Consider the following 144,179-nt stretch of genomic DNA (forward strand, 5'->3'; position numbering starts at 1 on the left):
CACATTACACATAAGTACTGCATAGTTTTGCTAATCTTGGAGTTCGTGCCCCTTTGTCAGTTCGTCCTTTGCAGATTTTCGTGCTGACTACACGGTTGTTTCATGTCAACATCACTCGAAAAAAATGGATTTGAAAGGATAGCTACGTTTGCTATTTTTCAAGCTTGCTAACTTGCCACTGCTCCCGTTTAATGAACTCGTATGTGTCTTAGGCTCGCGTCTCTAGTACGGTCTAGCCTAGGACCAGCACTCGACCAGTTTGAACGAATTTTCAGCTTGCATTAATTAACGTGGTTGTAGCATTTTTTTCCTCACATATAAATCCAACCCAGCTCCATATATTTCTACACCGTGCATAGATACGTTCACCTCGCAATCGCTTTACCCAACTTTTAGAGTTATTTGACACCACTGGTTGCCGGTCACATCCTGCTGCATGGTAAGAGCTTGTAAGACATTGATTTGCTATATTTTGAGCGTTTTACCACCACTTCCTAGTCGTTCATAGGAACATTTTTTTGGATTTTGTTTCTTGTTTCTACTAATCATGTCAGGATCTAGAGTCAATTCATGGGCTTTGTCGATCGTGGGAGACGTGCCACCACCTATGCAAATACCACAACCGTCACGAGAGGTGCACAAACATCAAGATGCACATGATGAGGTTAACGTTTCTATACCACCATTGAATGGCCATTTTAGACCTGCTTTATATATTGAATGGGAGTTCCACATAAATAATATATTTGCTTCCCATAATTTTGATGAACATAAAAAAGTTAAGGTTGCGGTTGGTTCTTTCACTGGTTATGCTTTAGTTTGGTGGAGTGAACATTGTCAGTTACACCCTGATTATATACATACTACTAGGGATGATTTAAAACTTGCCATGCGATATACTTTTGTCCCCGCTTATTATACTCATGACATGATTAAAAAGTTGCAGCATTTAAAACAAGGTAGTGACACCGTAACGAAATATTATGATGATTTACAAACTACTTTGTTGCATTCCTCTTTAGAAGAAAGTGAAGAAGATTTTATGGATAGATTTTTGGGAGGATTAAACTGTGAAATATAGGAGATAGTAATTCATGAAAAGTGTTATGCTATGGACCGCGACGTGTTGCCCACAATACAAACAAGCGGAATGTGCAAATCCCAAGAGTTGTGACGGTTGTTCCTTCCACCACTGCGCGTACTATGACAACAACATCCATTGTTGAGAGCACTACATCACCTCCACCATGTGCCGTGTCGCCACCTAGAGTGCCTACATCATCTGAGCTGACCATAAGAGGTAATGACAAAGGCATTAATCTTCCACCTCCACATGAGTATGATGAATGTCTTGTCAATTTAAATGCACCATGTGATGAGCTACCCACTACTTTGATCACACCACCTATTTTAGAGGACTATGTTCATGATTTGACTTGACCATGTGATCAAATGAATGCAATAACAAAAAGAGTGCACCCATTAAATTAACTGTTGATGCGAACGAACCATGTGAATCAAGGAATAACTCCGATTTGGATCAAATACATTTGAAAATAAATGTGCCAATGTTTAATCATTTTGATATGACCTCCAATCTTGTTGATGATTCCGTGTCGAATAACTTGTTGCATGTTTGCTTATTAAAGCATGTTGTAACATGTACTTTTGAAACAATTAAAGTTTATTCACCAATGTTGGGATGGTATAATGATAAGCATTGTCAATCTTTTGATATGAATAAGAGCTTCACTTATATGTGCAAACTGAGTTGCAATATTTTCATGCCTTTGACTTCTTGTGATAATATATTGGCTTTATATTTCACAACTTTTGAAGCATGCTATTGTATAACTCTGTCACATGTGCCACAACTGAGATCAGTAAAAATGGATGACATATATATATACAACATGTACACCTTGTCTCTTTTGTTAGCCACATTTCAAATTAAGCAACGCCGAGGACGGCTTTGTTTTCAAGAAGGGGAGGATGATGAGGACATAGCTACACCCATAGCCCCTCCTGCTATACCTAGTGGACCATCTACTAGAGCTTGCAAATGTCTGTTAAATTATCAGGTACTTTCGTTTCTTGGTAATGTTTCTAATGTTCATGAGAATGTGATGCTGCTTAACTTAGGTAAATTTGTGTTGGTTACAGTTAAAGCACCTAGCATGGACAAGAAGAATGAACACTGTGCATGATCAAGCACTATGATGAAGGTGTGAGCGAAGGGAACAAGAACGGAGTTTCTGGAGGAGATTTCCACACTTTGAAGCCACCATGATGACATACAAGAAGATGGACAAAATATACAACATGTCTTTCATAAATTTCGTCCATAGCTTATTATTGGTGCTGCGTCACCTTCGTTTTGGGCTAGTCCCGTGTATTTTCGAAATACCTCTCATTAGACTGTTTTTAGAGTCCATATTGTAGGGGAAACGACTTAGGACGTGTTTTAGTCCCACCTTGCCAAGGGTGGATGAATCCCCTCTCTTTTCCCCTATAAATACAGCCCTTAAGGCACCATTTAGACTGGGGGATTTGTTTAGTTAAAAGTTAGGCATTGCAACTTCGTGTACTTCGTTTGTGTCCAACAACCAGACCAAGACTGCTTTCGGGTCCCCACATTTATCAATACTTCATCTATATTTGCAATATTCAGATTGCAATCTTAGTTTCTTGCTTGTTCTTCGTTTGCTTGCAGAAAATAGACCTTCGTGGTCAGGTTGATTGTGCTCCGGCGTGGTCAGTTATAACCCACAAGTATAGGGGATCGCAACAGTTTTCGAGGGTAAAGTATTTAACCCAAATTTATAGATTCGACACAAGGAGAGCCAAAGAATATTTTAAGGTATTAGCAGCTGAGTTGTCAATTCAACCACACCTGGAGATTAATTATCTGCAGCAAAGTGATCAGTAGCAAAGTAGTTTGATAGTCTTGATAATAGTGACAGCAGCAACGGTAACTGTAACAGTGATAGCAGTAATTTGTAGCAAGTGTAACAGTGATGATAGCAATAGCAACTTAGCAGAAACAATATAGGATAAATTCGTTGGCGTTGGATCGGTGACTTGTTGGATGCTATTTATCATGTGACAGTTATAACCTAGGGCGATACGACACTAGCTCCAGTTCATCGATATAATGTAGGCATGTTTTCCGTAAATAGTCATACGTGCTTTATTAAAAGAACTTGCATGACATTTTTTTTGTCCTACTCTCCCGTGGCAGCGGGGTCCATATTGGAAACTAAGGGATATTCAGGCCTCCTTTTAATAGAGAATCGGAACAAAGCATTAACACATAGTGAATACATGAACTCCTCAAACTACGGTCTTCACCGGGAGTGGGCCCGGTTGTTGTCACTCCGGGGTTGCCGGATCAAAACCGTAGTAGGTGACTATAGCTTTCAAGATCAGATCTAAAACATGGATATAATGATGAATTCATAAACGGTTCAAATCTGAGTTCATGGCACCCGGGCCCAAAGTGACAAGCATTAAGCATAGCAAAGTCATAGCAACATCAATCTAAGAGCATAGTGGATACTAGGGACCGGGCCCTAACAAAACTAACTCGATTACATGATGAATCTCATCCAACTCCTCACCGACCAGCGAGACTACGAAGGAATTACTCACTCCTGGTGGGGAGCGTCATGGAATTGGCGATGGAGATGGGTTGGTGATGACGAAGAACGAAGATCCCCCTCTCCGGAGCCCCAAACGGACTCCAGATCTGCCCTCCCGAGGAAGAACAGGGCTTGGCGGCGGCTCCGTCTCGTGGATCGTGATAATTCTTTCTCCTTGATTTTTTTGGAAATATGTGATTTTATAGTATCAGGGGGGTCGTCAGCGGGGCTACCAGGTGGGTACAACTTCCTGGGCGCGCCAGGAGAGGGGGGCGCGCCCTGGTGGGTTGTGCCTAACCAGGGCCCCCTCTCTGGTGGGTGTTGGCTCCAAAAATCCTTATTTATTCCATAAAAAGTCCTCGCAAAGTTTCGTTCCATTCCGAGAACTTTTATTTCTGCACAAAAACAACACCATGGTAGTTCTGCTGAATACAGCGTCAGTACGGAGTTAGTTTCATCCAAATCATGCAAATTAGAGTCCAAAACAAGAGGAAAATCATGAAAAAAGTAGATACGTTGGAGACGTATCAACTCCCCCAAGCTTAAACCTTTGCTTGTCCTCAAGCAATTCAGTTGAAAACTGAAAGTGAGAAAGAAAAACTTTTACGACCTCTTTGCTCTTGTTTGCATAAACAAGCTTAAACAGCACCGAGGTTTTCAGCCAACATTATAACTAACCATGTCAACAATAACTCTTAAATATTATAATGACTCATATCAATGACATAATCAGCTAGCGAGCAATAATAAGATATCTCAAACAGCAACATGTTGTCAAAACAACCATGATATAATATGACAATAGTGGTATCTTGCTAGCCCTTTCTGAAACCGTAAACATAAATGCAGAGCACCTCCAAAGTTCAAGCAACGGCTAAACATTGTAATTCATGGTAGGAAAGATCCAGCCATGATGCACCCAACATTAGCTATACACAATGCATAAATCATGACAGCTGTGCTCTACTCAGTTTTTGGCGCTTGTTATTTTTAGAAGGTGGTGGCACAACATAAAAGTAAATAGAAAGTCCCTTCGCAGAGGGAAGCAGTGATTTGCAGAGGTGCCAGAGCTCAATTTTTAAAAAAGAGATAAATGATAATTTTGAGACATGCCCACTTCTCATTCACTTCATGACCATCAGTTATCAACATCTTCCATGCTAAGCACGCTAGTGGCGGTCCCCAAGCGGAAAGTAAAAGTTTTGACTCCATTGGGAGTTTTTGTTTGATTATTCAAGAGATGAACTCTTTTTCATATTTGCAATTTGGGACTGGGCATCCCTAATACCGCCCATTTCCTCGTGCGATGGTGAGTGAATAAACACTCGACCAGAGGATAACATGCTTAGCACGGAAGATACCGACCACCTCCTGTCGTTCCATGAAGGATCCAGGCACACAAAACGGATAATTTTTTTAGAAGTTTTTAGAGGTGGCACATGCAAATTTACTTAGGACGGCGGAATAATACCGTATATAGGTAGGTATGGTGGACTCATCTGGAATAACTTTGGGTTCAAGGTTTTGATGTACAAGTAGAATTCCCACTTAGTACAGGTGAAGGCTAGCAATTAAGATTGGGAAGCGGCCAAACTAGAGAGCAACAACAATCATGACCAGGCATTATGCATAAGTAACATTGGAAACTAGCATGAGTAGGATATGAACAACATGAACATAAACATTATAGAGGCTATGTTGGTTTTGACTCAACTACATGCATGAACATGTACCAAGTCAAGCCACTCGAACATTCGGAGGAGGATACAGTATCATCATACTACATCACAATCATTTTAACGCTATGTTGATATCCAAGATAAATCATTATTAACTCCTAGCTACTTATGCATGGCATCAGAAACTATAATCTCTAATTGTCATTGCAAACATGTTTAATCATAATGGGATGAAGCCTGGATAGTAGGTTAAACATATTTACACAAACAGAACAAGTCGAGTTCATACCAGTTTCTCTTTGCCACGGCCAGCTCATCGAATGTCGTCATTATTGCCTTTCACTTGCACGACCGAATGATGTGAAAATAATAATAGTGCAAGAGTGCTGTGGACTAAGCTGGAACCTGCAAACATTTTATCCAGCAGGAGAAGACAAGGTAAATGTGCTCTTTATTAGTTCAACAGTTATTCATATGAGAGCCACTCAATATTTTCATCGTGGTCTTCTCCTCAGTACAACTCGAATAAAAGGAAAAGAAATTCAGAGAAACACACTGAAATATTTTTGGAGTTTTTGGTTTTCTTCAACAAGCAAATAAAAAGCAAAAACGAGAAAAATTATTTACACGGGAAAGCTCCCAACAAGCAAAAGAAGAACAAGGAAATATTTTTGGGTTTTCTTTTTAATACTACTACTAAGCATGCATAGAAAGTAAATTACTACAACTAATTTTTTTGGCTTTTCTAAAGTTTTTCAAACACACAAAAAGTGTGAACACGACAACTAGAATGATACGTGAACATGAATATAATATCGGTGAGAACACGTACTCCCCCAAGCTTAGGCTTTTGGCCTAAGTTGGTTATCGATCAGTAGTCTGGAGGGTAGTAGGGATCCTGAGGAGCGGGCATCCACTCATCCCACTACGGAGGTGCCTGTGCAGTCTCGGCAGCAGCCTGAGCATTCCAGTAGGCAAGGATGTCTGTAGGCACAATCCGGTGTGCGCCCCTGGCAACAGAATCAAACAGAGAAGGTGCAGGCAAGGGGATAACATCACGAGTGTCAACGCTATAGACCAAGTTATAAGGAATGGCAATATCAGGACTATCATGTGCAAGAAAGTGATGGTGATACATGGCTGCACGGTCTAGGTAAACTGTGGTAAGCGGGACATCATGAGGGCGTATTGCAACCTCGAAGTGATCTGCCAAACGAGTAGCAAAAATCCCACCATGCATTTTCCCTTGAGATTTATTAAGATGGAGGCGACGAGCCACAATGGCTCCCAAGCTATAAGTGTTGTCACCCTCTATTACACGACGTGAAACAACAAGGTCTGGTGAACTAAGTGCGTCCACCTTCTCCCTAGCAAGCAAGCATTTGGTAATGAAGAGTGCAAAGTAACGAACAGTAGGAAAATGTAAGCCACCGGCAGTGATGGCCGACACTCTTGTCTCATCACCCACTGTCAAAGTGCGACAGAAATCCTCAAACTCAGTCAGCCTAGGCTCAGCTAAGCTCCCATCAGACGGGATCATGCATATCTCACAAAATTTAGTAAGTGGTATCTGGTGGTTTTCAGCATATAAATCAAAGCTCACTTCAGGAGGATTATTTCTAGGCAAGAATGTAAAGCTTTGAACAAAGACATTTGTGAGGATTTGGTGCTGGTCACAGTCATCTGCGATGAAGTCAGTGAGACCGGCATTGGCAATGAATTGCATGAACTCCTCATGAATTCCAGCTTCTTGCAGGAACGGGACGTGCGGCCATTCGCACGGCCGTACCTCTGCCAACCTCCGAAGGTGGAGATCATTGTCAGAAGACTCCCCAATAAAACCCTTGGAGTTCTTCCTAGAGCTAAATTTCCTGAAGATATTCATGTGCGCGTACAATTTTTCCTATGAACAAAAATCTGAATTTTTAGTTCACAAAATTTTCCAACAAAACTTCACAAAACTAATAGCAACTACTCATAGGGATACATAGAGGCCACAGCAAGCATTCAAACTACTTAGAAGACTAAGAATTGAACATGCAAGCACATCTACAGCAGCACCAAGAGTAGCTATTTATTCAAAGTATAAACCACTAAAACAAAAACTAATTGGACAAATGAAGGAGTCATATACCAAGCAACAATCCCCTGAAACAGTTTCGGAAATGGAGCTTCGAGCAAAGAGATCGAAATCCGCAGGTTTGAGCTCAAGAACACGGGAGAGAGAGCAATGGAGATTTTTTCTGGAGGTGAGTGATGATGTGGGCTAAAGAGATAAGTGAGGGGGGCCACATGGGGACCACAACCCACCAGGGCGTGCCTGGGGGCTCTGGCGCGCCCGGGTGGGTTGTGCCCACCTGGTGCACTTCCCTCTGGTAATTTTTGCACCAAAACTTCTTAAATATTCAGAAAAAAATCATATAAAATATTCAGGGCATCTGAGAACTTTCATTTTGGGTCATTTTTTTATTGCATGGGAAATTCAGAAAACAGGCAAAACATGGCATTTTATTTTATTTAACTAATAAAAACAGAGAATAAAATGTAGGGACAGAAGGTAGTGCTTACTAAATTCATCAACTTCATACCATTCAAAAATGATCCATTAATAAGGTTGATCAGGTCTTATTAACAACCACTTTCGATTAGCATGAAACCGAAGAACTTTTGTAAATCACTAAGTTACCTCAATGGGGATTTTCATTTCCCCAACAATAAGCATTTCATATTTCTTTTTAACAGTAGGTAGAGGTATTTGAAAACTTCTAATAGTGATTGTCGGAGATTTTTCAATAACATTTATACCATTCACTTGGAATTGTTTCTTCGGAAAGTGCACCGTATGCTCATTACCATTGATATGAAAAGTGACCTTGCTTTTATTGCAATCAATAATAGCCCTACAGTATTCAAGAAGGGTCTACCAAGGATAATCGACATGTTTTGTCCTCGGGCATCTCAAGTATAACAAAGTCAGTCAAGATAGTAACATTAGCAACAACAACAGGCACATCCGCACAGATACCGATAGGTATGGCAGTAGATTTGTCAGCCATTCGCAAAGATATTTCAGTAGGTGTGAGTTTATTCAAGTCAAGTCTTTTATATAAAGAGAAAGGCATAACACTAACACTATCTCCTAAATCACACAAAGGAGTTTTCACATAATTATTTTTTATAGAGGAAGGTAAGTTGGTATGGCCCGATCTCCAAGTTTTTTAGGTACTCCATCCTTAAAAGTATAATTAGGAAGCATAGTGGAGATTTCAGCTTCCGGTATTTTTCTCTTATTAGTGATGATTTCTTTCATATACTTTGCATAAGGAGGCATTTTCAAGATATCAGTCAACCAAGTACGCAAAAAGACTGGCCTCAGCATTTCAGCAAAGCGTTGAAATTCTTCATCACCTTTCTTTTTAGCATAATTTTCAATGTAATTCTTTTTATTGTGGCATGAATATTCAGATCCGAAAGATTCAAGATAAAAGTTCAATGTTGACATAAAAGAATTATGTCTTATCAAAATAACATAGCCAAAGAAAGCTTTTCCCTACAAAATCATATAGTTAGGTCATGCTTCAATTTCGTCACACAAAACGTTCTCATCATGCATAACCACGATGACAAGCCGAGCAATTGGTTCATACTTTTTAGCGCGCTTCAGCTTTTTCAACCCTTACGCAATACATGAGCGCAAGCCATGGATATAGCACTATGGGTGGAATAAAGTATAATGATGGGGGTTATGTGAGAAGACAAAAAATGTAGAAAGCCTCACATTGACGCAGCTAATAAATAGGCTATGGAGATGCCCATCAATTGATGTCAATGAGAGGAGTAGGGATTGCCATGCAACGGATGCACTAGAGCTATAAATATATGAAAGCTCAACAAAAGAAACTAAGTGGGTGTGCATCCAACTTGCTTGCTCACGAAGACCTAGGGCATTTTGAGGAAGGCCATCATTGGAATATACAAGCCAAGTTCTATAATGAAAAATTCCCACTAGTATATGAAAGTGACAACATAGGAGACTCTCTATCATGAAGATCACGGTGCTACTTTGAAGCACAAGTGTGGAAAAAGGATAGTAACATTGCCCCTTCTCTCTTGTTCTCTCTTTTTATTTCTTTTTTTTCTTGGGCCTTCTCTTCTCTTTTTTTCTTTGGCCACTTTTTTTTAGTCCGGAATCTCATCCCGACTTGTGGGGGAATCATAGTCTCCATCATCCTTTCCTCACATGGGACAATGCTCTAATAATGATGATCATCACACTTTTATTACTTACAACTCAAGAATTACAACTCGATATTTAGAACAAAATATGACTCTATGTGAATGCCTCCGGCGGTGTACCGGGATATGCAATGAATCAAGAGTGACATGTATAAAAAATTATGAATGGTGGCTTTGCCACAAATACGATGTCAACTACATGATCATGCAAAGCAATATGACAATGATGGAGCGTGTCAAAATAAACAGAACGGTGGAAAGTTGCATGGCAATATATCTCGAAATGGCTATGGAAGTGCCATGATAGGTAGGTATGGTGGCTGTTTTGAGGAATATATCTCCCCGGGAACGGCGCCAGAAATCCTTCTTGCTACCTCTTGAGCACTGCTTTGGTTTTCCCTTGAGGAGGAAAGGGTGATGCAGTAAAGTAGCGTAAGTATTTCCCTCAGTTTTTGAGAACCAAGGTATCAATCCAGTAGGAGACCACGCTCAAGTCCCACGTACCTACACAAACAAATAAGAACCTCGCAACCAATGCGATAAAGGGGTTGTCAATCCCTTCACGGCCACTTGCAAAAGTGAGATCTGATAGAGATGATAAGATTTTTGGTATTTTTATGATAAAGACTAAAAGTAAAGAAAGCAAAATAAACGGTAATAGAAATAACGATAGGTTAATATGATAGAGAATAGACCCGGGGGCCATAGGTTTCACTAGTGGCTTCTCTCAAGATAGCATAAGTATTACGGTGGGTGAACAAATTACTGTCAAGCAATTGATAGAATTGAGCATAGTTATGAGAATATCTAGGTATGATCATGTATATAGGCATCACGTCCCTGACAAGTAGACCGACTCCTGCCTGCATCTATTACTATTACTCCACACATCGACTGCTATCCAGCATGCATCTAGAGTATTAAGTTCATAAGAACGGAGTAACGCTTTAAGCAAGATGACATGATGTAGAGGAATAAACTCAAGCAATATGATATAAACCCCATCTTTTTATCCTCGATGGCAACAATACAATACGTGACGTTTCCCCTACTGTCACTGGGATCGAGCACCGCAAGATTGAACCCAAAGCTAAGCACTTCTCCCATTGCAAGAAAGATCAATCTAGTAGGCCAAACCAAACTTATAATTCGAAGAGACTTGCAAAGATAACCAATCATACATAAAAGAATTCAGAAGTGATTCAAATATTGTTCATAGATAATCTTGATCATAAACCCACAATTCATCGGATCTCGACAAACACACTGCAAAAGAAGATTACATCGAATAGATCTCCAAGAGAATCGAGGAGAACTTTGTATTGAGATCCAAAGAGAGAGAAGAAGCCATCTAGCTAATAACTATGGACCCGAAGGTCTGGGGTAAACTACTCACACATCATCGGAGAGGCTATGGTGTTGATGTAGAAGCCCTCCGTGATCAATGCCCCCTCCGGTGGAGCGCCGGAAAAGGCCCCAATATGGGATCTCATGGGTACAGAGGGTTGTGGCGGTGGAAATAGGGTTTTGGCTCCTCCTCTGATGTTTCCAGGGTGTATGAGTGTATATAGGGGAAAGAGTGTTGGGGAACGTAGCAATTTCAAAAAAATTCCTACGCACACGCAAGATCATGGTGATGCATAGCAACGAGAGGGGAGAGTGTTGCCCACGTACCCTCGTAGACCAACAGCGGAAGCGTTATTACAACGCGGTTGATGTAGTCGTACGTCTTCACGATCCGACCGATCAAGTACCGAACGCACGGCACCTCCGAATTTAGCACATGTTCAGCTCGATGACGTCCCTCGAACTCCGATCCAGCCGAGTGTTGAGGGAGAGTTTCGTCAGCACGACGGCGTGGTGACGATGATGATGTTCCACCGACGCAGGGCTTCGCTTAAGCTCCGCAACGGTATTATCGAGGTGTAATATGGTGGAGGGGGGCACCGCACACGGCTAAAATATTGTATATCAAGTGTGTTTAGAGGTGCCCCCCTGCCCCCGTATATAAAGGAGCAAGGGGAAGGCCGGCTGCCCTAGGCGCGCCAAGGAGAGGGGGGGAGTCCTCCTCCTAGTTGGAGTAGGACTCCCCTTTCCTAGTCCAACTAGGAAGAGAGGGGGAAGGAAAGAGAGGGAGAGGGAGAGGGAAAGAGGGGCTGCGCCCCCTCTCCTAGTCCTAATAGGACTCCTCATGGGAGGAGGCGCGCCACCTCCTGGCTGCTGTCCTCTCTCTCCCCTCAAGGCCCACTAAGGCCCAATACTTCCCCGGGGGGTTCCGGTAACTCTCCGGTACTCCGGTTTTATCCGAAACATCTCCGGAACCTTTCCGAAGTCCGAATATAGTCGTCCAATATATCGATCTTTACGTCTCGACCATTTCGAGACTCCTCGTCATGTCCCCGATCTCATCCGGGACTCTGAACTCCTTCGGTACATCAACATACATAAACTCATAATAAAACTGTCATCGTAACTTTAAGCGTGCGGACCCTTTGGGTTCGAGAACTATGTAGACATGACCGAGACACCTCTCTGGTCAACAACCAATAGCGGGACCTGGATGCCCATATTGGCTCCCACATATTCTACGAAGATCTTTATCGGTCAGACCGCATAACAACATACGTTGTTCCGTTTGTCATCGGTTTGTTACTTGCCCGAGATTCGATCGTCGGTATCTCGATACCTAGTTCAATCTCGTTACCGGCAAGTCTCTTTACTCGTTCCGTAATACATCATTCCGCAACTAACTCATTAGTCACAATGCTTGCAAGGCTTATAGTGATGTGCATTATCGAGTGGGCCCAGAGATACCTCTCCGACAATTGGAGTGACAAATCCTAATCTCGAAATACGCCAACCCAACAAGTACCTTTGGAGACACCTGTAGAGCACCTTTATAATCACCCAGTTACGTTGTGACGTTTGGTAGCACACAAAGTGTTCCTCCGGTAAACGGGAGTTGAATAATCTCATAGTCATAGGAACATGTATAAGTCATGAAGAAAGCAATAGCAACATACTAAACGATCGGGTGCTAAGCTAACGGAATGGGTCAGGTCAATCACGTCATTCTCCTAATGAGGTGATCCCGTTAATCAAATGACAACTCATGTCTATGGCTAGGAAACATAACCATCTTTGATTAACGAGCTAGTCAAGTAGAGGCATACTAGTGACACACTGTTTGTCTATGTATTCACACATGTATTATGTTTCCGGTTAATACAATTCTAGCATGAATAATAAACATTTATCATGATATAAGGAAACAAATAATACTTTATTATTGCCGCTAGGGCTTTTTTCCTTCAGTCTCCCACTTGCACTAGAGTCAATAATCTAGATTACATAGTAATGATTCTTACACCCATGGAGTCTTGGTGATGATCATGTTTTGCTCGTGGAAGAGGCTTAGTCAACGGGTCTGCAACATTCAGATCCGTATGTATCTTGCAAATTTCTATGTCTCCCACCTGGACTAAATCCCGGATGGAATTGAAGCGTCTTTTGATGTGCTTGGTTCTCTTGTGAAATCTGGATTCCTTTGCTAAGGCAATTGCACCAGTATTGTCACAAAAGATTTTCATTGGTCCCGATACACTAGGTATGACACCTAGATCGGATATGAACTCCTTCATCCAGACTCCTTCATTTGCTGCTTCCGAAGCAGCTATGTATTCCGCTTCACACGTAGATCCCGCCACGACACTTTTCTTAGAACTGCACCAACTGACAGCTCCACCGTTCAATGTAAATACGTATTCGGTTTGCGATTTAGAATCGTCCGGATCAGTGTCAAAGCTTGCATCAACGTAACCACTTACGATGAGCTCTTTGTCACCTCCATAAACGAGAAACATATCCTTAGTCCTTTTCAGGTATTTCAGGATGTTCTTGACCGCTGTCCAGTGATCCACTCCTGGATTACTTTGGTACCTCCCTGCTAAACTTATAGCAAGGCACACATCAGGTCTGGTACACAGCATTGCATACATGATAGAGCCTATGGCTGAAGCATAGGGAACATCTTTCATCTTCTCTCTATCTTCTGCAGTGGTCGGGCATTGAGTCTTACTCAATCTCATACCTTGTAGTACAGGCAAGAACCCTTTCTTTCCTTGGTCCATTTTGAACTTCTTCAAAACTTTGTCAAGGTATGTGCTTTGTGAAAGTCCTATTAAGCGTCTTGATCTATCTCTATAGATCTTAATGCCTAATATATATGCAGCTTCACCGAGGTCTTTCATTGAAAAACTCTTATTCAAGTATCCCTTTATGCTATCCAGAAATTCTATATCATTTCCAATCAGTAATATGTCATCCACATATAATATCAGAAATTCTACTGAGCTCCCACTCACTTTCTTGTAAATACAGGCTTCTCCTCTGTATAAAACTAAATGCTTTGATCACACTATCAAAGCGTTTATTCCAACTCCGAGAGGCTTGCACCAGTCCATAAATGGATCGCTGGAGCTTGCACACTTTGTTAGTTCCCTTTGGATCGACAAAACCTTCCGGTTGCATCATATACAACTCTTCTTCCAAAAATCCATTCAGGAATGCAGTTTTGACATCCATTTGCCAAATTTCATAATCATAAAATGCGGCAATTGCTAACATGATTCGGACATACTTAAGCATCGCTACGGGTGAGAAGGTCTCATCGTAGTCAATCCCTTGAACTTGTCGAAAACCTTTCGCAACAAGTCGAGCTTTATAGACAGTAACATTACCATCAGCGTCAGTCTTCTTCTTGAAGATCCATTTATTTTCAATGGCTTGCCGACCATCGGGCAAGTCAACCAAAGTCCATACTTTGTTCTCATACATGGATCCCATCTCGGATTTCATGGCTTCAAGCCATTTTGCGGAATCTGGGCTCACCATCGCTTCTTCATAGTTCGTAGGTTCGTCATGGTCTAGTAACATAACCTCCAGAACAGGATTACCGTACCACTCTGGTGCGGATCTTGATCTAGTTGACCTACGAGGTTCAGTAATAACTTGATCTAAAGTTTCATGATCATTATCATTAACTTCCTCACTAATTGGTGTAGGTGTCGCAGAAACTGATTTCTGTGATGATCTACTTTCCAATAAGGGAGCAGGTACAGTTACCTCATCAAGTTCTACTTTCCTCCCACTCACTTCTTTTGAGAGAAACTCCTTCTCTAGAAAGGATCCATTCTTAGCAACGAATATCTTGCCTTCGGATCTGTGATAGAAGGTGTACCCAACAGTCTCCTTTGGGTATCCTATGAAGACACATTTTTCCGATTTAGGTTCGAGCTTAGCAGGTTGAAGTTTCTTCACATAAGCATCGCAACCCCAAACTTTAAGATATGAAAACTTTGGTTTCTTGCCAAACCATAGTTCATAAGGTGTCATTTCAACGGATTTCGATGGTGCCCTATTTAGAGTGAATGCAGCCCTCTCTAAAGCATAACCCCAAAACGATAGCGGTAAATCAGTAAGAGTCATCATAGATCGCACCATATCTAATAAAGTACGATTACGACGTTCGGACACACCATTACGCTGTGGTGTTCCGGGTGGCGTGAGTTGCGAAACTATTCCGCATTGTTTCAAATGAAGGCCAAACTCGTAACTCAAATATTCTCCTCCACGATCAGATCATAGGAATTTTATTTTCTTGTTACGATGATTTTCAACTTCACTCTGAAATTCTTTGAACTTTTCAAATGTTTCAGACCTATGTTTCATTAAGTAGATATACCCATATCTGCTCAAATCATCTGTGAAGGTGAGAAAATAACGATATCCGCCACGAGCCTCAATATTCATCGGACCACATACATCTGTATGTATGATTTCCAACAAATCTGTTGCTCTCTCCATAGTTCCGGAGAACGGTGTTTTTGTCATCTTGCCCATGAGGCACGGTTCGCAAGTACCAAGTGATTCATAATCAAGTGATTCCAAAAGTCCATCAGCATGGAGTTTCTTCATGCGCTTTACACCGATATGACCTAAATGGTAGTGCCACAAATAAGTTGCACTGTCATTATCAACTCTGCATCTTTTGGCTTCGACATTATGAATATGTGTGTCACTACTATCGAGATTCATTAAAAATAGACCACTCTTCAAGGGTGCATGACCGTAAAAGATATTATTCATGTAAATAGAACAACCATTATTCTCTGATTTAAATGAATAACCGTCTCGCATTAAACAAGATCCAGATATAATGTTCATGCTCAACGCTGGCACCAAATAACAATTATTTAGGTCTAAAACTAATCCCGAAGGTAGATGTAGAGGTAGCGTGTCGACGGCGATCACATCGACTTTGGAACCATTTCCCACGCGCATCGTCACCTCGTCCTTAGCCAATCTTCGCTTAATCCATAGCCCCTGATTCGAGTTGCAAATATTAGCAACAGAACCAGTATCAAATACCCAGGTGCTACTGCGAGCATTAGTAAGGTACACATCAATAACATGTATATCACATATACCTTTGTTAACCTTGCCATCCTTCTTATCCGCCAAATACTTGGGGCAGTTCCGCTTGCAGTGACCAGTCTGCTTCAAGTAGAAGCACTCAGTTTCAGGCTTAGGTCCAGATTTGGGTTTCTTCTCCTGAATAGCAACTTGCTTGCTGTTCTTCTTGAAGTTCCCCTTCTTCTTCCCTTTGCCCTTTTTCTTGAAACTAGAGGTTTTACTGACCATCAACACTTGATGCTCCTTTTTGATTTCTACCTCCGCTGCTTTCAGCATTGCGAAGAGCTCGGGAATTGTCTTATTCATCCCTTGCATGTTATAGTTCATCACGAAGCTCTTGTAGCTTGGTGGAAGTGATTGAAGAATTCTGTCAATGACGCTATCATCCGGAAGATTAACTCCCAGTTGAATCAAGTGATTATTATACCCAGACATTTTGAGTATATGCTCACTGACAGAACTATTCTCTTCCATCTTGCAGCTGTAGAACTTATTGGAGACTTCATATCTCTCAATCCTGGCATTTGCTTGAAATATTAACTTCAACTCCTGGAACATCTCATATGCTCCATGACGTTCAAAACGTTGTTGAAGACCCGGTTCTAAGCCGTAAAGCATGGCACACTGAACTATCGAGTAGTCATCAGCTCTGCTCTGCCAGACGTTCATAACTTCTGGTGTTGCTCTTGCAGGAGGCCTGGCACCTAGCGGTGCTTCCAGGACGTAATTCTTCTGTGCAGCAATGAGGATAATCCTCAAGTTACGGACCCAGTCCGTGTAATTGCTACCATCATCTTTCAACTTAGCTTTCTCAAGGAATGCATTAAAATTCAACGGAACAACAGCACGGGCCATTTATCTACAATTAACATAGACAAGCAAGATACTATCAGGACTAAGTTCATGATAAATTTAAGTTCAATTAATCATATTACTTAAGAACTCCCACTTAGATAGACATCCCTCTAATCATCTAAGTGATTACGTGATCCAAAGCAACTAAACCATGTCCGATTAACACGTGAGATGGAGTAGTTTCAATGGTGAACATCACTATGTTGATCATATCTACTATATGATTCATGCTCGACCTTTCGGTCTCTGTGTTCCGAGGCCATATCTGTATATGCTAGGCTCGTCAAGTTTAACCTGAGTATTCCGCGTGTGTAACTGTTTTGCACCCGTGGTATTTTAACGTAGAGCCTATCACACCCGATTAACACGTGGTGTCTTAGCACGAAGAACTTTTGCAACGGTGCATACTCAGGGAGAACACTTTTATCTTGAAATTTTAGTGAGAGATCATCTTATAATGCTACCGTCAATCAAAGCAAGATAAGATGCATAAAGGATTAACATCACATGCAATCAATATAAGTGATATGATATGGCCATCATCATCTTGTGCTTGTGATCTCCATCTTCGAAGCACCATGCTCGTGATCTCCATCTCTGAAGCACCGTCATGATCACCATCGTCACCGGCACGACAACTTGTTCTCCATCGTAGTATCGTTGTCGTCTCGCCAACTTATTGCTTTTACGACTATCCCTACCGCTTAGTGATAAAGTAAAACTATTACATGGCGATTGCATTTCATACAATAAAGCGACAACCATATGGCTCCTGCCAATTGCCGATAACTCGGTTACAAAACATGATCATCTCATACAACAAATTATATCACATCATGTCTTGACCATATCACATCATAACATGCCCTGCAAAAACAAGTTAGACGTCCTCTACTTTGTTGTTGCAAGTTTTACGTGGCTGCTACGGGCTTAGCAAGAACCGTTCTTACCTACGCATCAAAACCACAATGATAGTTTGACAAGTTGGTGTTGTTTTAACCTTCGCAAGGACCGGGCGTAGCCACACTCGGTTCAACTAAAGTGAGAGAGACAGACACCCGCCAGTCACCTTTAAGCAATGAGTGCTCGCAACGGTGAAACCAGTCTCGCGTAAGCGTACGCGTAATGTCGGTCCGGGCCGCTTCATCTCACAATACCGCTGAACCAAAGTATGACATGCTGGTAAGCAGTATGACTTATATCGCCCACAACTCACTTGTGTTCTACTCGTGCATAGCATCAACGCATAAAACCAGGCTCGGATGCCACTGTTGGGGAACGTAGTAATTTCAAAAAAATTCCTACGCACACGCAAGATCATGGTGATGCATAGCAACGAGAGGGGAGAGTGTTGCCCACGTACCCTCATAGACCGACTGCGGAAGCGTTATTACAACGTGGTTGATGTAGTCGTACGTCCTCACAATCCGACCGATCAAGTACCGAACGCACGGCACCTCCGAGTTCAGCACACGTTCAGCTCAATGATGTCCCTCGAACTCTGATCCAGCCAAGTGTTGAGGGAGAGTTTCATCAGCACGACGGCGTGGTGACGATGATGATGTTCCACCGACGCAGGGCTTCGCCTAAGCTCAGCAACGGTATTATCGAGGTGTAATATGGTGGAGGGGGGCACCGCACACGGCTAAAATATCGTATATCAAGTGTGTTTAGAGGTGCCCCTGCCCCCGTATATAAAGGAGCAAGGGGGAGGCCGGCTGCCCTAGGCGCGCCAAGGAGAGGGGGGGAGTCCTCCTCCTAGTAGGAGCAGGACTCCCCTTTCCTAGTCCAACTAGGAAGAGAGGGGGAAGGAAAGAGAGGGAGAGGGAGAGCGAAAGAGGGGCTGCGCCCCCCTCTCCTAGTCCTAACAGGACTCCTCATGGGAGGGGGCGCGCCACCTCCTGGCTGCTGCCCTCTCTCTCCCCTTAAGGCCCACTAAGGCCCAATACTTCCCTGGGGGGTTCCGGTAACCCCTCCGGCACTCCGGTTTTATCCGAAACTTCTCCGGAACACTTCCGGTGTCCGAATATAGTCGTCCAATATATCAATCTTTATGTCTCGACCATTTCGAGACTCCTCGTCATGTCCGTGATCACATCCGGGACTCCGAAAAACCTTCGGTACATCAAAACATATAAACTCATAATATAACTATCATCGTAACGTTAAGCGTGCGAACCCTACGGGTTCGAGAACTATGTAGACATGACCGAGACACCTCTCCAGTCAATAACCAATAGCGGAACCTGGATGCTCATATTGGCTCCCACATATTCTACGAAGATCTTTATCGGTCAAACCGCATAACAACATACGTTGTTCCTTTTGTCATCGGTATGTTACTTGCCCGAGATTCGATCATCGGTATCTCGATACCTAGTTCAATCTCGTTACTGGCAAGTCTCTTTACTCGTTTCATAATACATCATCTCGTAACTAACTCATTAGTCACAATGCTTGCAAGGCTTATAGTGATGTGCATTACCGAGTGGGCCCAGAGATACCTCTCCGACAATCGGAGTGACAAATCCTAATCTCGAAATACGCCAACCCAACAAGTACCTTTGGAGACACCTGTAGAGCACCTTTATAATCACCCATTTACGTTGTGATGTTTGGTAGCACACAAAGTGTTCCTCCAGTAAACGGGAGTTGCATATTCTCATAGTCATAGGAACATGTATAAGTCATGAAGAAAGCAATAGCAACATACTAAACGATCGGGTGCTAAGCTAACGGAATGGGTCAGGTCAATCACGTCATTCTCCTAATGAGGTGATCCCGTTAATCAAATGACAACTCATGTCTATGGCTAGGAAACATAACCATCTTTGATTAACGAGCTAGTCAAGTAGAGGCATACTAGTGACACACTGTTTGTCTATGTATTCACACATGTATTATGTTTCCGGTTAATACAATTCTAGCATGAATAATAAACATTTATCATGATATAAGGAAATAAATAATACTTTATTATTGCCTCTAGGGCATATTTCCTTCAAAGAGGTCGGTCAGGAGAGCTACGAGGGGCCCACGAGGGTTGGGGCGTGCCCAGGGGGCAGGCGCGCCTCCCTGCCTCATGGCCTCCTCGTTGATTGCTTGACGTCCACTCCAAGTCCTCTGGATCACGTTTGTTCCGAAAATCACGTTCCCGAAGGTTTCATTCCGTTTGGACTCCGTTTGATATTCCTTTCCTTCGAAACACTGAAATAGGCAAAAAACAACAATTTGGGCTGGGCCTCCGATTAATAGGTTAGTCCCAAAAATAATATAAAAGTGTATAATGAAGCCCATTAAACATCCAAAACAGATAATATAATAGCATGGAACAATCAAAAATTATAGATACGTTGGAGACGTATCAAGGATTTTGTCGTGGTACGGTGGTCAAAACCTTTGGGGTATTGTATAATGAATTTTTAACGACCAAAAGAAGTATTATGCAAGAAAACAGAGTCCGGAGGGCACACGAGGTGCCCACAAGGCACAGGGTCGTCCCCAGGGGGTAGGGCGCGCCCCCATGCCTTGCCGCTTCCTCGTGCACTCTTCGGAATCCTTTTAATTTTCCTAATTTATTAAATATTCCAAAACGGAGAAAAATTGCCATTAGAACAGTTTTGGAGTCGGTTTACTTGCCGTACCACATACCTATTCCTGTTCGGAGTCTGAAACGTTCTGGAAAGTATCCCTTATGTACTCCTCCATTGTTATGGTATTAATAATATTTGTCTCAACATTCATGGGAATACCTGAAAAATAATGTTTGATCCTTTGACCGTTTACCACCTTCGGGTTGGTGCCTTCGCCGTTGTTGATCTTGATGGCACCGGAACGATAAACCTCTTCGATAATGCAAGGACCTTCCCATTTAGAGAGAAGCTTTCCTGCAAAAAATCTTAATTGAGAGTTGTATAGTAAAACATGATCACCTACATTAAACTCACGCTTTTGTATCCTTTTGTCATGCCATATTTTGACTCAATGCCCGACCACTGCAGAAGATAGAGAGAAGATGAAAGATGTTCCCTATGCTTCAGCCATAGGCTCTATCATGTATGCAATGCTGTGTACCAGACTTGATGTGTGCCTTGCTATAAGTTTAGCAGGGAGGTACCAAAGTAATCCAGGAGTGGATCACTGGACAGCGGTCAAGAACATCCTGAAATACCTGAAAAGGACTAAGGATATGTTTCTCGTTTATGGAGGTGACAAAGAGCTCATCGTAAGTGGTTACGTTGATGCAAGCTTTGACACTGATCCGGATGATTCTAAATCGCAAACCGAATACGTATTTACATTGAACGGTGGAGCTGTCAGTTGGTGCAGTTCTAAGAAAAGTGTCGTGGCGGGATCTACGTGTGAAGCGGAATACATAGCTGCTTCGGAAGCAGCAAATGAAGGAGTCTGGATGAAGGAGTTCATATCCGATCTAGGTGTCATACCTAGTGTATCGGGACCAATGAAAATCTTTTGTGACAATACTGGTGCAATTGCCTTAGCAAAGGAATCCAGATTTCACAAGAGAACCAAGCACATCAAAAGACGCTTCAATTCCATCCGGGATTTAGTCCAGGTGGGAGACATAGAAATTTGCAAGATACATACGGATCTGAATGTTGCAGACCCGTTGACTAAGCCTCTTCCACGAGCAAAACATGATCATCACCAAGACTCCATGGGTGTAAGAATCATTACTATGTAATCTAGATTATTGACTCTAGTGCAAGTGGGAGACAGAAGGAAATATGCCCTAGAGGCAATAATAAAGTATTATATATTTCCTTATATCATGATAAATGTTTATTATTCATGCTAGAATTGTATTAACCGGAAACATAATACATGTGTGAATACATAGACAAACAGAGTGTCACTAGTATGCCTCTACTTGACTAGCTCGTTAATCAAAGATGGTTATGTTTCCTAGCCATAGACATGAGTTGTCATTTGATTAACGGGATCACCTCATTAGGAGAAAGACGTGATTGACCTGACCCATTCCGTTAGCTTAGCACCCGATCGTTTAGTATGTTGCTATTGCTTTCTTCATGACTTATACATGTTCCTATGACTGAGATTATGCAACTCCCGTTTACCGGAGGAACACTTTGTGTGCTACCAAACGTCACAACGTAACTGGGTGATTATAAAGGTGCTCTACAGGTGTCTCCAAAGGTACTTGTTGGGTTGGCGTATTTCGAGATTAGGATTTGTCACTCCAATTGTCGGAGAGGTATCTCTGGGCCCACTCGATAATGCACATCAATATAAGCCTTGCAAGCATTGTGACTAATGAATTAGTTGCGGGATGATGTATTACGGAACGAGTAAAGAGACTTGCCGGTAACGAGATTGAACTAGGTATCGAGATACCGACGATCGAATCTCGGGCAAGTAACAAACCGATGACAAACGGAACAACGTATGTTGTTATGCGGTCTGACCGATAAAGATCTTCGTAGAATATGTGGGAGCCAATATGGGCATCCAGGTCCCGCTATTGGTTGTTGACCGGAGAGGTGTCTCGGTCATGTCTACATAGTTCTCAAACCCAAAGGGTCCGCACGCTTAAAGTTACGATGACAGTTTTATTATGAGTTTATGTATGTTGATGTACCGAAGGAGTTCAGAGTCCCGGATGAGATCGGGGACATGACGAGGAGTCTCGAAATGGTCGAGACGTAAAGATCGATATATTGGACGACTATATTCGGACTTCGGAAAGGTTCCGAGTGATTCGGGTATTTTTCGGAGTACCGGAGAGTTACGGGAATACGTATTGGGCCTTATTGCACCATACGGGAAAGAAGGAAAAGGGCCTAAAGGGTGGCCGTACCCGTCCCCTTGGTCTGGTCCGAATTGGACTAGGGAAGGGGGGCGCTCCCTTCCTTCCTTCTCTTTTTCCCTTCCTCTTTTCCTATTCCATATGGGAGGTGGAATCCTACTAGGACTAGGGAGTCCTAGTAGGACTCCACACTTGGTGCGCCCCTCCTAGGGCCGGCCTCCTCCTCCCTTACTCCTTTATATACGGGGGCAGGGGGAACCCCATGGACACACTTTGATATACGATATTTTAGCCGTGTGCGGTGCCCCCCTCCACCAGATTACACCTCGATAATACCGTCGCGGAGCTTAGGCGAAGCCCTGCGTCGGTGGAACATCATCATCGGCACCACGCCATCGTGCTGACGAAACTCTCCCTCAACACTCGGCTGGATCGGAGTTCGAGGGACGTCATCGAGTTGAACGTGTGTAGAACTTCGGAGGTGCCGTACGTTCGGTACTTGATCGGTTGGATCATGAAGACGTACGACTACATCAATCGCGTTGTGATAACGCTTCCGCTGTCGGTCTACGAGGGTAGTGGACAACACTCTCCCCTCTCGTTGCTATGCATCACCATGATCTTGCGTGTGCGTAGGAATTTTTTTGAAATTACTACGTTCCCCAACAGTGGCATCCGAGCCTGGTTTTATGCGTTGATGCTATGCACGAGTAGAACACAAGTGAGTTGTGGGCAATATAAGTCATACTGCTTACCAGCATGTCATACTTTGGTTCAGCGGTATTGTGAGATGAAGCGGCCCGGACCGACATTACGCGTACGCTTACGCGAGACTGGTTTCACCGTTGCGAGCACTCGTTGCTTAAAGGTGACCGGCGGGTGTCTGTCTCTCTCACTTTAGTTGAACCGAGTGTGGCTACGCCCGGTCCTTGCGAAGGTTAAAACAGCACCAACTTGACAAACTATCGTTGTGGTTTTGATGCGTAGGTAAGAACGGTTCTTGCTAAGCCCGTAGCAGCCACGAAAAACATGCAACAACAAAGTAGAGGACGTCGAACTTGTTTTTGCAGGGCATGTTGTGATGTGATATGGTCAAGACATGATGTGATATAATGTGTTGTATGAGATGATCATGTTTTGTAACCGAGTTATCGGCAACTGGCAGGAGCCATATGGTTGTCGCTTTATTGTAGGAGATGCAATCGCCATGTAATAGTTTTACTTTATCACTAAGCGGTAGCGATAGTTGTAAAAGCAATAAGTTGGCGAGACGACAACGATACTACGATGGAGATCAAGGTGTCGAGCCGGTGAAGATGGTGATCATGACGGTGCTTCGGAGATGGAGATCACGAGCACGGTGCTTCGGAGATGGGGATCACAAGCACAAGATGATGATGGCCATATCATATCACTTATATTGATTGCATGTGATGTTAATCCTTTATGCATCTTATCTTGCTTTGATTGACGGTAGCATTATAAGATGATCTCTCACTAAAATTTCAAGATAAAAGTGTTCTCCCTGAGTATGCACCGTTGCAAAAGTTCTTCGTGCTAAGACACCACGTGTTAATCGGGTGTGATAGGCTCTACGTTAAAATACCACGGGTGCAAAACAGTTACACACGCGGAATACTCAGGTTAAACTTGACGCGCCTAGCATATACAGATATGGCCTCGGAACACAGAGACCGAAAGGTCGAGCATGAATCATATAGTAGATATGATCAACATAGTGATGTTCACCATTGAAACTACTCCATCTCACGTGTTAATCGGACATGGTTTAGTTGCTTTGGATCACGTAATCACTTAGATGATTAGAGGGATGTCTATCTAAGTGGGAGTTCTTAAGTAATATGATTAATTGAACTTAAATTTATCATGAACTTAGTCCTGATAGTATTTTGCAAATTATGTTGTAGATCAATAGCTCGCGTTGTTGCTTCCCTGTGTTTATTTTTGATATGTTCCTAGAGAAAAATTATGTTGAAAGATGTTAGTAGCAAAGATGCGGATTGGATCCGTGATTTGAGGATTATACTCATTGCTGCACAGAAAAAATTATGTCCTTGATGCACCGCTAGGTGACAGACCTATTGCAGGAGCAGATGCAGACGTTATGAACGTTTGGCTAGCTCAATATGATGACTACTTGATAGTTTAGTGCACCATACTTAACGGCTTAGAATCGGGAATTCAAAGACGTTTTGAACGTCATGGACCATATAAGATGTTCCAGGAGTTGAAGTTAATATTTCAAGCAAATACCCGAGTTGAGAGATATGAAATCTCCAACATGTTCTATAGCTAAAAGATGGAGGAGAATCGCTCAACTAGTGAGCATGTGCTCAGATTGTCTGGGTACTACAATCACTTGAATCAAGTGGGAGTTAATCTTCCAGATAAAATAGTGATTGACAGAATTCTCTAGTCACCATCACCAAGTTAGTAGAACTTCGTGATGAACTATAGTATGCAAGGGATGACGAAAGTAATTCCCGAGCTCTTCGTGATGCTGAAATCGACGAAGGTAGAAATCAATAAAAACATCAAGTGTTGATGGTTGACGAGACCACTTCAAGTGTTGATGGTTGACAAGACCACTAGTTTCAAGAAAAGGGCAAAGGGAAGAAGGGGAACTTCAAAAGAACGGCAAGCAAGTTGCTACTCAAGTGAAGAAGCCCAAGTCTGTACCTAAGCCTGAGACTAAGTGCTTCTACTGCAAAGGGACTGGTCACTGGAAGCGGAACTACCCCAAGTATTTGGTGGATAAGAAAGATGGCAAAGTGAACAAAGGTATATTGGATATACATGTTATTGATGTGTACTTACTAGTGTTTATAGCAACCCCTCAGTATTTGATACTGGTTCAGTTGCTAAAGAGTAGTAACTCGAAAACGGGAGTAGCAGAATAAACAGAGACTAGTAAAAGACGAGGTGACGATGTGTGTTGGAAGTAGTTCCAAGATTGATATGATCATCATCGCACACTCCCTATACTTTCGGGATTAGTGTTGAAACTAAATAAGTGTTATTTGGTGTTTGCGTTGAGCATGAATATGATTTGATCATGTTTATTGCAATACGGTTATTCATTTAAGTTAGAGAACAATTGTTGTTCTGTTTACATGAATAAAAACCTTTTATGGTCACACACACCAACGAAAATGGTTTGTTGGATCTCGATCGTAGTGATACACATATTCATAATATTGAAGCCAAAAGATGCAAAGTTAATAATGATAGTGCAACTTATTTGTGGCACTGCCGTTTAGGTCATATTGGTGTAAAGCGCATGAAGAAACTCCATACTGATGGGATTTTGGAATCACCTGATTATGAATCACTTGATGCTTGCGAACCGTGCCTCATGGGCAAGATGACTGAAACGCCGTTCTCCGGAACTATGGAGAGAGCAACAGATTTGTTGGAAATCATACATACAGATGTATGTGGTCCGATGAATATTGAGGCTCGTAGCAGGTATCATTATTTTCTGAGCTTCACAGATGATTTGAGCAGATATGGGTATATCTACTTGATGAAATATAAGTCTGAAACATTTGAAAAGTTCAGAGAATTTCAGAGTGAAGTGGAAAATCATCGTCACAAGAAAATAAAGTTTCTATGATCTGATCGTAGAGAAGAGTATTTGAGTTACGAGTTTGGCCTTCAGTTAAAACAATGTGAAATAGTTTCACTACTCACGCCACCTGGAACACCACAGCATAATGGTGTGTCCGAACGTCATAACCGTACTTTATTGGATATAGTGCAATCTATGATGTCTCTTACCAATTTACCACTATTGTTTTGGGGTTATGCATTAGAGACAGCTACATTCACGTTAAAAAGGGCACCATCAAAATCCGCTGAGACGACGCCTTATGAACTGTGGTTTAGCAAGAAACCAAAGTTGTCGTTTCTTAAAGTTTGGGGTTGCGATGCTTATGTGAAAAAGTTTCATCCTGATAAGCTCAAACCCAAATCGGAGAAATGTGTCTTCATAGGATACCCAAAGGAGACAGTTGGGTACACCTTCTATCACAGATCCGAAGGCAAGACATTCGTTGCTTAGTATGGATCCTTTCTAGAGAAGGAGTTTCTCTCGAAAGAAGTGAGTGGGAGGAAAGTAGAACTTGATGAGGTAACTGTACCTGCTCCCTTATTGGAAAGTAGTTCATCATAAGAAACGGTTCCTGTGACGTCTATACCAATGAGTGAGGAAGTTAATGATGATGATCATGAAACTTCAGATCAAGTTGTTACTAAACCTTGTAGGTCAACCAGAGTAAGATCTGCACCAGAGTGGTATGGTAATCCTGTTCTGGAGGTCATGTTATTTGACCATGACGAACCTACGTACTATGAAGAAGCAATGGTGAGCCCAGATTCCGCAAAATGGCCAGAGGCCATGAAATCTGAGATGAGATCCATGTATGAGAACAAAGTATGGACTTTGATTGACTTGCCCAATGATCGGCGAGCCATTGAGATTAAATGGATCTTCAAGAGGAAGACGGACGCTGATAGTAGTGTTACTATCTACAAAGCTAGAATTGTCGGAAAAAGGTTTTTGACAAAGTTCAAGGTGTTGACTATGATGAGAGTTTCTCACTCGTATCTATGCTTAAGTCTGTCTGAATCATGTTAGCAATTGCCGCATTTTATGAAATATGGCAAATGGATAAACAAAACTGCATTCCTTAATGGATTTATTAAAGAAGAGTTGTATATGATGCAACCAGGAGGTTTTGTCAATCCTAAAGGTGCTAACAAAATATGCAAGCTCCAGCGACCCATCTATGGACTGGTGCAAGCATCTCGGAGTTTGAATATACACTTTGATATGTTGATCAAAGGATATAGTTTTATACAGACTTGTGGTGAAGCCTGTATTTACAAGAAAGTGAGTGGGAGCACTACAGCATTTCTGATAAGTATATGTGAATGACATATTGTTGATCGGAAATAATGTAGAATTATTCGGTAAAGCATAAAGGAGTGTTTTGAAATGAGTTTTTCAAAGAAAGACCTCGGTGAAGCTGCTTACATATTGAGCATCAAGATCTATAGAGATAGATGAAGACGCTTGATGAGTTTTTCAATGAGTACATACCTTAACAAGATTTTGAAGTAGTTCAAAATAGAACAGTCAAAGAAAGAGTTCTTGCCTGTGTTACAAGGTGTGAAATTGAGTAAAGACTCAAAGCCCGACCACGGCAAAAAGATAGAAAGAGAATGAAAGTCATTCCCTATGCCTTGACCATAGGTTCTATAAAGTATGCCATGCTGTGTACCAGATCTATTGTATACCCTACACTGATTTTGGCAAAGGAGTACAATAGTGATCTAGGAGTAGATCACTAGACAGCGGTCAAAATTGTCCTTAGTGGAATAAGGATATGTTTCTCGATTATGGAAGTGACAAAAGGTTCATCGTAAAGGGTTACATCGATGCAAGTTTTGACACTAATCTAGATGACTCTAAGTCTCGGTCTAGATACATATTGAAAGTGGGAGCAATTAGGTAAGAGTAGCTCCGTGCAGAGCATTGTAAACATAGAAATTTGCAAAATACTTACGGATCTGAATGTGACAGACCCGTTGACTAAAATTATCTCACAAACAAAACATGATCACACCTTAGTACTCTTTCGGTGTTAATCACATAGCGATGTGAACTAGATTATTGACTCTAGTAAACCCTTTGAGTGTTGGTCACATAGAGATGTGAACTATGGGTGTTAATCACATGGTGATGTGAATTATTGATGTTAAATCACATGGCGATGTGAACTAGATTATTGACTCTAGTGCAAGTGGGAGACTGAAGGAAATATGCCCTAGAGGGCAATAATAAAGTATTATATATTTCCTTATATCATGATAAATGTTTATTATTCATGCTAGAATTGTATTAACCGGAAACATAATACATGTGTGAATACATAGACAAACAGAGTGTCACTAGTATGCCTCTACTTGACTAGCTCGTTAATCAAAGATGGTTATGTTTCCTAGCCATAGACATGATTTGTCATTTGATTAATGGGATCACCTCATTAGGAGAATGACGTGATTGACATGACCCATTCCGTTAGCTTAGCACCCGATCGTTTAGTATGTTGCTATTGCTTTCTTCATGACTTATACATGTTCCTATGACTATGAGATTATGCAACTCCCGTTTACCGGAGGAACACTTTGTGTGCTACCAAACGTCACAACGTAACTGGGTGATTATAAAGGTGCTCTACAGGTGTCTCCAAAGGTACTTGTTGGGTTGGCGTATTTCAAGATTAGGATTTGTCACTCCGATTGTCGGAGAGGTATCTCTGGGCCCACTCGGTAATGCACATCACTATAAGCCTTGCAAGCATTGTGACTAATGAGTTAGTTGCGGGATGATGTATTACAGAACGAGTAAAGAGACTTGCCGGTAATGAGATTGAACTAGGTATCGAGATACCGACGATCGAATCTCGGGCAAGTAACATACCGATGACAAAGGGAACAACGTATGTTGTTATGCGGTCTGACCGATAAAGATCTTCGTAGAATATGTGGGAGCCAATATGGGCATCCAGGTCCCGCTATTGGTTGTTGACCGGAGAGGTGTCTCGGTCATGTCTACATAGTTCTCGAACCCAAAGGGTCCGCACGCTTAAAGGTACGATGACAGTTTTATTATGAGTTTATGTATGTTGATGTACCGAAGGAGTTCAGAGTCCCGGATGAGATCGGGGACATGACGAGGAGTCTCGAAATGGTCGAGACGTAAAGATCGATATATTGGACGACTATATTCGGACTTCGGAAAGGTTCCGAGTGATTCGGGTATTTTTCGGAGTACCGGAGAGTTACGGGAATACGTATTGGGCCTTATTGGGCCATACGGGAAAGAAGGAAAAGGGCCTCAAGGGTGGCCGCACCCCTCCCCTTGGTGTGGTCCGAATTGGACTAGGGAAGGGGGGCGCTCCCTTCCTTCCTTCTCTTTTTCCCTTCCTCTTTTCCTATTCCATATGGGAGGTGGAATCCTACTAGGACTAGGGAGTCCTAGTAGGACTCCACACTTGGTGCGCCCCCTCCTAGGGCCGGCCTCCTCCTCCCTTACTCCTTTATATACGGGGGCAGGGGGCACCCCATGGACACACTTTGATATACGATATTTTAGCCGTGTGCGGTGCCCCCCTCCACCAGATTATACCTCGATAATACCGTCGCGGAGCTTAGGCGAAGCCCTGCGTCGGTGGAACATCATCATCGTCACCACGCCGTCGTGCTGACGAAACTCTCCCTCAACACTCGGCTGGACCGGAGTTCGAGGGACGTCATCGAGCTGAACGTGTGTAGAACTTCGGAGGTGCCGTACGTTCGGTACTTGATCGGTCGGATCGTGAAGACGTACGACTACATCAACCGCGTTGAGATAACGCTTCCGCTGTCGGTCTACGAGGGTACGTGGACAACACTCTCCCCTCTCATTGCTATGCATCACCATGATCTTGCGTGTGCGTAGGATTTTTTTTGAAATTACTACGTTCCCCAACAGGTTGCTTAAGCAATCATCAAAAGAAGTTCCGTAAACGGAGAAATCATCCATGAAAACCTCAACAATCTTTTCACACGTTGCTTAAGCAATCATCCAGGATCAAGGTTGCTAAAGCATTCATCAAGAGAATATAGCAGTCATACATATTTGAAAGGTAGCAGGTGCATTGCATAAACCAAAAGGCATACGTCTATAAGCAAAACTACCAAAAGGGCAAGTAAAAGTAGTTTTTTCTTGATCCTCTTTTGACACATGCATTTGAGAAAAACTAGAATAACCATCTAGAAAGCAAAAATGTGTATGTTTGGATAATCTTTTTAGCATTTGATCAATAAAAGGTAGAGGGTAATGATCTTTCCTAGTAGCTTTGTTTAATTTGCGAAAATCAATTACCATTCTATAACCTGTAATAATTCTTTGTGGGATCAATTCATTCTTGTCACTAGGAACAGCAGTAATACCTCCATTCTTAGGGACTCAATGAACATAACTTACCCATCTACTATCAGTAATAGGATAAATTTTACCTGCCTCTAGAAGCTTTAGTATTTCATTTCTTACCACTTCTTTCATCTTAGGATTTAACCATCGTTGATGATAAACAACTGGTTTAGCATCAGGCTCCATATTAATTTTGTGCTGACATAGAGTGGGACTAAGGCCCTTAAGATCATAAGAGTATGTCCAATAGCGATGCTTCTTCAGAGTTTTCAATAATTTCTTTTATTCATGCTCTGAAAGTTTAGCACTAATAATAATAGGATATATCTTCTTTGCATCAACATAAGCATATTTCAAAGTATCAGGTAATTGTTTAAGCTCAAACACGGGATCACCCTTTGGTGGAGGAGGATCCCCAAGGATTTCAACAGCCAAGTTGTGTTTTAAAATAGGCATTTTGTTAAAGAATATTTCATCTAATTCCTTTCTTTCATTCATAAACATTTCATTCTCATAGTCTAACAAATATTGTTCTAAAGGATCGGTAGGAGGCACGACAATAGAAGCAAGACCAATAATTTCATCCTTACTAGGAAATTATTTATCATGGGGATGTCTATGAAATTTAGAGAAATTAAAATCATGAGACACATCCCCAAAACTTACATTAACAATTTCTTTCTCATAGTATATCTTAGCATTGACAGTGTTCAAGAAAGGTCTACCAAATTTAATGGGACAAAAATCATCTTGTAGGAACCGAGAACTAGAAAATCAGTAGGGTATTTTATTTTCCCACACAAGACATCAACATCTCTAAAAATCCCAATTGGTGATATAGTATCTCCATTCGCAAGCTTAATAGTCATCAATATCTTCCATCTCAGCAGGTGCAATATCATTCATAAATTCTTGATATAAAGTAAAAGGAATTGCACTTACACTAGCACCCACATCACATAAGCCATGATAGAAATGACCTCCTATTCTAAAAGAAATAACAGGCATGCCAACAATAGGTCTATGTTTATCTTTAGTATCGGCTCTAGCAATTCTAGCAGCTTCATCACAAAAATAAGTAACATGCCCATCAATATTATCAATCAAGAGATCTTTAACCATAGCAATACTAGGTTCAACTTTAATTTGTTCAGGGGGTGTAGGTGTTCAAGTATAACTCTTACGAACCACAGTTGAAGCTTTAGCATGATCCTTTATCCTAACAGGAAAAGGTGGTTTCACAATGTAAGCAGTAGGAACAATAGGATCAACATTATAAGTAATAACAGTTTCTTCTTCAACTCTAATAGGTTCTACTACTTTAACTTCAATGGGAGGATGATATTTGGACCACTTCTCCCTGGGGAGATCAATATGAGTAGCAAATTATTCACAGAAAGAAGCTACTATCTCAGTGTCAAGTCCATATTTGGTGCTAAATACACGAAAATCATCGGTATCCATGAAAGATTTACCACAATCAAACTTAAGGTTTATATCTGACTCATTACCTTCGTCGATTTCCCAATCTTCAGAGTTGCATTTAATGCTTTCCAATAAATCCCATTTGAATTCAATAGTCTTCTTCACAAAGGACCAGTACAAGAATTATCAAGCATGGATTGATCACTACGACAAAGCCGAGCATACAAATGCCAAATAATAATTTCTCTTGAGAGCTCATGATTGGGGCATGAATATAACATTGACTCAAGCCTCGCCCAAGCTTGAGCGATACATATATATATAGGACAACACTATTCTAATCCCAGGATTAGAATAGTTATTTGGATCACAACCCACCTATATAGGGCCCAATGAGGTTTTCCTGAACACAATAAAAAAGCCCGAGCCTACCCTTGATCTTCTCGGCCTCCCACCTCCCCCGACCCTTTCGGCCTCCCACCTCCCTCGACCGATGCACACCACCCGCCCCAGATCGACTCGCCGGCCGCCGCCCCCACGCCACACGCCCCAACCGGCACCGCCGGCCCCCTGCCGCCCGCACCCCGCCCCAACTGACGCCGCCGCCACCGCGCCGCCCGCACCCTGCCCCAACTGATGCCGCCGCCATCGTGCCGCCTGCACTCTGCCCCAACCTGCCCCGCCGCAACAGGCGTCGTTGCCCCCGCGCTGCCCCAACCGGCGCCGCCGGTCACCTCCCTCGCGGACACCTCCACTCCTTCCGAATGGCCGGTGCGTGACCCTCCTCTGCCAGGGCCGACGAGCTTCCTGCAGGCACCACCCTCTGATCCAGCTGCCACAGGGCCCGGGATCCCCGTGTGCTGTCGCTGGGCCATGGATCCCCGGGCGCCGCCGCAGGGTCCTGGATCCCGAGCGCCGTCGCCGGTCCCTGGATTCCATCCGTTGCCGCTCATCCGGCACCATGCAGAGGCTCCTCGTCCCGAGCTCTACGCGGTCCCAGGCTCCGACCACCATCCACCGCCATCGTTTCGATCTCATAGGTGCCTCCTCCTCCCCCTTGTGCTTCGCAGCTGCCGGCGACCTACCTCCCACGTTGCGTCGAGGCTCCTCCTCCCGCGCAGTGCCGAGCACAACCGTGAATAAAAATCGCCCTCTCCCTTTCCTCATTCTATGTACAGTGATGGTCCTATTCTATTTTTGATGAATAACTGCATTTTGATTGATTTTTGTTATAGCGCGTGTTTTGAAGTTCATGTTCTCAAGATCGCGAAATTCAAAATACTGTAACTGAGAAAAGTTCAAGATAATCTTTCTGGTTCCTGGAAGTTCATACAGTCTGTTCATGGAAAAAATCACGTAGTGCTTCAAAATGAGGTTCTCTGGTGCGTAAATCATGATCAGAGGAGAGGAAAAAATAGTGGAATAAGACTTGTGTGGGATGAACAATGTTTGACAATACAACTTTGTTGTTGCTTATTTTCTTATGAGTGAGGTTTTGTCAAACTTTGAACAGAGGTAGGTTGTTTTGGCTCTTCCTAGTCTCTGTTGGTATGTTTCTCTACAAAAAAATGCCACACACTTGTGTGTCTAAGTTGAGCACGCATGTTAATGCCTGCGAAGGGAACCGTTGTTGCTGTGATGGTATACTATGAAGAAAATGTTAAAGAAGGTGCAAACTCCGTATATTTACGCCTAACTAAAACCTCATAATACATACTATTGGTTAACGATTTCATACTTTCATGTGCGTATACTTGTGCTCAAAATATTTTGTTTATAAATGCAAAAAATATTTCTTGCACGCATTGAAAAAATATGATCTTTCTTGTTCTGTAGGAAAGCTTATGAAGTTTGTTTCTCAATTAACTTCCGTGTAACTTCAATTATTCATCCTAAACCTACCACCTCTGAGTTTTCCGGGAAAATATGTAGGTGCAAGTGTGTTTAGTACCAGGAAATTATACTAGTTCAAATTTTCGGTCCTCTAAAATGTCTTATTGCGAGTGTGTGCAATAGCAGAAAGTTCTACTACAGATCACTACCAAGTTCAAGGACATTTCCGCTGACAAGGACAACGAGTCGTCAACTCTTGAGCAACGGCTTAAGGAGGCCAAGTGTAGGCACAATCAACTTGGAGCAGCATCTTAAGGATGCTAAGTCAAGGCACCTTGACCGGCTACTTATGTATGTTGGTGCCATGCTTGCTGATGTGTTGTCGTGCATGTAGCACGCGAAGTGTATGTGTATTGTTGTGTGTAATTTTCTTGATTTTCAATAGCACATGAAGTTCATGTTTCAAAAATTCCTCAGTTCACACGTACCACGTACAGAAGAAATTCATCAAAAAAGAACTAGAAGTTCAAATTTAAATAATTGAGCGGTTCGATATTTACATAACTAGGACCTCTCCGGTTACTAATGAATAACACCAAGAAGTCCTAATTAAAAAAATGAAGTTGTTTGATGTTTATAAAAAACTCGGATTTTCCCCAATATTACAGATTAAAACCAAGAAGTTCAATTTAAAAAAATAGAGTAGTTCAAGGTATATAATAAACACAGGTTCTCTCGTTAATACAGAATAAAACCAAGAAGTTCAATTTGAAAAAGCGGAGCAGTTTGATATTATATTTGAAAAAAACGAATTTTTCTAGTTACTAAAGAATAACACCAATAAGTTCAATTTGAAATAACAAAGAAGTTCGATGTTTCTAAGAAAACTCCAATTTTCACATTTCTAAAACACACACAAAGAAGTTCAAATAAAAAAGTTAGAGCGGTCCGATGCCTATAAAAAACTCAGATTTTTTTCGTTACTAAAGTGAAATAGAGAGAAGTTCAAATTGACAACAGACGGAAGTTCTCGTACTGCATGGTGTGTGTGTGTTTCGTATGAGAAAAAATAGGAGTAAAAAGGCGAAGACCAAAAATTTTGTTGCTAGAAGTTCAAGTGCACAGACCAGGAAAATTCAAAAAGTTCCTCTTGTTCAACAAGTTTCCACAACGGAAACTTAAATTAAAATAACAAAAAAGAGTTTAGAAAATTTAATTAGTAAGTGGATTTCCCATTTCTAAAAGAAACCTAGAAGTTCAAATTAAAGTAATGGAGCGGTTCAATGTTTATTGAAAACTCGAATTCTAACCGCGAATACAAAATAAAACCAACATGAGGTTAGAATAAAAATAACATGGAAGTTTGGAGTTTATTAAAACCTAAGATTTACATGTTCGAAAAACAAAAATAAAAACCAATGCCATTTTGGCATTTTTAAAACCAACTCATAAAAATGAAAAACATTTATTGCTAGAAGTTCAAGTGCTCGACGAGAGAAAGTTGGAAATTGCTACCCACTTTATGCACACATAATTCTCTCTCCTGTTTGTGTCTACATTTTTACAAATAAATCAAAATTTAAAAAAATGTGGAGGGGGTCCAATATTTATGACAAAAAACTAGGATATTTTGATGCTAAAAGAAATAATCCAAGAAGTCTAAATTACAGAATATAGAAGTTTGATATTTATAAAGAACCTCAGATTTTCCTTATTAGTAAAGAATAAGAATGACGAAGTTCAAATTAAAATAGAGGAGTAGTTCGATGTATACGGGAAACTCAAATTATTACCGTCTTTAAGAAAAATAAAACTATGAAGTGCAATTTACAAAAAAAGAATGTTTGATGCTTATTTAAAAAACATATTTCCTTTCTAAGAATATGACTAAGAAGTTGGAATTAAAATAACAGAGAAGTTCGAAGTATATAAAAACTTAGATTCATTGCAAGAAATTCACGTGCACCTCTATGCACAGTTCATAATTTATATTGCGGGACGTCTGACCTCCAATTACATGTTTTAAAAATGGCAAAAAATGACGCCCGACCCTCAATTGCGTGTAATTCTACGTATACAGAAAATGTGACAAAAGTTCATTGTGAAAACAAGAAGAAGTTCAAGTACTGCAACGAATGCATTTTAGGTGAGGATAAAAGTATAAAAAATAAAAGGTTAAAAGGTTTGTTGAAAGAAGTTCAAGTGCTCTTTCCGGGGAAGTTCAAAAATTCTTGAGAGAGAGGTTCACCCTGTATTTCCATGTTCGAAAACACAAAAAAGAAGTTGTTTTTTTTGTGTGTTTTAAAACAATTCTCTCAATCCACAAAATAAGTTCAGTTTATTATTTGGGAGAAATTTGATTTCAAAAAGAAAATGAAAAATTCAAATTATAAATATGGAAAAAGTTCATGTACTACATGGTGTGTGTTTAACATGAGAAAAATGACTTAAAAGGCAAGGTCCAATTTTGTTGTTGTTATAAGTTCAAGTCCTCGGTCGGAGAAAGTTAAAAAAAATTGTGAGAGAGGTTTGTACAAAAGGAATATCATTTGTGTAACACTTACGAATGAATAAGAAAATTACAAACGAAAATACGTCACAGAAGTTCAACGTGTAAACAGGAGGAAGTTCAAATACTAGACTGAATGAATTTTAGATGAAAAACTTTTAAAACCGTCGCGACTATAAAAAAATGATCAACACAGGAAAGTTGCGTGTTTACAGCAGCTTTCCATTGGTATATTATTTGCTCAATTCCGGTGAGTGGATGGAGAGCTACGAGCACTGGACGGAGATCTACGAGCAAAAAAAGCACGTGAAAAACAGAGAGAAGCTCAAGTAGACATGCCGAGAAGTTCAAGTTCTGCACGCGGTGCATTTTCGAAGAATCTATTTTGTGATAAAGGCAGAACGAACTATCTCTCCATTTTTGAAATTACTAAAAGACGACTAGGAATCAGAGAAAACCATCAACATGAAAAAGTTTCCATTTTCCGTAGCTTTTCAACGGTATATTATTTGCCCCATTCCGATAAAGTTTGTCCAAATTACGGCGAAAATACATTTTTAACCATTTTCAAAATTGAATTAAAATCGTAAATAATTGGGAGAAAAATATATACCAAAAAGTTTCGCATTTCCTCAAGCTTTCCAACGCCATATCATTTGCTGCATTCAGACGCACGGTTAAAAAATTAGCTCGAAAATACGAACTTGGTGGAACTTGTACCATTTTCTAAATTACTCATAAACCATTCAAAATTAGAAAAAACTTTCAACATGAAAAAGTAGCGCATTTTCATAAGCTTTTCAATTCCATATTAATTGCCTCAATTGGATTAGCAGTTTAGAAATGACATCGAAAATAAGAACTCGGCTGTTTGGTTTGCGAAATTTTACGATTTTCCAAATCACTCTTTAGCTATAGGGAATTGGAGAAAACTGTCAACATGTGAAAGGAGTGGATTTGCAGCAGCTTTCCAACGCCATATTATTTGTCTCATTCTGATAAGGGTTAAAAAATGCGATCAAAAATAGGATTCACATTTTTTGTATGAAGAAAAAACGGTTTTCAAAACTGCTCTTAAACCGGTTACATTTTGCAAAAAAATTAACTTGGGTCATGATACTCGTGTCCATAGCTTTCCAGCGGTATATCGCAAGCCCCATTTGGGCAATGTTGGTGGAAGTTCAACCTTCCACACGGAGAAGTTCAGGTCGAACAACTCAGGCAGTAAAATTGCAAAAAACGCAAGTTCATCACGAGCCGAGAGCAAAATCCGCCAACGAGCGAGATTCCTATTTAAAATATGCATTTAGTTGCTAAAAACCGTTCCTACAGAGGGAAGTTCAAGCATGTTACTCAGGAAGTTCTGGTTGTGATCAGAATAGTATTCTGATCCCGTGATCAGAATAGTGTTTATGTATATATATATATTCATATATATATATATATATATATATATATATATAATTCTGACCACGATGAACTAGATGCATAGGATAAAACTTCTGGTGAAATTCCAATTTCAACCGGTTGTCATTCCAAGATCCAATATCATACATATCCTATACCATGTCAATGCCTTTCCCTTCAAAGATAAAGGGAAGACCTTCTTCTTGACATCATCCTCAGGCAAAACTGCAAGCTTAAATAAACCACAAACTTCATCCACATAGATTAGATGCATATCAGGATGTAATGTTCCATCTCCTGCACAAGGATTAGCGAGCAGTTTCTCTATCATACCCGAAGGAATTTCATAATAAATATTTTCGGTAGGTTCGGTAGGTTGAGGAGCAACTCTTTGATCTACCGGTCGAGGTGAAGATACCCCAAACAAGCCCCTCAAAGGATTATTTTCCATTATGATAAGTGACAGTAAATTCCAGCATGTAATATAAATGTTTCCTTACCAAATTCCACTCACCAAAGGCGCTTCACTCCCTAGCACCGGCGCCAGAAAAGAGCCTTGATTACCCACAAGTATTGGGGATCTATCATACTCCTTTTGTTAAGTAAGAGTGTCGAACCCAACGAGGAGCAGACGGAAATGACAAGCGGTTTTCAGCAAGGTATTCTTTGCAAGCACTGAAATTATCGTTAACAGATAATTGTGTGATAAGATAATTTGTAACGGGTAACAAGTATCAGAAGTAACTAAGGTGCAGCAAGGTGGCCCAATCCTTTTTGTAGAAAAGGAAAAGCCTGGACGAACTCTTATATAATGCAAAACCCTCCCGAGGATGCATGGGAATTACCGTCAAGTTAGTTCTTATCATGGTCATATGATTCGCGTTTGTTACTTTGATAATTTGATATGTGGGTGGACCGGTGCTTGGGTGTTGTCCTTACTTGGACAAGCCTCCCACTTATGATTAAGCCCTCTCACAAGCATCCACAACTATGAAAGAAGAATCAAGATAAATCTAACCATAGCATGAAACATGTGGATTCAAATCAGGCAATTACGAAGCAACGCATAAACTAGGGTTTAAGCTTCTGTCACTCTAGGAACCCATCATCTAGTTATTACTTCCCAATGCCTTCCCCTACGCTCAAATCATGGCGAAGTGTCATGTAGTTGACATTCACATAACACCACTAGAGGACAAACAACATACATCTCATCAAAATATCGAACGAATACCAAATTCACATGATTACTTATAACGAGACTTCTCCCATGTCCTCGGGAACAAACGTAACTACTCACAAAGCATATTCATGTTTATAATCAGAGGGGTATTGAATAGCATTAAGGATCTGAACATAGTATCTTCCACCGAATAAACCAACTACAAGGAGCAATCAACACTACTAGCAACCCACAGGTACCAATATGAGGTTTTGAGACAAAGATCGGATACAAGAGATGAACTAGGGTTTGAGAGGAGATGGTGCTGGTGAAGATGTTAATAGAGATTGACCCCCTCTCAATGAGAGGATCGTTGGTGATGACGATGGCTTTGATTTCCCCCTCCGGGAGGGAAGTTTCCCCGGCAGAATAGCTCCACCGGAGCCCTAGATTGGTTTTGCCCAGGTTCCGCCTCAAGACGGCGGTGCTTCGTCCCGAAAGCTTCGTCTTGATTTTTTCCAGGTCAAAACACATCATATAGCTGAAGATGGGCACCGGAGGCCTGCCAGGGGGCCCACAAGCCAAGGGGGCGCGCCCCCACCCTTGTGGCTACCTGGTGGGTCCCCTCTGGTACTTTCTTCGCCCAATATTTTTTATATATTCCCAAATAATTCTCCGTAAATTTTCAGTACTTTTGGAGTTGTGCAAAATAGGTCTCTCAGATTTGCTCCCTTCCAGTCTTGAATTCTAGCTGTCGGCATTCTCCCTCTTTGTGTAAACCTTGTAAAATAAGTGAGAAAAGGCATAAGTATTGTGCCATAATGTGTAATAATAGCCCATCATGCAATAAATATCAATATAAAAGCATGATGCAAAATGGACGTATCACCGCGTCCCTCTGGTTCTAGCGGGGGTGACTAGGGCATCACCTAGCCGCTCCCTCCATCTCCGGCCTCTTCTTCCTTGCCGAGGAGGCGCCCTCCCGATCTTGTCAGGCTGCGTCCCGCTGGTCCTGACGGGGTCAGGCTAGGCTTCTGCCCAGACGCTTCTTTTGCCCTCTTTCCTTCTCAATGCAACTCCTAGGAGGACAGGTACAACAAAGACATTACGGGGCACTTATCTTTTTAAGTCAAAAAAATGTAGGCACTTGAAAATTTTGTATCAAATTTATGTAATCCTTCGTGCATGTTGGAAATCATATGATCTGTACTTGTTTGTGCATGCTATTTTGAAAAAGATCTGCCAGATATTTGTGCACGTGCTTAAACATGCTGAAGGACAAATCTCCAATACGCATTTGTAAACAAAGTTTCCGGCAAAATCTCTTGCCGGCCTTTAACGCAGCTACTACCAAACTGCATTCAGCGAGCTAAAAAATGGGCTAGGATCGCGAATAAAGGACAGTCCCTCGTCAATCTCTCCAAATGCAGCTGCAACCAGCATTGTTGAGTGGACTCGAATCAAGGATAGGAGCGTGAGTGATAGATGTGACAAGGTTTCCTCGTGTGCAAGTCTCTCATACATAGGTATAACATGCAATGACAGGATGTAACAAAGTGAACTTATCTCTCTTTGTTATTCTTCCTATTGTTTTAGATAAGAAAAGGTTGTCAGGGACCGGGCACACGGGCTTGCTTGCTTCTCTCCTCCTCCCAGGGAAGTTGCTCATGGGAAATCCTTCTGTTTTCATCAAAGGAGAAAAGAGATGGAATAACACATGGCCTCTTATGGTATGTCAGTCACCTTATCTAAAAACCGATGTAATCACAATAAGACAATACTTAATCAAGCAAGAAATCATGCATGCAAGTTTTGTGAAAACACTATGTTTTATTCAGCTATGCACAGGGCCTGCGCCTGACTTTGTGCAAAGGGTTACAAGTCTCGGGGACAATGCTTGTACAAAATAGGTCGCCGAGGCCAGCACGGCAACCACGCGTAGAATTTGCAAAGATGCTCAATATTCCATGAGTTTTGCATTGGGATGCCATCTTTGGTCTCCAGATAAAGTGCACCAGGTCTGGTGGCACGTACTACCCGGTAAGGGCCTTCCCACTTTGGCGTCAACTTGTTTGCAGCCTTGCTGGACTGAACACGCCTAAGAACAAGGTCGCCTTCCTCAAGGCTTCAGGCGTGAACCCTGCGGCTATGAATGCGGCGCGGGTCTTGCTAGTATCGTGCAGCACGTATAGCTGCCAGGAGACGATCCTCCTTGAGGAGCGCGACATCGTCATGCCGCAGCTTCTCTTGCACTACTTCATCATAGGCAAGTACTCGAGGTGACTCGTATGTGAGTTCTGTGGGGAGTACTGCTTCTGCACCATATACTAGGGAGATGGGAGTCTGGCCAGTAGCTCGATTTGGTGTCATTCTGATTGACCAAAGAACCACCGGCAACTCATCAAGCCAGCGCTTGCCGCACCTTCGCAACTTATCAAAGGTTCTTGCCTTAAGACCGCATAGCACTTCTGCGTTCATCCTTTTTGCTTGTCCATTGTTCCTTGGACGCACAACATAAGCGAAAGAGACCTTGCTTCCAAGGCTGTGGATGTACTACATGAAGGCGCGGCTTGTGACTGGGTGCCACTATCGGTGATCACCCTGTTGGGTACTCCAAAACAACACAACAAGCCGTTAAAGAACTTGATAGCTGACTACGCATTCACCTTCCTCACTGGCTCTACTTCGGGCTGTCGATTGCCACGTACAAGAATTCAAAGCCCCCGGTAGCACGGGGGAAGGGGCCCAATATGTCGAGCCCCCAGACCGCGAAAGGCCAGGATAAAGGGATTGTTTGAAGGGCCTGAGCAGGTTGATGAATGTTCTTGGAATGGAACTGGCAGGCCTCACGCTTGGTGACGAGCTCAAATGCGTCTCCGAGGGCGGTGGGAAAATAGAATCCTGGTCGGAAAGCCTTTCCGACAAGTGCTCTTGATCGTAGGTGCGAGCCACACACCCCTCTGTGTATCTCTGCCGAAAGCGATAATCCATCTTCCTAGCTAATGCACTTCAACTTCACGTCGTTCAGCCTCTTTCTGTATAGAGTGTCATCCAAAAACTGATACATATTTGATTGCCGGACCACCTTTTCAAATTCCTCTTGAGTCATCGGGAAGTTCTCCGGTATGCAGGAATTGGACTATGTGTTGCGCCCATGTCGGAGCTTATGGCTCGACAACAAGGACAAAAGGCATTTACTCTTTCATAGGAGGCCAAAAATCAACTTTTGCACCCAGAGTACCTTGATCTAGCCCCCTGCAGGGGAGAGCTGACAAAGTAAACTGGTCACTGCACCATTTTCTTCCTCGCTGACGTCTTATGGTCACTAGCATCCACTTGTGTGCTTCCTCGTTTACCAACGCCAGGCCTTGCCGGGGATAGGTTTGGTTCTCCATTGGGTGACTCTGCTGCTTCGGCTTCCTTGTTACCCACCTCTCTCTACGCCACCAAAGTAGCACTAATCACTTGATTCGTTGCCGCTAAGTATAGCAGCAACGACTCTTGTGGCCTAGGCGCGACCAAGGTTGGTGTAGAAGAAAGGTTGGCCTTTAAATCCTGCATTGCAGCCTTTTCCTCTGGGGTCCATTTCATTGGGCCGGCCTTCTTCAAAATTTTGAAGAACGGCAAGGCGCGCTCAGCAGACTTCGAAATGAACCTGCTTAATGTAGCAACGCAGCCAGCTAGACGCGTCACATCCTTGACGGTCTACGGGGCTTGGATCTTGTCGGGGTTGGCTTCTATCCCTCTCCGAGACACAAAAAATCCAAGAAGCTTGCCGGACGGAAAGCCAAACACGCACTTCTCAGGGTTGAGTTTCAAGTTTATCTTTGCGCAGATTTGCAAAGGTCTCTTCCAGATCTCTAATAAGTGTAGACTTATCCCTCATCTTGACCACTATATCATCCATGTACACTTCTATGTTCCTGTGCAGTTGAGGTTTAATCTGCACGGCCCTTGCAAACGTGGAACCGACGCTTTTTAGCCCGAAAGGCATACGCACAAAGCAGTATGTGCCACATGGGGTTATAAACGCGGTTTTCTCTTCGTCTTTTTTGGCCATGAAGATCTGGTGGTAGCCGGAGTATGCACCAAGGAAAGAGAGCAAATCACATCCTGAAGTGGAATCGATGATCTGGTCGATGCACGGCAAGGGGAAGGGATCCTTTGGACATGCCTTCTTCAAGTTAATGAAGTCAATACAAAGCCTCCACTTCCCATTTGCCTCGCGCACCACCAGTGGATTTGCTAACCAAGTTGGGTGCAACACTCTTCTAACCAAACCTGCTGCCTCAAGTTTCCTGATCTCTTCGGTGATGAACTGCTGCCGCTCTAAACATTGCTTTCTGACCTTCTGCTTGACGGGACGGGCAATGAGGGTAGACAGCAAGGTCGTGCTCGACTACCTCCTTGGGAACACGGGGGATGTCAGATGGTTGCCATGCAAACACATCGACATTCGCTCGCAGGAAGGCAATGGGCACGCTTTCCTATTTGTCATCAAGGGTGGCACTAATGGTAAAGTTACCATGAGTGCCATCCTACCTTGCAAGACCTTCTTCGTTGTGGGGGGGGGCAGCTTTGGGTTTCTTATTCATAGAACACTCCGGCAACTCGCTGCTGGGCACAGCGCAATCTGAAGAGGCACGTTTCCTGGGATCCTTGTCAGCATCCTTGATGTCTACTACGCAATCTTCTTCTTGTAGACTCGTGTTGGGCCTCCAAGGCAGAGTTTGTAGGATAGTAGCAAACTTCCCTCAAGTGGATGACCTAAGGTTTATCAATTCGTGGGAGGCGTAGGATGAAGATGGTCTCTCTGAAACAACCCTGCAACCAAATAACGAAGAGTTTCTTGTGTCCCAAACACACCCAATACAATGGTAAATTGTATAGGTGCACTAGTGTGGCGAAGAGATGGTGATACAAGTGTAATATGGATAGTAGATATAGGTTTTTGTAATCTGAAAATATAAAAACAGCAAGGTAACTAGTAATAAAAAAAGTGAGAAAAAATAGTATTGCAATGCTTGAAAATAAGGCCAAGGGCTAATTGGATCATATAACAATCCCTCAACGTGCGACAAAGAATCACTCCAAAGTTTCTATCGGAGAACGTAAGATGAGATATGCATCAACCCCTATGCATAGATTACCCCAATGTCACCTCGGAAATCCGCGAGTTGAGTGCCAAAATATACATCAAGTGAATCAATAGAACATCCCATTGTCACCACAGATATCCCATCGCAAGACATACATCAAGTGTTCTCAAATCCAATACTCAATACAACATAACGAAACCTCAAAGACCAAGACTCAATTCATCACAAGAAGGTAGAGGGGGAGAAACACCATATGATCCAACAATAATAACAAAGCTAGCGGTACATCAAGATCATGCCAAATCAAGAACACGAGAGAGAGAGAGAGAGAGAGAGAGAGAGAGAGAGAGAGAGATCAAACACATCGCTACCGGTACATACCCTCAACCGCGAGGGTGAACTACTCCCTCCTCTTCATGAAGACCGCCAGGATGATCAAGATGGCCTCCGGTGATGGTTTCCCCCTCCGGCAGGGTGCCGTAACGGACTCCCGATTGGTTTTTTGTGGCTACAGAGCCTTGCGGATGTGGAACTTCCGATCTAGATTTTTTCGGAGGTTTCTATATTTATAGGTATTTTTGGCGTGGTCTCACGTCAAGGGGGTTCCCGAGGAGTCCACAAGCTAGGGGGAGCGCCCTAGGGGGGCGCCCCCTCAGCTTGTGGTCACCTCGGGAATCTACTGGCCCAACTCCGATGCTCCGTGGGTCCCTTTTGGTCCATAAAAAGTCACCGTAAATTTTCAGCTCATTTGGACTCTGTTTGATATTCCTTTTCTGTAAAGCTCAAAAACAAGGAAAAAACAGAAACTGGCACTAGCTCTAGGTTAGCAGGTTAGTCACAAAAATAATACTCCCTCCGTTCCTTGATATAGGGTGTATAGTTTTCTTGCACGAATATTAACGTATCGGCTGAGGGACGAGATTTCGTTGGTTTTGGACGTAAAAGCCAGTGGTGCAAACACGTGAGACTAGAGAGAAAAATAGGGAAAGCACGATCCTATCTATCCTGGGCAGTTTACTTCCTTACTTAGCCTAACAAATCCCACAATATCCTCTTTGACTTATTCTCCTCTGATCGCTACGGCTCCCTTGTCCCCGCGCATTTTCACGCGAGAGACATGGCGCGCGCAGCTTCTTTACTCTCTCCCTCGTTGCATATAGGCAAAAGCCTCGGCCAAATTCAAAATTTCTAAAGAGTCAGCACAGGAGGGAATGACAATGGCGCCACTGTGTGAAAATTTTCATTTTCAAATTGGAGAAGACGGGGCTATAAATCCTCCCCTCCCCACCTCGCCATCTCATCATTCTCTCACCCGATCGCCTTCCCTGTGCCCCACTCGCCATCTCTCTCTCCTGGTCGCCATCTCCAATGGCCGGTCGCCGCTATGAGTGGGTCAACTGGGATGGCCTTGGCAACGAGGCGGGAGGATCCGGCCAATTTGAACTATGAGTACGAGTGGGTCGTACCAAACCAAGGTATGTCCAATTTGGTTCATTCATTCTCGCATACGTTCTATCAATCCCTAGCTGATTGTGTTGTGGTGTCATCATAGAGGAAGACGTGGCAGAGAGTTCCCACTGGCGTCGGGGTGGAAGGCTTCGCCTGGCAGGTGGAGTAAGGGGTCCGGGCGTGGGACTTGGATGAGGAAACGTTGGTCTGTCAAGACTTGGACGAGGAGAAGCTAGCGGATCAGGACTTGGTCAGCGTGTACGTTCAGTCGTCAACCGAGCAATGGAGGGGCAAAACAGTGAGGGAGGCGGCAGGGAGGACGACGGGCATGTACGTGGCAGCGGCGACCATACACGCGGTGGACGCCGGTTTGGACTTGCGGGGTCAGGGCGTGGCCCTAATCCGGTGACTAGGTGGCCTGTTCATCGTCCAACTCTAGGTACGTACATAGTCCATAGTCTAAAATTGGTGTGGCAGTATTTTTTAGTTCATCGTGAAATAGTTCTAATTAGATGCAGCACTAGGTGTCGTTCATGTCCATAACTGATTAGATGCAGCAGTTATACTCCTGATTGCTCCTAATTAGATGCAGTAGTAGTTATGTTCTGATTAGATGCAGCAGTACGATGGTGTAGATTATGACCATAACTGATTAGATCATCTGTAGGACTAGGAGAGTAGTAATCTTAGCTTGTACTCATTGGTAGTGGGATGATGTGTAGTTAGTCCTATGTATGACTAGGAGAGTAGTAATCGTAGTCCACTGAATTTATCAATTTGTGCAGGTTTGTCAATGTTAAGGAAAAAAATATGCCAATCTTAAGTCATGTTTATGACTAGGAGAGTAGTAATCATAAGATTGGCACGCAAAGCAAAAATTTAGTTTCAATATCTCTATTGTTAAGATTGGCATGATAGTAGATATTCTTCTGTAGGTGATGCTTTTAGCTGCGGTCGCTCGGCCACGCTTTGATGCGAACGGCACGACGATCTTTGATGGAAAACTTGGGATATGGCCCTTCACATACCAAGAAGCTGCAAAGAGAAAAAGCAAGAACAGACATGCTGGAACCATGGTAATGAGTGATGTATTCACATGATGACTAATTTGCTTTTTCTAACATGGTGATTAATTGTTTGCCTTGTGTAGGTCACCAAAGTACTCCCTGCGGGTACTCAAAATGTAGTCCGGGAGTACATGATTAATTTTCTTATTCCCGCGTTAAGGGCGAGATGGCCTGCGGCTGAGCGTGGCATGCCAATATATGTACAGCAGGATAATGCAAAGACACATATCCCTTTAGATGATCCATAATTTGTCGCTGCGGCTCAAGCTTAAGGGTGGGACATCCGTCTCACATGCCAACCTCTGAACTCCCCTGACCTAAATATTCTGGATTTAGGTTTTTTGCAGTGCTCCAGGCACGTTTTCAGAAGTTGTCTCCAGGTATTTGTAACACTTAGAAATTTTTGAATGTGGTTAATTTTAAGTTCCACTGAATTTATCAATTTGTGCAAGTTCTATTGAGGACATTGTGCTGAAGGTGCAGCAGGCATTCGAGGAGTATCCAGCTGAGAGAAGCAATAGAATTTCCTCACTCTTCAAGCCTGCATGATAGAAGTGTTGAAGCAACTTCGAGGAAACCGCTAATAAGTTCCGCACATGTGGAAGGCTGTGAGAGAGAGGCTCCGCGATCTCCCCGTGGCACTACAATGCTCCGCAAACATTGTTAACGATGCCATTGAATCCTTACCTGATGTTTAGTGATCACCATTCAACTCTTAGTGTTTGCCGTTGAATGGTCTTGAATAATGTAATCGAATTAGCAGAGTATACAACAGTGTCGTCAATAATCCTTACTGGATGGGTTTATTCGGTTGGCTTGAATAATGTAACCGGATTACTAGAGTATACTCGATGGCAATGTTTCAATAATCTTGGCTTCGTGCTTTTTTTTACAGTCACTTGCGACAATAGAAGTACCAAAATAAATTTATTTATGCAATCGACCAACAAAATAGAGGTACCACGATAAATTTATTTGTGTTGTCGATCAACTACTACTATTACATGTCCGCGTATGTGTACTTCATTTTCTCGAACTCCCTGATTTTAATTCCCGCGTCCGAATTGCTTCGATGCTCTTCATTGTCACTACATTTATTCTCGGAGCTACTCGGTGAAGATTCGTTTGACGACGGCTCGAACAAAACTCGAGTCTCGCCACAGCCGGAACATACATACGCACCCATGTTTGTCAGCCAAGAAATTATTGGGTCCTTCATTGTTCTAGCAACTTGATGACACTTGGAACATCCCATGGCCGCCGACTTCATCTCATCTTTCCCCAATGGCTTCACCTTCTCCCCAGGAACGCAGTCCGCCGGCTTGGTATCCTCCTAGTCGAGAAGGGAAGTCGTCGGCTGCATGGGACGCAAGGTGGACGGTTCCATGGAGGTCGCCGGCTACATGGGATGCGAGGTGGCCGACGGATATGAGTTCTTGTCGTGCTGATTGTCCATGTGAATGAGCAAAGAGAGGCAGCCAGATTGGTTCGCACGAGCGAATGAATAAAAAGACCAAAGAAGATTTTTCTCCATAAGTTAAAGCCCGACGGATATGCAGTAGTACATGTAATCTTCTCTTTCCAAACAAACCTACAGCGCATGCACAACATATACGAGATGGGGATTTGCCATCTTTTTTTCTAGGAAGGTCATGTGTGGGCTGTAGCTTATGTAGGGGTAAAAGTGTCAACTAAAGGAATACACTTTATAATATGAACTTTTCCACACAAAAAACTATACACCCTATATCAAGGAATGGAGGGAGTATAAAATAGCATACTAATGCATATAAAACATCCAAAACAGATAATATAATAGCATGGAACAATAAAAATATTATAGATATGTTGGAGACATATCAAGCATCCCCAAGCTTAATTCCTGCTCGTCCTCAAGTAGGTTAATGATAAAAACAGAATTTTTGATGTGGAATGCTACCTAACATATTTATCCATGTAATCTTCTTTATTGTGGCAGGAATATTCAGATCCATAAGATTCAAAACAAAAGTTTAATATTGACATAAGAACAATAATACTTCAAGCATACTAATAAAGCAATCATGTCTTCTCAAAATAACATGGCCAAAGAAAGGTATCCCTACAGAATCATATAGTCTGGCTATGCTCCATCTTCATCACACAAAATATTTCATCATGCACAACCCCGATGACAAGTCAAGCAATTGTGTCATACTTTTAATGTTCTCAAGCTTTTTCAACTTTCACGCAATACATGAGCGTGAGCCATGGATATAGCACTATAGGTGGAATAGAATATGGTGGTTCTGGAGAAGACAAATAGAAGGAGAAGGTCTCACATCAACTAGCTGTATTAACGGGCTATGGAGATGCCCATCAATAGATATCAATGTGAGTGAGTACGGATTGCCATGCAACAGATGCACTAAGGCTATAAGTGTATTAAAGCTCAAAAGAAAACTGTGGGTGTGCATCCAACTTGCTTGCTCACGAAGACCTAGTGCAATTTGAGGAAGCCCATCATTGGAATATACAAGCCAAGTTCTATAATGAAAAATTCCCACTAGTATATGAAAGTGAAAAAATAGGAGACTCTCTATCATGAAGATCATGATGCTACTTTGAAGCACAAGTGTGGAAAAAGGATAGTAACATTGTCCCTTCTCTCTTTTTCTCTCATTTTTTTTCTTTTGTTTCTATTTTTTTGGGCATTTTGGCCTCTCTTTTTTATTTTGGGATCTTTATATTTATTTTTTAAGTCCGGAGTCTCATCCCAACTTGTGAGGGAATCATAGCCTCCATCATCCTTTCCTCACAAGGGACAATTCTCTAAAAATGATGATCATCACACTTTTATTTACTTACAACTCAAGAATTACAACTCGATACTAGAGCAAAATATGACTCTATATGAATGCCTCCAGCGGTGTACCGAGATGTGCAATGATCAAGAGTGACATGTATAAAAAAATGAACGGTGGCCAAGCCACAAATACTATGCCAACTACATGATCATGCAAAGCAATATGACAATGATGGTATGTGTCATAAAAAATGGTACGGTGAAAGTTGCATGGAAATATATCTTGGAATGGCTATGGAAATGCCATAATAGGTAGGTATGGTGTCTGTTTTGAGGAAGGGTATATGGTGGGTTTAATGCACCGACGAAAGTTGCACGGTACTAGAGAGGCTAGCAATGGTGGATTGGTGAGAGTGTGTATAATCCATGGACTCAACATTAGTCATAAAGTACTCACATAATTATAGCAAAAAATTATTAGCCATCGAAATGAAGTACTACACGCATGCTCCTAGGGGGATAGATTGGTAGGAAAAAACCATCGCTCTTCCCCGACCGCCACTCATAAGGAAGACAATCAAAAAAATAAATCATGCTCCGACTTGTTCACATAATGGTTCACCATACGTGCATGCTCCGAGAATCACAAACTTTAACACAAGTATTTCTACCAATCCACAATTACTCACTAGCATGACTCTAATATCACCATCTTTATATCTCAAAACAAATGCAAGGAATCAAACTTCTCATGGTATTCAATGCCCTTTATATGAAAGTTGTTTTTATATCCCTCTTCGATGCCTATCATATTAGGACTAAATTCATAACCTAAGCCAATTACCATGCTGTTTCAATACTCTCAAAATAATATAAGTGAAGCATGAGATTTCATCAATTTCTTCAAAATAAAACCACCGCCGTGCTCTAAATAGGTCAAGTGAAGCACTAGAGCAACTACCCAGCTCAAAAGATATAAGTGAAGCACATAGGGTATTCTAATAAATTCACGATTAATGTGTGTCCCTCTCAAAAGGTGTGTACAGCAAGGATGATTGTGGCAAACTAAAAATCAAATACTCATATCATACAATACGCTCCAAACAAAACACATACCATGTGGTGAATAAAAATATAGCCTCAAGTAAATTTACTGATGGATTGAAGACAACAGAGGGGATGCCATCCGGGCATCCTCAAGCTTAGATGCTTGGTTGTCCTTGCATATTACCTTGGCGGTGCCTTGGGCATCGCCAAGCTTGGGCTCTTGCCACTCCTTATTCCATAGTCCATCAAATCTTCACCCAAAACTTGAAAACTTCACAACACAAAACTCAATAGAAAACTCATGAGATCCGTTAGTATAATAAAATAAATCACCACTTAGGTACTGTTGTAAACTCATTCTAAATTTATATTGGTATTATATCTACTGCACTCCAACTTCTCCATGGTTCATACCCTCCGATACTACCAGTAGATTCATCAAAATAAGCAAACAACACAATGAAAACTAAATCTGTCAAAAACAGACAGTCTGTAGTAATCTGGAAACTTCGTATACTTCTGTAACTCCAAAAATTCTGAGAAATTAGAACAATCTAGGCAATTTTTATTTCAATCTTATGTAAAATATTCAGATCAAAAGCATGCTTCTGTGAATTTATAAAATTCTTGCAATGAGCGCAAAAGTTTCTATTTTTCAGCAAGATCAAATCAACTATCACCATAGACCATCCCAAAGGTCTTACATGGCACTTTATTGAAAAAGCTATAAAATATGATTAATACACAAGCATAATCATGTGAACACACAAAAATAATAGGCATAAATATTGGGTTGTCTCCCAACAAGCGCTTTCCTTTAATTCCTTTTTAGCCAGGGATGACGATGTTAAAGATGCTCACATGAAAGATAAGAGTTCAAACATAATGGGAGCATCATGAAGCATATGACTAGCACATTTAAGTCTAACCCACTTCCTATGCACAGGGATTTTGTGAGCAACAAATTTATGGGAGCAAGAATCAACTAGCATAGGAAGGCAATACAAGCAAAACTTCAAAACTTTAAACACATAAAGAGGAAACTCGATATTATTGCAATAGGTAAAAGCATATGTTCCTCTCTCATAATAATTTTCAGCATCATCATCAATGAATTCAACAATATAACCATCGCATAAAGCATTATTTTCATGATCCACAAGCATAGAAAATTTACTACTCTCCACATAAGCAAAATTCTTCTCATTTGGAATAGTGGGAGTACTACTCTCCACATAAGCAAAACTCGAATACTATAAATTGTTTCCACATTAAAAGAGTAATGTTCAGAAAAAGGGTAATCACAATTATGACAAGTTTTATAAATATAATCCTCACTACTTTTTATAACATAAGTGTCATCACAATAATCATCATAAGTAGCAACTTTGTTCTCATCAAAATCAATTGAAACCTCTCCAAAGATAGTGGAATCATTACTAAATAAAGTCATGACCTCTGCAAATCCTCTTTTGTCATTATAATAAGATTCAACACCCTCCAAAATAGTGGGATAATTATTACCTAAAGTTGACACTCTTCCAAACCCACTTTCATAAATATTGCAATAATCATAAATAGGATGCATGCTATCATCATAATAAATTTGCTCATCAAAACTTGGGGGACAAAAAATATCATTTTCATCAAGCATAGTGATAATTCTCCAACGTATCTATGATTTTTGATTGTTCCATGTTGTTATATTATCATTCTTGGATGTTTTATAATCATTTTATAGTCATTTTATATCATTTTTTGGTACTAACCTATTGACATAGTGCCAAGTGCCAGTTGCTGTTTTTTGCATGTTTTTTACATCGCAGGAAATCAACACCAAACGGAGTCCAAACGCAGTGAAACTTTTTGTGAATTTTTTATGAACCAGAAGACATCCCGCGGGCCGGAGAAGCGCCTCGGGGTGCTCCGAGGGGAGCACAACCCACCAGGGCGCGCCTGGAGGCCCTGGCGTGCCCTGGTGGGTTGTGCCTAGCTTGGGTGCCTCTCGAACCGCCTCTTTGCTCTATAAATACCCCAATATTCCAGAAACCCTAGGAGAGTCGACGAAAATCAATTCCAACCGCCGCAAGTTCCAGAACCACCAGATCCAATCTAGACACCATCACGGAAGGGTTCACTATGTCCATTGGTGCCTCTCTGATGATGCATGAGTAGTTCTTTGTAGACCTACGGGTCCGTAGTTAGTAGCCAGATGGCTTCCCCTCTCTCGTTTGATTCTCAATACAATGGTCTCTTGGAGATCCATATGATGTAACTCTTTTAGCGTGTGTTTGTTGGGATCGGATGAACTTTGAGTTGATGATTAGATCTATCTTTTGATCCATGAAAGTTATTTGAGTCTTGTTTGATCTCTTATATGCATGAATGTCTATAGCCTCGTATTGCTTCTCCGATAATTGGGTTTTGTTTGGCCAACTTGATCTATTTATATTGCAATGGGAAGCGGTGCTTTGTGATGGGTTCGAACTTACGGTGCTTGATCCCAGTGACAGAAGGGGAACCGACACGTATGTATCGTTGCTAGTAAGGATAACAAGATGGGTTCTATTTCTACATAAATAGATCTTTTCTACATCATGTAATCATTCTTATTGCATTACTCCGTTTCACCATGAACTTAATACACTGGATGCATGGTGGATAGCGGTCGACGTGTGGAGTAATAGTAGTAAATTCAGCCAGGAATCGGTCTACTAATATCGGACGTGATGCCTATATAATGATCATTGCCTGGATATCGTCATGATTATTTGAAGTTCTATCAATTTCCCAACAGTAATTCATTTACCCACTGTTTGCTATTTTTCTTGAGAGACGTCACTAGTGAAAACTATGGCCCTCGGGTCTCTTCCTTATTATATTTGCCTTTGCGATCTATTTTCCTTTGCTTTTTTCCAGATCTATTAAACCAAAAATACAAAAATAGCTTGCTGCAATTTATTTTATCTCGCGTTCCCGCGAGATCTATCTATCAAATTATTACAACTTTCTCACGTCCGTTTGCCAATTTCTGGCGCCGTTACCCGAAAGGGATTGACAACCCCTTTAACACGTCAGGTTGCGAGTATTTGTTATTTTGTGCAGGTGTTGTTTATGTAGTGTTGCTTGGTTCTCCTACTGGTTCGATAACCTTGATCTCCTCACTGAGGGAAATACCTACCGTTGCTGTGCTGCATCATCGCTTCCTCTTTGGGGAAATACCAACATAGTCTAGCAGACATCAAAAGGAATTTTTGGCGCCGTTGCTGGGGAAACATCATCATCTACCAGGTTCCTAATCACAAATCTCATCTCCTTGCAATTTACATTATTTGCCATTTGCCTCTTGTTTTCCTCTTCCCCACTTCACAAAAAAATGATGTTTTATCCGCCCTCTTTTTAATTCGCCGTTTTCTTGTTAGATCTATCCTTTGCTTGCAATCATGAGTGATTTCGGTATGGCAGCAACAGATGATGGCCTAACTCCTAAGATTGGACGTACGGGCAATCTAGATGCTAAAACTTTTATCTTGGGGCAAGGGAATGTTATGGAAAAAGAACATATTCAAGAATTTTTCAATTGTGTTGGAAATCTAAGTCTTGATGATGCTCCTATACTTCGAAATACTAGATCTTATGCCGATGCTATTTCAGCACTAGTTCTGAAACTTGAAAGCAAATTTATTCGTACTCATCCTACTTTACAAAGATTGTTTTTTGAGCTTCCCATTATAATGTATCCTAAGGCTAAAAAGTTGGCCACTCTCATTCTTATGAATGAATTTGACTACATAATACAAGAAGCTAGGGAATCTTTGATTTTTATGGTATGAATCATGAAAAGCCCGTGATAGGATGAAATTCTTTACAATAGTGATTATGCTTTGAGACATATTCTTGGGGATAATCAAATCTTTGATGAGAATCTTAAAAAGCAAGTCCACATTTTAGATATAATCCAACAAGTTTTCAATAATGTTAATCAACATTACTCTTGGGTTTTTGCCGGAAATTAAAGGGGTTATGATAATAAGCAACTTAATAGTGCTAAAGTTTCTACGGATAACATGTTTTATGTTGTTTTTACAAAACCTCATGAGAAAAATACCTCTAAGGAAATTAAGGAGAAGGACAACAAAACGTAGATCCTTGCTTTATGCCTAGCTAGGGGCGTAACACAATAGCGCTTGTTGGGAGGCAACCCAATGAATAAAAGTTATTTTTGTCTTTTTCTTTCTGTTCTTGAGTGTAACACCCCGAGAGTCATACAACATTAACTCCACACTAATGATGCCATGTCATCATAATTAATTTTGCTAATCCTCACTTTCTTTCAAACCAAACTCAAGTCCAAATTCTAATGCCAAGTGAAATAAAAAAATTATTATAAATCAGTAAATTAAAAATGTTCATTAGGTTCAAAATATTCACTACCTGATTTTCTTGCATTAGCAAATAATTTTAGAGTTGTTTATAATGCCCTGGACTTTATAGCAGTGGACCAACCGTCAAGTAATTAACCTTTTCCATTTCTAAAAATAGTTAAACAATGCCAAAATAAAATGAAACTGTTTGGGCAACCCCCAGGTATTGCATTGCAATTATGTGCAAATGTACATGCTCAACAAAATTCATTTGATAGTTGAAACTAATTAAAACAGAAGCTAATAATTGAAAATAAAATAGAAAAGCCCTACTCTACTGTGCACTTAAGCCTACTGCCAACAGTGCTGGCCCAGCCCACCTCCACCGTCGTCTCCTTCCCCTGTTCACCGAAGGTGCGCTGGAGGCAGTGCGTGCGTCCGCGCCGCGGATGGCCACGCGGTGGCCATCCACCGCATCCTCGGCGCGTATTAGGTCACCCTCGACACCCCCGGAACCCTAGTCCCCTCATTTTCTTCCTCCTCGAGCCGCTCCGCTAAATTTGCTTGATCCCGAACGCCATCGATCGAGCCTCACCGCCCCCTCGACCTTCTCCGGCTGCCCTGAGTCGCTCCTCGTCACTGATGTGAGCAGCAGCTTCGTCCTTCCCTGTTTCCCCCTTTCCCCTTCGGATCCGGCGCCTTAGGCCGCCATCATTGCCGCGCCCGGAGCCACCGGAGGCCGCGCTCACCGCCCCATCGCAGTGCAGACGCCGCGCCCGCTGTTGTGCCTCCCAGCCCTGGCCGCGCCTGCGCCTCGCCGCACACGCACGCGCGCGCCCGGCCCGCATCTCGCCCGTGTGCGCCTACTCATTGCCTCCGCTGTCTACAGCTCTATTGTCGGGCTTGCCCCGCCTGCGCTGCCTCGCTGCTGCCCACGCCGCTAGCTCCGCCTGCAGTGCCGCCACCTGGCCGCGTCCACCGCCGTGCCCAGGTCCGGCCCCTTCCCGCGCGTGGCCTCGCCTCCCCGCCGGCTGCTCATGTTGCTGGCCATGGCGGAACGGCCATGGGTGTGTGCGTGTGTGTGATTACTGTGGTTTGGTGATTAGGTTAGGATTAGATTAGGAATTTAATTAGCCTAATATGCCACTGACAGTAGGCCTCACCTAGCTAATTAGATTAACAAAAAAATCTGTTAGAACTCTCAGTCAATGACAACTCGGTCCCGCTGGACCCAGTTAACCAGTCAATGCTGACTAGGTTTGTCTCTGCCAATGACATGTGCCCCCTAACTTTGTTGACTAGTCAAACTAGACTAGTTAACTGCTGACTCAGCACCCTCCTACCCCCACCTGTCATAGTCCGAGGCTAGCTGCTGCTAAGTATAAAAGTATTTTCAGTTTGCTTTCTAATTAAATGAATTTCACTAATTTCAGAAAGTACCTTAAACTTTAGAAATTCATAGAAATTAAACCGTGACTCCGATGAAAATGTTTCCTACATGAAAGTTGCTCAGAAAAAACCAACGAACCCGAATACACGGTCCGTTCATCTGTCACATGCCCCTAGCATGCTGAACATGGAACATTCCCTCTCTGGTCATCTGTCTGACACAGGTCCGGAACTGAGAAAACATTCCCGATTGAATTCCCTTTCACCTATATCGTGGAGCACTTCGTTAGGTTGACCCTAGCTCTGCTTTTCGTCATGTTATGATTTTGTCACATCCCTAGATCTGGTTTGCACTAGGATAGCCCTTCATGTGTGCATCATGTTTAAATTTCTCAGAAACTTGAAATGGGGATGATCAAACCCCTAGCACCAAAACAATGCAAATAGGTTCAACTCTAAAATGTTTTCAATGAACCCAAATTGGACTGCAAAATTGTTAATGATTTATGGAAAAGGGTGAAAACCATATCCTGAGATGATGCATATTTTTCCAGGACATTTTGGTATTTGAATCAACACAATACATATTTGAATTGGAGCTATTTAAATGGTACATATAATTTAGATGCTTCAAAAATGTTGGAAATCGTTCAGGGTCACTGGAATAATTCAGATAGGACCCATGACGCATTCCAGGATTTTATGAGATGATTTGGTACTTTAATCAAATAAAAAATAGAAAGAAATTAGAAAACAGAAACAGAATTAGAAAAGAGAGGAAGAGAGTTACCTGGGCCACTTACCTGGCCAGCCCAGCCCACTGGCCTGGTGCCAGTCATCCCTAACCTCTGCCAGTAGGCAGAGGCGGGACAAAGCACGCGCGCGTGAGGCGCCACGCCTCCTCCTGCTTGCCGCCGAGCCTCTGGACGCGTTGGTGAACGCCCCGGAGCCGTCCTGATCTAGCCGACACCTCGCTCTTCCCCCTGCTCTCCCCCTTGCCCTCTCCCCGCCATGGCCGGGAGCCACCCGAGCTCGCCGTGCCGCCGCGTAGCCACCGTCCACCCCATGCCTCCCCGGTGGGTCCAGAAGAACCGTCGTGACGCCCACATCCTCCGCCACAACCCACACGAGCACGGAGGCCTCACAGCCTCAACGTCTCCATCGTCTTCAAGCTTCGGCTCCGGCGCCCTTCTCCGTCGATTCGGCCACTCCGGCGCGTCCCCGAGCCCGCTAAACGTCCCTGCAGATCCGCGGTGAGCCTCGGACACGATCCTCCCTTGCCCCGTCGTTCCTCGCGTCCTCTAGCCGTCGTCCCTGCGAGCTCTCGCGCCGCCAACCGCCAAGGCCGACGAGCTCCTTGCTCCCGAGCTCGATCTCGTGCGCTAGCCACGCTAGTTCGCTCCTAGCGCTCCCAAGCAGCAGCAGAAAGCCTCAGCTCGCTCATTTGTGCCCCACAACGCCGCGCCCGTACATGCCCGAACACCGGCTGCCACCTCGCTCGCCGTAACAGCCGCTACCGGCCACCCCAGCTCCCGCCGTCTGCTCCATCGGCTGCGCGCGAGCAGCAGCTTTTTGTAGAGCCTCACCACGCCCAAAACCATCGTCTGTGGGAGATTTCTAAAGCCCGCTGCCGCATCTGGCCTCGCCAGCGGCTAAACGCCGGCGGGTTGACCACCTTGACCAGCGGGGTTTGACCCCGTCTGCCCAGGGGTTTGACCCCTCTCTCTTACTGACATGTGGGCCCCAGACCACTAACTAAACTAGGTTAGTGCTAGTTTAATGCTAACTAAACTTAGTTAGGTTAGTTACCCACTGACAGACGGGACCCACTGGCCAGTTTGACCTGGACCGGGTCAGTTGACCGCTGACGTCACCTTGACGCAATACTGACGCAATAAGTATTTTCTAGATTTATTCTTATATAGAAAATTCCAGAAAATGCTACAAACTTCAAAAATTCATAGAAATTAATCTGTAACTCCAAATGCAAAGATTTATATATGAAATTTGATCAAAAAAATCCAATGTCAGAACACGTTAACCTTGCTGTTCAAGTGAAACAAGTTAATGCACCTTTATGACTTCATAAAATGGGTTTGCATTTGAATCTTTGCTTCAAATGGACTCATTTCAATCTGTTCTAGCTTGCATCAACCCAAAACACACTCATTATCCCATGTCATATCATGCATCATATTGTTGCATTGCATTGATTGTATTTCCTTCTCTGTTTGCCGGTATCCGTCCCCTCTTTGTAGACGACGTTCCGACGACGTGATCGATGACACCGATGAAGAACTATACTATCTTCAGAAGTGCCAGGCAAGCAAAACCCCCTTGTTCATTCCAATACAATCCCACTCTCTCGCTCCTGCTCTCTTTTACTACATTAGGGCAACAATGATTCAACTGTTACCTGCTGCGGTAGTTGAACCCCTTTCCTCTGCATGACATGTCATTGCCACAGTAAATAGGTGAAACCCACTAGCATGAGTAGGAGTTGTTTGAGCCCTGATGTGCCTACTCATTCATGCTTTTTTGTCATGCCTGCTACTGCTTAGAGTTGAATCAGGTCTGATTCATCGGGGATGAATTGGAGGCGTGTGAACATGTCCTACAATTGAGAGCTAAGTGTGTGAACACGATTTGGTAAAGGTATCGATGAGAGGCCATATAAGAGTACATGGTGGGTTGTTTCATTGAAGCCGTCCTTAGGAACTGAGTTCTGTGTTTGTGATCCATGAACAGCTACTGCCATGCATTGGGCCCGAAACCAATGGACCCTCTCGGCTTCTTAACCACCCTTGTCCTCTGTCCAGGAGTTGCAAGTAGTTTCTGGTGTTTGTAGTATGCTGGAGGCCGTGCGCAGCGTTGACCCGAGGGGTGGGCTGTGATGCGGTAGGCATGTGGCACGGTGTACCGGGCGCCCGTTTGGTGTCTCGGGAACCCTGCACACATCGTTCGGGGCCGTAAGTGGAAACCTCGGCCGGACTCCCTGCGGATGGAACCTGAATAGTCGATAAACCTGGACTAGAGACTTGAGTGTTTAGGTAGGCCGTGGCCGACACCCTCGTTGGGCTTCCGCTTGAAGGTTGCCGAGTACATGTCGTGTAAACGGCGGTAAGTGGTGAGAGCGTGTGTGAAGAAGTACACCCCTGAAGTGTTAACATCATCTATTCGAATATCCGTGTCCGCGGTAAAGGACTTTTGGGTTGCCTATAACAGTTCATAGACAAGTGAAAGTGGATACTCTAGAATGCGCAAGATAAGCGTGAGTGTTATGGATGGCGTTCTCGTAGGGAGGTAGGAGCGGATCCATAGTGGTGTATTGATATGTTGAATATGTGGACTCGTGTGCGCCACCTCAAAAGAGTTACTTGCAGTCATAGTTCAGGATAGCCACCGAGTCAAAGCTGGCTTGCTGCAGTTAAAGTCCACCACCCCCTTTGTTGATACCGATGCATATGTAGTTAGTTCTGATGTAAGTCTTGTTAGGTACATTTGTACTCACGTTTGCTTAGTTTATGTTTTGTAGAGAGACGTCAGTCTCGCTAGTAGTTCCGTGTGGACTTTGACGTTTAGCTTGATACCTCAGCTACGATCTTGTGCCCTCGGCAGGGTCTTGTAGATAGTCAGGCTTCTCAGCCTTTTATATTTGTAGTTGTCTGTACTCAGACAAGATAAGCTTCCGCATGTGCTATTTCTTGTATGACTTGAATGCTGTGTCATGAGACCCATGTTTGTAATATCTCGCTCCTCGGAGCCTAATGAATAAATACTTTGAGTCGTAGAGTTATGTTGTGATGCCATGTTGTATTTACACATATCGAGCATATTGTGTGTATGATTGAAATGCTTGGTATGTGTGGGATCCGACAACCTAGTTGTTTATCCTTGGTAGCCTCTCTTATGGGGAAATGTAGTCTTGTGCTTCCATGAGCCATAGTAGTCCGCTACAGCCCGGTTCACCGGAGTCCTGCTAGCCCAGCACTACTGCTCCGGAACACTTGACTGGCCGGCATGTGATTCACTTCGTTCCTGTGTCTGTCCCTCCGGGGAAATGTCACGCGGTGACATCCGGAGTCCTGCCTAGCCTGCTACAGCCCGGTTCACTGGAGTCCTGTTAGCCCAGTGCTACAGCCCGGATTCGCACGCCGCTGACCGACATGGTCGATGTTGATTCATGTATGCCTGTCCCCGTAAGTTAGTGTCTCTTTGGGTTCACGACTAGTCATGTCGGCCAGGGTTCTCTGTCATATGGATGCTAGCGACACTATCATATACGTGAGCCAAAAGGCGCAAATGGTCTCGGGCAATGGTAAGGCGACACCCGTGGGAATACCGTGCGTGAGGCCGCAAAGTGATATGAGGTGTTACCGGCTAGATCGATGTGACTTGGAATCGGGGTCCTGACAGCTTTGTGATGCTTTGTTTGCTTTATATTTATTGTTTCTTCCCCCTCTTCTCTACGGTAGACCCCGAGACCGATGCCGCCCCTGTGATCGACTTCGTCGACAATGACCCTTCTTCCTTTATAGCAAAGCTTCCAGGTAAGCCCCCCCCCCTTTGATCATCCCGATATCGCCCATTCCATTCTCTCGTGCTTGCATTAGATTTTGCTGCTGTAATTGATTGCTCCTATTCTGATGCATAGCGTGCTTTTGTAACCTGCTTATTGTTACCTACCTGCTTATCCTAAACTGCTTAGTATAGGTTGGTTAGTGATCCATCAGTGTCCCCCACCTGGTCCTTGTTGCCCCGGCTTCATCATCGACGACTCGATCAACGTGATCGACGACCAGAGCCCGACACCTCACATCACATCACGCCCCTTTTGTTCCTCGACTCTTCAGAGTTACCGTCGAGTGCCGAGGGTGGAACCTCATACATCACTCCTGATGTGATCTCTATAGTGTAGCTATTCGGTCGTGGTCATCGAGGGTGATTTCCTCCTTAACCACTTTCGATACGACTCTATCGTGCAACCCCTCAAGTGTGAACCTCGGGGGTGGTTCCTCTTACGTTCACCTTGATGATTACATCGAGTGGAATTCACCGGGGGTGATTCCTCGGGTTTTCCCCTTGATGTTTGGACACACAGATACTTGGACTCTACAACTGTTACTTGGAAAGGCGGGTTGACCCTGAGGGGTACCCGCGAGTGATGTGGAGACGGGTTGACCTGGAGGGTACCCGAGAGTTGAATACGAGGCGTGGCCGGGCATTCTTAGCCCTTGCCGCAAGTCCTCGAGACGGGGCGACGGGGTCACATCTTTTGTGAGTCTCTGCTCGTGACCGCAATACCAACACACTAACGGTTTGGTTATTTGATCCGAGGGGCCTCTGGCCTGATAGCACTAACCATCACGTGGGCATTGTATGGGCGTTCTGCGTCGTATGAATCAGCCGAAGCTTATTAGACGTCAGTGACTGAGCGGCGCGCACCGAGTTGGACTGGTAAGCTCCTGCCTTTTTTAAGGAGGTAGCTAGGTCTGCTGACCGTCCGCCCACGCAACATGCAGGAGTTCCCGGGGCGATGGCCCATGACCACTGGGGGCATAGGTTTAGTCCGGCGTGCTGACCTCTCTATTAAGCCTAGGTCGGGTTGCGGCGTATTGTTTGGCCGAGGCCGGGCATGACCCAGGAAAGTGTGTCCGGCCGGAGTTAATCGAGTGTGGTGGGTAAGTTGGTGCACCCCTGCCGGGAAGAAAACATCTATCGATAGCCTATCCTACGGTAACGGACACTTCGAGTTGTATCTCGATCGAAACAACTAGAATTGGATACTTGAGGTGATAACTGGATAATATGGCTCTGGGATTTCTTCCTTGCAGGGAGTCGAGAAAGATCTCTGGCCGAGGTTCATAACACTACTACTACTTTACTTTAAGCTACTCTTATCTCTTCTAATGCTGCAAGATGCTTGGAGCTGCTTGAAGATGCTAGTCTTCGATAGGCTAGGCTTTCCCCTTCTCTTCTGGCATTCTGCAGTCCAGTCCACAGATACAACCCATTTCATTGATACCGATGCATATGTAGTGTAGATCCTTGCTTGCGAGTACTTTGGATGAGTACTCGCGGTTGCTTTGCTCCCCCTTTTTCCCCCTTTTCGAATCTTCTCGGACATCGCAACCAGATAGTGGATCCCCGGATCCAGACGCCACCTTCGACGATGACTGCTACTGCACTGACGGTGCCTGCTACTACATGGAGGCCGCCGATGACCAGGAGTAGTTAGGAGGCTCCCAGGCAGGAGGCCTTGCCTTTTCGATCGATGTTGCTTTCGTGCTAGCCTTCTTAAGGCAAACTTGTTTAACTCATGTCTGTACTCAGATAATGTTGTTCCGCTAACTCTTGTGTATTCGAGCTTATGTATTCGAGCCCTCGAGGCCCCTGGCTTGTAATATAAAGCTTGCATTATTTTAATTTGTGTCTAGAGTTGTGTTGTGATATCTTCACGTGAGTCCTTGATCTTGATTGTACACATTTGTGTGTATGATTAGTGTATGATTGAATCGAGGGCGTCACATCGAGTGTTTTGTACAATTATGCTATTGTTATGATTGTGTTTTTTGTGTTTTAATTAGTGTTTGTAGCAAGCAAATCCTTTAGGATCTTCTTGGGTGATAGTTGTTTGATCTTGCTGAAAAACGGAAACTTTTGCACTCATGAAAATAATTATCATTTTTAACACGTGCTTGATCAAATACCAATTCTTTTTGAAGAAGATTAATATACAAATTTCTCAGGACGACCTAACTTTTTAGAATTTTTGGAGTTACAGAAGTATTCAAAATATTCAGATTGCTACAGACTATTATGTTTTTGACAGATTTTGTTTTCTTTGCGTTGTGTGCTTGTTTTGATGATTCTATGGTTTTCTTTGAAGAGTTTTTGCCATAGAAAAGTTGGAATACAGCAGATATAACACAATAACAAAATATGAATAGCTTTTCTATAGTACTTATAGTAGTGATTTGCTTTCTTATACTAACGGATCTCACGAAGGTTTTGTTGAGTTTTGTGTGATTGAAGTTTTCAAGTTTTGGGTGATGTTATGATGGATGAAGGAATAAGGAGTAAGAAGAGCCTAAGCTTGGGGATGCCCATGGCATCCCAAGCTATTATTCAAAGTGAAGCAAGCAACTAAGCTTGGGGATGCCCCAAGTGGCATCCCCTCTTTCTTCTAACGACCATCGCTATTTTACTCGAAGCTATATTTTTACTCGTCACATACTATGAGTTTTGCTTGGAGTGTCTTGTATGATATGAGTCTTTGCTTGTTTTGCTTTTTATTTTAAGTGTTGAATCCTTGCTGGAGACAACTATTTGAGAGAGCCAAAATTATGCCATGACTTGTTATAATTGCTCTCTATGCTTCACTTAAATCATTATGAGCTATGGAATTGCTCTAGTGCTTCACTTATATCTTTTTGAGCATGATGTGCTTTAATATTTTTGAAGAAATGCTCTCTTGCTTCACTTAGATTTATTTGAGAGTTAGTAAATTTTTTAAGAAATTCTCTCTTGCTTAACTTAAATTAATTTGAGAGAAAGAAATATTATGCTCATGATCTTCACTTATATTTGTTTGAGCTTATCAAAAGCTACACATGAAAATTAGTCCCGAAGTGATAGATATCCAAGAAGAATATAATAAAAACTTTCATGAAGATCGTTGGACAAAATAAACTTGATTCCTTGTAATAGTTTTGAGATATGATGATATGATATGTGAGTCATGTTGATGAATAATTATGCTTTAGTAAGAATATTGGTGTTACGGTTTGTGATTCCCTATGCAAGCACAAAAGTCAATAGTTATGCAATGAAATTACGTCCTACTTGTGGTTCATTATTCGGTGTTAATTATGCTTAATGCTCGCTTATGAGATTATTTGTTTCTTGGTTGGTCGCTTCTCAATCTTTTTGCTAGCCTTCATTTTGCACTAAGTATGATCACTACTTGTGCATCCAAAATCCTTTAAACCAGTTTTGCCACATGAGTCCACTATACCTACCTACATGCGGTTTTCTTTTTCCGTTCTAAGAAAATTTGTATGTGCCATCTCTAATCTTCAAAATAAATTTCTCTTTTGTGTGCTCGTGCCGCTCGCGAGGCGGTGAGGGGTGGCCGATATTTTGCATGCTAGATGTGTTATTCTCACCATGAGTGTTTATTCACTTGTCATTGCACGGGAGTAAGGCAAAGACATTAGGGATGCCCAGTCCTGAAATGAAAAATGAATTTACTTTATGTTCTTAAATAATAAATTCCTTGGAAAGTGTTGGTATGGAAGGCACCCGTGGAGACGGGTAGCCATGGAAAGTGAAAGTATGGTGGAAAAAGGAATAAACTTTACTTTCTATTTGGGATGCGCCTATGATATATCTAGCATGGAAAGTGTGGGGAACTCTAAGTCATTTTCGTTGGATGGAAAAGTATGCCTCCCAAAATGTTTTTATCTCTATGTTTTTCGCTTTGAGCTCTGGCACCTCTACAAATCCCTACTTCCCTCTGCGAAGGGCCTTTCTTTTACTTTATGCAATTTTTATTTTTATTTGAGTCTCCACCTTCTCTTATAAAGCACCAACTAGGGGGTACCATGATCGTACTTGAGCATTGGGTGTAGCTAATATGCGAGTGTGCTTCATGAATGGATCAATGATTGAGCATGATGGGCTAGGGATAACTTATTTTTGCATTGATATTTCGAAAGACATGGTTGCTCGTTGGTATACTTGAGTATTTAAGTTATCATGTCAAAACTAGAGTATTGTTTTGAACCATATAAGAGTCCAAATGTCCATGCTACAAAGAAAAGAATATGAGATGACATGTTAGGCAACATTCCACATAAAAAAATATGTTTTATCATTACCTACTCGAGGACAAGTAGGAATTAAGCTTGGGGATGTTGATACGTCTCCAACATATCTACAATTTTTGATTGTTCCATGTTGTTATATTATCATTCTTGGATGTTTTATAATCATTCTATAGTCATTTTATATCATTTTTTGGTACTAACCTATTGACATAGTAACAAGTGCCAGTTGCTGTTTTTTCCATGTTTTTTACATCGCAGGAAATCAATACCAAATGGAGTCCAAATGCAGCGAAACTTTTTGTGGATTTTTTATGGACCAGAAGACATCTAGTGGGCCGGAGAAGCGCCTGGGGGTGCTTTGAGGGGAGCACAACCCACCAGGGCGCGCCTGGAGGCCCAGGCGCGTCCTGGTGGGTAGTGCCCACCTTGGGTGCCTCCCGAACCGCATTTTTGCTATATAAATACCCCAATATTCTAGAAACCCTAGGGGGAGTCAACGAAAATCATTTCCAGCCGCCGCAAGTTCCAGAACCACCAGATCCAATCTAGACACCATTACGGAGGGGTTCACCATGTCCATTGGTGCCTCTCCGATGATGCGTGAGTAGTTCTTTGTAGATCTACGGGTGTGTAGTTAGTAGCTAGATGGCTTCCTCTCTCTCGTTTGATTCTCAATACAATGGTCTCTTGGAGATCCATATGTTGTAACTCTTTTTGCGGTGTGTTTGCTGGGATCAGATGAACTTTGAGTTTATGATCAGATCTATCTTTTTATCCATGAAATTTATTTGAGTCTTCTTTGATCTCTTATATGCATGATTGCTTATAGCCTCATATTTCTTCTCTGATATTTGGGTTTTGTTTGGCCAACCTTATCTATTTATCTTGCAATGGGAAGAGGTGCTTTGTGATGGGTTCGATCTTACGGTGCTTGATCCCAGTGACAGAAGGGGAACCGACACGTATGTATCGTTACTATTAAGGATAACAAGATGGGGTCTATTTCTAAATAAATAGATCTTGTCTACATCATGTCATCATTCTTATTGCATTACTCTGTTTCTCCATGAACTTAATACACTACATGCATGCTGGATAGCGGTCGATGTGTGGAGTAATAATAGTAGATGCAGGCAGGAGTCGGTCTACTAATCTTGGACGTGATGCCTATATAATGATCATTGCCTGGATATCGTCATGATTATTTGAAGTTCTATCAATTGCCCAACAGTAATTCGTTTACCCACCATTTGTTATTTTTCTCGAGAGAAGCCACTAGTGAAAACTATGGCCCCCGGATCTCTTCTTTATTATATTTGCCTTTGCGATATATTTTCCTTTTATTTGATTTTCAGATCTATTAAACTAAAAATACAAAATACCTTGCTGCAATTTATTTTATCTCGCTTTCCCGTGAGATCTATCTTTCAAATTATTACAACCTTCCCACGTCCATTTGCCAATTTCTGGCGCCGTTACCCGAAAGGGATTGACAACCCCTTTAACACGTCGGGTGGCGAGTATTTGTTATTTGTGCGCATGTGCTGTTTACATAGTGTTGCTTGGTTCTCCTACTGGTTCGATAACTTTGGTCTCATCTCTGAGGGAAATACCTACCATCGCTGTGCTGCATCATCCATTCTTCTTTGGGGAAATACCGACGTAGTCTGGCAGACATCACATAGCATCCCCAAGCTTGAGACAAACATTAATTGCAGCAAGTAAATTCTCAAACATGTCATTCTCATCAAATCAAACATAGCATCCCCAATCTTGTAGCTTTGCATATCATAAGCATAGTCACTCTCATCATTAATAGTATGAATAGCACCAATAGTATAGCAATTATTATCATCACAATTTTCTAAGTTGGTGCAAAAAGGTTTTCAAGATTATAAGAAGTATCATTATTTTCCCAATAATAATCATCACAATGAGTAATAGGCATAACAAAATCATCCTCAATAGTTTCTTTGGACATTGTACCATAAGACAAAGAATCAATATCATCATCAAGTATATCTTCTTTCACATTTATTTTTGATTCATTCTCATGAGGCATAGCGATAATAGGAGCAACATCATTTGGGAGGGATACCTTTTTACCTTTGCTTCTCCGTCTTTTCTTTTTCTTCTCCACGTCAGGTGTGGGTTTAATCAACTTTTTGGAGCTCCTTATTGATGAGATTGGTTGCATAGGAGCTCATTCTCGTAACCTGTTTCACCACGAGAGACAATAGGAGGGAAACTGGGAACCTTTACCCTTTCATTAGTACTTTTATATTCTATTGGTTTTTTCATCTTTTTATAGTTGGCAATATAAGCATTGTCCTTGCAATTTACAATGCAAAACATATATATTTCTTTAATAGTAGTCTCAACATGGTCGGTGAATATGAAATCTTCAAACCAACTATTTTGATGTGACAATTCTTCACACCCCAAAAATAAACAAAGTTCGCTATAAAGTTCAAGGGTGATCAACTTATTGCTATTCTTAGCCACGATTTGATCATGAAAAGTGTGCATTGGAAATTAAGATGACCAACTCTATTGCAAAGTTCATAAGTAATGGGATGAAGAGAGAAGAATTTTGTAGCAAATTTATCTATCACCATAAGCCACCGATTAGTTTCATCATGTTTATGCTTCTTACAAAATCTATCATCCCTATAAGGCATGTCTTCACAAACTCTATTCACTCCACAAAAATTGACAGGCTTATAAGAAACTTCTTTATCATGACTAGTGTAATCATCATTAGTATCATGAATATTCATAGAAAGCACACTAACAACACTGAAATCATGTTTATCATTCAAAGATTTAGTGCCAAATATTTTATTGACATCTTCTTCTAACACTTGAGCACAATTTCCTTTCCATCATTTTCACGAAAGACATTAAAAAGATGTAGCATATGAGGCAACCTCAATTCCAGTTTTTTGGTAGTTCTTTTATAAACAAAACTAGTGATAAAACAAGAAACTAAAAGATTCAATTACAAGATCTAAAGATATACCTTCAAGCACTAACCTCCCCGGCAACGGCGCCAGAAAAGAGCTTGATGTCTACTACGCAACCTTCTTCTTGTAGACTCGTGTTGGGCCTCCAAGCGCAGAGTTTTGTAGGACAGTAGCAAATTTCTCTCAAGTGGATGACCTAAGGTTTATCAATCCGTGGGAGGCGTAGGATGAAGATGGTCTATCTCAAACAACCCCGCAACCAAATAATGAAGAGTCTCTTGTGTCCCCAACACACCCAATACAATGGTAAATTGTATAGGTGCACTAGTTCGGGGAAGAGATGGTGATACAAGTGTAATATGGATAGTAGATATAGGTTTTTCTAATCTGAAAATGTAAAAATAGCAAGGTAACTAGTAGAAAAAGTGGGGAAAATGGTATTGCAATGCTTGAAAACAAGGCCTCATACTTTCAATAGTGCAAATTCTCTCGACAATGATAACATAATTGGATCATATAACAGCCCCTCAATGTGCAACAAAGAATCACTCCAAATTTTCTCTCGGAGAACGTAGGACGAAAACGTGCATCAACCCATATGCATAGATTACCCCAATGTCACCTCGGGAATCCGCGAGTCGAGTGCCAAAACATACATCAAGTGAATCAATTAAACATCCCATTGTCACCACAGATATCCCATCGCAAGACATACATCAAGTGTTCTCAAATCCAATACTCAATCCAACATAACAAAACCTCAAAGAGCAAGACTTGATTCATCACAAGAAGGTAAAGGGGGAGAAAGACCATATGATCCAACTATAATAACAAAGCTCGCACTACATCATGATCGTGCCAAATCAAGAACATGAGAGAGAGAGAGAGATCAAACACATAACTACTGGTACATACCCTTGGCCCCGAGGGTGAACTACGCCCTCCTCGTCATGGAGACCGCCGGGATGATGAAGATGGCCTCTGGTGATGCTTTCCCCCCTCCGGCAGGGTGCCGTAACGGGCTCCCGATTGGTTTTTCATGGCTACAGAGGTTTGCGGTGGCGGAACTTCCGATCTAGCTTTCTTCTTGGAGGTTTCTATATTTAGAGGATTTTTTTGCCGTCGGTCTCACGTCAGGGGGGTTCCTGATGACCCACAAGTATAGGGGATCTATCATAGTCCTTTTGATAAGTAAGAGTGTCAAACCCAATGAGGAGCAGAAGGAAATGACAAGTAGTTTTCAGCAAGGTATTCTCTTCAAGCACCGAAATTATAAGTAACGAGTAGTTTGATAGCAAGATAATTTCTAACGAGCAAGTAACGGTAACAGTAAAAAAAAGTGCAGCAAGGTAGCCCAATCCTTTTGAGGAAAAGGACAAGAGAAAATGGTCTCTTATGATAAGCAAAGCGTTCTTGAGGGTACACGGGAATTGCATCTAGTCACTTTCATCATGTTGGTTTGATTTGTGTTCGCTACTTTGATAATTTGATATGTGGGTAGACCGGTGCTTAGGTGATATTCTCACTTGAACAAACCTCCTAATTATGATGAACCCCCTCTCAAGCATCCGCAACTACGAGAAAAGTATTAAGAATAAATCTAACCATAGCATTAAACTTTTGGATACAAATCGGTCCCTTACGGAGTAGCGCATAAACTAGGGTTTAAGCTTCTGTCACTCTCACAACCCATCATCTAATAACTACTCCACAATGCCTTCCCTTAGGCCCAAATATGGTGAAGTGTCATGTGGTCGACATTCACATGACACCACTAAGGGAATCACAACATACATACCATAAAAATATCGAACACATATCAAGTTCACATGATTACTTGCAACAAGATTTCGCCCGTTACCTCAAGAAAAAAAGTAACTACTCACAAATGATAATCATCTCAAGATCAGAGGGGTATTAAATAGCATAATGGATTTGAACATATAATCTTCCGCCGAATAAACCATATAGTAATCAACTACAAGATGTAATCAACAGTACTAGTCACCCACAAGCACCAATCTATAGTACCGGTACAAAGATTGAAGACAAGAGATGAACTAAGGTTTGAGAGGAGATGGTGATATTGAAGATGTTGATGGATATTTCCCTCCCCAAGATTGGTGACGATGATGACGATGATTTCCCCCGTCGGGAGGGAAGTTCCCCCGGCGGAATCGCTCCGCCAGAGGGCAAAAGTGCTCCTGCCCAAGTTCCGCCTCGAGACGGCGGCGCTTTGTCCCGAAAGTCCTCCCCTTATTTTTATAGGTCAAAATAACTTATATACCAGAAGAGGGGCACCGAAGGTCGGCCATGGAGGGCACAACCCACCAGGGCGCGCCTGGGCTCCCTGGCGTGCCCAGGTGGGTTGTGCCCATCTTGTGGGCCCCTCTAGTACTTATTTGCTCCAATAATTCTTATATATTCCATAAACAATCTCCGTGAAGTTTCAGCTCATTTGGAGTTGTGCAGAATAGGTAGCCTGACCTAGCTTTTTCAGGTGTAGAATTCCAGCTGCCGGTATTCTCCCGCACCACGCACCTCCGTTACCTACCCCACTCAATGCATGCGACATACATTGCCGAGGATAAGAGCGTGGTGGGAAGAGTGAATTGGCAGTTACTCACCCGTGCGTTGAAGTCATTCACAGGCCATTGCGAAGGTGGCCCCACTACAATTGGCGTTACGCGACGCACGGGTGAACCGGAAACTGACCTGGGCTCAGTTTAATGAAGAAGCAAAGAAGATCTCAAGGGGCAAACCACCTCTATGCTCCTGCATGTGCACTAGTGAGGGCCTACCCCGACGACACCCGGCAACACATTCGGGCCAGGCCCGGGTGCTCATGTCGGTGCAACAAACCATGGGTCCGTTGCCCAGACTGTGCACAGGCCCGAGAACGAGTCTGCAGCATCCAAGGTCAGATCAAAGCACAGAGGGATCAGTTCTTTGAAGGACCAAAGAGCAGATCAAGAAGACCAAGACTATCCAGAGAGACAAGATACCACTACGGGAAGAACCTCCCTTGCCGGGCAGGCGAGACTGGCAAGGTTGGGGTTACCCCGGAAGCAAGCCATCAAGATCTTCCAGGAAGGCCTGCCGGGGCTTGCGGAGGCAAACCACTCCACCACGCCACCTCACAGCAACGCACGTCGTCAATCAGTGCGGTGTCAAGCTCCTAAGTGACTAAGTGGCTGCTTCCTGCCACATGGCGGCCATTTCTTACAGGAAATACCTCCAAATGACACACGTCCTGAGACTTGTCAACCAAGCAGGCATGAAGCTGGCAAAACCGCCCGGCAAGGCCTACCGGGCATGCTGTGATGTGACATTGAGCAGCGCATTTAATGTGCTCTGTCACCCTATAGAGTTAGGTATGATAGCACTGTTTGCTATCTAATCAGTATGTAAAGACAGATTTGCCATTGTGGTGACCCCTTCATCTATAAAAGGAGGCCCATGGCAACCGTAGAAAGGATTCGGCCCCTCACACAGTCATACGCGCGTAGCCACTCTCGCCCCGGGGCAACCCTGCCAGGCAAGAGCGCCACATGTTACACCATTATCCACCATCAATCCACCAAAGCAGGAGTAGGCTTTTACACCTTGCGGCGGCCCGAAGCTGGGTAAAACTGCCTGTGCGATCTCTGTCGTGCTGTGTTATGCTTCTCCGCTCTTTGTGCAACGTGCCCATCCCCCTGACGAACCAAAAAGGTGCTCATGGCCCCATAGGTGGCCGTGGTTTCCCACGACATTCATCCACATATATCAAGTGCATATCAGGATGTTCGATTCCATCTCCTGCATAAGGATTAGCTAGAAGTTGTTCTATCATACCCAAAGAAATTTGATAACCAATATTTCCAGTAGGTGCTGTAGGTTGAGGGGTAACAAATTGTGGTTCCGGTCGAGGTGAGGATACCCCGAACAAACCCCTCAAAGGATTGTTCTCCATAGTAACAAGTGACAATAAATTTCAGCATGTAGTAATAATTTTTCCTTACCGATTTCCACTTACCAAGAGCGCTTCACTCCCCGGCAACGGCGCTAGAAAAGAGCCTTGATGACCCACAAGTATAGGGGATCAATTGTAGTCCTTTAGATAAGTAAGAGTGTTGAACCCAATGAGGAGCAGAAGTGATGCGGAGCATCCTACGGACATCACCATGTCAAGAGTCCGTTCGGCAAGCGACACGTGCGACATCTACTTCACATACACAAAGGTGAACCGTCTCCTTTACGCGTGTTCACTTGACCCCTTCGATGATGGTATACTACTTGACACTCCTCTCATGTGCATACATAGGTATTGTCGGAACACCATGGACGAGGAGGAGGAGTGCGAGCACAAGTGTACAACTACACCATCCGCGAGAGAAGCATGGAAGAGAAGGAGGAAGAAGACCCAGAGCGAGCGGTACTACCGCCTACAAGCGGTACTACCGCCTGCCTGCGCGCAGAGTCGGGCCTGAGGCCCATGTATCCCTTTCCCACTTACCCCTTCGAGGCTTAGACTATAAATGGACCACCTCCACCTCCTTTCTAGGGATAGCAAAGTGATAGATCATTTGTATGTGAGCTTTGCTCCTACTACTATTCTCTTGAGAGAGAGAGACTCCTCCATTAGAGGCCAAGACCTCCATCTAGGAGAAGATCCCGAGGGATTCAAGACCTCCTCACGGAGAAGATCCTTCTAGATCATCAAGATCTCATCTCCTTTGGATTTGGGATGAACTTTACCTTGTATCTTTCACTTTGTTGTTCATGTACCTTGTGGATCTTGTGTGGATTTGAATCTAGTGGATGTGTGATTGGACTTGTTCTTGAGTGTTTCCCCTTGTGATTTCTCTCCGTTCTTCCCCGTGTTCTTCGTGTTCTTCGAGGGATCCCACTCCAATCGTGAAATATCGGGCCACTAGGGTTCTACCCTACATCATCTTGGATCAGAGCAAGGTTGATCATGAATTTGGAGCCCCTACCCTTCTTTTTCTAGCCTTCTTTTGCTTGATTTCGTCCTAATTTCGAAAATCCCCACCAAAAATAACCCCCAATTTTTTTGTGATTTGTTGGTTTGATGATGTTTTCTTGATTTTGATCCATGGATTTGCTTGGTTTGTAGTGGATCTAGCATCTCATCTCCCTAAGTTTCCCCACCTTCCATCCACGAAATTTGTCAAATTTTGCCACTGAAATCATCCATTTCCGCCCCAAAATCGCGCCCCGATTCGATCTGCGAAGAATCCCGACACGAGCGGTACTACCGCTCGCCAAGCGGTACTACCGCCTATAAGCGGAACTACAGCCCTCCCGAGCGGTACTTCCGCTCAGCCCAGTTTTAGCCTAAAACTGCCGAAAAATCCGGACACGAGCGGTACTACCGCTCATCCCAAGCGGTACTACCGTTTACAAGCGGTACTACCGCCCCTCCCAGTTTCAGCGTTCCGAGTTTCACCGTTTTTCCCATAACTTTCACATCCGGCGTCCGATTTTCGCGTTCTTTAGCTCGTTGAGTAGCTATTGACATCCCCCATCCATCTAGATAGGTTCCAACACCATTTAACCCCATCAAATTTTTCAAAATTTGGAAAGTTTTCCTAGGCCCTCCACCATATCATCCGTATAGCCACCACCGACCACCGCAACCTAACCCATTTTGTTCCATATAGCATTTGAGGTTGTTTGAGTTGTGATTCGAGTCTCCTAAGGTGTTTCGGCTACTTAGGGACCATTGCTTCAACTCTGACACCGTGTATAGTCCACCACCATAACCCCCACTTTCGCATGCGTCTCAAAACCCATCATTGCATTCCCGCAATCCCATTGAGTTTCCGCAACCACCACCGCTTTCCCGCTACCACCATTTGACATTGGTCATTTGAGATTTTGAGTTCGCGGTTTTTCCATTTCCTAAGGTGTGTCGGCTACTTAGGGACGAGTCTCCATCATCTCGGTATCTACATCAAGAACACCGCCACTCATCATCGCAAAGGACGGTAAGCTCGACGACACCATTGTATATTCCCCTTGCATTTGCATTGATAACCCCTAGCCCATTTTCCATCACTTGCCTATCGAGACTAGCCATTTGAGTATTGCCGGCAACGTTACTTGTGCACATTAGTGATCATCGATCTACAGCGCCCATTGCCTAAATACCATATCATCTTGGTATCATCATATCATCCCTTGTGTCACAAGATTGTTCCCGCATATACACAATTGCTATCTTGGTTTGTGCATTGTGCAATAGTGGCCATACAAAAAAAACAAAGAAAGAATAAAGCTTTTAAGCAAAAGAGAAAGAGCAACGAGCTTGTGAGCAAGAGCCATAGCATCGTATCATAGTGCATTACAATATATCATATCCGATCATCTTGGATCATATTAAGAGAAACACCGGGAACATCATACACATAGCATACATGGGATAGAAAGTTTATCCATTTTGCATCTTATAGGTTGTGCAGAAGTGTCGTATCCGCTTATTGAGCAATCGTGCTAGCGTCTCTCTTGAGTTGTGCAACACGAGTGTTTTCCGTGGATTCCACATTTTGTGCTCATTCCTTGGTTGCACGACCCCATTTATCTATCCGTGTGTGTGTTTCCGTGTGCCACATATTGCTATTGGTCTACTTGTTTCACTTGCGAATTTGTGAATCTCTTTCAACATTATTGACTCTTGCTAACATTTTGCATTAATTTTTTGTGCCTCTATCCTCACCGAGCAACTCCATAAGCTTTACTTGATAGGTGTGAGTGAACATGTCCGGTACCAATTCCACTATTCTTTCATCTCACATTGAGTGAATCGGGATACATCCTCAACTCTGGGAAAAGGTAACTTGGTATTGTTTATCTCATTTCTTACTCACCTCTACTCGAGTCTTGAGATGGATAGGCAAGGCATTTCACCTTCGGTATACAACAACAACGACGAGTTCGATGCCACGAACAACTCCAACGATGCCAAGATGCAAGCTCAAATGGAGGAGATCAAAGCCCTCATCAAGTCCTACAAGCGATCTTCCTCATCTTCGAGAAGACGCTCAAGAGCACATGCTTCCGATCTACCATCTCCGGCAAGATCACATCGACATCGACACCATCACCACCAAGAACGTGAAGGTCAAGAGCTCGACACCAACAACCGCTCCACGACTTCACCATCTCCCTTGGCATCTTCGCCAAGCGACTTCAAGGCATCTTCTCCTACGGACATACGGCATCTTCGCCAACAAGAACCTCATAGCTACGCTCAAGAGAAGCTCCCCAAGCTCAAGTCCGTGACTTCCACGAGCTACTACGACCTCGACATCGACCACACGATTCCTTTCTATGGGACTCAAGAACCCGAGGAGTATCTCGAGTGGGAGCGCCTAATGGACAACTACCTCAAGCTACATCAAGTTCCTCCCAAAGATCAAGTGAAGTGCGCCACAAGAAACTTCCATGACTACGCTTCGACATGGTGGCTTCACACACCTTCGGCGAGCCACGACATGAGTTGGCCCAAGATGAAGAGAGCTTTGCGGCGAGAGTTCGTGCCTCCAACCTACACGGAACATCTTCTACGCCAATTGGAGAACACCATCCAAGGATCCAATTCCATCGACAAGTACTTCAATGAGATGAAGATTGCCTTGCGACGAGCCGGCGTGGACGACCCCATTTCGATGAACTTCCACTTCATGATGGGATTGAACAACGACATTTCCAAGACTATCTTCCTCGAGAACTACAAGTCCCTCGACGACAACTACATTGGTGCTCTCAAGGCGGAACAAGAACTCATGAAGGCCAAGGCTTCTCGACCCCAAGCACACTTCTCGAAGACCAAGCTCCAACTCGGTGAGCATGAGGCTAGTACCACCATGATGTCCAAGCCCGATGAGCTCCAAGATGATGCTTCCAAGTTCGACTTCACCGCCATCCCTCTTTGTGGCATTGATGATGCCGAGTTTACTTTGACTCTTTTTCAAGACGGTGCGGCGACGAGTACGACTACGGAGACCCTCAAGGACCAAGCTTTGGAGGCGAGCGACAAGGCGGCGAGCAAGGATGATACTTCCATCTTTGGAGGCGCGAGTGATGATGTGCCATCTTCGGCCTTCATCAACAACGACGGTGACGAGATGATCGAGCATGGGATTTTCCCTTCGGTCATGGACGAGAGTGATGATGTGCCATCTTCGGCCTTCATCCACGACGAGAGTGATGATGTGCCATCTTCGGCCTTCATCCACGACGACTACGAGATGGTTGAGCATGGGATTTTCCCTTCGACCACGGCGACGTATAATGAGTTGAGTGACTTGTGCCACCATATTGAGAGTGAGAGTGACTTCCCCACTAGCCCCATATATGATGAGCTGCCACAATTCCCATGTGAGGAGAGTTACCACCACCACCACTTGTGTGATTTGAGTGACTCCACCATCTGTGACAATGAGTGCACCTACCTTGAGGGAGTGAGTGAGCCACCACCACATAGAGAGAGTGAGGAAGTTGATAGGGCACGTGAGGCCATTTCGATTTCTAACAACTTACCCTCCACCTCTATTGTGTCTTCTCGTTTGGTGATAGGTCCCATTTATGATGATGCGCCGATTCGCGATGACTTCGTCCTTCCTTTGGACAAGACGATGGCCATGGTGGAATATGATGCACCCCCCACATGGTTCCATCACGATGAAGATGATGACCACCATTTGGTCTTTTCCACCTCACCTACACCACTTGAGTGGAATGAACAAGGTAATATAGGTGAAGGTGATGCTCTAGTCCCACTAGTAGACATTCTAAACATTGATTTCTTGCATGATGTTGATCCACCTATTACCATGCTTCATGCTAGTTCGACTTCCCCATGTGATGATTTATTGCCCATTTATGATGAGTATGATGATTGCCATGTGGAGTCTATTAGTTGTGATGCCATGTTACATAGGATTTCTTGTGACAATTCTTTAGGTCACATCATGTTTGATAATACGCTTGACTTGTCATATGCTATGCATGAGATCAACAATATGTCATATTTGCAAGCTCATTCTAGTGACTATGCATATGCCATCAACATACACCCAATTTGCACATATGGCATAGATGGCAAGCCCTTGGTTATTGGCATTTGTTTTTCTTGTGATGATATTGATATGCTCCCTTCGCATTATTTATCTCATATGCCATGCCATGACCACCTAGCTTCGGATATGCATTGTTTCGGATGTTATCAATATTCTCAATATGATGTTTCCACTATTGCTCATGAGGAGACCCCCATAGTTTCCTCATACATATTAGGAGATTTTGATTCATCCCATCCATTACATGATGCTCGTACTTGTGTGCACAATATGCTTCCCACGAATAAACATGCTATTGATGTGCCATATAATTGCATTCTCAATTTGTGTCCCCATCGTGTTATACACAATAACTATTCTTTCATGATGGATGACATGTTCTTATACCATGCATCAAATTTCTTTGGGCGATGCATATCTTGTGCTAACACTCACATACACATACACATCATGATGGATGATGTGTACATTTACCACACACACAATTTCTTTCGCTTGTGTCTTTGTTGTGTAGGTACCCATGCTTACTTGTCAACCTCACAATCCCATGAGTTCACAAAACGAGCTCTAGAGAGCAACGATGACTTGGGATCCCATGGATTGTCCTTCCCACCGCTCTCTTCGCGCAAATGCTTCGCGCAATTCTTCTACATCACTCTCTCTTGGCTATGGGTTATTGTCCATTACCTATTATATGCCCATATTGCCATGTTCACTTTGCATATATCTCCATATGTTACCTCTCTCATGCTAGATGATTTGCCATATATTGCCTCTCTCATGCTAGATGATTTGCCATATATTGAGTGCAACTATGCCTTTAGTCTTGATAATGAGTTTGCCCCCATAGCATTCTCACATATATGTGGAAATGTTGACATATTTCTTGTGAAGCATGCTTGTCTTACCTCTTTGCACCATATACTTAGTGACATGAATATTGCCATTGTTGCATCATATTATTCATGCACTTGTGCTTCTAATGGTTATGTGCAAGAGAAGAGAACCATCATAATGGATGATGTGTTTATCTACAATGCACATACATTCTTTGCTTTATTGTGTGCGTGTGTAGGATACTTGGACTTTGTGTCGACTTCCACGTCACGTGAGTTGACCATTCGAGCTCTCGAGAGTGAGCCTCATACATTCTACTACGACGCGCTTCTACACCGTTTTTGCTTGTCCTTCGGCATTGTGCAGGACGCACAAGGACATGCTTTCAAGGTGATATCATTCTCTTTTGAGAACCCCCAAACCATGAGCTTGGATATTATGGATCATACTAATTGTGTTGCTTGCTCCATTAGACTTCTTGGTCATCTTGGAGCACTTTCTTGCGCACATGTTAGAGATCTTGCTTGCCTTTTCAACATTCACATGCCTCATGATATATATGCCTTGTGTGTTGCATCCAACTCTTGGATTACTTGTTCCTATCATATGTTTGGTTGCAACAATGTCACTTCTTCACATATGCAATGTCCCATTGCTTGTCACATGATTTACTTGATTGCCTCACACATGATGAACAGTTGGTCTTTCTATTGTGTTGAGTTCCATACTATCTTCACTACACCCTATGCATGTTACGCTCGGATTGTCTTGCACTTGACCCATGTGTTTAGAGACTTCATTTTATTTGGTGTTGTGAATGATTCTTATGCCTACCATAGACCTTTCATTGAGCAAATTGGGAATGATTGCTATGAACTTGAGGTAGATGCTTGTTCTCTTGTCAAACATATTTGTATCTCTACCTCACATTTACATGCTTGTCCCCATGATATCTTTGCTTGTGCTCAATTAATATGCTCACATGCCATGACACAATCCCTTGTCACACCATATGCTTTGCATGATGCCGACACTTGTTGGGTGAATCACCGCTTGAATGCTTGGTTTTGCACTAACACTAACCACATTTGTTTTTCCAAGTGTTTTTTGTCCTTGATCCTTTTGAAGGAATCCCAAGACGGTGCGACATTGGAGAGTGCCCATTTCGAGCTTCAAGATGACAAGTACTTGGTGAGCGTCCACTCCTACACGGCGACGCCATCTCTTTCCCATGGTGATTTAGTTTTCGATCCCAGGTCGGATCTTTCCCAAGGGGGAGGGGATGATGCGGAGCATCCTACGGACATCACCATGTCAAGAGTCCGTTCGGCAAGCGACACGTGCGACATCTACTTCACATACACAAAGGTGAATCATCTCCTTTACGCGTGTTCACTTGACCCCTTCGAGGATGGTATACTACTTGACACTCCTCTCGTGTGCATACATAGGTATTGTCGAAACACCATGGACAAGGAGGAGTGCGAGCACAAGTGTACAACTACACCATCCGCGATAGAATCATGGAAGAGAAGGAGGAAGAAGACCCAGAGCGAGCGGTACTACCGCCCGATGTCCGGTACTACTGCCTGCCTGCGTGCAGAATCGGGCCTGAGGCCCATGTATCCCTTTCCCACTTACCCCTTCGAGGCTTAGACTATAAATGGACCACCTCCACCTCCTTTCTAGGGATAGCAATGTGATAGATCATTTGTATGTGAACTTTGCTCCTACTACTCTTCTCTTGAGAGAGAGACTCCTCCATTGGACGCCAAGACCTCCATCTAGGAGAAGATCCCGAGGGATTCAAGACCTCCTCATGGAGAAGATCCTTCTAGATCATCAAGACCCCATCTCCTTTGGATTTGGGATGAACTTTACCTTCTATCTTTCCCTTTGTTGAACATGTACCTTGTGGATCTCGTGTGGATTTGAGTCTAGTGGATGTGTGATTGGACTTGTTCTTGAGTGTTTCCCCTTGTGATTTCTCTCCGTTCTTCCCCGTGTTCTTCATGTTCTTCGAGGGATCCCACTCCAATCGTGAAAGATCGGGCCACTAGGGCTCTACCCTACACCAAGAAGGAAATGACAAGTAGTTTTCAGCAAGGTATTCTCTGCAAGCACTGAAATTATAAGTAACGAGTAGTTTGATAGCAAGATAATTGTAACGAGCAAGTAACGGTAACGGTAACAGAAGTGCATCAAGATAGCCCAATCCTTTTGAAGCAAATGTAGCCCAATCCTTTTGAAGTAAAGCGTTCTTGAGGGTACACGGGAATTTCATCTAGTCACTTTGATCATGTTGGTTTGATTTGTGTTCGCTACTTTGATAATTTGATGTGGGTGGACTGGTGCTTAGGTGCTATTCTATCTTGAACAAACCTCCTACTTATGATTAACCCCCTCGCAACCATCCTCAACTACGAGATAAGTATTAAGAAAAAAATCTAACCATAGCATTAAACTTTTGGATCCAAATTAGTCCCTTACGGAGTAGCGCATAAACTAGGGTTTAAGCTTCTGTCACTCTAGCAACCCATCATCTAATAACTAATCCACAATGCATTTCCTTAGGCCCAAATATGGTGAAGTGTCATGTAGTTGACGTTCACATGACACCACTACGGGAATCACAACATACATACCATCAAAATATCGAACACATATAAAGTTCACATGATTACTTGCAACAAGATTTCTCCCATGACCTCAAGAACAAAAGTAACTACTCACAAATGATAATCATGCTCAAGATCAGAGGGGTATTAAATAGCATAATGGATCTGAACAAATAATCTTCCACCAAATAAACCATATAGTAATCAACTACAAGATGCAATCAACACTACTAGTCACCCACAAGCACCAATCTATAGTTCCGGTAAGAAGATTGAACACAAGCGATGAACTAGGGTTTGAGAGGAGATGGTGTTGTTGAAGATGTTGATGGAGATTGCTCTCCCCAAGATGGGAGAGTTGTTGGTGATGATGATGATGATGATTTCCCCCTCCGGGAGGGAAGTTCCCACGGCAGAATTGCTCCGCCAAAGGGTAAAAGTGCACCTGCCCAAGTTCCGCCTCGAGACGGCGGCGCTTCGTCCCAAAGTCCTCCCCTTTTTTTCTAGGTCAAAATGACTTATATACTAGAAGAGGGGCACTCAAGGTGGGCCAAGGAGGGCACAATCCACCAGGGCGCGCCTGGGCTCCCTGGCGCGCCCAGGTGGGTTGTGCTCACCTGGTGGGCCCCTTCTGGTACTTATTTGCTCCAATAATTCTTATATATTCCATAAAAAATCTCCGTGAAGTTTCAACTCATTTGGAGTTGTGCAGAATAGGTAGCCTAACGTAGCTTTTTCAGGTCTAAAATTCCAGGTGCCGGTATTCTCCCTCTTTGCGTGAACCTTCCATATTATGAGAGAAAAGGCATTAGAATTGCTCCAAAAGGAATTATTATGCATAAAAACAATATAAAAACCGTTGGAAAACATGATGCAAAATGGACGTATAAGTTCCCGAAGAGTCCACAAGCCAGGGGGCGCGCCCTTATGGGGCGCCCCCTAGGCTTGTGGTCGCCTCGGGCCTCTTCTAGCCCAACTCCGATGCTCCGTGGGTCACTTTTGGTCCATAAAAATTCACTGTAAATTTTCAGCTCGTTTGGACTCCGTTTGATATTCCTTTTCTGTCAAACTAAAAAACAAGGAAAAAACAGAAACTAGCACTAGGCTCTAGGTTAATAGGTTAGTCCCGCAAATAATATAAAATAGCATATTAATTCATATACAACATCCAAAATACGTAATATAATAGCATGGAACAATAAAAAATTATAGATACGTCGGAGACGTATCAGTCCTTGCTAGCTTTCTTACCCTTCTTCCCTTCCTTGGCGGGAGCCTAAACCATTACGGCATCTGCTGCAACCGCATCTCTATACATCTTACCGATGCATATAACTGCACCCTTCTTGTCTGACAAGATGGATATAACTCCGATTAGCCCTGGCATCTTCAAGGTGTTATATGTGTAGTGGGACGCTGCCATGAACTTCGCCAAGGCCGGATGACTAAGGATCCCGTTAAATGGCAGGGGAAGCTTGACAACAGCAAACACAACTTTCTTATTCCTGAAGTTCAGCTCCTTGCCAAACGTCACTGGCAGTGTAATCTTCCCCTTAGGATGGCTCCTTCCTTGGTTGATCCCTTGGAATGTCTCAGTCCTCTTGAGGTCTTCGTCACGAATTTGACGTTTCTGGATTACGTCAGGGGAAATTAAATTCAACCGTGCCCCGCCGTCAACCATCATCTTTATGACATCGAGGTTGCGGATTGTTGGTGAAACCAACAACGGCAAGCACCCGATCGCAGTGGTGCGATCTGGGTGGTCCTCAATATGAAAGGTGATCGGCATGCGGGACCATTTGAGAGGTTCCCGAGAATTTGCTACTGGCTCTGCCGCATTGACCTCACCTGCCCACTGCTTGAGTTGGCGGTGAGAGGAGTGCAAAGAAGCGCCCCCGTCGATGCACAATGCTTCAGTAGCCTTCTGAAAGTCCTGTTCACTAGACTCATCCTCATCCTCTTCTTCGTTGTTATCTTCATCCTCTTTCTTCTCACGGTCTCCGGCGGGCTTCTCTTTCTGCTGACTGAGCTTGCCATGGCTACCACCACGGCCACCATGGTCCTTCCCGCCACCGCCGTCTTGGCCTTTCTCCTTATCACACTTCTCATACTCAGCCTTCTATTTTTCAACAAGCTGTTCGACTTGTCTGCAATCCTGGAGATCATGGCCTTTGGTTCTGTGGATCTTGCAGTATGGCCCATTGGATTTAGCAGTTTTCTAAGTTGTTGCAGCCGCCCGGCAACAGCTTCCTTGCCTGGTGCTTCGTTTTTGGCTTTCTTGACAGCGCTGGGATCACTAAAGCTCTCAACGGCCATCACTTATTTTCCCTTACACTTGTTCTGGCACTTTTTGTTCCTCGCGGTGGCATCATCGTCCTCCTCTGAATCGACTTCAGTACCACTTTCTTCCCCTGGAAATCTCCTCCCCTCCTTAGCAAGAGCACACTTGTCCGCCAATGTATAGAGCTTGTTGACGATTTTAGGTAGCCCAACATTCATCTTGGCACGCATTCTCCGATTGCGCACATTCGTATGGAACGCGGCAATCACTGTTGCCGGATGTATCGTCCGGATGTTGCCGTGTACTCGACTAAATCTTTGTAAATACTTCTGCAAGCTTTCTCCCTCCCTTTGGAAGAGGGCTTGCAGGCCACTGGGCTGTCCGGCTTCTTTATGTCCGCATGTAAAGGCGCCAATGAACTCGTTGCACAGATCTGCCCACGAAGAGATGGAATTCTGAGGTAGGTGCATCAGTCGTAAATGGTTACGAGAGGGAGGGAGGGTGATATCGAGAGCATGTGTGCGAGAAAGGCACCTTGGGAGAGAGAGTGAGCATGTGTGATAGACCCCCGATGGATATACACCGTGTGCGCGTATGTGTGTGAGGGAAAGTTAGCGCGTGTGTGAGGAGGGGCCTATGGAGAGTGAAACTACATGTAAAAGTCCGATGTACACATTGATTAAAAATATAAATTGTATCCAAATATTAGGATGGATATGCGCAATTCGTATAAGGAGCGGTCATTGATCCATCAGACATCTATATTCTATCAAATTTGAGCATGTCTATGTTATTATTCGACATAATTGATCCATGGACTCAGTATTTTGAACTCCAGACAATGCATCGCTTTAGCAATTCGAATATAAACGTGATTATAGTTCATGTTGTGTGTGTAAAGCACATTATACATACAAAAGTTACGCAATGAACATTCTTAATAGCTAGCTAGGAACTAGCATACATTTGAATTCAACTTAAGGTGGTTTAAATAATTCGAATTCAACATGAAGCTCAATCAATTATTTGAATTCGAGATCATGGCATTTGTAAATCATACCTAAATTATGGGGGCACCAATCTTTGCTTTGCTTTTGTACATAATAGCATATATAGTCATGTACAAAATAGATTCAAAGTTACCTCCTCCATTCAAAAATAACCCTAGTTATAGGATTTTCAAGAGTCAAAATTTCAAAAAGAAGCACATAATTTAATGAGGTTTCAAACATACAAGGTCAAATTTAACGTTGTCTATGTATGTAAATCCTCAAAGTTCAAGAGTACTCTAAACATGAATGCTTCTGTTTCAAAATTTCGAACGAAGCACCAAAAGAGCTCTACTTGCTCGAAACCACGTGAGACCAATGTTTGGTAGAAGGAAATTGTCACAGCCCTAGAATACCTGAGTGAAATAGTTGCAACTGCACTCATGCATCATGTCTAAAATTCCTGAAAATTGAATTGAGGTTTGTTGAAACCCTTAGAAATCAGTTCAAAAATAACCAACTTTAAAAACTTCTCAAATGAGTCCAGGAAAATGTTCCTGTTATTATATAAAAATATTGGCAAGAGGTAAAATTCAAACCAATATTTTTAGGAGCTCACAAACATTTATTTTGGCCATTTGAATTAATCCAATAATTATTTGCTATGGATTTATATTTAATTTATATTAAATATAACTCCAATGATTCTGGGAGTTGTGAGTGGCCTTGTGTATATTTTAGCAAGCCATAATATAACCTACATAATTTATTAAAATGATTTAGTGGCTAAACTAAATCAGAACAGAGGAAATGAAATTGTAAAAGAAATATAGGAAAAGAGAGAGAGAGTTAGTACCTGGCCTCACCTATGCAGCCCACCTGCCCGGCCCAGCTGGTGGCCCAGCCAACTGGCCCAGTCCATCACCGCAGCCCCCTCTGTCGCCTTCCTCCTCACGCCAGTAGGCACGGGCGTGTGCCCGCGGAGCGCTAGCACGCGCGCGGCCACCGACGGCTACCTCCTGCTTCTGCCGACGCCCTGGACGACTCCAGACGACGCCACGCACCCCCTTGGAATCTCCTCTCTCTCCCCCGAATGCTCTCCCCCTCCTCTGTTCTTCCCGCCCGAACGCCTCCGTCGCCGCCGCTCGCTACCACCGCGACACCGCCATCCCGGCGACGCCTTGAGATGCCCAAGAGCTCCGCCTAGTACCCCTCTTCCTCCTCGTCGAGCTGCGCAACGCCGGACGCCCCCGAGCGCCTCCACGCCGTCTTCGTCAACCTCCCGACGCCGGAGATCTCCATCGCCGCCCCGCTTGCTCCGGCCCCTCCCCGAGCCCACTGACCAACCCTGCGGAACCGCTGTGAGCTCCTACGCCCTCGCCCCTCTCCCCATCGACGCGTTCGTCCTCTAGCTGTGTTTTCCACCTTGGCGAAGCTTGCTGCCGCCGTCCATGGCGCCGTCGCGGCCACAGCTGCTGCCACCCACGTCCGAGCTCATCAGCGCGCTCAGAGCACCCCTAGGAGCACGATGCACTCAACAGCTCCTCCCCTGGTGCTCCGTAGCCTCGTTTCCATCGATGTCCGAACTCTGGCCGCCGCCTTTGAGCTCGCCGCCGTCGATTTAGGTCGCCCCCAGTGAAACTGATTGCTCCAATAGATGCACGCGGACGCCATCTCGCCGTAGCTCCAAACCGCGCCGCAAATCACTGCCTGTAGCATCGTCCCGAGCAACTCCGGCATGCGACCGCCGTGCCTTTGGTCGCCGGCGTGAACTACTGACGTGGCGCCAGATTAGTTAGCACTAATGACCCGGCTAAATACCCTTAGTGCCACTGCCATGTGGGCCCTGTGCCTGCTAGTTTAGTTTAATTTTCTGTTTAGATTAGTTCGTAACCCAGTGGGACCCACTTGTCAGCACTGACTTTGCTGATGTGGCTTTCGACCGGACCCACCTGTCTGTGACTCGTGCCGGCACTATGAGACTAACGTGTGGGACCCACGGGTCAGGTTTGACCCTGGTCAGCCCCTGTTGACCTGATGACGTCACACCGACGTCATGCTGACGCAGTAATGCTTTTCCGATTTTAAATAAATCTAAATGATTTATTTATATTCAGAAAATGTTTAAAACTTCTAAAAATCATAGAAATTAATCCATAGCTTAGAATTAAAAGATTTATATATGAAAAATCATCAGAAAAATCCAATCTATCCGTCTGTACCATTTCAGGCATGTTAGAACAACTTATAGCTGCTGTTTAGGACAAATCATATAAATGGCATTTGAATATCCACATATGGAGTTTGAATTTGAATCTTGGATTCAAACCAACTTCATTTAATCTGGTTGCTAGATGCATTAGCTCAAATCACATCATAGTACCATGTCATGATCATGCATCATATTGTCGCATTGCATTGATTGTGTTCTTTCTCTGTTGCCGGTATTTGTTCCCTCTCGATAGACGTGTTCCGACGACGTGATCGATGACACCGATGAAGAGCTATACTATCTTCAGAAGTGGCAGGCAAGCAAAACCCCCTTGCTCATTCCGATACAATCCCACCCTCTCGCTCCTGCTCTCTTTTACTACATTAGGACAACAACGATTCAACTGTTACATGCTGCGGTAGTTGAACCCCTTTTCCTCTGCATGACCTGTCATTGCCATAGTAAATAGATGAAACCCACTAGCATGAGTAGGAGTTGTTTGAGATCTATTGTGCCTACTCATTCATGCTTGTTTGTCATGCCTGCTACTGCTTAGAGTTGAGTCAGGTCTGATTCATCGGAGATGAATCGGAGGTGAGTGAACATGTCCTACTGTTGAGAGCTAAGTGTGTGAACACGATTTGGTAAAGGTAGCGGTGAGAGGCCACGTAGGAGTACATGGTTGGTTGTCTCGTTGAAGCCGTCCTCAGGAACTGAGTTCTATGTTTGTGATCCATGAACAGCTACTACCACACATTGGGATCCTTAATTGACTCTCCCGGCTTCATAACCACCCACGTCCTCTGTCCAGGAGTTGCAAGTAGTTTCTGGTGTTTGTAGTATGCTGGAGGCCGTGCGCAGCGCTGACCCGAGGGGTGGGCTGTGTTGCGGTAGGCATGTGGCCGGGTATACCGGGCGCCCGTTTGGTGTCACGGAACCCTATACACATCGTTCGGGGCCGTATGTGGAAATCTCGGCCGAACTCCCTGCGGATGGAACCTGAATAGGCGATAAACCTGGACTACAGACTTGAGTGTTTAGGTAGGCCGTGGCCGACACCCTCGTTGGGCTTCCGCTTGAAGGTTGCCTAGTACATGTCGTGTAAACGGCGATAAGTGGTGAGAGTGTGTGTGAAGAAGTACACCCCTGCAGGGTAACATCATCTATTCGAATAGCCATGTCTGCCGTAAAGGACTTCTGGGTTGCGTGTACAGTTCATAGACAAGTGATAGTGGATACTCTAAAACTCGCAAGATAAGCGTGAGTGCTATGGATGGCTTTCTCGTAGGGAGACGGGAGCGGATCCATAGTGGTGTATTGATATGGTGAATATGTGGACTCGTGTGCGCCACCTCAAAAGAGTTACTTGAAGTCGTAGTTCAGGATAGCCACCGAGTCAAAGCTGGCTTGTTGCAGTCAAACTCCACCACCCCCCTTTATTGATACCGATGCATATGTAGTTAGTTCTGATGTAAGTCTTGCTGGGTACATTTGTACTCACGTTTGCCTATTTTATGTTTTTGCAGAGAGACGTCAGTCTCGCGAGTAGTTCCGCATGGACTTCGACGTTTAGCTTGTTAACTCAGCTACGATCTTGTGCCCTCGGCGGGGCCTTTTAGATAGTCAGGCTTCTCAGCCTTCTTCATTTGTAGTTGTCTGTGCTCAAACAAGTTAAGCTTCCGCATGTGCTTGTTGCTTGTATGCTCTGTATGTTGGGGTCATGAGACCCATGTTTGTAATACTTGGCTCCTCGGAGCCTAATGAATAAATACTTGAGTCGTAGAGTTATGTTGTGATGCCATGTTGTATTTACACATATCGAGCATATTGTGTGTATGATTGAAATGCTTGGTATGTGTGGGATCCGACAACCTAGTTGTTTATCCTTGGTAGCCTCTCTTATGGGGAAATGTAGTCTTGTGCTTCCATGAGCCATAGCAGTCCGCTACAGCCCGGTTCACCGGAGCCCTGCTAGCCCAGCTCTACTGCTCCGGAACACTTGACTGGCCGGCATGTGATTCACTTCGTTCCTCTGTCTGTCCCTTCGGGGAAATGTCACGCGGTGACATCCGGAGTCCTGCCTAGCCTGCTACAGCCCGGTTCACCGGAGGTCTTTTAGCCCAGTGCTACAACCCGGATTTGCACGCTGCTGACCGACATGGTCGATGTTGATTCATGTATGCCAGTCCCGGTAAGTTAGTGCCACTTTGGATTCACGACTAGTCATGTCGGCCCGGGTTCTCTGTCATATGGATGCTAGCGACACTATCATATACGTGAGCCAAAAGGCGCAAACGGTCCCGGGCCATGGTAAGGCGACACCCGTGGGAATACCATGCGTGAAGCCGCAAAGTGATATGAGGTGTTACCGGCTAGATCAATGTGACTTGGAATCGGGGTCCTGGCAGCTTTGCTATCAGAGCCTGACTGCCTGTAGGATTACCAAGCCAAACTGGTCGAAATTGAGTCTAGAAATGCTTTAGTTATATAAGGGAATTGATTGTGGATGGGAACGTAAGGCTCTTTTTACTCCTTTACCTTATGCCCTTCTGATCTGAGTCAACCTCTTCTTTTCTACGGGGATTAAGAACTAGGCTTTCTCATCTTCTATCAGGATCACGTTTACTAATCTGTAGACTTATATGATTGTTGGTTTCAAGCCCCAGTTCAGTTCCTACTACTTTCGTGTGTTCATAGTTGGTCGCGGAACCTTGATATTGTGATTTGAGTGGTTATGCCACCATTTTTTGCAGGATATCTCAAATCTTTTGAGCATTTACAGCCGTTATACTGTCCGAGTCATACCAGGTTTCTAAACTATCTGATGCATTTGCAAATCCCTTCTTTCTGTTCCCGATGTCCCTTTGGGCAAGGTTAATCACACTAATTGCTGAGTTGAGGTATTCTACTGCCTCAGCATTTATGTTAGAGCTATTATTATGACCCTAGGGTATCCTAGAGTATCACCTAGTTATCTAGTCATGTTTTGGGTTCCCAGTGTGATCATTCTAGCCATCATTCTCGAAAGCATCCCGTGATGCCACTTAGTTAGTAGGCATTCTATTCCTGGGTTTTTGAACCCGAGATTCACTCTACTTACCTCGTGTTGATAGTGTTTGCTAGTTCCTTTAGGATATTAGTAACCTTTGCGATAGTCCTCAAGGTCCGTGGTAAATCCTTCTTCCAATACCATGAACTACTTATGGCAGGAGTTCCTTGTTGAAACAAAACATCGCAATAAGAGTGCTCTTGAGGAGTTCTCCTTTCTGCATTGTGATTCTGCCAGTCCTACCTTTCTGCATGGATTATCTGGAAGAAATATGTTGAACTTGTTTGACATACTAAATCTATGCATCCGCAACTCAGAAAACCATATGTTCCTTTGAGTTGTCTCTCTTTAGTTGCATTCTGACCTCTGTCTATCAATTGATAGTCAGGACTAGTTGTGCATTCGTGTTATTGATGCCTATATATTACTCTTGTGTTTCGTCAAGCCATTCTATCTCGGAATGACTAGGAGAAACAAACTCCAGCACCTCATCTATTTCTTGGACTGGTTAAAGCAGTTGTATTCCGCAGATAAGAATGCCAATCTAGCTTCTAATCTGTTCTGGCCTGGAGTATTGCCATCTTATGTAAAGAATGTCATGGGAATTGCACAACCTCTTATGAATTCTTGATGCAGTGATACTTCTCGCCATCATTATTCATTCCTCGGTCCCGTGTTATCGCAACCGGAATGCCGACAAGTGAATAGTAATGTGTGAAATCAATACTCCTAGCAACCCCCTTGCTTGGTAGTTAAAGGACAATAATTTCATTCTTAGTGTGTTGGTTACTGAATCACCATCCTGAGATTGATCGTGCTACCTAGTCCATTTTTTGGTGCACTCCTCGATCGATGAGTTAGGATTTTGTCAAACCTTTCCTCTTTTGATCACATCATCTTGCCTTGAAAAGTAAGATTGTTCTCGAGCTTAGTAACATATCGGTGGTTCGTGATTTTCCGAATATCTTCTCGGAAGTGTTACCAGGTTGTCACCTGACCGCTATGTTGAGTTCGTGATCAAGTTGGTTTTCCCCTAAACCACCTTTTCTCCAAGAATCTGTGTTGGATACCCCTGAGCTAGTTGGTTAAGCTAAACATCAACTTGGAGAGTTGGAAGATAAAAGGCTTTGCCGAATTTGGTTCTTTCTGAAGGGATATCTTTGTGTTTGTGTGTGTGTTGAAGAAAGATGATATCTTCACCAGTTGGTCCTCGTGATCACTTGTTGGATCTATTGTCTTGTCAAAACTTTGACTTGAGTAAGGGCTATCGTCAAGTCAAATCAGAACCAACGATGTTCGTAATGTTGTCTTACTCGTGGTTGATCCCTCGAGCATACACCATTACATCTTTTGGTCTGACCAATGCTATCACCGTGTTCACTTGTTGTTGGAAGTCCAGTGATATGGAAATTCCGATGAGTTGCTATCGAGCCCATCAGCAGCATCTTGTCTCCTCCATGATTCATGTTGAACATCAAGCTAGTGTTGGAAACTTTTTGTAAGCATTATCTTCATGTCCCGTTCATGAAATACATGTTTGGTGTAAGAGGTGACTTCTCCAAGTTCACGTGCATTAGGTGCAAGTTGCCACCGTGAATTAGAGAAAGATTGTTTTTACTTCCTATGGAATCATCCCGAGTCGGTCATGCACGTGCGAAGTATTCTGTGGTCTGTTAGACTGATCATCTTCGTTTCATATGAATTCCGTAGCACACCAAGCCACTGATTGATTTGTTCAAGGAGAAGAAGTTTCTTCTTAAGATCTAGACTTACGCAAGGACTTCGATATCCTCGTTGATGGTTCCCCCCTGAACTCGGTAGTGTTTCATTGTAAGACTACCAGGTGACCATGCTTTTCTGGGAAAGCGTGTTGACATGCTTGTAGTAGAACCAGCTCATGTTTTGGAGCTTACTACCGTAGTTCATTCCCCCGAGAATCTCACAACGTCATCTCGTCGAATGGTGCTGCAAACTTTCATTTTTCTTTCCAGACCTGATAAGTTTGGATTATTCTGACACCAACCAGATCTGAATCTCAGGCAGATATGATGGTTGGAACATATCCCAAGAACTACAATATTGGTCTCTCCGTAACCGGTAAAGTGGATGTCGTGGCCAACACACCCAACCGGAAGACCTATTATTCTAGTATCTTGCTTGAAGAAGTTGGCCACCTCCCCATAAGGATTTCGTAGGATTTACTCCCTAGTTGTCCCTTATGGAGTTTTGTGCTCCCGAAGTCCGACCTTTCACTTGATGTTCTAGATACTAAACCTTATCTATAAATGGGTTACGCTAGCACATCAAGGGGAACATTAGAAGCGGAGTGCTAAGTGTCTCTCGGTCGATCATCCAGATTTCGTTCCCTTGGCTTCGCTAAGGTGAAATATGAGAAAGTGTTGTCTTCCTTTGCATCTGCATTATCCATCACTATTCATCATGGTAGTATGATGTGTTGCTAGGATCCCCGACACGGATGTTGGTAAGACCTTGATGAGTATGGAAATGCTCAAGTTCTTGAGAGCACACTCAGTCACTAGGTTATATCCTCAGCATCATCTGGAATGTGCTTCCTATTTGCTGAGTTGTCTTATAACTCTAGTTCCCTTTCCAAACTAAGTATGCCATTCTTTCGAATTCCTTCAAAACGACCAATTGTGAATTGCCTCAGGCTGGTATGAAGAGTTCCAATGATCTATGCATCAAAGTAATTCTTTTTGCCACTGAAGGGAATAATTCTACGGGTCACCTCCCCTGAGGTGCCTTGTTATGAGATCATGGCAATTATCTTCTCGCTACTTTGAAACCCTTCACTCTTACCAAAGCATGGCATTGTTGCCTACCAATCTGAACCTTCGTCATCTGCCTCTTGCCATCGCTCCTCATATGTGCTTGTGTCTCAACTCAAGAGACATTTCTACGTCTCATTCGGTGAATTGATCTTGTGATCATTAAGTTGATCCATCCCTGTAGAGTTATCTTGCTCTTTTGTCCTCGTGTTGGGTGAAGTTCTCGCAAGCCAAGATGCCAAGATCAATATGACGCAAGGAGTCGACATCTTTAAGAAGGGCAGTTGGATCGAGAAGATCGTGTTAGCTTTGTGTCCCCGATGTCTTCTTACCTCGCGCCTTGAATCTCGGGGCGAGATTCTTGTTTAGTGGGGGTGAGTTGTCACAGCCCTAGAATACCTAAGTGAAATAGTTGCAACTACACTCATGCATCATGTCTAAAATTCCTGAAAATTGAATTGAGGTTTGTTGAAACCCTCAGAAATCAGTTCAAAAATAACCAACTTTAAAAACTTCTCAAATGAGTCCAGGAAAATGTTCCTGTTATTATATAAAAATATTAGCAAGAGGTAAAATTCAAACCAATATTTTTAGGAGCTCAGAAACATTTATTTTGGCCATTTGAATTAATCCAATAATTATTTGCTTTGGATTTATATTTAATTTATATTAAATATAACTCCACTAATTCTGGGAGTTGTGAGTGGCTTTGTGTATATTTTAGCAAGCCATATAATAACCTACAAAATTTATTAAAATGATTTAGTGGCTAAACTAAATCAGAACAGAGGAAATGAAATAGTAAAAGAAATATAGGAAAAGAGAGAGAGAGAGTTAGTACCTGGCCTCACCTGTGCAGCCCACCTGGCCGGCCCAGCTGGCGGCCCAGCCAACTGGCCCAGTCCATCACCGCAGCCCCCTCTGTCGCCTTCCTCCTCGCGCTAGTAGGCACGGGCGTGTGCCCGCGGAGCGCTAGCACGCGCGCGGCCACCGACGGCCACCTCCTCCTTCTGCCGACGCCCTGGACGACTCCAGACGACGCCATGCACCCCCCTGGAATCTCCTCTCTCTCTCTCCCCCGAACGCTCTCCCCCTCCTCTGTTCTTCCCGCCCGAACGCCTCCGTCGCCGCCGCTCGCCACCACCGTGGACACCGCCATCCCGGCGATGCCCTGAGATGCCCAAGAGCTCCGCCTAGTACCCCTCTTCCTCCTCGTCGAGATGTGCAACGCCGGACGCCCCCGAGCACCTCCACGCCGTCTTCTTCAACCTCCCGACGCCAGAGATCTCCATCGCCGCCCCGCTTGCTCCGGCCCCTCCCCGAGCCCACTGACCAACCCTGCGGAACCGCTGTGAGCTCCTACGCCCTCGCCCCTCTGCCTGTCGACGCGTTCGTCCTCTAGCCGTGTTTTCCACCTCGGCCGAAGCTCGCCGCCGCCGTCCATGGCGCCACCGCGGCCACAGCTGCTGCCACCCGCGTCCGAGCTCATTAGCACGCTCAGCGCACCCCTAGGAGCACGATGCACTCACCAGCTCCTCCCCTGGTGCTCCGTAGCCCCGTTTCCATCCATGTTCGAACTCCGGCCGCCGCCTTTGAGCTCGCCGCCGTCGATTTAGGTCGCCCCCAGTGAAACTGATTGCTCCACTAGATGCGCGCGGACGCCAGCTCGCCGTAGCTCCAAACCGCGCCGCAAATCACCGCCTGTAGCGCCTTCCCGAGCAATTCCACCGCCTGTAGCGCCGTCCCGAGTAACTCCGGCATGCCACCGCCATGCCTTTGGTCACCGGCGTCAACTGCTGACGTGGCGCCGGATTAGTTAGCACTAATGACCCGGCTAAATACCCTTAGTGCCACTGCCATGTGGGCCCTGTGCCTGTTTAGTTTAGTTTAATTTTATGTTTAGATTAGTTCATAACCCCGTGGGACCCACTTGTCAACATTGACTTTCCTGATGTGGCTTTTGACTGGTCCCACCTGTCTATGACTCGTGCCTTGACCCTGGTCGGCCCCGTTGACCTGATGATGTCACACCGACGTCATGCTGACGCAGTAATGCTTTTCAGGATTTTAAATAAATCTAAATGATTTATTTATATTCAAAAAATGTTTAAAACTTCTAAAAATCATAGAAATTAATCCATAGCTTAGAATTAAAAGATTTATATATGAAAAATCATCAGAAAAATCCAATCTATCCATCTGTACCATTTTCATGCATGTTAGAACAACTTATAGCTGCTGTTTAGGACAAATCATATAAATGGCATTTGAATATCCACATATGGAGTTTGAATTTGAATCTTGGATTCAAACCAACTTCATATAATCTGGTTGCTAGATGCATTTGCTCAAATCACATCATACTACCATGTCATGATCATGCATCATATTTTCGCATTGCATTGATTGTGTTCTTTCTCTGTTGCCGGTATTTGTTCCCTCTCGATAGACGTGTTCCGACGACGTGATCGATGACACCGATGAAGAGCTATACTATCTTCAGAAGTGCCAGGCAAGCAAAACCCCCTTGTTCATTCCGATACAATCCCACCCTCTCGCTCCTGCTCTCGTTTACTGCATTAGGACAACAACGATTCAACTGTTACATGATGCGGTAGTTGAACCCCTTTTCCTCTGCATGACCTGTCATTGCCACAGTAAATAGATGAAACCCACTAGCATGAGTAGGAGTTGTTTGAGCCCTGTTGTGCCTACTCATTCATTCTTGTTTTTCATGCCTGCTACTGGTTAGAGTTGAGTCAGGTCTAATTCATCAGAGATGAATCGGAGGTGTGTGAACATGTCCTACTGTTGAGAGCTAAGTGTGTGAACACGATTTGGTAAAGGTAGCGGTGAGAGGCCATGTAGGAGTACATGGTGGGTTGTCTCATTAAAGCCGTCCTCAGGAACTGAGTTCTGTGTTTGTGATCCATGAACAGCTACTACCACACATTGGGATCCTTAATTGACTCTCCCGGCTTCATAACCACCCACGTCCTCTGTCCAGGAGTTGCAAGTAGTTTCTGGTGTTTGTAGTATGCTGGAGGCCGTGCGCAGCGCTGACCCGAGGGGTGGGCTGTGTTGCGGTAGGCATGTGGCCGGGTATACCGGGCGCCCGTTTGGTGTCACGGAACCCTATACACATCGTTCGGGGCCGTATGTGGAAATCTCGGCCGAACTCCCTGCGGATGGAACCTGAATAGGCGATAAACCTGGACTACAGACTTGAGTGTTTAGGTAGGCCGTGGCCGACACCCTCGCTGGGCTTCCGCTTGAAGGTTGCCGAGTACATGTCGTGTAAACGGCGATAAGTGCTGAGAGCGTGTGTGAAGAAGTACACCCCTGCAGGGTTAACATCATCTATTCGAATAGCCGTGTCCGCCGTAAAGGACTTCTGGGTTGCCTGTACAGTTCATAGACAAGTGAAAGTGGATACTCTAAAACTCGCAAGATAAGCGTGAGTGCTATGGATGGCCTTCTCATAGGGAGATGGGAGCGGATCCATAGTGGTGTATTGATATGGTGAATATGCGGACTCGTGTGCGCCACCTCAAAAGAGTTACTTGTAGTTGTAGTTCAGGATAGCCACCGAGTCAAAGCTGGCTTGCTGCAGTCAAACTCCACCACCCCCTTTATTGATATCGATGCATATGTAGTTAGTTCTGATGTAAGTCTTGCTGGGTACATTTGTACTCACGTTTGCCTATTTTATGTTTTTGCAGAGAGACGTCAGTCTCGCTAGTAGTTCCGCGTGGACTTCGACGTTTAGCTGTTACCTCAGCTACGATCTTGTGCCTGTTGGGGAATGTAGTAATTTCAAAAAATTTCCTACGCACACGCAAGATCATGGTGATGCATAGCAACGAGAGGGGAGAGTGTTGTCTACGTACCCTCGTAGACCAACAGCGGATGCATTATCACAACGCGGTTGATGTAGTCGTACGTCTTCACGATCCGACCGATCAAGTACCGAACGCACGGCACCTCCGAGTTCTACGCACGTTCAGCTCGATGACGTCCCTCGAACTCCGATCCAGCCGAGTGTTGAGGGGGAGTTTCGTCAGCACGACGGCGTGGTGACGATGATGATGTTCCACCGACGTAGGGCTTCGCCTAAGCTCCGCAACGGTATTATCGAGGTGTAATATGGTGGAGGGGGGCACCGCACACGGCTAATAGATCTCAAGGATCAATTGTTGTATCTCTGGGGTGCCCCCTGCCCCCGTATATAAAGGATCAAGGGAGGAGGAGGCCGGCCCTAGGAGGGGGCGCACCAAGTGTGGAGTCCTACTAGGACTCCCTAGTCCTAGTAGGATTCCACCTCCCATATGGAATAGGAAAAAAGGAAGGGAAAAAGAGAAGGAAGGAAGGGGGCGCCCCCCTTCCCTAGTCCAATTCGGACCAGACCAAGGGGAGGGGTGCGGCCACCCTTGAGGCCCTTTACCTTCTTTCCCGTATGGCCCAATAAGGCCCAATACGTATTCCCGTAACTCTCCGGTACTCCGAAAAATAGCCGAATCACTTGGAACCTTTCCGAAGTCTGAATATAGTCGTCCAATATATCGATCTTTACGCCTTGGCCATTTCGAGACTCCTCGTCATGTCCCCGATCTCATCCGGGACTCCGAACTCCTTCGGTACATCAAAACTCAATAAAACTGTCATTGTAACGTTAAGCGTGCGGACCCTACGGGTTCGAGAACTATGTAGACATGACCGAGATACGTCTCCGGTCAATAACCAATAGCGGGACCTGGATGCCCATATTGGCTCCCACATGTTCTACGAAGATCTTTATCGGTCAGACCGCATAACAACATACGTTGTTTCCTTTGTCACCGGTATGTTACTTGCCCGAGATTTGATCGTCGGTATCTCGATACCTAGTTCAATCTCGTTATCGGCAAGTCTCTTTACTCGTTCCGTAACACATCATCCCGCAACTAACTCATTAGTCACAATGCTTGCAAGGCTTATAGTGATGTGCATTACCGAGTGGGCCCAGAGATACCTCTCCGACAATCGAAGTGACAAATCCTAATCTCGAAATACGCCAACCCAACAAGTACCTTTCGAGACACCTGTAGAGTACCTTTATAATCACCCATTTACGTTGTGACGTTTGGTAGCACACAAAGTGTTCCTCCGGTAAACGGGAGTTGCATAATCTCATAGTCATAGGAACATGTATAAGTCATGAAGAAAGCAATAGCAACATACTAAACGATCGAGTGCTAAGCTAACAGAATGGGTCAAGTCAATCACGTCATTCTCCTAATGAGGTGATCTCGTTAATCAAATGACAACTTATGTCTATGGCTAGGAAACATAACCATCTTTGATTAACGAGCTAGTCAAGTAGAGGCATACTAGTGACACTCTGTTTGTCTATGTATTCACACATGTATTATGTTTCCGGTTAATACAATTCTAGCATGAATAATAAACATTTATCATGATATAAGGAAATAAATAATAACTTTATTATTGCCTCTAGGGCATATTTCCTTCAGTCTCCCACTTGCACTAGAGTCAATAATCTAGTTCACATCGCCATGTGATTTAACATGAATAGTTCACATCACCATGTGATTAACGCCCATAGTTCACATCGTCATGTGACCATCACCCAAAGGGTTTACTAGAGTCAGTAATCTAGTTCACATCGCTATGTGATTAACACCCAAAGAGTACTAAGGTGTGATCATGTTTTGATTGTGAGATAATTTTAGTCAACGGGTCTGTCACATTCAGATCCGTAAGGATTTTGCAAATTCCTATGTCTACAATGCTCTGCACGGAGCTACTCTAGCTAATTGCTCACACTTTCAATATGTATCTAGACCGAGACTTAGAGTCATCCAGATTAGTGTCAGAACTTGCATCGACGTAACCTTTTACGACGAGCCTTTTGTCACTTCCATAATCGAGAAACATATCCTTATTCCAGTAAGGATAATTTTGACCGTTGTCCAGTGATCTACTCCTAGATCACTATTGTACTCCCTTGCCAAAATCAGTGTAGGGTATACAATAGATCTGGTACACAACATGGCATACTTTATAGAACCTATGGCCGAGGCATAGGGAATGACTTTCATTCTTTTTCTATCTTCTGCCGTGGTCGGGTTTTGAGTCTTACTCAATTTCACACCTTGTAACACAGGCAAGAAACTCTTTCTTTGACTGTTCCATTTTGAACCACTTCAAAATCTTGTTAAGGTATGTACTCATTAAAAAAACTTATCAAGCGTCTTGATCTATCTCTATAGATCTTGATGCTCAATATGTAAGCAGCTTCACCGAGGTCTTTCTTTGAAAAACTCCTTTATGCTTTGCAGAATAATTCTACATTATTTCCGATCAACAATATGTACTTATCAGAAATGTTGTAGTGCTCCCACTCACTTTCTTGTAAATACAGGCTTCACCGCAAGTCTGTATAAAACTATATCCTTTGATCAACTTATCAAAGCGTATATTCCTACTCCGAGATGCTTGCACCAGTCCATAGATGGATCGCTGGAGCTTGCATATTTTGTTAGCACCTTTAGGATTGACAAAACCTTCTAGTTGCATCATATACAACTCTTCTTTAATAAATCCATTAAGGAATGCAGTTTTGTTTATCCTTTTGCCATATTTCATAAAATGCGGCAATTGCTAACATGATTCAGACAGACTTAAGCATAGATACGAGTGAGAAACTCTCATCGTAGTCAACACCTTGAACTTGTCGAGAACCTTTTTGCGACAATTCTAACTTTGTAGACAGTAACACTACTATCACTGTCTGTCTTCCTCTTGAAGATCCATTTAATCTCAATGACTCGCCGATGATTGGGCAAATCAATCAAAGTCCGTACTTTGTTCTCATACATGGATCTCATCTCAGATTTCATGGCCTCAAGCCATTTTGCGGAATCTGGGATCATCATCGCTTCCTCATAGTTCGTAGGTTCGTCATGGTCAAATAACATGAACTCCAGAACAGGATTACCATACCACTCTGGTGCGGATCTTACTCTGGTTTACCTACGAGGTTTGCTAGTAACTTGATCTGAAGTTACATGATCATCATCATTAACTTCCTCACTAATTGGTGTAGGAGTCACAGGAACAGATTTCTGTGATGAACTACTTTCCAATAAGGGAGCAGGTACAGTTACCTCATCAAGTTCTACTTTCCTCCCACTCACTTCTTTCGAGAGAAACTCCCTCTCTAGAAAGGATCCATACTAAGCAACGAATGTCTTGCCTTCGGATCTGTGATAGAAGGTGTACCCAACTGTCTCCTTTGGGTATCCTATGAAGACACATTTCTCCAATTTGGGTTTGAGCTTATCAGGATAAAACTTTTTTTACATAAGCATCGCAACCCCAAACTTTAAAAAACGACAACTTTGGTTTCTTGCCAAACCGCAGTTCATAAGGCATCGTCTCAACGGATTTTGATGGTGTCCTATTTAACGTGAATGTAGCTGTCTCTAATGCATAACCCCAAAACGATAGTGGTAAATTGGTAAGAGACATCATAGATTGCACTATATCCAATAAAGTACGGTTATGACGTTCGGACACACCATTATGCTGTGGTGTTCCAGGTGGCGTGAGTAGTGAAACTATTTCACTTTGTTTTAACTGAAGGCCAAACTCGTAACTCAAATATTTTACCTCTGCGATCATATCGTAGAAACTTTTATTTTCTTGTTACGATGATTCTCCACTTCACTCTGAAATTCTTTGAACTTTTCAAATGTTTCAGACTTGTGTTTCATCAAGTAGATATACCCATATCTGCTCAAATCATCTGTGAAGGTCAGAAAATAAATGATACCTGCTACGAGCCTCAATATTCATCGGGCCACATACATCTGTATGTATGATTTCCAACAAATATGTTGCTCTCTCCATAGTTCCGGAGAACGGCGTTTTAGTCATCTTGCCCATGAGGCACGGTTCGCAAGCATCAAGTGATTCATAATCAAGTGATTCCAAAAATCCCATCAGTATGGAGTTTCTTCATGCGCTTTACACCAATATGACCTAAACGGCAGTGCCACAAATAAGTTGCACTATCATTATTAACTTTGCATCTTTTGGCTTCAATATTATGAATATGTGTATCACTATGATTGAGATCCAACAAACCATTTTCGTTGGTGTGTATGACCATAGAAGGTTTTATTCATGTAAACAGAACAACAATTGTTCTCTAATTTAAATGAATAACCGTATTGCAATAAACATGATCAAATCATATTCATGCTCAACGCAAACACCAAATAACACTTATTTAGTTTCAACACTAATCCCGAAAGTACAGGGAGTGTGCGATGATGATCATATCAATCTTGGAACTACTTCCAACACACATCGTCACCTCGCCTTTTACTAGTCTCTGTTTATTCTGCAACTCCCGTTTTCGAGTTACTACTCTTTAGCAACTGAACCAGTATCAATTACCAAGGGGTTACTATAAACACTAGTAAAGTACACATCAATAATCTGTATATCAAATATACCTTTGTTCACTTTTACTAGTCTCTGTTTATTCTGCAACTCCCGTTTTGAGTTACTACTCTTAGCAACTGAACCTGTATCAATTACCGAGGGGTTGCTATAAACACTAGTAAAGTACACATCAATAATCTGTATATCAAATATACCTTTGTTCACTTTGCCATCCTTCTTATCCACCAAATAGTTGGGGTAGTTCCGCTTCTAGTGACCAGTCCCTTTGCAGTAGAAGCACTTAGTCTCAGGCTTAGGACCAGACTTAGGCTTCTTCACTTGAGCAGCAACTTGCTTGCCGTTCTTCTTGAAGTTCCCCTTCTTCCCTTTGCCCTTTTCTTGAAACTAGTGGTCTCGTCAACCATCACCACTTGATGTTTTTCTTGATTTCTACCTTCGTCGATTTTAGCATCACGAAGAGCTCGGGAATTACTTTCGTCATCCCTTGCATACTATAGTTCATCACGAAGTTCTACTAACTTGGTGATGGTGACTAGAGAATTCTGTCAATCACTATTTTATCTGGAAGATTAACTCCCACTTGATTCAAGCGATTGTAGTACCCAGACAATCTGAGCACATGCTCACTAGTTGAGCGATTATCCTCCATCTTTTAGCTATAGAACTTGTTGGAGACTTCATATCTCTCAACTCGGGTATTTGCTTGAAATATTAACTTCAACTCCTGGAACATCTCATATGGTCCATGACGTTCAAAACGTCTTTGAAGTCCCGATTTTAAGCCGTTAAGCATGGTGCACTAAACTATCAAGTAGTCATCATATTGAGCTAGCCAAACGTTCATAACGTCTGCATCTGCTCCTGCAATAGGTCTGTCACCTAGCGGTGCATCAAGGACATAATTTTTCTGTGCAGCAATGAGGATAATCCTCAGATCACGGATCCAATCCACATCTTTGCTACTAACATTTTTCAACATAATATTTCTCTAGGAACATATCAAAAAATAAACAGGGAAGCAACAACGCGAGCTATTGATCTACAACATAATTTGCAAAATACTATCAGGACTAAGTTCATGATAAATTTAAGTTCAATTAATCATATTACTTAAGAACTCCCACTTAGATAGACATCCCTCTAATCCTCTAAGTGATCACGTGATCCATATCAACTAAACCATGTCCGATTATCACGTGAGATGGAGTAGTTTTAACGGTGAACATCACTATGTTGATCATATCTACTATATGATTCACGCTCGACCTTTCGGTCTCCGTGTTCCGAGGCCATATCTGTTATATGCTAGGCTCGTCAAGTTTAACCTGAGTATTCCGCGTGTGCAACTGTTTTGCACCCGTTGTATTTGAACGTAGAGCCTATCACACCCGATCATCACGTCGTGTCTCAGCACGAAGAACTTTCGCAACAGTGCATACTCAGGGAGAACACTTATACTTTGATAATTTAGTGAAGGATCATCTCATAATGCTACCGTCAAACAAAGCAAGATAAGATGCATAAAGGATTAACATCACATGCAATCAATATAAGTGATATGATATGGCCATCATCATCTTGTGCTTGTGATCTCCATCTCCGAAGCACCGTGCTTGTGATCTCCATCTCCGAAGCACCGTCATGATCACCATCGTCACCGGCGCGACACCTTGATCTCCATCATAGTATCGTTGTCGTCTCGCCAAATAATTGCTTTTACGACTATCGCTACCGCTTAGTGATAAAGTAAAACTACTACATGGTGATAGCATCTCATACAATAAAGCGACAACCATATGGCTCCTGCCAGTTGCCGATAACTCGGTTACAAAACATGATCATCTCATACAACAAATTATATCACATCATGTCTTGACCATATCACATCACAACATGCCCTGCAAAAACAAGTTAGACGTCCTCTACTTTGTTGTTGCAAGTTTTACGTGGCTGCTACGGGCTTAGCAAGAACCGTTCTTACCTACGCATCAAAACCACAACGATAGTTTGTCAAGTTGGTGCTGTTTTAACCTTCACAAGGACCGGGCGTAGCCACACTCAGTTCAACTAAAGTGAGAGAGACAGACACCCGCCAGTCACCTTTAAGCAACGAGTGCTCGCAACGGTGAAACCAGTCTCGCGTAAACGTACGCGTAATGTCGGTCCGGGCCGCTTCATCTCACAATACCGCTGAACCAAAGTATGACATGCTGGTAAGCAGTATGACTTATGTCGCCCACAACTCACTTGTGTTCTACTCGTGCATAGCATCAACGCATAAAACCAGGCTCGGATGCCACTGTTGGGGAACGTAGTAATTTCAAAAAAATTCCTACGCACATGCAAGATCATGGTGATGCATAGGAACGAGAGGGGAGAGTGTTGTCTACGTACCCTCGTAGACCGACAGCGGAAGCGTTATCACAAGGCGGTTGATGTAGTCGTACGTCTTCACGATCCGACCGATCAAGTACCGAACGCACGGCACCTCGAGTTCTACACACGTTCAGCTCGATGACGTCCCTCGAACTCCGATCCAGCCGAGTGTTGAGGGAGAGTTTCGTCAGCACGACGGCGTGGTAACGATGATGATGTTCCACCGACGCAGGGCTTCGCCTAAGCTCCGCAACGGTATTATCGAGGTGTAATATGGTGGAGGGGGGCACCGCACACGGCTAAGAGATCTCAAGGATCAATTGTTGTGTCTCTGGGGTGCCCCCCTGCCCCCGTATATAAAGGAGCAAGGGAGGAGGAGGCCGGCCCTAGGAGGGGGCGCACCAAGTGTGGAGTCCTACTAGGACTCCCTAGTCCTAGTAGGATTCCACCTCCCATATGGAATAGGAAAAAAGGAAGGGAAAAAGAGAAGGAAGGAAGGGGCGCCCCCCTTCCCTAGTCCAATTCGGACCAGACCAAGGGGAGGGGTGCGGCCACCCTTGAGGCCCTTTTCCTTCTTTCCCGTATGGCCCAATAAGGCGCAATACGTATTCCCGTAACTCTCCGGTACTCCGAAAAATACCCGAATCACTCGGAACCTTTCCGAAGTCCGAATATAGTCATCCAATATATCGATCTTTACGTCTCAGCCATTTCGAGACTTCTCGTCATGTCCCCGATCTCATTCGGGACTCCGAACTCCTTCGATACATCAAAACTAAATAAAACTGTCATCGTAACGTTAAGCGTGCGGACCCTACGGGTTCAAGAACTATGTAGACATGACCGAGACACGTCTCCGATCAATAACCAATAGCGGGACCTAGATGCCCATATTGGCTCCCATACGTTGTTCCCTTTATCACCGGTATGTTACTTGCCCGAGATTTGATCGTCGGTATCTCGATACCTAGTTCAATCTCGTTATCGGCAAGTCTCTTTACTCGTTCCGTAACACATCATCCCGCAACTAACTCATTAGTCACAATGCTTGCAAGGCTTATAGTGATGTGCATTACCGAGTGGGCCCAGAGATACCTCTCCGACAATCGGAGTGACAAATCCTAATCTCGAAATACGCCAACCCAACAAGTACCTTTTGAGACACCTGTAGAGTACCTTTATAATCACCCATTTACGTTGTGACGTTTGGTAGCACACAAAGTGTTCCTCCGGTAAACGGGAGTTGCATAATCTCATAGTCATAGGAACATAAGTCATGAAGAAAGCAATAGCAACATACTAAACGATCGAGTGCTAAGCTAACGGAATGGGTCAAGTCAATCACGTCATTCTCCTAATGAGGTGATCTCGTTAATCAAATGACAACTTATGTCTATGGCTAGGAAACATAACCATCTTTGATTAACGAGCTAGTCAAGTAGAGGCATACTAGTGACACTCTGTTTGTCTATGTATTCACACATGTATTATGTTTCCGGTTAATACAATTCTAGCATGAATAATAAACATTTATCATGATATAAGGAAATAAATAATAACTTTATTATTGCCTCTAGGGCATATTTCCCACACATACCAAGCATTTCAATCATACACACAATATGCTCGATATGTGTAAATACAACATGGCATCACAGCAAAACTCTACGACTCAAAGTATTTATTCATTAGGCTGCGAGGAACCAAGTATTACAAACATGGGGTCATGACCCAACATACAGAGCATTCAAGCATCAAGCTGAAACATAAACCTGTCTGAGAACAGACAACTACAAATGAAAAAGCCGGAGAAGCCTGACTATCTACAAGACCCTGCTGAGGGCACAAGATCATAGCTGAGGTAACAAGCTAAACGTCGATGTCCACACGGAACTACTAGCGAGACTGAATTCTCTTTGCAAAACATAAATTAAGCAAACGTGAGTACAAATGTACCCAGCAAGACTTACATCAGAACTAGCTACATATGCATCGGTATCAACAAAGGGGTGGTGGAGTTTAACTACAGCAAGCCAGCTTTGACTCGGTGGCTATCCTAAACTACAACTACAAGTAACTCTTTTGAAGTGGCGCACACGAGTCCACATATTCACCATATCAATACACCACTATGGATCTGCTCCCATCTCCCTACGAGAACGCCATCCATAGCACTCATTCTTATCTTGCGCATTTTAGAGTATCCACTTTCACTTGTCTATGAACTATACAGGCAACCCAGAAGTCCTTTACCGCGGACATGGCTATTCGAATAGATCATTTATAACCCTGCAGGGGTGTAATTCTTCACACATGTTTCCACCACTTAGCGTCTGCACACGACATGTGCTCGGCAGACTTCAAGCGAAAGCCGACGTGGGTGTAGACAATGACCTGACTAACCACACAAGTCTCTAGTCCAGGTTTATCGCCTATTCGGGTTCCATCCGCGAGGAGATCCGGCCGGGGTTTCGCTCACAGCCCCAAACGATGTGTGCAGGGTTCCCGAGACACCAAACGGGCGACTCGGTACACCGGGCCACGGTGTATCTACCGCATCATAGCCCACCCCTAGGGTCAGTGCTACGCACGACCTCCAACACATATCCTACAAACACCATAAACTACTTGCAACTCCTGGACAGAGGACAAGGGCGGTTAATAAGTCGAGCGGGGTCATATTTCAGGGCCCAACGTGTGGTAGTAGCTGTTCATGGATCACAAGCACAGAACTCAGTTCTTGAGGACGGTTTCAGTGAGACAACCCACCATGTACTCCTACATGGCCTCTCACCGCTACCTTTACCAAATCGTGTTCACACAATTAGCTCATACACCGTAGGACATGTTCACCACTTTCCAATTCATCCCTGATGAATCAGACCTGACTCAACTCTAAGCAGTAGCAGGCATGACAAACAAGCATGAATGAGTAGGCACATCAGGGCTCAAACAACTCCTACTCATGCTAGTGAGTTTCATCTATTTACTATGGCAATGACATGTCCTGCAGAGGAAAGGGGTTCAACTACCGCAACATGTAACGGTTGAATCGTTGTTGTCCTAATGCAGTAAAAGAGAGCAGAAGTGAGAGAGTGGGATTGTATCAGAATGAACAAGGGGATTTTGCTTGCGTGGCACTTCTGAAGATAGTATAGTTCTTCATCGGTGTCATCGAACTCATCGTCGGAACCACGTCTACTAAGAGGGATAAATACAGCAAACAAGGAAGAACACAATCAATGCAATGCAACAATATGATGCATGATCATGACTTGGCAATATGAGTGTGTTGGGCTAATGCAACTACAACCAGATGGGTTTGAGCCATTTTGATCCAAAGGTCCAACCCTAAACTCATCTTATTAATTTAAATAGTGCTTTATCATGTTTTGATATAAACATCAAGATCAAGTTGCTTTAACATGCATGAAACCAGTACAGATGGATAGATTGGATTTTTCTAATCATTTTTCATATATAAAACTTTGTATTTGGACTTAGAGATTAATTTCTATGATTTTTAGAAGTTAGCACTATTTTCTGGAATTTCCTGAATAAGAATAAATCCAGAAAATGATTAACTCCATCAGCATTGCATCAGGGTGACGTCAGGAGGTCAACAGGGCCGTCCAGGTCAAACCTAACCAGTGGGGCCCACTGGTCAGTGACTCCGTTGGTTAACTGGGTTAATTAGCGCTAAACTAACCCTAACAAAATGTCACCAGGGTTGGCCCCACATGTCAGTGGATCAACTCATTAACTAAGTTAATTAACACTAATTAATCTAACACTTAACTGAACAGGGGCTTAGCCCACACGCCAGTCAGCCAGGGGGGTCAACTGTAGTCAAACCCGGGTCAACTCGCCGGAGTTGACCCGTGGCTCGTCGCCGGCGACGACAGACACGGCGGAGGGCGTCGGGTTTTGCCGTCCGGTGACCAAACGAGCGGCGGAGAGGCTCTACGAGTAGCTGGCGCTCTTCCACATCCAACGGGACCGGAGTCAGCGGCTGGGGTGGCCGGAAACGGCGGCGGCGACCTCAACGGCGGCAGCCGGAGTTCGGGAGTTGGCGGTTTCGGCGCTGCGGTGCATGGTAGGAGCAACAGGTGACGAGTTTGGGGTCCTGGCGTTGCACTGAGCACGGTGCTGTGCTCGGTCGCGGCCCTAGGTGACAGTGGCCACGGCGGCGACATGTACGGCGGCGAAGAGCTCTCGGCTCCAACGGGCATCGGCGTTAGAGGAAGGAAACGAGCTAGGGGAGAGGGGGAATCGACGCAGTGGCACATAGCGGATCTGAAGGCGTCACCAGAGAGCTCAGGGATGCGCTGTGGACGACGAATCGGGGACGACGATCTCCGGCGCCCGATGATGAACACGACGACGCTGGCGATGTTGCGGTGCTCCCTGGCTTGCGTGAGTAAGCGTGGAGCTTCAGGACGGCGTGGCGGGGACGAGGGATACGTCGGGGAGGCGAGGCGGTGGCTCAAGGTGCGGCAACACCGAGCGGCGGTGACAGCGACTCGCGGGTGACTGTGCGCGAGAGAAACATAAGAGGGGAAAGAGAGAGCTGCGAGGGGGCAGGGGGAGAAGGTCTCGGGCGTCTCTGTGGCACTGGTAGAAGGCCCGGGGCTCCCTGGTGGACGCAGGAGGTGGCCGGGGCTCTCGGGCGGGCGCCACGCCTCGCCTCTGCCTTCTGGCAGAGGTGGGAGATGACTGGGAACTGGGCCACTGGGTTGGGCTGGCCTACTGGGCCGCCAGGTAAGTGGCCAGGTTGGCTTTTCTCTCTCTCTTTCTAATTCATTTCTGTTTTCTATTTTTTTTACCTTTGTTTTGATTTAGTTTAACAACTAAATCATTTTGGTAAATTCTGAGAAAAGTAGTGGGTGCGAGATGGACTATCCCCGAGACCCTCTACAATTTTCAGAAATATTGGAGCTGTATAAATATTTATAGAATTTTATAGCCCCAACTCAAATACTTATTGATCTAATTCAGAGCCCAAATATGTCCTGAAAAAATGTAGACCATTTTTGGTAGATGCTTCCACCTTAATCCAGAAATGATGAACATTTTTAAAGGGCATTTTGAGTTCATTGAAAAAGATTTTATTCAACCCTATTTGGATTAAGTGGTGTTGGGGTTTCTGTCATCCCCATTTCAAGTTTCTGAGAAATTTAAACATGATGCACACATGAAGGGCTAGCCTAGTGCATACCAGAACTAGGGATGTGACACTGGCATGCCATTGACGCGAGCTGGCTGGTTTCTTGCTCGGGCCCCTCCTCTGCTCGCCGTGTTCGCGCACCCACCCATGTCCAACAGCTCATCTGTGTCGTCCTCTTCTCCCTGGACCCCTCTCCCCCTCCGGCAGCTCGCTCGTTGGCGGTCGTCGCCGCGCGCCCATAGACGCGCTGTAGCTGGCCGTCGTCTTCCTCCTCTGGCATCTTCCTCCCCGTGCCCCCTTGGCCTCCTCTGCTTCGTGACCGCTGCATCGATGCCTTGTCGTGTTCCCGTGTCCTCCCCATGATCGATGAGCTCGGTAGAGCCTCGGCCGGACGTGCAAGGTGGCACTCTAGCTCGGCCCCCTCCTCCCTCGGCTATTTAAGCCGCCCCGGTTGTGTCTCTCCACACCAACGATTCCCTCTCCTCCCCAAGACCGCCGCTGACCACTCCACCGAGCTCGAGGAGCTCTCGTTCCTCCTCCGTGGCTGCCATGTCCGCCTCGACCATGTCTAAACTCTGGCGAGCTACACCTCCTCCCTCCGTTCCACCTCAACCAGTACCTTCCACCCTCCACCGCAAACCTCCCCACCCTCTCGTTTCCTTGCCAGAGTCTCCATGGCACCGTGCCCAAGTTCGCCGTAGCCACCGTCCGCCTCGTCCGAAGGCTCTCTTGCTCTAGCCCTCCTCAGTGTTCCCAATCGATCCAGGTAGGCCCGGCAGCTCCTCCTGAAGCCGCCAATGGTCCAAGCTCCGTCGGAGACAGCCTGAGCCGCCGGAACCATCACCGGCATCCCGCCTCTGTTTTCTGCCGTGGTCGATGCCACGGCCCTCCCCCGCAGCTCCTACTGGGCCTCTCTGGTGCGGCACTCCACGCCGAGCACCCCGGTGGTCCCAGCTCCATCGGGGGTGGCCGGAGTTGCCGGGGGCCAGCGCCGGTTGCGCCACGGCCTCGCCCTCCTCTGTCCCATGAGCCATCGACGGGAGGGAGAAGAAGACCCCAGCCAGCGACCCCACCTCCCGCGGACCCCACCTGGGAGCGGCACACGGCCGGCCCCGCCCTGCCAGCGTGGATAAGTGGAAGCGTACTCCGTGGAGTACGTTTTCCCTTCCTGTTCTGAAGACGTAATCTCAGGAATGCGCTTTTTGTTTTCTCAGCCAGGGGCCTGTTTGTAGAGATTCTTTTTTACAGATGAGTCCCTGAGCTTCGAGTGGCTATAACTTTTCAACCGTAACTCCGATTGAGGTGAACCCAACGCCTAGTTCTTCGTCTTGTCGAGCTCTATCTGTTGGTACCATTTTCTCTAGGTGTTACCACTATGAAAATGACCTTTATTCCTTTGACCTTATCAGCCTGCTCCGAGAGAGAACATTTTCCGGTGATTCTTTCCGCGAGCTTCTGGCACTTCCTCCTGGTGAATCCATCCACCCTAGGCAAGCCACACCCTCCATTTGCATGACTGCAATTCAACGCCATAGTTTTAATTAATTTAACTTATTTAAAATATTGCTTTAACTACATGACTATGTGCATGGCATTTCTTGGAGTTGTTCTGATCTTGCTATTGCCATGCTACTGTTTGGATTACTAGGATTTATGCTTGTAGTGGATGGATGTCATGTTGCCATTGGATTATTAGTGGCTAGTATTATTTTCATCATGATAGTAGTTGATATTATGTTTCGGAGTATAATTTGGGAGATGGTGCTTGCATGTGGATCTTAGCGGGATAGCTTGTTCTTACTATTGGAGTAGTAGTTTTATTGTTCTTGGATTCAGCATGCTCGTAGTATTTTGTTATCCTCGGAGATTATAATATGACTATATTATTCTCTGGATTATTTGTTGGTTATTGCTATAACTTGGATCATAGGTGGATATACGATATCGGAGTATCAGTTATACTTTGGGGATAAATTCCGTCATTAAATTGGTTAGGTGCCACCGAACCGGGCTTTTCTAGTGCAGCCACATTTGCCTTTATGGGAAGGCCCTAATGCAGTCTATTGTCATGTCTCTCGCCAGTGCCTCCAAGGAGGGAAGGTTATGGGTGTGCGTTACCCTGGCCCGGTAAGCAGACATAACCTTTTGTCCCCGTGGTTGGTATTGAGATCTCTTGTCCCCGTTTGGGACCATTTTTGTTTTGCCACGATGGTGGTTGTTGGATGTCATGAGTTGACATCAGGGCCACCCAGGACTGAACCGAAAGGGAGTGTTGGTCGGAGTGGCTGGGAGAGTGTCATGGCAGTAGAATGGTTTTGTCGGAACGCCGTTGGTCCACCCGAATGGGAGCAAGAGGCCATGGGTTCTGTGATGTGGGTACAGTGTACTAACCTCTTCAGAGTGTGTGTTTAATCTATCGATAGCCGCGTCCTCGGTCATAGGCACAAGTCCGTAGTAGGTCACACCGTTCGATCAACACTCACATGATGAAATGACTTATAGATGATTTATATGTTGATATTGTGAGCAGTAACAGCTTGGCAGGATGCCGATTATGATGTTGAGATGATCTCGAGGATGTTCATTCAGTTTGTGATGTGGTCACAAGGTGATCATGTGGATGTTTTGATCACGAGGTGATCTTGTGGTCGTTTTGATCATGAGGTGATTAGGTGGATCACGAGGTGATCGAGATTGTATATTGCTTGGCTAGAGAGCTAAGAGTGAGATGGGTGTTGAGGTTGAGATGTTGGTTTGTCAGCATTATACTAGTGTCATATCATGCTTAATAGTTGCTTTCACCTAATAGTAGTTTTTAATAACTTAACCTGTTAAATGCTATGTTATTTTCTTGCCTTGATGCTTTTGGTTGTTTTGAGCTTGCAAGTACATTCAATGTACTGACCTGGCGTGTCATGCCAGATTGCAGATGATGCCATGCTTGATTGATTGCTTGACGAGGTTTCCATGCATGCGAGCTAGATCGTGTCCCAGCCAGAGACCCTGTGAAGTGGAGTTCACCACCTTCGTCGTTGTTCCGCTGCTACAAGTATTCTGCTGCTACGAGTTATTCCGCTACTAGCATATAGCTACCTTAGCAGGCGTAGTGTCGTCGTGCTGATGTGATCCTTTGTAACATCAGACCCTTGTATTCATTATTGTCGGGGTATTCTCGTGACAGATGCCAGGGGGTGGCTTATCATCGATGGGGACAGGAGTACGTCGTCGGGCCCTGGAAGCGGCAGTGAGCAAGATCTCGAACGAACACGAGTCTTACCCAGGTTCGGGGCTCTCCGAGGAGATAACACCCATAGTCCTGCTATGCGGGGTCTCCGCATGATGACTATGATCAGATAGTAGCTACAAGTTTGTTCCTAGAGCTGTATTGCTAGAGGAGGAAGAATGGCAAGGCCAGCTCTCCTGCTCCCTAGCTATGTGTGTGTGTAAATGGCGTGGGTGCTGAACCCTTTGCATGGGTGAGCCCGGGGTTTTATAGAGGCCTACCCCCAAGGGTACAATGGTAATACGGCCGGGTGTAGGACCCGGACGTCAGTGTCTTGGGGCGCCGGGTTCTCCGCCGGCTGTTGGGGTGTCGGTGTACGACAAAAGTAGGGGCCTTCTGTACCCCTTTACTTGTGCACGGGCAGTTGTAGCCGCACCTGCGGCCACACTTGGCGGGGCAGAGGAAGCAAGGAACAAGGCTACCAGAGCTACGCTGAGGCCAGAGGCGCGAAGAGCGAAGGGGCAACGTGGGTTTCCCCCAGCAAGAGCCCTTCTGGGGATGACCTACACTGCCACGACAAGGGCCTTGCCGGGGTAGCTTACCCAACACCAGTGAGACCGCCACCCTTGAGCCTGAGAGTTTCGACACCATCGACAACATTGGAAGCAAGGCTCGGGAGGTGCCTGCATGGTCGCATGTAGATCTTTGTGAAGACTGAAGGCCTGCAAGACCAGATAAGAACAAGAAGACGAAGGCCCCTCGGCAAGACCCTTTCTGGGGACGCTCACAAGACCCCGGCAAGACCCTCGCCAGGGACATATGCGGAGCCACAACTAGGCCGACACTTACCAAGGTTTCGTTACCACGTGGCCGTCCCGACGCAGCAGCCAGCCTACCAACTAGGCATGCACCTATGTGGCAGCATGCAGCTCCTAGGCCAACCAAGCAAGCACCGGCGTGGTGGCATGCAGATCTTCGTGAAGACCCTGCCACCGCAGCAGCGCAGCAGCCAGTCCGCCAACGTGGCGCAGCATGCCTCGTCAGCTTGGATGCGTGTTGAAGCGAGGCGAGGCGGCGACGGACGAGACAAGCTTCCTTGTTGTCCCCGATAAAGCAAGAGGACACGTCGGGAGCGCATTTAATGCATTTTGTCCCATGATGTCAGAGATAAACTTGTACACTGTAGACACTTTCCACCTCCTGTGTGCCGATGTGGCAGCCCCTTTGACATATAAAAGGAGGCCCAGGCGTAGTGAGGAAGGATTCTGACTTTTTGGGCTAGGCATGCACCGCAGCTATTTCAAGATCTCAAGAACACCAAATATACACCAAAGCAGGACTAGGGTATTACGCATCACTAGCGGCCCAAACCTGGATAAAATCCCCCCCCCCCCCCCCCGCGCGCGTTGATCTTCTAAACCCGCTCTTTTTATAGCCCCTCGCCCCGGCAACCGTAGTAGGGATTCCCTATGATCCCATAGGTGTCGTTCTTGAACCCCGACATCTTTGGCGCGCCAGATAGGGGGCGCAATCTGTGAAAATCCGGTTCTAAAGCCAGTTCATGGACTCCTTTGTCGTGATGGCTCGAGAAAAGAAGGCGACGTCAATCAGCCACACTCTGGTGCCATCAGCTAGGCGAGGCGGTGCTGTCCGCAGCCGCGACAGCCATTCGGGTGGCGATGGAAAAGCGAAGTCACGCAAAACCTTGAGCAATTTCTTCCTTTTTATAAGGTTATCCTCCTCGAAAAGTCTTGTCCTTTGCATGGAAAACTTGTTTCAGTGTTTCGAAGAAAAGGAATATCAAACGGAGTCGAAACGGAATGAAACCTTTCGGAGAAGTTATTTTTTGAAGGAAAGCTACCCGATAGACTTGGAGTGCACGTTAGGAAAGAAACGAGGGAGCCACGAGGCAGGGGGCGCGCCCTCCACCCTCGTGGGCCCCTCGTGGCTCCCCTGACGTACTTCTTCCGCCTATATATCTCCATATACCCTAAAAACTTTGGGGAACAGAATAGATCGGGAGTTCCGCCGCCGCAAGCCTCTGTAGCCACCAAAAACCAATCAGGACCCTGTTTCGGCACCATGCCGGAGGGGGGATCCCTCACCGGTGGCCTTCTTCATCATCCCGACGCTCTCCATGACGAGGAGGGAGTAGTTCACCCTCGGGGCTGAGGGTAGGTACCAGTAGCTATGTGTTTCATCTCTCTCTCGTGTTCTTGATTTGGCACGATCTTGATCTATCGCGAGCTTTGCTATTATAGTTGGATCTTATGATGTTTCTCCCCCTCGACACTCTTGTAATGGATTGAGTTTTCCCTTTGAAGTTATCTTATCGGATTGAGTCTTTAAGGATTTGAGAACACTTGATGTATGTCTTGCGTGGGATACCCATGGTGACAATGGGGTATTCTATTGATTCACTTGATGTATGTTTTGGTGATCAACTTGCGGGTTCCGCCCATGAACCTATGCATAGGGGTTGGCACACGTTTTCGTCTTGACTCTCCGGTAGAAACTTTGGGGCACTCTTTGAAGTACTTTGTGTTGGTTGAATAGATGAATCTGAGATTGTGTGATGCATATCGTATAATCATACCCACGGATACTTGAGGTGACATTGGAGTATCTAGGTGACATTAGGGTTTTGGTTGATTTGTGTCTTAAGGTGTTATTCTAGTGACTTTGGAGTGACTTTGGAATCTATGATAGATCGTATAATCATACCCACGGAACTCTATGATAGATCAAACGGAAAGAATAGCTTCATGTTATTTTACTACGGACTCTTGAATAGATCGATCAGAAAGGATAACTTTGAGGTGGTTTCGTAACCTACCATAATCTCTTCGTTTGTTCTCCGCTATTACTGACTTTGGAGTGACTCTTTGTTGCATGTTGAGGGATAGCTATATGATCCAATTATCTTATTATCGTTGAGAGAACTTGCACTAGTGAAAGTATGAACCCTAGGCCTTGCTTCCTAGCATTGCAATACCGTTTGTGCTCACTTTTATCATTAGTTACCTTGCTGTTTTTATATTTTCAGATTACAAAAACCTATATCTACCATCCATATTGCAGTTGTATCACCATCTCTTCGCCGAACTAGTGCACCTATACAATTTACCATTGTATTGGGTGTGTTGGGGACACAAGAGACTCTTTTTTATTTGGTTGCAGGGTTGCTTGAGAGAGACCATCTTCATCCTACGCCTCCCACGGATTGATAAACCTTAGGTCATCCACTTGAGGGAAATTTGCTACTGCCCTACAAACATCTGCACTTGGAGGCCCAACAACGTCTACAAGAAGAAGGTTGTGTAGTAGACATCACTCCACCATCCACTCCCGAGAAGGGCTTGCTGAGGCTGAGCCGCTCGAGCGGCACGTGAAGAAGGCTGAAGGCTTCTACAGAGAGCAAGTTGAGGCCGACACCGCCGTCAATGAGGGTCTTGGTAACGGCCACGTTGCAGATGGTGGGCGTGCAGAGCATTGGGAACATGTAGAAGCCGGCGGTGGAGTCGGGGTGGTCTTCTGAGCCGAAGGTGAGGTTGGCCTCTGGCGCAGCCCAACCCGGCGGAGCCCCGGGGCGCTTGGAGGTGGCCCTGATCTGATGGAGGAACGGCTTGACGTGGCGGCCTGAAGGCGGTGCTTGAGAGTCGCCCAGCAGGGCCGCGACAACGCGGTGCGCCGGCACCGCATAGCGAGCGGTGAAGAGGTCACGGAGTTCCCCCAAGGAGGCCACCGTGGATCTCGGGAGGTTGAGCAGCCAGGCGCGCGGCTCGCTGGCAAGGGCCTTGGGGAACCAGTTGGCCATGATCTTGTCGTAGCCTCCGGCTTCGAGGACAGCCTCCTCGTATGCCAGCAGGAACGGCGTCGGGTCTGCCGCGCCGTCGTAATGCGGCAACATCTCTGGCTTGAACTTGGGTGGCCACCGCACTCGCCGTAGGGCGGGGGCCAGGGCTCGGTACCCAGACACCCCGCTATCGATGTCGGCCACAGAGGTGGATGGCGGGGCACCTGCCATGGGGGCGAAGTGCGGCGGCGCGGGGCGCAGGTTGGTGGAGAGGACCTCCGGCGCACCCCTACGTGGCGCGCCAAATGTCGGATGTGGGGTTCCGGCAAACCCTTAAGGTTCAAACACTTGGGTGCGCGCGAAGTCTTTCCCTCCTACCGATCTACGCCCTAGCTCGCTAAGATCTCGCGGACGAACACGACGAACTCGCAACACAGAAAGACACGAGATTTATACTGGTTCGGGCCACCGTTGTGGTGTAATACCCTACTCCAGTGTGGTGGTGGTGGATTGCCTCTTGGGCTGATGATGAACAGTACAGAGGGAAGAACAGCCTCCTCAGGTTGAGGTGTTCTTGTGCTTGGTGTCTTAGCGGGTGAGAGTTGGATGAACTGCTCGATCCCCTACTGTGGTGGCTAGCTCTACTTATATAGGCCCTGGTCCTCTTCCCAAATATTGAGCGGGAAGGGAGCCAACAACGGCGGGCAAATTTGAAGGGGGACAGCTAGTACAAGCTATCCTGACAAAAGTGGTCTTCGCCTGCAAAAGGCTCTCGTGGTGACGCCGTCTTGGGCTCCACGGTGACCTCCGTCTTGCCGTCCTTCTGGTCTTGGTCTCGTTGCACCGATATAGCAACCTTTGCCTGATGCCTCGGGACTCCTCGCCTGCGCTTGCTTCCTTAGCACCAAAGAGGAAACAAGGACGCTGCGCGCGCTGGCGCCCGCCTGGTGTCGATCGTCTTGGCTCACGTCACGAGAGCCTCGTGAGGTTCGCCCCGCCTTGATATATCCGCTCCTCGTGAGCCTGCCTGACAAGGCCACTCCTGAGGACGCCTTGCGTCCTCCTCCTCACGAGGCTTGGCCCCTCGCAAGGGTCTTGGATGCCTTGTTGATGAAGATGGGCCATACGACCTGCTGGCTTAGCCACGCCGCGGGCCGCAGGCACGCAAGTCTGGGGACCCCCGTTCCCAGAACGCCGACACATTCGAATCGGCGCGGCGGGGGCCGGGGTTGGCGTCACCGGGTGACGTGCTTGCCGACCGTTGCCCACCACGCGGTGCCAGCGGGCCAGGCCGGCCTGCCAGCCCATGCGCGCGACGGGATGTCGCCTCATGCCGGGGGCCACCACAACAGGGCCTCATCGCGCGTGGATCCGGTGCGGCCGAGGCGGGCGGTTGCCCTTCCCAGGCGCAATAATTGTGTGCTTTTAGGGCGCAGAATACACGGGGTCGTGCGAGGCATGGGCGCAGTTAATGCCCACGCCCCCACGTTAATGCCCAGATGGCGCCCGCTGGCGATGGTGCTCACCGCTGCTCCCCGTCGCCCGCGGCCAATGCTACCACCGGCCCGGCAGCCCACAAGCAACAGGCTTCGTTGATGCAACCCTCCGTGCGGCGGGATGGGCGCACCGCCACTCCGTCGCTGACCCCAGCGGCTACGTCGGTGTCTCATGCTCGTCGCGGGCCGGCTAACATGGAGGATGCATTGCTCATGGAGCGCGAGCTCCTGCGCTATCGCCCCATCGACGACCTCTACAAGGACTGGCTGGACCGCATTGTCGAGCTCGTCAGCGCCGCCGGGGAGGCTCCTGCACCGTCCCGCTCGCTACCTCCCCCGCCGCCTATCGCGGGTGATGTGGCTCACGGTGCGCCTCCTCCACCTCCCCGACAAGACGTCGCCCTCCAGCCAAGGCGCCAGGCTCCACGGTGCGACCCGCCGCGCAAGGCACCGACGCGCGGCAAAGAAAGCTGCCATGTGGTGCAGTGGCCGCAAGGAGAGGCGCGTGCGCTCCCAGCACCGCCACGTCAAGACAGCACACCGCCTGCGGTGGTGGCGTGCGAGCGCCAAGATCGGGCTCCACCTCTACGGAGGGCTACTATTACCACTGCGGGATCCCGCGCGTTCACTCCAGAGCTGCGCAGCATCGTCTGGCCAGGGAAGTTCAAGCCCAACCCGCCTCCACGCTACGATGGCACTGTCAGGACCCCGATTCCAAGTCACATCGATCTAGCCGGTAACACCTCATATCACTTTGCGGCCTCACGCACGGTATTCCCACGGGTGTCGCCTTACCATGGCCCGGGACCGTTTGCGTCTTTTAGCTCACGTATATGATAGTGTCGCTAGCATCTATATGACAGAGAACCCAGGCCGACATGACTAGTCGTGAACCCAAAGTGGCACTAACTTACGGGGACAGGCATACATGAATCAACATCGAGCATGTCGGTCAGCAGCGTGCGAATCCGGGCTGTAGCACTGGGCTAACAGGACTCCGGGAACCCGGACTGTAGCAGGCTAGGCAGGACTCCGGATGTCACCGCGTGACATTTCCCAGAAGGGACAGACACAGGAACGAAGTGAATCACATGCCGGCCAGTCAAGTGTTCCGGAGCAGTAGTGCTGGGCTAGCAGGACTCCGGTGAACCGGGCTGTAGCGGACTACTATGGCTCATGGAAGCACAAGACTACATTTCCCCATAAGAGAGGCTACCAAGGATAAACAACTAGGTTGTCGGATCCCACACATACCAAGCATATCAATCATACACACAATATGCTTGATATGTGCAAATACAACATGGCATCACAACAAGACTCTACGACTCAGAGTATTTATTCATTAGGCTCCGAAGAGCCAGATATTACAAACATGGGTCTCATGACCCAACATTCAGAGCATACAAGTCAAAGCACATGCGGAAGCTTAACATGTCTGAGTACAGACATCTATAAATGAAAAAGGCTGAGAAGCCTGACTATCTACCAGATCCTGCCGAGGGCACAAGATCGTAGCTGAGGTAACAAGCTAAACGTCGAAGTCCACACGGAACTACTAGCGAGACTGACGTCTCTCTGCAAAACATAAAATAAGCAAACGTGAGTACAAATGTACCCAGCAAGACTTACATCAGGACTATCTATATATGCATCGGTATCAACAAAGGGGGTGGTGAAGTTTAACTGCAGCAAGCCAGCTTTGACTCGGTGGCTATCCTGAACTATGACTGCAAGTAACTCTTTTGAGGTGGCGCACACGAGTCCACATATTCACCATATCAATACACCACTATGGATCCGCTCCCGTCTCCCTACGAGAACGCCATCCATAGCACTCACGCTTATCTTGCGCATTTTAGAGTATCCACTTTCACTTGTCTATGAACTGTACAGGCGACCCACAAGTCACACACGCTCTCGCCACTTACCACCATGTACACCTCGTGTACCTCGGCAACCCTCAAGCGGAAGCCTGGCGAGGGAGTCGGCCACGACCTGACTAACCACACAAGTCTCTCGTCCAGGTTTATCGCCTATTCGGGTTCCATCCGCAAGGAGATCCGGCCGGGGTGTCGCTCACGGCCCCAAACGATGTGACAGGGTTCCCAAGCCCACCTCGACGGATGTATCTACGCTTGGTACACCGTGCCACGGTGCCTAGTCTGTCCCAAGCCCACCTGTACCGGGTACCACTTGGTAGACTACTAACACTACCTACAAACACCAGAAACTAGTTGCAACTCCTGGACAGAGATCAAGTTGATTAATAAGTCGAGAGGGGCACTTAAGCATTCCAATGTGTGGTTGTAACTGTTTATGGATCACAAACACAGAACTCAGTTCCTGAGGACGGTTTCAATGAGACAACCCACCATGTACTCCTACATGGCCTCTCACCGCTACCTTTACCAAATCGTGTTCACACACTTAGCTCTCAACAGTAGGACATGTTCACCACATTCCAATTCATTCCCGATGAATCAGACCTGACACAACTCTAAGCAATAGCAGGCATGACAAACAAGCATGAATGAGTAGGCACATCAGGGCTCAAACAACTCCTACTCATGCTAGTGGGTTTCATCTATTTACTGTGGCAATGACAGGTCATGCAGAGGATAAAGGGGTTCAGCTACCGCAGCAAGTAACAGATAGATCGTTGTTGCCCTAATGCAGTAAAAGAGAGCAGGAGCGAGACAGTGGGATTGTATCGGAATGAACAAGGGGGTTTTGCTTGCCTGGCACTTCTGAAGATAGCATTGAGTCTTCAGTAGTGTCAACGATCACAACGCCGGAACATCGTCTACCGAGAGGGGACAAATACCGGCAACAGAGAAGAAATACAATCAATGCAATGCACAATATGATGCATGATCATGACATGGCAATATGCGGTGGTTTGGGCTAATGCAACTAGCAGCAAGTTAAATGGAGTTGGCTTGAATCAAAGATTCAAATTCAAACTCCATATGTGATTTCTTAAATGCCATTTAATTGAATTGTCCTAAACAGTAGTCATAAGTTGTTCTAACATGCATGGACATGGTACAGATGGATAGATTGGATTTTTCTGATCATTTTTCATATATAAATGTTTTCCATCTGAGTTATAGATTATTTTCTATGATTTTTAGAAGTTTATAGGATTTTCTGGAATTCCTGAATTATTTTAAATCCAGAAAAAGATTAACTGCGTCAGCACTGCGTCATGCCTATGTCAGCAGGTCAGCAGCGCTGACCAGGGTCAAACCTGACGTGTGGGGTCCACACGTCAGTGACACCTGGTGCTAACCCGCATTGACTAGCACATTGACCTGCTGCGGGGCCCATTGTCAGTGGCTAAGGGCGGCTGAGCTGGCAGGGATTAGCGCTAATGACTGCGCCACGTCGGTCCTCGCCGGAGTTTCGCCGGCGACAACCAAAACTGCAGTGGCAACTCGCCGGACTTGAGCTACAGACGGCGGCTGGACGCGCGAAACCCACCAGGAGGTAGCCCACGCTCTTCCGCATCCAGAGGAGGTGTCAGAAGGTCGCGGGGTGGCCTGGTTCGCCGGCGGCGAGCACGAATGTGGCGGCCGGAGCTCGGGCACTCATGGTTTAGGCGCTACAGCGCGTTTCGAGGCGAACTGGTGGGGTCTGCGGCTTCCTGAGGAAGCGCTGAGCACGCCTACGTGCTCTGGTGCGACGTACGGGTGTTGCAACCGCGGCGGCGACATGGCCGGCGGCGGGGAGCACTCGGCTCCGGTGGTTGATGCAGCTAGGGGGCAAATCAGGCAACGAGGCATGGGGGAAACGGTGCAACGGCTCACCGCGGTTCTTCTGGTGCTGCTGGCGGGGCAGGGGAGGCACGGGGTCCGGCGAAACGACGGTGGGGATCACCGGCACCCGAGGTCGAAATCGGCGGCGTTGGAGATGCAGCAGAGCTTCTGGCGCCGTGTGACTCGATGGAGAGGACGACGATGTCGTGGCGGAGCTTCTGGGCGCGTTGGTGAGGCGAGGGGAAGGCGGTGGCCGCGGTGGTGGCGATCGGCGGCGACGGGCTCGCTCGGGTGGCTGCGGCGCGAGCGCTGGGGGGGAGAGGGAGGAACCAGAGAGGGGGGGATGCAGGGGTGTCGTGGCGCTCTTGGCGCCCTCCAGCAGCAGCGGCGGCAAGCAGAAGGTGGCCGCGCGCGTGCTGGCGTGCGGAGGCCACGCGCCCCTGCCTACTGGCGTGAGGTAGGGGATGACTGGCATCTCCAGTGGGCTGGGCTGCTACAGTAACGGGCCAAGGTAACTCTCTCTCTCTGCTTTCTGTTTCTGTTTTCTATTTATTTCTCTGTTTTGAATTAGTAAAAATACTAATTCATTTTGTAAGATCCTGAAAATAATTGTGGGCACTTTGAAACTATTTCCAACAGCCCTCAAATGCTTTCAAGATTATTTGGACAGTTAAAATATTTTATAGAATTTAAATGTCCACATTCAAATACTTATGATTTAATTCAAAAATCCAGAATGTCCTAGAAAAAGTGTGCACCATTTTGCCAGGGGTTTTAGCCCAATCCAGAAATGATGAACATTTTATGAAGGCATTTTGGAATCATTGAAAATATTTCATTGTGACCCTAGTTGGATTTCATTTGGTGCTAGGGTTTGAACATCCCCATTTCAAGTTTAGGCAAACTTTAAACATGATGCACCAACCAAGCTAGTCCAAGTGCATAGCAAGGTTAGGGACGTGACAACTCACCCCCACTAAACAAAAATCTCGTCCCGAGATTCAAGCGTAGGGTAAGATGAAAGGGGAACACAAACTAACATAATCTTCACGATCCAATTGTTCTTCTCGAAGATGTTAATTCATTGCATCATCTTGATCTTGACATCTTTTCTTTCGGGAGCTTCATCCAACTATAATGACGGAAGAGAGGGAAACTCTACAGGATTGATCTTCTCGAAGATCGAGCTATACAAGATCAACTCGCGGAATGAGATGCTGGAACATCTCGAGTTGAGACACAAAACACATCAAGAGGGATGGAAGAACAAACGATGAGATTTGACTTGGTGGGCAACAACCCTACGCTTAGGTAGGATGGTGCATGGGTTCCAAAGCAGCGAGGAGTTAATTGCCATGACTCCATAACGGGGCACCTTAGGAAAGGTGACTCGTAGAATTCTTCCCTTAAGTGGCAAAAAGAATTACTTTTGATTCAGAGATCATTGAAACTCTTTATACCAGCCCAAGGCAAAACGCAACAATCGTTTGGCGGAGTACGAAGGATGGCACAATGGCGGTGCAAGCTGGGAACAAAATGCAAATGATGGGAATGATTCTAGTAACTGGGGAGAAACCCAACAGTAGAGAGTGATTCCACTATTGGAAAGGTTATAACATAACCGAGGAGATTGGGGCCAATCCCAGTTAGTGCTGACGATGGCACCTAATGCTTGCGCGTGCTCTCAAGAACTTGAGCATTTCCATATTCATCAAGTTTTACCAATATCCGTGCCAAGGATCCTGGCATCCTTACTTCCATGATGAATAGTGATGGACAATGCGGATACAAAGGAAGATAACACCTTCTCAGACTTCCCCTTAGCGAGGCTAAGGAAACATAATCTAGATGATCGACCGAGAGACATTTAGCACTCCGCTTCTAATGTTCTCCTCGATGTGCTAGTGCAACCCATTTGTTAAAATGGTTTGGTACGTAGAACATCAAGTAAAAGGTCGGACTTCGGGAGCACAAGAGTCCATAAGGAATATCTACGAAAGTAGAATCTTATGAAATCCTTATGGAGAGGTGGCCAACTTCCTCAATCAAGATACTATAATAATAGGTCTTCCGGTTGGGTGTGTTGGCCACGACATCCACTCTACCGGTTACCGAGAGACCAATATTATAGCTCTTGGGAAACGTTCCAACCATCACATCTGCCCGAGATTCAGATCTGGTTGGTGGTAGGATATTCCAGACTCATCGAGTCTAGGAAGAAAAATGAAGGTTTGCAACACCAACTGACGAGATGACGTTGCGAGATTCTCAGGGGATGAACTACGATAGCAAGCTCCAAAACATGAGCTGGTTCTGCTACAACATGTGAACACGCTGTCCCAGACAAGCATGACCACATAGTAGTCTTACAAGAAAACACTACCGAGCTCTGGTTGGGAACCATCATTAAGATAACGAAGTCTTGTGCATGTCCGTCCGGGCCCTTCAGGAGTAGCGCATGAACTTCTTTTCTTTGAACAAATCAATCAGTGGCTTGGTGTGCTAGGAAATACCGATGGATGGAGGTAGCTAATCTCTCAAGCCATGGTATACTTCGCATGTGCATGACTGACTTGGGATGATTCCAGAGGAAGCAAAACTAACTTTCTCGAATTCACGACGACAACTTGCACCTAATGCACGTGAACTTGGAGAAAGCCACTTCTTGCACCAAACATATACCTCATGAACAACATGAAGGCAATGGTTACAAAGTTTTCAACACTAGGTTGATGTTCAACATGAATTAAGGAGGGGACAAGATGTTGTTGATGGGCTCAATAGCCACTCATCGGAGTTTCCATATCACTGGACTTCCACCATCATGTGAACACGGTGATAGCATTGGTCAGACCAAAGATGTAATGGTGTATGCTCGAGGAATCAACCACGAGTAAGACAACATTACGAACATCATTGGTTCTGGTTTGATTTGGTAATAGCCCATACTCAAATCAAAGTTTGGTTAAGAGGATAGGTCCATCAATTGATCACGAGGACCAATCGTTGAAGAAATCATCTTTCTACAACAAACACACACAAGAGATATCCTTTGGAAAGAACTAAGTCAGGCAAGCTTTTATCTTCCAACTCTCCAAGTTGTTGTTTAGCTTAACCAACTAGCTCAAGGTATCCAACACAGATTCTTGGAGAAAGAGTGGTTTATAGGAAAACCATTTGATCACGAGCTCAACATAGCGGTCAGGTGTCAACCTGGTAACACTTCCGAGAAGATATTCGAGAAATCACGAACCACCGATATGTTACTAAGCTCGAGAACAAACTTGCTTTTCAGGGCAAAACGATGTGAACAAAAAGAGCGAGGAATTGATACAATCCTAACTCGTTGACCAAAGAGTGCACCAGGAAAAATGGACTAGGTAACACGATCAATCTCAGGATGATGATTGAATAACCGGCACGCTAAGGATGAGAGTATTGTCATTAACTACCAAGCAACGAGTTGCTCAGAGTATTGATTTCACACATCACGGTTCACTTGTCGGTATTCCGGTTGTGACAACACGGAACCGAGGAATGAATAATGATGGCGAGAAGTATCACTTAATCAAGAATTCATAAGAGGTGGTGCAATTCTCATGACACTCTTGACATAAAGATGGTGACGCTCCAAGGTAGAGCAGAGCAAAAGCTGGATTGGCATTTTGGCCTGCGGAATACACTTGCTTTGAACCAATCCTAGATATGGACGAGGTTTTGGAGTTTGTTTCTCCTAGTCATTCTGAAATAGAACGGCTTGACGGGCCACAAGGATAGTACGCATCGATGAACACGATCGCACACATACCCTTGACTATCAATTGATAGATGAAGGTCGGAATACAGCTAAAGAGGGACAACCCCAAAGAACATATGATTATCTGAGTTGTGGATGCATAAATTTAGTATGTCAAACAAGTTCAACATATTTCTTCCAGATAATCCATGCAGAAAGGTAGGACTGGCAGATTCACAATGCAGAATGGAGAACTCCTCAAGAGCGCCCTGGTAGTGATCTTTTGGTTAAAAGAACTTCTGCCATAATGGTTCATGGTATTGGAAGAATGAGATACCACGGACCTCGAAGACTATCACAAAGGTTACTAATATCCTAAAGGAACTAGCAACACTATCAACATGAAGTAAGTAGGGTGAATCTCGAGTTCAGAAACCCGGGAATAGAATGCCTACTAACTAAGTGGCATCACGGGATGCTTTCGAGAGTAATGGCCAGAATCATCACACTGGGGATGCAAGCATTGCTAGATTGCTATGTGGTCCTCTAAGACACCTAGGGTCATAATAATAACTCCAACATATATGTCAAGGCAACAGAGTACCTCAACTCAACGATTAGTGTGGTTAATCTGGCCCAAAGGAACATCGGGAACGGACGGAAAGGATTTGCAAATGCATCAGACTATTTAGAAACTTGGGGTGACTCGGACAGCATAACGGCTGTGAATGCTCAAAAGATTTGAGACATCCTGCAAATTGGTGGCATAACCACTTAACATCACATTATCAGTGTTCGGAGATCAACTAAGAACACATGGAAGTAGTAGAAACTGAACTGAGGCTTCAGACCAACAATCCTACGAGTCTACGGATTAGTAACACGTGATCCTGATAGAAAGATGAGAAGCCTAGTTCTTAATCCCCGTAGAAGAGAAGAGGGTGACTCGGATCAGAAGGGCATAAGGTATAAGAAGTAAAAAGAGCCTTACGTTCCCTTCCACAATCAAGTCCCTTATATAACTAAAGCATTTCTAGACTCAACTTCGACCAGTTTGGCTTGGTAATCCTACAGGCAACCTGGCTCTGATACCAAAGCTGTCAGGACCCCGATTCCAAGTCACATCGATCTAGCCGGTAACACCTCATATCACTTTGCGGCCTCACGCACGGTATTCCCACGGGTGTCGCGTTACCATGGCCCGGGACCGTTTGCGTCTTTTAGCTCACGTATATGATAGTGTCGCTAGCATCCATATGACAAAGAAGCCGGGCCGACATGACTAGTCGTGAACCCAAAGTGGCACTAACTTACGGGGACAGGCATACATGAATCAACATCGAGCATGTCGGTCAGCGGCGTGCGAATCCGGGCTGTAGCACTGGGCTAACAGGACTCCGGGAACCCGGACTGTAGCAGGCTAGGCAGGACTCCGGATGTCACCGCGTGACATTTCCCCGAAGGGACAGACACAGGAACGAAGTGAATCACATGCCGGCCAGTCAAGTGTTCCGGAGCAGTAGTGCTGGGGTAGCAGGACTCCGGTGAACCGGGCTGTAGCGGACTACTATGGCTCATGGAAGCACAAGACTACATTTCCCCATAAGAGAGGCTACCAAGGATAAACAACTAGGTTGTCGGATCCCACACATACCAAGCATTTCAATCATACACACAATATGCTCGATATGTGCAAATACAACATGGCATCACAACAAGACTCTACGACTCAGAGTATTTATTCATTAGGCTCTGAAGAGCCAGATATTACAAACATGGGTCTCATGACCCAACATTCAGAGCATACAAGTCAAAGCACATGCGGAAGCTTAACATGTCTGAGTACAGACATCTATAAATGAAAAACGCTGAGAAGCCTGACTATCTACCAGTTCCTGCCGAGGGCACAAGATCGTAGCTGAGGTAACAAGCTAAACGTCGAAGTCCACACGGAACTACTAGCGAGACTGACGTCTCTCTGCAAAACATAAAATAAGCAAACGTGAGTACAAATGTACCCAGCAAGACTTACATCAGGACTATCTATATATGCATCGGTATCAACAAAGGGGGTGGTGGAGTTTAACTGCAGCAAGCCAGCTTTGACTCGGTGGCTATCCTGAACTATGACTGCAAGTAACTCTTTTGAGGTGGCGCACACGAGTCCACATATTCACCATATCAATACACCACTATGGATCCGCTCCCGTCTCCCTACGAGAACGCCATCCATAGCACTCACGCTTATCTTGCGCATTTTAGAGTATCCACTTTCACTTGTCTATGAACTGTACAGGCGACCCAGAAGTCCTTTACCGTGGACACGGCTATTCGAATAGATCATATTAACCCTGCAGGGGTGTACTTCGTCACACACGCTCTCGCCACTTACCACCATGTACACCTCGTGTACCTCGGCAACCCTCAAGCGGAAGTCTGGCGAGGGAGTCGGCCACGACCTGACTAACCACACAAGTCTCTCGTCCAGGTTTATCGCCTATTCGGGTTCCATCCGCAAGGAGATCCGGCCGGGGTGTCGCTCACGGCCCCAAACGATGTGAACAGGGTTCCCAAGCCCACCTCGACGGATGGATCTACGCTTGGTACACCGTGCCACGGTGCCTAGTCTGTCCCAAGCCCACCTGTACCGGGTACCACTTGGTGGACTACTAACACTACCTACAAACACCAGAAACTAGTTGCAACTCCTGGACAGAGATCAAGTTGATTAATAAGTCGAGAGGGGCACTTAAGCATTCCAATGTGTGGTTGTAACTGTTCATGGATCACAAACACAGAACTCAGTTCCTAAGAACGGTTTCAATGAGACAACCCACCATGTACTCCTACATGGCCTCTCACCGCTACCTTTACCAAATCGTGTTCACACACTTAGCTCTCAACAGTAGGACATGTTCACCACATTCCAATTCATTCCCGATGAATCAGACCTGACACAACTCTAAGCAATAGCAGGCATGACAAACAAGCATGAATGAGTAGGCACATCAGGGCTCAAACAACTCCTACTCATGCTAGTGGGTTTCATCTATTTACTGTGGCAATGATAGGTCATGCAGAGGATAAAGGGGTTCAGCTACCGCAGCAAGTAACAGATAGATCGTTGTTGTCCTAATGCAGTAAAAGAGAGCAGGAGCGAGAGAGTGGGATTGTATCGGAATGAACAAGGGGGTTTTGCTTGCCTGGCACTTCTGAAGATAGCATTGAGTCTTCAGTAGTGTCAACGATCACAACGCCGGAACATCGTCTACCGAGAGGGGACAAATACCGGCAATAGAGAAGAAATGCAATCAATGCAATGCACAATATGATGCATGATCATGACATGGCAATATGCGGTGGTTTGGGCTAATGCAACTAGCAGCAAGTTAAATGGAGTTGGCTTGAATGAAAGATTCAAATTCAAACTCCATATGTGATTTCTTAAATGCCATTTAATTGAATTGTCCTAAACAGTAGTCATAAGTTGTTCTAACATGCATGGAAATGGTACAGATGGATAGATTGGATTTTTCTGATCATTTTTCATATATAAATGTTTTCCATCTGAGTTATAGATTATTTTCTATGATTTTTAGAAGTTTATAGGATTTTCTGGAATTCCTGAATTATTTTAAATCCAGAAAAGATTAACTGCGTCAGCACTGCCTCATGCCTGTGTCAGCAGGTCAGCAGCGCTGACCAGGGTCAAACCTGACGTGTGGGGTCCACACGTTAGTGACACCTGGTGCTAACCCGCGTTGACTAGCACTTTGACCTGCTGCGGGGCCCATTGTCAGTGGCTAAGGGCGGCTGAGCTGGCAGGGATTAGCGCTAATGACTGCGCCACATCGGTCCTCGCCGGAGTTTCGCCGGCGACAACCAAAACTGCAGCGGCAACTCGCCGGACTTGAGCTACAGACGGTGGCTGGACGCGCGAAACCCACCAGGAGGTAGCCCACGCTCTTCCGCATCCAGAGGAGGTGTCAGAAGGTCGCGGGGTGGCCTGGTTCGCCGGCGGCGAGCACGAATGCGGCGGCCGAAGCTCGGGCACTGATGGTTTAGGCGCTACAGCGCGTTTCGAGGCGAACTGGTGGGGTCTGCGGCTTCCTGAGGAAGCGCTGAGCACGCCTACGTGCTCTGGTGCGATGTGCGGGTGTTGCAACCGCGGCGGCGACATGGCCGGCGGCGGGGAGCACTCGGCTCCGGTGGTTGATGCGGCTAGGGGGCAAATCAGGCAACGAGGCATGGGGGAAACGGTGCAATGGCTCACCGTGGTTCTTCTGGTGCTGCTGGCGGGGCAGGGGAGGCACGGGGTCCGGCGAAACGACGGTGGGGATCACCGGCACCCGAGGTCGAAATCGGCGGCGTTGGAGATGCAGCAGAGCTTCTGGCGCCGTGTGACTCGATGGAGAGGACGACGACGTCATGGCGGAGCTTCTGGGCGCGTTGGTGAGGCGAGGGGAAGGCGGTGGCCGCGGTGGTGGCGATCGGCTGCGACGGGCTCGCTCGGGTGGCTGCGGCGCGAGCGCTGGGGGGGAGAGGGAGGAACCAGAGAGGGGGGGATGCAGGGGTGTCGTTGCGCTCTTGGCGCCCTCCAGCAGCAGCGGCGGCAAGCAGGAGGTGGCCGTGCGCGTGCTGGCGTGCGGAGGCCACGCGCCCCTGCCTACTGGCGTGAGGTAGGGGATGACTGGCATCTCCAGTGGGCTGGGCTGCTACAGTAACGGGCCAAGGTAACTCTCTCTCTCTGCTTTCTGTTTCTGTTTTCTATTTATTTCTCTGTTTTGAATTAGTAAAAATACTAATTCATTTTGTAAGATCCTGAAAATAATTGTGGGCACTTTGAAACTATTTCCAACAGCCCTCAGATGCTTTCAAGATTATTTGGACAGTTAAAATATTTTATAGAATTTAAATGTCCACATTCAAATACTTATGATTTAATTCAAAAATCCAGAATGTCCTAGAAAAAGTGTGCACCATTTTGCCAGGGGTTTTAGCCCAATCCAGAAATGATGAAAATTTTATGAAGGCATTTTGGAATCATTGAAAATATTTCATTGTGACCCTAGTTGGATTTCATTTGGTGCTAGGGTTTGAACATCCCCATTTCAAGTTTAGGCAAAATTTAAACATGATGCACCAACCAAGCTAGTCCAAGTGCATGGCAAGGTTAGGGACGTGACAGGCACCCCTGACCCTGCCGAGTTCCTGTAGCTCTACGAGCTGAGCATCGAGGCGGCCAACGGCAACGAGAAGGTTATGGAGAACTGGTTTCCCATGGCCCTCAAGGACGGCGTGCGCTCGTGGCTTCTGAACCTCCCCGCAGGATTGATCTCCTCCTAGGATGAGATGCGAGAGCGTTTTGTCGCCAACTTCCAGTGCACTGGCAACCGCCCACCAGCTGCGGGTGACCTGCGGTGCATCAAGCAGCAGCCAGGAGAGACCTTGCAGAAGTACATCCAGCGCTTCAACAGTGTTCGCCTCAAGATCCACAAGGTGTTGGATGAGGCCATCATCTCGGCGTTCACTGATGGGGTCTGCGACGTCAAGATGAAGGCGGAGCTCGCCATACACGAGGACCTGTGCACGGCTCTGGAGATGTTCAACATGCCAACCAAGTGTGCGAGAGCTGAGGAAGGTCGCCTTTTCCTCTTGGAACTTCTAGAGGCTGACCTAGAAGACAAGAAGACCAAGGCCAAGGATGTGAAGCGCAAGGGACCGGCCGTGCTCGCGGCCGAACCAGAGATGAATCGTGGTTGCGACCACCCGGAGTCAACCAAGGGCAGCCGCCCGTTCTGCGTCTTCCACAACGTGCACAGCCACAACACCAATGACTGCCAGAAGCTCGGGGCCATCCTTGATGGGCGCCTCGGTCGTCGCCCCGAGCGCAATGACCGAGGCTACGACCGTCGAGGTGGCCGAGGCGGTGGACGCTGGGACGGCCGCGACGCCCGCCAGGACTAGCGAGATCAGCCTCGTGAGGACCACTAGCAGGGCCAGCCTCGTGAGGGCACATAGAGAGATCACCCTCGCGAGGACCGCCCTCAGGGAAACACTAGCCTTCCAATGCTGCCGCCACCACCAAGAACGAATGATAACCACCACCAGGACGAGGGGGCTGGGGGCTTCCAGGAGCCTCGTGCCATCGCCTCCCATCGCATCTTCACGAAGTTCGCGCGTGAGGTGAATGCAGCCCTCCCCAAGCTCGAGGCAACACGTCCGCTCAGGTGGTCCAAGTACACCATCACCTTCAGCTCTTCCGACCAGCTCAAGTGTGCAGCAACTGCAGGCGCCCTCCCGATGCTCTTGTCACCGAGCAACATGCTCGTCCCCAAGACACTCATCGATGGCAGCGCGGGGCTCAATGTTATCTCCGTCGAGACGTTCGCCGACTCTAGGTGCCCTATGACGAGCTGCAGCCTACCAAGCCCTTCTCAGGAGTGACCGACGGCTCAACCACTCCGATAGGGCAGATCTGCCTCCCTGTCACCTTCGGCAAGTGCTACAACTACCGCACTGAGCTCATCGACTTCGACGTCGCCCACATTCGCCTCCCGTACAACGCCATCCTTGGCTACCCAGCCTTGGCCAAGTTCATGGCTGTGACCCACCATGGCTACAATGTCCTCAAGATACCAGGAAGCTGCGGTGTCATCATGGTCGCCTGCAAGGAGAAGGACGAGGTGTGCTCTCTCAAGCGCGCCTACCAGGTTGCGGCGGTCGAGGACCCAGTTGACGAGGGTGTTGTCTACCCTCCTGAGGTTGTCCCCAAGAAGAAGAAACAGCTGCTCCACCAAGGACCTCAGGAGGGTTGGGTGTCCGGCGACGCTGCCGCAAGCCCTGCGCCCATTGACGGGGCGCCTCCCTCTCTTGCATTGGAAGGCGCGCCCAGCGGCCCTCTCTGGCTGGGCTCAGGGGCTCTCCTCCGGAGGGCCTCTGATCTGGCCAGCGTCACAAGGGAGGCGCTCGGGCACCACGTGGAGGCGTGCTTCAACACGCGCTTCCATGAGGAAAGCGTAGGGCACGAGGCGCCACGCGCTCAGGAGTTCATAACCAAGGCAATCGAGGAGCTTCAGGAGGCAAGAGCTATGCGAGGCGACCATCACCCACCACCCGGCGCAGCTCCCTGCCCCCATGAGGACAGCGCGCTGCGCGCCTGCGTGTACATCCCTGGGCTTTATAGGGCCGCGTCTCAGGAGCTCTTCTAGTTGTCCCACGTTGGCCGGTGCGAGGGCCCCCCTCACAGATACGTTCGCATGCCTTTTGGTTTGCTGAACGGGGCTGTCGTGCATCAGCGCCACATGCGGGGCATCGTGGCGACTCAGGAGGCCAGGCACCAGGCGATCCTGTCGGAGGTGGTGACAAATCCTCGCGAGCCCCCCTAGGCCTCCAGAGTGTCGTGAGGTTTAGGACCTGGGCGACTTGTGAGGAGTGACTTCTACAGCGCGCGTCGTCGGCTACTCCAACACCTCTTCAGGAACGGTGCCAGGTGACACTTTTTTGGTTTGTTCAGTTGGGGGCGCACCTCGGGCTGCATTATCCCCAAGACGCGTGGGTCCGTCAGTGCAACATGTATCCTTCTTGCATCTATCAGATCTATGAGTTGCCTTATGATTATCACCCATCTGTCCGATGCGTCGACGCCATGAACGTCGTACGTCCTTGCAAACCCACCCTCGACCGCCTCATGATTAAGGGCTGGCATGACGTTTGTGCTCGGGTCCGTCCCTACAGCGCCGCTAAACCCATGTGGCTGAGCTCTGGCTCGCGGGCCAGCTCCCATGCATGTCACCTCCCATGGTCCTTGGTGTGTTGTTCTCGCATGAGCTAATCGGGGGCGGATAAGTTAGGGCGCGCGACCCGGTGCCTCGCCACCGCGGGAGCCGCACGCCGGTTGTCTTTCTTCAGGACTTTCACATGAGAAGACCGGGCACGGTGTCTGTGCTCGGGTCCGTCCCTGCAGCATCGACAAACCCAACGATTGAGCTCTGTCTGGCGGGTCGGCCCCGTTCACGTCACCTCCCGGGGTCGTTTGTGTTTGGCCTTCTCATGCGATAACCTCAGGAGATTCACTCGGTGCAGGTTGCCTAACCATCTCGCAAGACTATCACAAGTGTTCCAAATCAAATTCAGGCGCAACCCGCCTTGAGGTAGGGCCTCGTGAGTCCTGCGCTGGCTCATGAGTGCCCATACACACCTCCTCTAGCCCTGCCGTGCAAGCCACGTGCCAGGGCAGGGCTGTACATGCCCCGAAGTCTTCCCTCAGAGGGAGCTCCCACCCACGTACTAGTCGAAGCACCATGATCCGTGCTGGCAGTCGACACGGTCGATGCCACGGCCCTCCCCTGCAGCTCGTGCTAGGCCTCTCCGGCGCGGGACTCCACGACGAGCACCCCGGTTTTCCCAGCTCCATCGGAGGTGGCCGGAGTCGCCGGGGGCCAGCGCCGGCTGCGCCATGGCCTCGCCCTCCTCTGTCCCGCGAGCCATTGACGAGAGGGAGAAGAGGACTCCAACCAGCGACCCTACCTCCCGCGGACCCCACCTGGCAGCGGCACACGGCCGGCCCCGGCCTGCCAGCGTGAATAAGTGGAAGCGTACTCCGTGGAGTACGTTTCCCCTTGAGGTAAGCGTATTCTGACTCTGCTTTAGCTAAAAATCCATTTTCCCTGTTCTGAAGACATAATCTCAGGAATGCGCTTTCTGTTTTCTCAGCCAGGGGCCTGTTTGTAGATATTCTTTTTTAGAGATTAGTCCCTGAGCTTCGACTGGCTATAGCTTTTCAACCGTAACTCCGATTGAGGTGAATCCAACGCCTACTACTTCGTCTCGTCGAGCTCTGTCTGTTGGTATCATTTCACTGTGTGTTCCCACTATGACAATTACCTTTATGCCCTTGCCCTTATCAGCCCCCTCCGAGAGAGAACGTTTTCCGAAGATTCTTTCTACGAGCTTCTCGCACTTCCTCCCGATGAATCCATCCACCCCAGGCAAGACACATCGTCTATTTGCATGATTGCAATGCAATGTCATGGTTTTAATTACTTTAACTAATTTAAAATATTGCTTTAGCTACATGACTATGTGCATGGCATTTCTTGGAGTTGTCCTGATCTTGCTATTCCCATGCTACTGTTTAGATTACTAGGATTTATGCTTGCAGTTGATGGATGTCGTGTTGCCATTGGATTATTAGTGGCTAGTATTGTTTTCATTGTGATAGTAGTTGATATTATGTTTTGGAGTATAATTTCGGAGATGATGCTTGCATGTGGATCTTAGCGGGATAGCTTGTTCTTACTATTGGAGTAGTAGTATTATTGTTCCTGGATTCAGCATGCTCGTAGTATTTTGTTATCCTCGGAGATTATGATATGACTATATTATTCTCTGGATTATTTGTTGGTTATTGCTATAAATTGGATCACAGGTGGATATATGATCTCGGCGTATCAGTTATACTTCGGGGATAAATTCTGTCATTAAATTGGTCAAGTGCCACCGAACCGGGCTTTTCCAGTGCAACCACATTTGCCTTTATGGGAAGGCCCTAATGCGGTCTATTGTCATGTCTCTTGCTGGTGCCTCTAACGAGGGAAGGTTTTGGGCGTGCGTTACCCTGGCCCGGTAAGCAGACATAACCTTGTGTGCCCGTGGTTGGTATTGAGATCTCTTGTCCCCGCTTGGGACCATTTTTGTTTTCCCACGATGGTGGTTGTTGGATGTCACGAGTTGACATCGGGAGGTAGACGAAGGTTATGTGCCCGTTCCTTGTAGATCGAACGGTTCAAAAAAATTGACTGACCTATTTATTTTTAGTCGACTGTTATTTTGATAGGACCACATGTGGTCGCTGGAGGTGTGCCTGCATTTCCCAACCATCCCTGTGCTCATATATTACAAAATCTTATGGAGTAGAATCTAATTTTGTTTGCCATGCATGTTGTAGAGCTGTCATATGTCTCCTGTCATTTATTTTTCAGCCACCTTCTATCTGCTACTTCTACAGTGCACTAGTTTTGCACACACTTCAACCGTACTCTCACTATTTTTTTTATGCATGGGTATTTCAGCCTCTGCCAAACTGTTGTAAGAAACACGAAAGAAAAGAGAGAAGTTGCTCCAGCTTTCTTCGCAGTTAGGCAAGACATGTTTCAGCACTTTAAAGGGTGTAGTGTCAGCAGATGGAGGCGGTAAACGTGGCTCTGGAGTTGGTGATCTCGCTCACCATGAACCACCATCCCAGGTGCTTGCTTTAACTTCACGGTGTCATATGTGGTTGCATGTTGCATATGGTGTCTACCTTGTATTCGAAAGGCCAAAGTCGGCCTTTATTAAGATAAGGAAAGATATTTTTTACATGAACCACCATCCCGGGAGCACCAGAAGCCAAATAGCTAGTCAGGGCACTGCCGAGCTAGTGACAAGCCCATCACAGACTAGCATCACCTATGAGCTAACTAAAAAGCCACGATAGTGGCGAAGCAGCCCGCCTCCCACTAGGCTCTCAGGTCCTTGATGATCATGCTCACCACTCCAACCGAGGGTGTAGCTTGTATTGCTTCCAATTTGGTTAAATTGCATCTGCTTAGCTTACACATTATACCTTTGAATATGACATGCCCTCCTATTTTTGGTACATACTACTACATATGTCTATTAACCATATGCTTACATCAAACTAATGTTCTTGTGTATCCCTCGTCAATCACATAGGATGAGACAGTTAGGCATGTGGATTACTGTGAGAAAAGATCCTCTTTTAAGAATGCAGTGTCAGCCTCTCCACATGATTCTCAAGAAATAGCATGGCTAGATAAAGATAGTCAACGTAGCTCTATAGTTGATCATCACATTTCCCCTACACCGCCATCTCAGGTGCTTGCTCTAACTTGGTAGTGTGATATGTGGTTGCATGTTGCATATGGTGTCTAGATTGTAATTCTTCCAATCTGGTTACATTGCATGTGCTATTCTACTTAGTTTATATATTATACCTATTAATGTGACATGCCTTCCTGTTTTTTGTACATAGTACATCTTTCTATTATGCATGTCCTTCCATAAAACTACTATTTGTTTGTATCCCGCATCAATCAATTATGACGAGACACCTTTAGTATATGCAGTGTGATATTGGTTGCATCTTTCATATGATTTATAGCATGCACTACTTCTAATATGTTGAAACCCCATTTATGATGGGACATTTTTAACTTGGCAGAGTCATATTGGTTGCATTTTTCATGTGGTGTCTAGCTTGCGTTGCTTCTAATTTGTGGAAATGTCTTCTGCTTAGTTTACACAAACAGTTGTGAATATGCCATGTTGTCCTGTTTTTCGTGCATATTCCATCCTCGTATCATGTGTTTGCCTTACATCAAAGTAGTGATTGTCAGTATCATGCATGAATGAGTTCGAAAGAGTGAATTTTATTGCTTTTTCTTGTCGGTTTTACTTGACAATGCAAAATCAATAAATTGGAAGGAAATTAGCAAGGCGGTGGATGAAGGTGCTCCTTCCAAACAACTGAAACAAAGGGCCTCTACAGATTCTACTCTGCCATCCCCGCAAGAAGATTTGCAAGACAACACATGCATAGACACTCAACGTAGCTGTGTTGATGATGAGCACGTCTCCCCTAGTCCACCATCACAGGTGCTACCTCTAACTTGGCACTATTATATGTGGTTGCATGTGATGTATGATGTCTAGCTTGTGTTGCTTCTAATTTTGTTGGATTCCAACTGCTTACTTTACACATTATACTTGTGAATAAGACACCTATTCATGTTTCTAGTATACAAAATATCTGTGTATCACACCATGTTCTTACATCAAAGTACTAATGTTGTGTAACCTACAACAATCACTAATCATAAGACACGTTTAACTTGGGAGTGTGATATAGGTTACATCTCGCATTATTTTCTAGCTTGTACTACTTCTAATTTGTTGAAATGGCACTTATGACGAGACAGTTTTAACTTGGTAGAGTGATATTCTTTGCATCTTTCATATGGTGTCTAGCTTTCATTGCTTCTAAATTGTTGAAATGCCTTCTGCTTAGTTTACACATCATAGCTATGGATATGCAATGTTGTCCTTTTTTCTTACACATTCAGTTGTCCTATCATGTTGTCGCCTTACATTAAAGTAGTGCTCGTCAGCATCCTGCATCAATGATGTCTAAAAAGCGAATTTTTATTCATTTTTCTTGTGGGTTTGACTTGACAAGGAAAGAAAATTAAGTAAATGGAAGGAAAAAATTAAGGCAGTGACTGATGGCGGTCTTCCGGCGAAACCGACATCCCACGCGCTTTCTCTAGCTTAGCAGTGTGATATTGTCTTGCATGTTGCATACAGTGTCTAGCTTGTATTGCTTGTAATTTGATTAAATTACTTTTGCTTATTTTAATTACATAAATAGTTGCGAATATGCCATGTCGTCCTATTTTTCGTACATATTCCATCCTTGTATCATGTGTTTGCCTTACATCAAGGTAGTGATTGTTAGTATCATGCATGAATGAGTTCTAAAGAGTGAATTTTATTGCTTTTTCTTGTCGATTTTACTTGACAACGCAAAATCAATGAAGTCGCGGGAAATTAGCAAGGCAGTGGATAAAGGTGCTCCTTCCAACAGTCTGAAATGGAGGGCCTCTACAGATTCTACATCGCCATCCCCTCAACAAGATTTGGAAGACAACACACGCATAGACACTCAACGTAGCTGTGTTGATGATGAGCACGTCTCCCCTAGTCCACCATCACAGGTGCTCCCTCTAACATGGCACTGTTATATGTGGTTGCATGTTATGTATGATGTCTAGCTTGTATTGCTTCTAATTTTGTTGAACTCCATATGCTTACTTTACAAATTATACTTGTGAATAAGACATGTGTTCCTGTTTCTAGAACATACAATATTTGTCTATCACACCATGTTCTTACATCAAAGTACTACTGTTGTGTAACCTACAACAATAACTTATCATAAGACACATTTAACTTGGGAGTCTGATATAGTTTACATCTCACACTGTTTTCTAGCTTGTACTACTAATTTTTTGAAATGGCACTAATGACGAGACAGTTTTAACTTGGTAGAGTGATATTCGTTGCGTCTTACATATGGTGTCTAGCTTTCATTGCTTCTAATTTGTTGAAATACCTTCTGCTTAGTTTACACATCATAGTTGTGAATATGCAATGATGTGAATATGCAATGGCACTAATGACGAGAGACATTTAACTTGGTAGTGTGATGTTGTTTGCATCTTGCATATGATTTATTTCTACTACTTCACATTTGTTTAAATGCCAGTTATGACGAGACACTGTTAACTTGGCAGAGCGATATTTGTAGCATCTCTCATATGGTGTCTGATACGTCTCCAACGTATCTGCTTTCCTAACATTTTCCCTCTTGTTTTGGACTCTAATTTGCATGATTTGAATGAAACTAACCCCGGACTGACGTTGTTTTCAGCAGAACTACCATGGTGTTGTTTTTGTGCAGAAATAAAAGTTCTAGGAATGGAACGAAACTTTGCGAGGATTTTTTATACAAATAAATAGAATTTCTGGAGCCAAGATCCACCAGAGGGGGGCACCTGGGTGGGCACAACCCACCAGAGCACGCCCCCCTCCTGGTGCGCCCAGGTGGGTTATCCCCACCTTGTGGCCCCACAGACCCGGAAAACGATGTTGTAAAATCCTATTTTTCCTGAAAAGTATCAGGGAGAAAGAATTATCGCAATCCACGAGACGGAGCCACTGTCACCTCCTGTTCTTCATCGGGAGGCCAGATCTAGAGTCCGTTTGGGGCTCCGGAGAGGGGGATCTTTGTTCTTCGTCATCACCAACCGGGAGTGAGTAATTCGTTCGTAGGCTCGCTGGTCGGTGAGGAGTTGGATGAGATTCATCATGTAATCGAGTTAGTTTTGTTAGGGCTTGATCCATATTACCCACTATGTGCTGAGATTGATGTTGCTATGACTTTGCCATCCTTAATGCTTGTCACTTTGGTCCCGGGTGCCATGAATTCATATCTGAACCATTTATGTTATCACCATTATATCCATGTTCTAGATCCGATCTTGCAAGTAATAGTCACCTACTACGTGTTATGATCCGGCAACCCCGGAGTGACAATAGTCGGGACCACTCCCGGTGACGACCATAGTTTGAGGAGATCATGTGTTCACCGTGTGTTAATGCTTTGTTCCGGTTCTCTATTAAAAGGAGGCCTTAATATCCCATAGTTTCCAATATGGACCCCGCTGCCACGGGAGGGTATGATACCTCTCCAACGTATCTATAATTTATGAAGTATTCATGCTATTATATTATCCATCTTGGATGTTTAATGGGCTTTACTATGCACTTTTATATTATTTTTGGGACTAACCTATTAACCCAGAGCCCAGTGCCAGTTTCTGTTTTTTCCCTTGTTTAAGTGTTTCGCAGAAAAGGAATATCAAACGGAGTCCAAACGGAATGAAACCTTCGGGAGCGTGATTTTTGGAACGAACGTGATCCAAGAGACTTGGAGTTGAAGTCAGGGAAGCTTTGAGGTGGCCACGAGGCAGGGAGGTGTGCCTGCCCCCCTGGGCGCGCCCCCCACCCTCGTGGGCCCCTCGTGGCTCCCCTTACCGACTTCTTTCGCCTATATATATATATATATCCATATACCTTAAAAACATCGGAGAACAGAAGATCAGGAGTTCCGCAGCCGCAAGCCTCTGTAGCCACTAAAAACCAATCGGGACCCTGTTCCGGCACCCTGCCGGAGGGGGCATTCCTCACCGGTGGCCATCTTCATCATCCCGGCGATCTCCATGACGAGGAGGGAGTAGTTCACCCTCCGGGCTGAGGGTATGTACCAGTAGCTATGTGTTTGATCTCTCTCTCTCTCTCGTGTTCTTGAGGTGGTACGATCTTGATGTATCGCGAGCTTTGCTATTATAGTTGGATCTTATGATGTTTCTCCCTCTCTACTCTCTTGTAATGGATTGAGTTTTCCCTTTGAAATTAACTTATCGCATTGAGTCGTTAAGGATTTGAGAACACTTGATGTATGTCTTGCATGTGCTTAGCTGTGGTGACAATGGGATATCACGTGATCTACTTGATGTATGTTTTGGTGATCAACTTGCGGGTTCAGTGACCTTGTGAACTTATGCATAGGGGTTGGCACACGTTTTCGTCTTGACTCTCCAGTAGAAACTTTGGGGCACTCTTTGAAGTTCTTTGTGTTGGTTTGAATAGATGAATCTGAGATTGTGTGATGCATTTCGTATAATCATGCTCGCGGATACTTGAGGTGACATTGGAATATCTAGGTGACATTAGTGTTTTGGTTGATTTGTATCTTAAGGTGTTATTCTAATATGAACTCTATGATAGATCAAACAGAAAGAATAGCTTCGTGTTATTTTACTACGAACTCTGGAATAGATCGATTAGAAAGGATAACTTTGAGGTGGTTTCGTACCCTGCAATAATCTCTTCGTTTGTTCTCCGCTATTAGTGACTTTGGAGTGACTCTTTGTTGCATGTTGAGGGATAGTTATATGATCCAGTTATGTTATTATTGTTGAGAGAACTTGCACTAGTGAAAGTATGAACCCTAGGCCTTGTTTCCTAGCATTGCAATACCGTTTACGCTCACTTTTATCAATATTTACCTTGCTGTTTTTATATTTTCAGATTACAAAAACCTATATCTATAATCCATATTGCATTTGTATCACCATCTTTTCGCCGAACTAGTGCACCAATACAATTTACCATTGTATTGGGTGTGTTGGGGACACAAGAGACTCTTTGTTATTTGGTTGCAGGGTTGTTTGAGAGAGACCATCTTCAACCTACGCCTCCCAAGGATTGATAAACCTTAGGTCATCCACTTGAGGGAAATTTGCTACTGTCCAACAAACCTCTGCACTTGGAGGCCCAACAACGTCTACAAGAAGAAGGTTGTGTAGTAGACATCAAGCTCTTTTCTGGCTCCGTTGCCGGGGAGGTGAGTGCTTGAAGGTATATCTTTAGATCTTGCAATCAAATCTTTTAGTTTCTTGTTTTATCACTAGTTTAGTTTATAAAATAAAACTACAAAAAATGGAATTATGGTTGCCTCATATGCTTCATCTTTTTAATGTCTTTCATGAGAATGATGGAAAGGAAAATTGTGCTCAAGTGCTAGGAGAAGAAATCTGTAAAGTGTTTGGTACTAGATCTTTGAATGATGAGGATGATTGCAATGTTGTTAGTATGAACTCTTTGAATATCCATAGTACTAATGATGATTGCACTAGTCATGATAAAAATGTCTCTTATAAGCACGTCGATTTTTGTGGAGTGCATAGAGTTTGCAAGTACACACCAAATAGGGAAGATAGATTTTGCAAGAGGCATAAGTATTTAGAAACTAAATGGTTACAAGAAAGGCTAGATGTTAGTGCTGAAAATTTAAAATATCTTCACCATACTTGTGAACTTTGCAATGAACATGGTCATTTAAATCTCCGATGCAAATTGTTTCATGATCGAATCGTGTCCAAAAATTTTGATGATTTGATTTCCCTTGCACATCATAATGAACTTAGTTTGCTTTTGGGTTATGAAGAAATGAAACGTGCAACTGAGGGTATTCCAAAATTTAACCTTGAGAAATTACTTGATATTGATCTAGAGGAAATTTATATGTATTGTGCGGTGAATTGCATTGAAAATCCCTATATTGCCAATTACATAAAGAAAACAAAAAAATAGAGGATGAAGAGAATACTAATGGAAGGGAAGAGACTTCCCAATATCCTCCTATTATTTCTTATGATGAATCAGGTAACGAGGAGGAGCCTTCTATTCAACCCATCTCATTAATAAGGAGCTCCAAAAAGAGGGTCAAACCCACACATGATGTGAAGAAGAAAAATAAAAGACGGAGAAGCAAAGGTAGAAAGGTATCCCTCCCAAATGATGTTGCTCCTACTACTCATTGTGATGATGATAATTGCTATACTATTGGTGCTATCCATACTATTAATGATGAGAGTGATTATGCTTATGATATGAAAAGGCCCAAGCTTGGGGATGCTATGTTTGATGATAATGACGTGTTTGAGAATATATTTGCTGCAATTAATGTTTGTCCCAAGCTTGGGGATGCTATGTTTAATGAAGATGATGTTAGTAGCCTCCCAAGTTTTGATATGCAAATTTGTTATGATAGCATGCCTCCTACTTATGATGATTATGTTGATGAAAGTGGGTTTGGAAGAGTGTCAACTTTAGGAAGTAATGATCCCACTATTTTGGAGGATGTTGAATCTTATTGTGATAATTATGAAAGTGGATTTGGAGAGGTCATGACTTTATTTAGTGATGAATCCACTATTTCGGAAGAGGTTTCAATTGATTATGATGAGAACAAAGTTGCTACTTATGATGATTATTGTGATGACACTTATGCTATAAAAAGTAGTGATGATTATATAAAACTTGTCATGATTATGATTACCCTTTTTCTGAACATTACTCTTTCAATGTGGAAACAATTTATAGTATTCGAGTTTCTTATGATATTCCCACTATTCCGAATGAGAAGAATTTTGCTTATGTGGAGAGTAATAAAATTTATATGCTTGTAGATCATGAAAAGAATGCTTTAGGTACTGGTTATATTGTTGAATTCATTCATGATGCTTCTGAAAATTATTATGAGGGAGGAATATATGCTTGTAGGAATTGCAATAATACCAAGTTTCCTCTCTATGTGCTTAAAGTTTCGAAGTTATGCTTGTTTTGCCTTCCTATGCTAGTTGATTATTGTTCTCATAAGTTGTTTGCTCACAAAATTCCTATGCATAGGAAGTGGGTTAGACTTAAATGTGCTTGCCATGTGTTTCATGATTCTCTCTTTATGTTTCAATTCTTATCTCTTATGTGAGCATCATTGAAATCATCATGCCTAGCTAGGGGCGTTAAACGTTAGCGCTTGTTGGGAGGCAAACCAATTTTATTTTTCTTTCTTGCTTTTTGATTCTGTTTAGTAATAAATATTTGATCTAGCCTCTGGTTAGATGTAGTTTTATGTTTTAATTAGTGTTTGTGCCAAGTAATACCTATAGGATCTTCTTGGATGATAGTTATTTGATCTTGCTGAAAATTCCAGAAACTTTCTGTTCACGAAAACAATTGTTTAAAATCACCAGAACGTGATAAAATACTGATTCCAATTGAAGTAGATCAATAAACCAATTATCTAGCTCTTCCTATTTTGGTAGAATTTTTGAGTTCCAGAAGTTTGCGTTTGTTACAGATTACTACAGACTGTTCTGTTTTTGACAGATTCTGTTTTTCGTGTGTTGTTTGCTTATTTTGATGAATATATGGCTAGTAAAATAGTTTATAAACCATAGAGAAGTTGGAATACAGTAGATTTAACACCAATACAAATAAAGAATGAGTTCATTACAGTACCTTGAAGTGGTGTTTTGTTTTCCTTCGTTAACGGAGCTCACGAGATTTTCAGTTAAGTTTTGTGTTGTGAAGTTTTCAAGTTTTGGGTAAAGATTCGATGGGCTATGGAATAAGGAGTGGCAAGAGCCTAAGCTTGGGGATGCCCAAGGCACCCCAAGGTAATATTCAAGGACAACCTAGAGCCTAAGCTTGGGGATGCCCCGGACGGCATCCCCTCTTTCGTCTTCGTTCATCGGTAACTTTACTTGTACCTATATTTTTATTCACCACATGATATGTGTTTTGCTTGGAGCGTCATTTTATTTTTTTAGCTTTGCTTGATGTTTGAATAAAATACCAAGATCTGAAATTCTTAAATGAGAGAGAGTCTTCACAAAGCTACATAATTATTTGACTATTCATTGATCTTCACTTATATCATTTTGGAGTAGTTTGTCATTTACTCATGTGCCTCACTTATATCCTATGAGTAAATGGTTGAATGATTTGAATGTCATAAATCTGAAATTATATATGTTTCATATGCTTATCCCATTGGGAGTAATGACTTCACATATAAGAAGTAGAGGTGGTAAATTTATTGAAGGTTAGCAAACATTGTATTGGTCACTTGAACAATTCATGAAAGAATATTGAAGGAAGAGAGATTTCACATATAAATATACTATCTTGGACATCTTTTATGATTGTGAGCACTGATTAAAATATGACATGCTAAAAGGTTGATGTTGGACAAGGAAGACAATGTAATGGGTTATGTTTTCTTATATCCGAAATAAAGTATATTGTCATGGATCATTCAACATGCTGAGCTTGCCTTTCCCCCTCATGCTAGCCAAATTATTTGCACCAAGTAGAGATACTACTTGTGCTTCCAAACATCCCTTAAACCAGTATTGCCATGAGAGTCCACCATACCTACCTATGGATTGAGTAAGATCCTTCAAGTAAGTTGTCATCGGTGCATGCAATAAAAATTGCTCTCTAAATATGTATGATCTTTTAGTGTGGAGAAAATAAGCTTTATACAATCTTGTGATATGGAAGCAATAAAAGCGACGGACTGCATAATAAAGGTCCCTATCACAAGTGGCAATATAAAGTGACGTTCCCTCGCATTAAGATTTTGTACATCCAACTATAAAAGCGCATGGCAACCTCTGCTTCCCTCTGCGAAGGGCCTATCTTTTATTCTTGTCTTTTACCTTATGCAAGAGTCATGGTGATCTTCACCTTTCCTTTTTACATTTTATCCTTTGGCAAGCACATTGTGTTGGAAACATTCTGATATATATATCCAATTGGATGTAAGGCATCATGAGCTATTATTGTTGACATTACCCTTGAGGTAAAAGGTTGGGAGGCGAATCTATAAGCCCCTATCTTTCTCTGTGTTTGATTAAAACTTTGAACCCATAAATATCGCGTGAGTGTTAGCAATTGTGAAAGACTAAATGATAGTTGAGTATGTGGAGTTTGCTAAATCGAAAGCTCTGACATAGACTCTTCCTGAAAATAAGATGAATTGTAATTGTTTGATGACTAATAACACGGTTTGTTAGTTTTCAAGAAAGTTTATGATCTATACTTTAACATGTGAATAGCTTGTTACTTGATCATGAGAAGCTTTATGAGATGAGCTACTGTTATGATATAATGTGATGCTAGAAAAGGTGATTGAAATTATCATTGATCAAACTTGTGCACCTGCTAGCATTCACACTTCATAAATTATTTCTTTTATCATTTACCTACTCAAGGACGAGCAGGAATTAAGCTTGGAGATGCTGA

The sequence above is a fragment of the Aegilops tauschii genome, chromosome 1 (assembly GCF_002575655.3).
Source record: "Aegilops tauschii subsp. strangulata cultivar AL8/78 chromosome 1, Aet v6.0, whole genome shotgun sequence".
Taxonomy (NCBI): domain Eukaryota; kingdom Viridiplantae; phylum Streptophyta; class Magnoliopsida; order Poales; family Poaceae; genus Aegilops; species Aegilops tauschii.